Source organism: Mauremys mutica, chromosome 17 (genome assembly GCF_020497125.1).
Source record: "Mauremys mutica isolate MM-2020 ecotype Southern chromosome 17, ASM2049712v1, whole genome shotgun sequence".
Lineage (NCBI taxonomy): Eukaryota > Metazoa > Chordata > Testudines > Geoemydidae > Mauremys > Mauremys mutica.
Window position 1 is genome coordinate 17,226,784 of NC_059088.1, and position 137,073 is coordinate 17,363,856.

The 137,073-nt window shown below is 59.8% G+C and overlaps 5 protein-coding genes and 1 non-coding gene across 10 annotated transcripts; 3 read left to right on the forward strand and 3 right to left on the reverse strand.

Moving 5' to 3' along the window:
• Window positions 1-17,011: 17,011 nt before the first annotated feature.
• Window positions 17,012-45,037, reverse strand: KIRREL2 (kirre like nephrin family adhesion molecule 2). Of its 2 annotated transcripts, none has more exons than XM_044990672.1 (16): window positions 44,957-45,037; window positions 40,081-40,293; window positions 31,439-31,588; window positions 30,796-30,945; window positions 30,497-30,654; window positions 29,505-29,655; window positions 28,887-28,992; window positions 28,469-28,617; window positions 27,878-28,005; window positions 27,623-27,749; window positions 26,868-26,968; window positions 24,882-25,080; window positions 24,236-24,346; window positions 22,536-22,645; window positions 20,157-20,240; window positions 17,012-19,783 (listed from the first exon to the last, which is right to left on the reverse strand). In XM_044990672.1, exons 2-16 carry the CDS (start codon window positions 40,130-40,132, stop codon window positions 19,364-19,366), a joined length of 2,196 nt encoding a protein of 731 aa, XP_044846607.1. In that variant the 5' UTR covers window positions 40,133-40,293; window positions 44,957-45,037; the 3' UTR covers window positions 17,012-19,363. The 2 variants fall into 2 exon arrangements, with proteins under 2 accessions (XP_044846607.1, XP_044846606.1); XM_044990671.1 differs by having other exon boundaries at window positions 22,536-22,648.
• Window positions 45,038-53,654: 8,617 nt separating this feature from the next.
• NPHS1 (NPHS1 adhesion molecule, nephrin) lies at window positions 53,655-74,469 on the forward strand. 4 transcript variants are annotated; one of them, XM_044991696.1, is made up of 30 exons: window positions 53,655-53,753; window positions 56,375-56,499; window positions 57,200-57,394; window positions 57,680-57,802; window positions 57,902-58,033; window positions 58,924-59,005; window positions 59,624-59,727; window positions 61,756-61,877; window positions 62,365-62,536; window positions 64,238-64,395; window positions 64,739-64,880; window positions 65,309-65,433; window positions 65,809-65,977; window positions 66,264-66,393; window positions 66,531-66,703; window positions 67,283-67,423; window positions 67,594-67,734; window positions 67,807-67,928; window positions 68,695-68,866; window positions 69,314-69,470; window positions 70,966-71,117; window positions 71,269-71,380; window positions 71,850-72,022; window positions 72,243-72,293; window positions 72,481-72,597; window positions 72,718-72,742; window positions 72,915-73,020; window positions 73,712-73,820; window positions 73,966-74,135; window positions 74,294-74,469. In XM_044991696.1, the coding sequence occupies exons 2-30, from the start codon at window positions 56,430-56,432 to the stop codon at window positions 74,426-74,428; spliced, it is 3,780 nt and encodes a 1,259-aa protein (XP_044847631.1). In that variant the 5' UTR covers window positions 53,655-53,753; window positions 56,375-56,429; the 3' UTR covers window positions 74,429-74,469. The 4 variants fall into 4 exon arrangements, 3 of the variants coding, with proteins under 3 accessions (XP_044847631.1, XP_044847633.1, XP_044847632.1); XM_044991698.1 differs by having other exon boundaries at window positions 67,594-67,665; XM_044991697.1 differs by having other exon boundaries at window positions 62,388-62,490.
• On the reverse strand, window positions 73,964-83,157 carry NFKBID (NFKB inhibitor delta). Its single transcript, XM_044991699.1, has 12 exons — window positions 83,117-83,157; window positions 82,060-82,222; window positions 81,751-81,784; window positions 81,208-81,479; window positions 79,440-79,663; window positions 78,881-78,986; window positions 78,413-78,559; window positions 78,128-78,179; window positions 77,840-77,985; window positions 77,377-77,487; window positions 76,997-77,161; window positions 73,964-76,791 (listed from the first exon to the last, which is right to left on the reverse strand). The coding sequence occupies exons 2-12, from the start codon at window positions 82,213-82,215 to the stop codon at window positions 76,723-76,725; spliced, it is 1,482 nt and encodes a 493-aa protein (XP_044847634.1). The 5' UTR covers window positions 82,216-82,222; window positions 83,117-83,157; the 3' UTR covers window positions 73,964-76,722.
• Window positions 83,158-98,384: 15,227 nt separating this feature from the next.
• On the forward strand, window positions 98,385-103,768 carry LOC123351843 (HAUS augmin-like complex subunit 5). Its single transcript, XM_044991515.1, has 12 exons — window positions 98,385-98,484; window positions 99,039-99,101; window positions 99,363-99,395; window positions 99,665-99,689; window positions 100,336-100,468; window positions 100,994-101,153; window positions 101,456-101,522; window positions 102,010-102,089; window positions 102,176-102,236; window positions 102,573-102,700; window positions 102,957-103,035; window positions 103,461-103,768. Exons 1-12 carry the CDS (start codon window positions 98,387-98,389, stop codon window positions 103,659-103,661), a joined length of 1,128 nt encoding a protein of 375 aa, XP_044847450.1. The 5' UTR covers window positions 98,385-98,386; the 3' UTR covers window positions 103,662-103,768.
• An 82-nt stretch (window positions 103,769-103,850) lies between these two features.
• On the forward strand, window positions 103,851-107,055 carry LOC123351844. The gene is made up of 5 exons (XM_044991516.1): window positions 103,851-104,070; window positions 104,449-104,529; window positions 105,351-105,496; window positions 106,376-106,490; window positions 106,716-107,055. The coding sequence occupies exons 1-5, from the start codon at window positions 103,969-103,971 to the stop codon at window positions 106,902-106,904; spliced, it is 633 nt and encodes a 210-aa protein (XP_044847451.1). The 5' UTR covers window positions 103,851-103,968; the 3' UTR covers window positions 106,905-107,055.
• Window positions 107,056-116,032: 8,977 nt separating this feature from the next.
• Window positions 116,033-116,223, reverse strand: LOC123352262. Its single transcript, XR_006574127.1, has one exon. It is a non-coding gene; the product is annotated as a U2 spliceosomal RNA (small nuclear RNA).
• Between the last annotated feature and the right edge of the window lie 20,850 nt (window positions 116,224-137,073).

A 137,073-nucleotide genomic window follows, 5' to 3' on the forward strand; every position in this document is an offset into this window, starting at 1 on the left:
AGCTGGTTGAGCCCCCCCCCCGCTACAGCCATGGAGGTGTGTCAGTCCCCCCCAAGAGCGCCCGCCAGGGAGCAGGGAGAGACCCCCCCAACAGCCAGGGAGCAGGAACAGACACCCCCCCCCCAGACCCACAGCCAGGGAGCAGGGTTAGACCCCCCCACCCCAGACCCACAGCCAGGGAGCAGGGAGAGCCCCCCCGCAACAGCCAGGGAGCAGGAACAGACCCCACCCCCGCCAGACCCCCAGCCAGGGAGCAGGGACAGACCCCTCCCCCGCCAGACCCACAGCCAGGGAGCAGGGACAGACCCCACCCCTGCCAGACCCACAGCCAGGGAGCAGGGACAGACCCCACCCCTGCCAGACCCACAGCCAGGGAGCAGGGTTAGACCCCCCGCACCAGACCCACAGCCAGGGAGCAGGGAGAGCCCCCCCCCCAACAGCCAGGGAGCAGGAACAGACCCCACCCTGCCAGACCCCCAGCCAGGGAGCAGGGACAGACCCCACCACCGCCAGACCCCCAGCCAGGGAGCAGGGACAGACCCCACCCCTGCCAGACCCACAGCCAGGGAGCAGGGTTAGACCCCCCCCCCAGACCCACAGCCAGGGAGCAGGGAGAGCCCCCCACAACAGCCAGGGAGCAGGAACAGACCCCACCCCCGCCAGACCCACAGCCAGGGAGCAGGGAGAGACACACCCCCCTCCGCCCGCCAGACCCCCAGCCAGGGAGCAGGGCAGACAGAGGGGATAAGCCCCACTCCTGGGGATGTGGCAGCCCAGGTCCGGAGGGACAGGCCCACGCTGGCACAGGATGGACAGACACCCCTGCCCTCTCCTTCCCTTCCCAGGGTGGTGCAGCCCAACCCCCCTCCCCCAAGCCAGGGACACAGGGACCAAGCCGGACCTGGTCCGGGAAGGAGTGTGTGTGGGGAGACCATGCAGCCCCAAGGGAGGGAGAGACACCCAGATGGGGACAGCTCCCCCCCCCCAAGCAAGGGAGTCTGGACACAGGCCCCAGACACTGCAATGTGGGGCCTGCACAGAGCGGCCCACACACCCTGTAGCGCACACAGGTCAGTGTGGCTCTGCGCTCTTCCCAGGACACTGAGCAAGGCCTGGCAGATGATTGGCACCATTGCCTTATAGTCTCTAACCCAGCAGTCCTGAGTCCCACCCCACCCCACTACACCACCACTCCCCTCCCAGAGCCGGGATTCCCACTGTAACCCACGGGACTCCCCTCCCATCCCAGAGCTGGAGATAGACCCCAGGTGTCCTGACTCCAAGTCCCAGCAGAGGGGCACCGCCTAACAAGGCAACCTGGCCCTACCCCACCAACCCGTTAGAAGCCAGTATTCCTCACATGGCGGTTTGAGCTCATGCCAGAACCCAGCCTGGAAGCCAATGGACCAGTAGCCCTGGTCCGAGACAAAAGCCACCAGGGCTACATTCCCAGAGGGGATGATGGCCAGGGGGCTGGAGGCTGGCTGCTGCCCACGGTGCCCAGGGAAACAGGGGGGGGCTTAGATCAGCTACCGAGCAACACGCTGTGGGGACGGCTCACCTGGTGCTGAGATTCAGCCACCTCTGGGGAGGGTGGCTGGTTATACAGGGATTCCTTGCCTGGTGCTGAGATGCAGTCACCTCTGGGGCGGTGCAGATGGGTTAGAGCTGTGGAAGCTCGGGACAGGAAGCGAAGGAGACCCGAAGGGCGATTTTATGGAGGAAGCAGGACACCTGAGTTCACACCAGGGCACTTGGGGAGAAAGTCTTGAAATTCCAGGCATCCAGAGTTTGCTTTTATAGCTTATTAAAACACACACACACACATGGAGGCCCTAACGAGCTCCCACCGCGGTGCACCCCCCAAGGGGTGCCCCTCACTGAGCCCTCCCGCGGTGCCTCCCCCACACCCCAGCAGTATCCTCTGAGCCTCCCCTGCCCCCTCACTGGACAAGGAAGTGCCAGAGGCTGGGGCTCAGGGCATCGTACACCCCCACAAATGCAGCCCCACAGTCCTGGGTGGAGAACGTGACCTGGGGCCACCCACAGGTGGTGGAGGTAGTGCAAGGAGGGATGGGGGAATGGAGCCACCTGGCACAGAGATGCAGTCATTTCGGGGGTGGAGCAGCTGGGAACCAGCCACACATAACACCACATGGGGATGGCTGGTCCGGCGCTGAAATGCAGCCAGCTTTTTGCGGGGGGGGTTGCCCCAATCAGAAGCAGAAGGAGCCATTGGGGGGGTCACTGCACAGCTGTATCTAAGGGGCTTCCTTCTGCCTGGGGTCCTGCAGTTTCAGACCCCCCAGAAGTCTCTGTCCCTACTGTTCAGCCTCGTGGAAGGGTCCCCAGGACTCTGGGGTAGAATTACGCCTATGTCCCTGCGTTTCGGGAGCACTCAGGTTTCACAGTGCAGGGGTCAGCAGCTGAGGAGAGGAAAGGGGGCAAGTCCAGCTGGGGGAACCTCCAATCCCTGATGCATCCTCCCCCCATGCACAGGCTGGGAAAATCAGATCCCCAGCCCCAAAGAGCCCCCCATCCCAGAGAGGCCCCCCACCTCACAATCTCAGCACCCCCCTTTCTCAGTACCCCTCCCTTGCAGTCTAAGCACCCCTCTCCCCTCCCCCATGTCCCTCCTTTTTGGGAACCCCAACACTGTGCTGGCCCCCCATCAAACCCCATCCTGGTGCAGTGATTAACCCCTCACAGCACCCCCATGCCCTAGCTCCAGCTGGCAGAATCTGGGCAATTCCCCCCCCCCCCATGCCAGCCCACTCCCCTCCCGGGCATCTCACCCACCAGAGAGCTGGACACCTGCAATGAATGTGCAGGGTCTGCAGCAGGCTGGCATGGTCCTGAGCAACGTCCGGCAGGGCCCCCGTGGCTGGGGGCAGGAGGTTGGCAGCAGGTGCTGGCACCTTGAATTGCAGCGAGACGTAGCAGATGATGCTGCCATTGCTGCAGAGAGAGAAAGAGATGGGTCGATGAATCCCTGAAGTGGCCCACTTGGGGACAGGGTCCACTTCCTGTCCTAAATGTGTGGGAGGCTGTTCCCCAGCTGTCCCACTCCAGAGGTGGCTGCATCCCAGCTCCAGGTGAGCCATTGTTATCCTTATAAGAAGCACACAGGATCTTTTTCAGGGGAAAAGGCAATACGCTGCATTTACTGAAGATACAACAATTAGCACGCACGCGCGCACGCACGCACACACACACACACACCCTGCCAGTTGATGTTATAGTTACCAGTCCGGATCAATCTAGTGGCCAGCTAGGTTGATCACAGGTAGGAAGGAGCCAGGTTCTGCTCCAGGGAAGTCTTGACAGGATGAACCCAAAGTTTCATAGCAAGGCCCCCTGTTTATACAGTGGTTCTCCTTCACTGGGACCAATGAGTTTTGCACCATCATGCTGTAATCAACTGTTTGACTGTTTGTTTGACGAGAGCTTGTTTTCTTAAATTGTCCCTCTCATCCTTTATCTTGTTCTTTCATCAAGTCTCTCAGGGAGTTACCCCATGCTGGTTATGATCACAGCTATCTTGTCCCCATTGATAGGTGCCTGTCTCATCTTTAGAGTCGTAAATCTGACCTCTTTTGACATTTCAACAGGGCGTGTTGCAATCTTCTGGAGCCCTTGCGTCGGTCCTCGATTCGGTGATGGCCTTCACACTTATCGTCTAACACACACATTCCTCATTCACACACAAAACAGAATTGATTTACACAGAACATTTGAACAGGAACATCAAGTTGCAATGCAAAAGAAAAACAATCATGGCATTCTTTTACTTATTTTAAAATGCTAAGCCTACAACAAAGTGGTGACCCTAAAAGGTCTGTTACTGCCTTGAAATCAGCTCAGACACAGAATCTGGCTGATGCATCTCTACCAATGGCCCATTAGACCATTCCTTTCTGCTATTCCAAAAGAGTGGCTGGCAGGATATGGTTAAATCATACGCCAATACATTTAATACATGCTACATTATTATTCTTTATCCTTCATTCTAAATTATACAAAATACAAACATAAAATCCTACTACTACACCATCCCTGTGAAGTGTTGTGTGGCGCTGAGAATGTGGTAGGGTGTTGGTGATGTCAGGACTCCTGGGTTCTCTCTCTGGAGCTGGGAGGGGAGTGGGGTCTAGTGGTTAGGGAACGGGGGCTGGGAGCAAGGATTCCTGGGTTCTAGTCCTGGCTCTGGGAGGGTAGTGGGGTTCAGCACTTGTGGGTACTATTCAGCTCTAGAAGGAACAGAAGCCAGGAGTCCTGCCCCGCCCCCTTTAAGCCTTCTCTCTCGCCCTGCCCCCAGCTTTCTGTTGTTCAGACCCCACAGGCCTGCATCAACATCTTAACACCCTTGTCTTGGCTCCACAGGCCCGGTGCCCCCCTTAGGGTTTCGCACTGTGACCAGGGGAAGCCACTCGGCTTCTCCGCCCCCTGGGACCAAACCTTGACCCCTCCAGCCCTCTGCTCCCCGCTGGGTGCTCCCTCCAGGTTCACCTGTGGGACCCTGAGGGAGATGCAGGGGCGGCTCTAGGTTTTTGGCCGCCCCAAGCAGTCATGCCCGGGAGGCGCCCCCGAGCCGCGGGAGCAGCGGACCTCCCGCGGGCATGACTGCAGAGGGTCCACTGGTCGCGCGGCTCGGCTGGACCTCCCGCAGCTGCGGGCGGTTCGCTGGTCCCGCGGCTCCAGTGGAGCTGCCGCAGGCATGCCTGCGGGAGGTCCAGCCGAGCCGCGGGACCAGCGAACCGTCCGCAGTCATGCCTGCGGGAGGTCCACTGGAGCCGCCGGCCGAGCGTCCCCTCCGCAGTCATGCCTGCGGCAGGTCCGCTGCTCCCGGGGCTCCGGTGGACCTCCCGCAGGCATGACTGCGGCAGGTCCGCCGGCCCAGCCTGCCGCCCCCCGGGAAAGGGCCGCCCCAGGCGGGTGCTTGCCCCGCTGGGCTCTGGAGCCGGCCCTGGGGAGATGTGTACCTCCAGAGGGGGCCTTGCCCCTCCAGCATCTGCCGGGGCTCCCAGCCGATGGGGGAAGGGCAGGCGGGTTTTTTAGGTGGCCGGACCCAGCATGGCCAGGCCTTGGGCAACCCGGAGAGCAGGAAGCTGCAGCCGTCGGGTTCCCAACTCTCAGGATTTCGTCAGCAGTCTTGTGACAGTTATTGTTTTCCTTAAAGCCCCAGCAACAGGAGTCCCGGGCTGGTACAGGCTTGCCAAGAACAAGGGAGTTTCTAGTCTTCCCCACAGCACCTCAGACAGCAGGTGGCCAATATGCAGCTCATATCTCTACAGACTCATGAGTCTGGAACATGTGGGGCTGGACACTGCAGCCTGGAGAGCCCATGAAGGATGCATGTGACACAACCCCCAACGGAGGATGCGGCTCTGGATGGTCCCAGGGGTCTGATCCAGGAGGCAAAAAGGAGGGCGATAATGGGCTGGCTGGGTTGGATCCAGGAGGCAGGGAGGGGGTGGGACCATGGGTACCAGGTGTCACGGACTCACAGGTCATGCCCACTCCTGGCCCCGTACGGTCCCTTTGGGAAACCCCCTTCAATGTGAAAGCCCTTCTCAAGGATTCACTTTTGGGAGTTAAGCCCCTACGCCTCCAGGAACCGCATCTCTCTGAGCTTTAGCTTGCCTCTGGGCCACCAGGGCCTCCACTCCCAGAGGGAATAATGCCACCCTGATCTCTAGACCGGAGCGACTCTCAGCCAGCGTAAAACAGGAGGGTTTATTGAGCATCTGAACACAACACAGGAAACTCTCAGGGCCTCAGGCCTGGCCTCCCTCAGCACAGCACATCCCAGTCTCCCCTGCAGCCAGGTAGGCTCTGCCTGCTCTCTCGCTCCAGTCCAGAGACCCCGCGTTTTCCAGCTGGGCATCTGATATCCCCTCCCACAACAGCTCCTCCCCGTCCTTTGTCTTTCGTCACAGGTAAACAGGTTGTTGGGGCCCTCTTTCTTCAGTCCTTTGTTCCCTTCTGGCTGGAACTAGTTGGTCAGGTCACCGGGGTCCTCTCTCCTCAGTCCACTGTCCTCCCACTTGCCAGAACCAGCTGACTGCCAAGCTGGGGTGGGCCTCTTAGTCACCAGGTCACCAGTTGTTAGGGTTCCCCATCTCCAGGCCACTGTCTGGGGGGTCCCGGCTGCTGAGCGAGGTCACCCCTGGTCCTCTGCAACAACAAACTCTCTCCCACCACGTTGTTAAACATGCATTACAAAGGGAAACGGGTAGAGACCGAAGTCAATGAATGGCTATGCAAGTGGTGTCTGACAGAAGGCTTTGGATTCTTTGACCATGGGATGGTGTTCCAAGAAGAGGGATTGCTAGGCAGAGACGGGCTCCACTTAACGAAGAGAGGGAAGCACATCTTCACAAGCAGGCTGGCTAACCTACTGAGGAGGGCTTTAAACTAGGTTCACTGGGGGAAGGAGACCAAAGCCCTGAGGTAAGTGGGGAAATGGGGATATTGGGAGTAAGCACGAGCAGGAGAGCGCAAGAGGGGAGGACTCCTGCCTCATACTGAGAAAGCAAGATGATCAGTGAGTTATCTTAAGTGCCTATGCACAAATGCAAGAAGCCTGGGAAACAAGCAGAGAGAACTGGAAGTCCTGGCACAGTCAAGGAATTATGATGTGACTGGAATAACAGAGACTTGGTGGGATAACTCACATGACAGGAGTACTGTCATGGATGGATATAAACTGTTCAGGAAGGACAGGCAGGGCAGAAAAGGTGGGGGAGTTGCATTGTATGTAAGAGAGCAGTATGACTGCTCAGAGCTCTGGTATGAAACTGCAGAAAAACCTGAGAGTCTCTGGATTAAGTTTAGAAGTGTGAGCAACAAGAGTGATGTCGTGGTGGGAGTCTGCTATAGACCACCAGACCAGGGGGATGAGGTGGATGAGGCTTTCTTCCGGGAACTAACAGAAGTTACTAGATCACAGGCCCTGGTTCTCATGGGAGACTTCAATCACCCTGATATCTGCTGGGAGAGCAATACAGCAGTGCACAGACAATCCAGGAAGTTTTTGGAAAGTGTAGGGGACAATTTCCTGGTGCAAGTGCTGGAGGAACTGACTTAGGGGCAGAGCTCTTCTTGACCTGCTGCTCACAAACTGGGAAGAATTAGTAGGGAAAGCAAAAGTGGATGGGAACCTGGGAGGCAGTGACCATGAGATGGTCGAGTTCAGGATCCTGACACAAGGAAGAAAGGAGAGCAGCAGAATACGGACCCTGGACTTCAGGAAAGCAGACTTTGACTCCCTCAGGGAACTGATGGGCAGGATCCCCTGGGAGAATAACATGAGGGGGAAAGGAGTCCAGGAGAGCTGGTTGTATTTTAAAGACTCCTTATTGAGGTTGCAGGAACAAACCATCCTGATGAGTAGAAAGAATAGTAAATATGGCAGGCGACCAGCTTGGCTTAACAGAGAAATCCTTGCTGATGTTAAATGCAAAAAAGAAGCTTACAAGAAGTGGAAGATTGGACAAATGACCAGGGAGGAGTATAAAAATATTGCTCAGGCATGCAGACGTGAAATCAGGAAGGCCAAATCACACTTGGAGTTGGAGCTAACAAGAGATGTTAAGAGTAACAAGAAGGGTTTCTTCAGGTATGGTAGCAACAAGAAGGACAAGGAAAGTGTGGGCCCCTTGCTGAATGAGGGAGGCAACCTAGTGACAGAGGATGTAGAAAAAGCTAATGTACTCAATGCTTTTTTTGCCTCTGTCTTCACGAACAAGGTCAGCTCCCAGACTGCTGCACTGGGCAGCACGGTATGGGGAGGAGGTGACCAGCTCTCTGTGGAGAAAGAAGTGGTTCGGGACTATTTAGAAAAGCTGGACGAGCACAAGTCCATGGGGCTGGATGCGCTGCATCCGAGGGCGCTAAAGGAGTTGGCGGATGTGATTGCAGAGCCATTGGCCATTATCCTTGAAAACTCATGGTGATCGGGGGAGGTCCTGGATGACTGGAAGAAGGCTAATGTAGAGCCCATCTTTTAAAAAGGGAAGAAGGAGGATCCAGGGAACTACTGGCCAGTCAGCCTCACCTCAGCCTCACTTCATGGAAAAATCATGGAGCAGGTCCTCAAGGAATCAATTCTGAAGCACTTAGAGGAGAGGAAAGTGATCAGGAACAGTCAGCATGGATTCACCAAGGGCAAGTCATGCCTGACTAACCTAATTGCCTTCTATGAGGAGATAACTGGGTCTGTGGATGAGGGGAAAGCAGTGGACGTGTTATTCCTTGATTTTAGCAAAGCTTTTGATACGATCTCCCACAGTATTCTTGCCAGCAAGTTAAAGAAGTCTGGGCTGGATGAATGGACTATAAGGTGGATAGAAAGCTGGCTAGATAATCGGGCTCAACGGGTAGTGATCAATGGTTCCATGTCTAGTTTGCAGCCAGTATCAAGTGGAGTGCCCCAAGAGTCGGTCCTGGGGCCGGTTTTGTTCAATATCTTCATTAATGATCTGGAGGATGGCGTGGACTGCACCCTCAGCAAGTTTCCAGATGACACTAAACTGGGAGGAGTGGTAAATACGCTGGAGGGTAGGGATAGGATACAGAGGGACCTAGACAAATTAGAGAATTGGGCCAAAAGAAACCTAATGAGGTTCAACAAGGACAGGTGCAGAGTCCTGCACTTAGGATGGAAGAATCCCATGCACTGCTACAGACTAGGGACTGAGTGGCTAGGCAGCAGTTCTGCAGAAAAGGACCTAGGAGTTACAGTGGATGAGAAGCTGGATATGAGTCAACAGTGTGCCCTTGTTGCCAAGAAGGCTAACAGCATTTTAGGCTGTATAAGTAGGGGCATTGCCAACAGATCGAGGGATGTGATCATTCCCCTCTATTCGACATTGGTGAGGCCTCATCTGGAGTACTGTGTCCAGTTTTGGGCCCCACACTACAAGAAGGATGTGGAAAAATTGGAAAGAGTCCGGTGGAGGGCAACAAAAATGATTAGGGGGCTGGAGCACATGATTTATGAGGAGAGGCTGAGGGAACTGGTATTGTTTAGTCTGCAGAAGAGAAGAATGAGGGGGGATTTGATAGCTGCTTTCAACTACCTGAAAGGAGGTTCCAAAGAGGATGGATCTAGACTGTTTTCAGTGGTGACAGATGACAGAACAAGGAGTAAGGGTCTCAAGTTGCAGTGGAGGAGGCTTAGGATATTAGGAAAAACTTTTTCACTAGGAGGGTGGTGAAGCACTGGAATGGGTTCCCTAGGGAGGTGGTGGAATCTCCTTCCTTAGAGGTTTTTAAGGTCAGGCTTGACGAAGCCCTGGCTGGGATGATTAGTTGGGGATTGGTCCTGCTTTGAGCAGGGGGTTGGACTAGATACCTCCTGAGGTCCCTTCCAACCCTGATATTCTTTGATTCTATGATTCCTTTGTTTCAAACACAAGCTGCCCAGCACAGCGCTCTCCATAGGCATGTCCCTGCCTGCCTTGCTGAGTCACAAGGTGTATCTGCCTTCTCTCAATGGGTCAGCTGTATAGCTGATGGTCCTTAATGGGCCATCAAGCAGGCTAGGCAGTGCTGATGCCAAACTGTCTGGGGTGTTACCCAGAAGCAGAGCACAACTTTGAAATAAAGACATACATACATATGTACAACTCATAATACAAAGGCGATACAAACATATAAACAAGATTATAATATCTGGCAAATTATAACATTTTTGCAGGTATTTTACATGGCATATCTGGCTGATTATTTCGTGGACGTTACCCCAGGAGCCAACATTTGAAACAGGTATAGAGCCAATACTTATAACTTTAAATACAAAAATGATACCTGCAGACAGGCAGCGTAATCATACCCAGCAAATCAGAACCTTTTCATAGACGCCTCACTTGACCTCCTTCATACAAGATTTGGTGCAATTATAGAACCTTAGTTGCAACAATGATCTATACAGTTACAGATCATGTGAATAACGTCACACACCCGCCCCCCCCCCAGACCCAACCCATCCAATCTGATACCCGCCCCCCAGAGCTGACCTATCCAGCCCAGAACCTGCCCCCTTTCTGCCCCCTAGACCAGACCCATCTAGCCTGGTAACACCTGCCCCCCGAGCTGACCCATCCAGGTCAGTACCTGCCCCCGTCCCTGCCCCCTAGAGGAGACCCATCCAGCTGATACCAGCCCCTCCCTACCCCCCAGAGCCAACCCGTCCAGCCCAGTACCCACCCCCTCCCTGGCCACCAGATCTGGCCCATACAACCAGTAACCTGGCCCCTTCCCAGCCCCTGGACCCAACCCATCCAGCCTGGTATCCCTCGCTACACGCCAGAGCCAAACGATCCAGCCCAGTACCTGCCCCTTCCCTGTCCCCCAGAGCTGACCAATCCAGCCTGGTACCCACCCACTCTGGGCCCCCCAAAGCTGACCCATCCAGCTTGATACCTGCAGCTTCCCTGCGCCCCAGAGCCAATCCATCCAGCCCACTACACGCTCCTCCCCACCCCCAGGACCAAACCCATCCAGCTTGGTACCCGCCAGTCCCTGCCCCCCCCCCCGCGAGCTGACCCATCCAGCTGGGAACCAACCCACTTCCTGCCCCCTGGAGCTAACCCATCCAGCCCAGTACCGTCCCCCAGAGCCAACACATCTAGCATGGAACCCGCCCTCTCCCCACCTCCTACTCAACCCACCCAACTCCCAGAGCTGACCTATCCAGGCCACCCCCTGCCTGCCCCCCAGAGCCGACCCATCCAGCCCTGGCACCTGCTTCCTCCCTGCCCCCCAGGAGCCAATCCATCCAGCCCAGTACCTGCCCCCTCCCTGCCCCCCAGAGGCAACCAATCCAGCACGGCATTGTCACTGTCCTTCCCTCAGATCCAACCAAGCAAGCCCAGTAACTGCCCCCTCCCTACCCCCCAAGGGCTGATCCCTCCAGACCCGTCCCTGCCCCGTCCCTGCCCCCTAGAGACAACGAGCCCTGTACCTGTCCTCTCTCTGCACCCTGGAGCGGACCCATACAGTCCAGTACCTGCCCCCTCCCCACTCCTCAGAGCCGACACATCTAGCATGGAACCTGCCCCCTCCCCGGTCCCTGGAGCCAGCCCATCCAGCCTGGTACCCACACCCTCCCTGTCCCCCCAGAGTCAACCAATTTAGTCCAATACCCGCCCCCTCCCTGTTCCCCGCGTCTGACCCATAAAGCCTGGTACCCGCCCCCTCCCCGCCCCTCAGAGCCAACATATCTGGCATGGAACCCGCCCCCCCTCCCGGCCCCTGGACCCAGCCCATCTAGCCTGGTACCCGCCCCGTCCCTGCCCCCAGGAGCTGACCCATCCAGCCTGGTACCCGCCCCTCTCAGCTCCCCCAGAGCCGACCCATCCAGCCCACTACCTGCACCCTCCCTGTCCCTCAGATAGCACCCATCCAGCCCAGTACCCACCCCCTCCCTTCCCTCCCAGATTTGACCAATTTAGTCCAATACCCGCCCCCTCCCTTTCCCCCCTGACCCATCCAGCCTGGTACCCACACCCTCCCTGTCCCCCCAGAGTCAACCAATTTAGTCCAATACCCGCCCCTTCCCTGTTCCCCGCGTCTGACCCATAAAGTCTGGTACACGCCCCCTCCCCGCCCCCCAGAGCTGACCCAGCCAGGCCAGTACCCGCCCCCTCCCTGCCTCCCGGAGCCGACCCATCCAGCCCGATACCCACTGTCATAGAGGTTACACAGGCTTAGTGCTCTGGAATCGCTCTGAATCAATCCCACACTGCTAGGGGAAGCCTCCTTGGCTTCAACGCCTCCTGGGACCGACCTCGGAGCAGTCAGCACCCCTGTTCTCACCGTGAGCTCCTGAAGGACCCTGCTCCCCAAAGTCGCAGTCAGCCGTGACTCTCAGCCAGCGTTGTAAAACAGAAGGCTTATTAGTCGTACTGCGCTGGATGGGTCCGGGCCTGGGGGCAGGGAGGGTGTGGGTACCAGGCTGGATGGGTCGGCTCTGGGGGAGCTGAGGGGGCGGGTTCCATGCTAGGTGTGTCGGCTCTGAGGGGCAGGGATGGGACAGGTACCAGTCTGGAGGGATCAGCCCTGGAGGGGTAGGGAGGGGGCATTTACCAGGCTTGCTGGGTCGGATCTGGGGGGCAGGGACAGTGCCAGTGCTGTGCTGGATTGGTCACCTCTGGGGTGCAGGGATGGGAGTGGGTACCGGGCTGGATGGATCGGCTCCCGGGGTCAGGGAGGAGGCGGGTGCTGGGGCTGAATGGGTCAGATCCAGGGGGCAGGGAGTGGGCGTGTATCAGGGTGGAGGGGTAAGCTCTGGGGGGCTGGCATTGGGTGAGTACCAGGATGGATGGGTCAGGTCCAGGAGGTGGGGAGAGGGCGGGTTCCACGCTAGATGTGTCGGATCTGGGGGTGGGAAGTGGGTTGGTTCCAAGCTGGATGGGTCAGCTCGGGGGTGGGGGGGGGAGGGACTGGCAGGTACCAAGCTGGATGGGTTTGGTCCTGGCAGCGGGGAGTAAGCGTGTAGTGGGCTGGATGGATTGGCTCCGGGGCACAGAGTGGGCAGGTTCTGGGCTTCGGGGGGCCCAGAGTGGGTGGGTTCTGGGCTGGATAGGTCGGATCTCGGGGGCAGGGAAGGGGCAGGTGTGACGAAGTGGGACTGTTCGCACTGGGGGCTGGGTACAGATCCTAAGTATCTAGCAGCAAAAGGCCATGCAGCCAAATGCCTGAAGCTCTGTCTCCTAGCAACGGATGGCCCGGCCCCTCCCTGCAAAGGTGCATCTAAAGGTGTTGGAGACAAAGGGGTCAGGTGACCTCCTAGCCCGGGAGAGAAGCTGAGGAGAGAGGAGGGGCCGGAGGGGGCTGGGCAGACTGGAATTGGCTGGGGAACGGAGGGGAAGCAGAGCAAAAGGGCTCTGATCCCCGATGGGGGTTATGGGGTCCCAAGATGGACCTGACAAGGGGGGATCCTATTATCTGTGCCTGCAAGACCTGTGTTGGACTGTGTTCCTGTCGTCTAAATAAACCTTCTGCTTTACTGGCTGGCTGAGAGTCCTGGTGAATCGGCAGGGGGCCCGGGGGTGCAGGACCTGACTCCCCTACACTCCGTGACAGCAGGTATCAGGCTGGATGGGTCGGGTCCAGGGGGCAGGAAGGGGGCAGGTTACTGGTTGTATGGGCCAGATCCGGTGGGCAGGGAGGGGGTGGGTACTGGGTAGGGCCGGCTCCAGACCCCAGCGCGGCAAGCACGCGCGTGGGGCGGCAGGCTGGGCCGGTGGACCTGCCGCAGTCATGCCTGCGGGAGGTCCACCGGAGCCCCGGGACAACCGGACCTGCCGCAAGCATGACTGCGGAGGGGGCGCTCCTCCCGCGGCTCGGCTGGACCTCCCGCAGGCATGACTGCGGAAGCTCCACTGGGAGCCGCCGGACCAGCCAACCGTCCGCAGCTGCGGGAGGTCCAGCCGAGCCGCGCGACCAGCGGACCCTCTGCAGTCATGCCCGCGGGAGGTCCGCTGCTCCCGGGGCTCCGGGGCGTCTCCCGCGCCTGACTGCTTGGGGTGGCCAAATATGTAGAGCCGCCCCTGGTACTGGGCTGGATGGATCGGTTCTAGGGGGTAGGGAGAGGCTGGTACTGGCTTGCTGGGTCTCCTCTGGGGGGCAAGGAGGGGGCGGGTACCGACCAGGATGGGTCGCCTCCGGGGGCATGTGTTACTAGGCTGGATGGGTCAGGTCCAGGGGGTGAGAAGGGGGCAGGTACCGCGCTGGATAGGTCGGATCTGGGGGCAGCTATGAGGGGCAGGTACCGACCTGGCTGGCTTGGCTCTGGGGGCAGGTGTTACCAGGCTAGATGGGTCGGGTCAAGGGGGTGGGTTCTGGGCTGGATGGGTTGGATCCGCGGTGTGTGTGTGACGTTATTCACATAAAGTCAAGGAATAACAGATCCACGGCTTTCCCCTCATCCACAGAGCCAGTTATCTCCTCCTAGAAGGCAATTAGGTTAGTCAGACATGACTTGTCCTTGGTGAATCCATGCTGACTGTTCCGGATCACGTTTCTCTCCTCTAAGTTCTTCAAAATTGATTCCTTGAGGACCTGCTCCATGATTTTTCCAGGGACTGAGGTGAGGCTGACTGGCCTGTAGTTCCCTGGATCCTTCTTCAGGGCCGCCCAGAGGGGGGGGGGGCAAGTGGGGCAATTTTCCCCAGGCCCCGGGGCCTGCAGGAGCCCCCACGAGAGTTTTTTGAGGCCCCTTGAGCGGGGTCCTTCACTCGCTCCGGGGGCCCTGAAAAACTCTCGTGGGGCCTGGGCCCCTGAGCATCTTCTGCTCCTGGTCTTTGCCGGCGGGGGATCCTTCCACTCCGTGGCAGAAGGACCCCCCGCTGCCGAATTCCCGCCGAACTGGGACCCGCCGCTGAAGTGCAGCCGGGTCTTCGGCGGTAATTCGGCGGCGGGGGGCCCGCCGCTGAAGTGCCCCAAAGACCCGCAGCAGGAGCCCCCTGCTGCCGAATTACCGCCAAAGACCCGGCTGCACTTTGGCGGTGGGGGGCCCCCGCTTCGGCGGTAATTCGGAGGTGGGGAGCCCCCGCCGTGGGTCTTCGGGGCACTTTGGCAGCGGGTCCCGGAGCGGAAGGACCCCCCGCCGCCAAATTACCACCGAAGCGGGGGCCCCCCACCGCCGAAGACCCCAGGCCCCCGGAATCCTCTGGGCGGCACTGTCCTCCTTCCCTTTTTTAAAGATGGGCTCTACATTAGCCTTCTTCCAGTCATCCAGGACCTCCCCCGATCACCATGAGTTTTCAAGGATAATGGCCAATGGCTCTGCAATCACATCCGCCAACTCCTTTAGCGCCCTCGGATGCAGCGCATCTGGCCCCATGGACTTGTGCTCGTCCAGCTTTTCTAAATAGTCCCGAACCACTTCTTTCTCCACAGAGGGCTGGTCACCTCCTCCCCATGCTGTGCTGCCCAGTGCAGCAGTCTGGGAGCTGACCTTGGTCGTGAAGACAGAGGCAAAAAAAGCATTGAGTACATTAGCTTTTTCTACATCACTAGGTTGCCTCCCCCATTCAGTAAGGGACCCACACTTTCCCTGACCTTCTTCTTGTTGCTACCATACCTGAAGAAACCCTCCTTGTTACTCTTAACATCACTTGCTAACTGCAACTCCAAGTGTGATTTGGCCTTCCTGATTTCACTCCTGCATGCCTGAGCGATATTTTTATACTCCTCCCTGGTCATTTGTCCAAGCTTCCACTTCTTGTAAGTTTCTTTTTTGCATTTCGGATCAGCAAGGATTTCACTGCTCAGCCAAGCTGAACAGGAAGCACAGGCCGCATGGCAAGAGACTATAAAAGGCAGCTGCATCCCCTCCATTTTGTCTTTAATCCTGCTTCTTACCTCTGGAGGAACTTTGCTACAAACTGAAGCTCTGAACAAAGGACTGAATGACCCACCCAAGCTGTGGGTGCACTCCAGAGACTTGACTTAAGCCAGCAGTTTATTCCATCACTGCTACAAGCCTGAACCAAGAACTTTGCCATTACTGTGTGTAATCGATTCCTTTAACCAATTTTAACTCTCATCTATATTTCTTTCTTTTTATGAATAAACCTTTAGATTTTAGATTCTAAAGGATTGGCAATAGTGTGATTTGTGGGTAAAATCTGACTTGTATATTGACCTGGGTCTGGGGCTTGGTCCTTTGGGATCGGGAGAACCTCTTTTCTTTCACTGGGGTGTTGGTTTTCATAACCAGTCATCCCCATAACGAGTGGCGCTGGTGGTGATACTGGGAAACTGGAGTGTGTGAGGGAATTGCTTGTGTGACTTCTAGTCAGCCAGTGGGGCAAAACCAAAGTCCTCTCTGTGTGGCTGGTTTGCTGTGCCTTAGTGGTAAAGGAAATCCAGCCCTGCGCTAAGCAATTTGTCCGGAATTGATACTCTCAGTTGTGTCCCGCCAAAGGCTGCTTTTGTAACAAGGTGGTACCAGGCTAGATGGGTCAGCTCTGGGGGGCAGGGAGAAGGCGGGTACCAGGCTGGATGGGTTGGCTCGAGGGGCAGGGAGCTGGTGGGTACTGGACTGGTTTTGTCAGGTCTGGGGGCAGGGAGGGTGTGGGTACCGGGCTGGATGGGTTGGCTCCTGGGCGGGGTGTGTGACTAGGCTGGAAGGTTGGCTCCGTGGAGGGGGCGGGTGTTACCAGGCTGGATGGGTTGGGTCAAGGGGGCAGGATACTGGGCTGGATGGGTCAGCTCTTAGGGGTGGCTGTTACCAGGCTCAGTGGGTCAGGTCCAGGAGGCGGGAAGGGGGCGGGTACCATGCTGGATGAATAGGGTCTGGTGGGGCTGGTACTAGGCTGGATGGGTCAGCTGTGGGGGGTGGGGAAGGGGTGGATACCGGGCTAGATGGATCCATTCCAGGGGGAGGCGGGGATGGGTTCCCGGCTGGATGCATTGTCTCTCAGGGGGCACGTACAAAGCTGGATGGGTTGGGTTCAGGGGGCGGGAAGGGGGCAGGTTCCAGGCTGTATGGGTAAGCTCCAGGGAGTGGAGAGGGGGCAGGTACTGGGCTGTATGGGTCAGCTCCGTGGGGAAGGGAGGGGGTGGGTACGGGGGTGGATGGGTTGGATCTGGGGGTGGGTGTTACCAGGCTTGATGAGTTGGGTCCAGGGGGTGGGAAAGGGGCGGGTCTGGTGCTGGAGGGTCAGGGCTGGGCGGGGCTGGTACCAGCCTGGATGGGTCAGGACTAGGGGGTGTGAAGGGGGCGAGTTCCAGGCTGGATTGGTCAGCTGTGGGGGGCAAGGAGTGGGTGGGTAATGGGCTGGATAGGTCAGCTCCAGGGGTCAGGGAGGGAGCAAGTTCTGGACTGTATGGGTTGGCTCTGGGGGGACAGGGAGGAGGGTGGGTACCAGGCAGGATGGGTCGGCTCCAGGGGGCAAGGAGGAGGGTGGGTACCAGGCTGGATGGGTTGGCTCTGGGGGGACAGGGAGGAGGGTGGGTACCAGGCTGGATGGGTTGGTTCCAGGGGGCAGGGAGGAGGGTGGGTACCAGGCTGGATGGGTTGGTTCCAGGGGGCAAGGAGGTGGTGGGTACCAGGCTAGATGCGTCAGGTCCGGTGGGCATGAAGGGGACGGGTTCCGGGCTGGATGGGTCAGCTCTCAGGGGGGCTGGGAGGGGCAGATACCAGGCTGGATGGGTCGGGTCTGTGGGATGGGAAGGGGGCGGGTTCCAGGCTGGATGTATTGGCTCTGCGGGGTAGAGAGGGGGCGGGTACTGGACTAAGTGGGTCATCCTTGGGGAGGCAGGGAGGAGGCAGGTATCAGGCTGGATTGGTCAGTTCCGGGGGGCAGGGAGTATGCGGGTTCTGGACTAAATGGGTTGACTCTGGGGTAGCAGGGAGGGGGCAGGTACCGAGCTGGATGGGTCACTTCTGAGGGGCCAGGAGGGGTGGGTACAAGGCTGGATAGGTTGGCTCTGAGGGGCAGGTGTTACCAGGCTGGATGGGTCGGCTCTGGGGAGCAGGAATGGGGTGGGTATTGGTCTGCATGAGTCGGCTCTGGGGGGCAGGAAGTGACGGGTACCAGACTGAATGGGGCAGAGAGGGGAGCAGGCACTGGGCTGGATGGGTCAGCTCCAGGGGGCAGATTCCAGGTTGGATGGGTCAGGTCCAGGGGGTGGTTTCTGGGCTGGACATGTTGGCTCCTGGGGGCAGGTACCAGGCTGGATGGGTTGCCTCTGGGGATCAGGTGGTACCAGACTGGATGGGTCAGATTCGGGGGGCAGGGAGGGGGTGGGTACCGGGCTGGATGGGTCAGATTCGGGGGGCAGGGAGGGGGTGGGTACCGGGCTGGATGGGTCGGATTCGGGGGGCAGGGAGGGGGCAGGTGTCGCTTGGATCCAGGGGGCGGACCCAGGCAGTCTTTGCCAGGCTCCACCCCATCAGGCTGGTTCCCTAATAAAAGTCTCACTGACTCTTTCCATGTGTTTTATTAAATATAAATTATTTAAGTCTGCGCCATTGCGACAGGAGATTGACAGGTGTGGGGGGGTCACCCTGAGAACTCCCCTCCCCCCTGTGGGGGAACCCAGTGCCTGGGGATGGCCGGGAACCAGGGTGTTTTTAATGGTAGGAAAAACCCAGCCCCCAGCTGAATGGATTTGGCCCAGCTCAGTTACTGCCAGAGACTGTGGCCAGGGCCCGGCTAGAACATCAACATCTTGCCGCCGTGGTCTTGCAGTGGGGAATTAGAGCTGGTGTCCCTTGGAGGGGGGAGGTCCTGTGCCCTAGTCCCTCCCAAGCCAACCAGGCCACTGCCCTGGGGCATGCCTGAGGTTCCACGCTCTGAGAGGAGGAAACTGCCCTTAGCATCCCAATGGGCTGTTAGCTCCGAGCCCCACAGATCTGTGGGGCCCCTAACAGTCCCACCCCAGCAGGGGGTGGGGGTGGGGCAGAGGGCAGCAGACCCAGCCCCCCCATTGGTGGTGTGTGGGAGGGTGCTGCCATTGGGGGGATTCACGCATATGTCCACTGCCCTCCATGAGCCCCATGGTCAGGCTGCACAGGAAAGCTGAGAGCTGCCATTTTTACTGGGCCTGCAACGCCAGCAGGCGGGCTCTAGCATCAGCTGCCATCTTGGTTCTGCGGTCGCCATCTTGCGTCCAGGCCTGGCTGATCCAGTGCCAGCGGCAGTGGGGGAAGCCACTCGGAAATCCAACATCCACTGGCTCCTCCCTCCATTCGTCTCTGCAGGAAGCTGATCGGGCTGTTAGCCATTTTGAGCCCCTCTTGGTGGCCATTTTGTATCCACCTTGGCAGCCCTGGGCTAAGCCAACCGGCCGATTTCAGGAAGTGATGGGACCATCAGCCATTCTGAACCCACCTCAACGTCCCAGGACTAAGCCAGACTTCTTCCCCAGCCAATTGTATTCATCACCAGGCTCAACCGAAGAAGTAAGCTGGGCCAACGGCCATCTTGAACCCAACTCAATGGCCATTTTGAACCCATGTGATGGCCATTAGTGTCTCTAACCTTGTGACTTCTTCCCTATCCAGTGCAAATCCATCCCCAGGTCCAACGGAGGAAGTCAACAGGGCCGTTTTGAACCCCCTTTGTCAGCCATTTTGAACCCATCCCTTGATTTCTACTCCCAGCCAATAGCCACTCATCCCCGCCTCTAGGAGGAAAAAGTCAACTGGGGAGACAGCCATTCTGAACACCTTCCCCCAGCCGATGGCCACTCATCTCCACCTCCAGCAGCACAAGTCAGCTAGCCTGTTGGCCATTTTGAGACAGTTGGCTAAGCTGAAGCTACACCAACCCTCTCCCACAACAGGGACGACCCTGGGTGTCTGTCCCCCAGTGGCTTGATGTGTGTTGGGGAGGAAGAGTCACACATGTGTCTGCATGCGCTGCTGGGTGGGCCGCCCGTAGTCCGACTGTTGCGAGAGGGAGGTGTAGGAGAAGCGGGAGCCACCTGACACCTTGCTGGCCTGGTCTGAGTGTTCGTAGCCATTCTCTGCCTTCTCGTAGGCGCTGGGCTTGACGTAGCTGGTGAAAGCCCGGGTGTAGGGGGCCGTGAGGTAGCCCCCCCCATACACCCCATCCTGTGGGTAGTGGGGCTCGTAGGCTGTGCGGGAGCTGGGTGCCCCCAGTGTATAGCGGTGGCTGTAGGGCTGCCCTGAGGTGGGGAACATGGCAGCATGGGACCCGGCGTAGAGGGGGCGCGGGGCCGGGGCGTACTCTGAGAAACTGCCAGACAGGTGGGGCTCCTCATGAGCACGGACCTTGTAGTAACCGTTGGTGGGGTCCTGGGGGGGTAGAAAAGAGACATCAATGAGCCAGAGGGGGGAGGGGAGATTGGGGGCTGCCCCTCAGAGTGGGGGGAACTGCCCCAAGTGTGACTGACACAGCAATGCTGCCTGAGTCTGCAGAGAGCCTGTGCCCCTTGGTATTGGGAAGAGAGGAGCTGCTGTCTGCATCCCAATGAGGTGTGAATTTCCAGCTCCTGTAGCCTGGGGGGACCCCCAACCCCACGCCAGCAGGGCACTCTATGTGGGGCAGGACAGGGCCAGGGGAAGTGCAGGGGGGCCACTGTGCCTTTAAGAGAGGGGGAGGAGACACCATGGCATTGCCTCTTGGGGGAAAGGGGGTGGGGTCTGGGTCAGGGGCGGGGCTTCCCACCTTAATGTCCTGGCTGCCCTCTTCCTCCTCCAGGATCTCGCTGTGCTCCGTGTGCGATGTGGCTGGGGACTCGCTGCTCGTGGCCTGTGGGGGTGAGGGGAGGAGGGGGAGGGGCTGAGTCTCGAGGTAGGGGGGTCCGGCTTTGTCACTCACTCCCTGCAGCCAGATCCCGGGGCCCCCCCATGAACCTACTGAACCTGGATGCATAGCCCAGCGTGGCATTGTGGGGCGCCAGGCCATGGGGAGCAGGGTGAGGGGCTCAGTAGGGGGCGCTGTGCTGTGGGGAATGGGAGGTTTGTCAGGGGGCAGTGCCATGGGGCAGAGGCACAATAGGGGGGTGCAGTGCTGTGGGGACCGTTGGGCTCGGTAGGGGGCACAGAGGAGAGGAGGCTCAGTAGGGGGCGCTGTGATATGGAGACCGAGGGGCTCAGTAGGAGGCGCAGTGCCGTGGGGACCAAGGGGCTCACTAGGGGGCGCTATGCTGTGGGGGCTCAGTAGGAGGCGCAGTGCCGTGGAGACCAGGGGGCTCAGTAGGGGGCACAGTGCCGTGGGGGCTCAGTAGGGGGCACAGTGCCGTGGAGACCAGGGGGCTCAGTAGGAGGCGCAGTGCCGTGGAGACCAGGGGGCTCAGTAGGGGGCGCAGTGCCGTGGAGACCAGGGGGGCTCAGTAGGGGGCGCAGTGCTGCGGGGGCTCAGTAGGGAGGCACAGTGCCGTGGAGACCAGGGGGGCTCAGTAGGAGGCGCAGTGCTGCGGGGGCTCAGTAGGGAGGCACAGTGCCGTGGAGACCGGGGGGCTCAGTAGGAAGCACAGTGCCGTGGAGACCAGGGGGGCTCAGTAGGGGGCGCTATGCTGTGGGAGCTCAGTAGGGGGTGCAGTGCCATGGAGACCAGGGGGCTCAGTAGGGGGCACAGTGCCGTGGGGGCTCAGTAGGAGGCGCAGTGCCGTGGAGACCGAGGGGCTCAGTAGGAGGCGCAGTGCCGTGGAGACCAGGGGGCTCAGTAGGGGGCGCAGTGCCGTGGAGACCAGGGGGGCTCAGTAGGGGGCGCAGTGCTGCGGGGGCTCAGTAGGGAGGCACAGTGCCGTGGAGACCAGGGGGGCTCAGTAGGAGGCGCAGTGCTGCGGGGGCTCAGTAGGGAGGCACAGTGCCGTGGAGACCGGGGGGCTCAGTAGGAAGCACAGTGCCGTGGAGACTGGGGGGCTCAGTAGGAAGCACAGTGCCGTGGAGACCAGGGGGGCTCAGTAGGGGGCGCTATGCTGCGGGGGCTCAGTAGGGAGGCACAGTGCCGTGGAGACCAGGGGGGCTCAGTAGGGGGCGCTATGCTGCAGTGGCTCAGTAGGAGGCGCAGTGCCATGGAGACCGGGGGGCTCAGTAGGAGGCGCAGTGCCGTGGAGACCGAGGGGCTCAGTAGGAGGCGCAGTGCCGTGGAGACCGAGGGGCTCAGTAGGGGGCGCTATGCTGTGGGGGCTCAGTAGGGGGCGCTATGCTGTGGGGGCTCAGTAGGGGGCGCAGTGCCGTGGAGACCGAGGGGCTCAGTAGGGGGCGCTATGCTGTGGGGGCTCAGTAGGAGGCACAGTGCCGTGGAGACCGGGGGGCTCAGTAGGGGGCACAGTGCCGTGGAGACCGGGGGGCTCAGTAGGGGGCACAGTGCCGTGGAGACCAGGGGGCTCAGTAGGGGGCGCTATGCTGTAGGGGCTCAGTAGGGGGCGCAGTGCTGTGGAGACTGGGGGGCTCAGTAGGGGGCGCAGTGCCGTGGGGGCTCAGTAGGGGGCGCAGTGCCGTGGAGACCAAGGGGCTCAGTAGGGGGCACTATGCTGTGGGGGCTCAGTAGGAGGCGCAGTGCCGTGGAGACCGAGGGGCTCAGTAGGGGGCGCTATGCTGTGGGGGCTCAGTAGGGGGCGCTATGCTGTGGGGGCTCAGTAGGAGGCACAGTGCCGTGGAGACCAGGGGGCTCAGTAGGGGGCACAGTGCCGTGGAGACCAGGGGGCTCAGTAGGAGGCGCAGTGCCGTGGGGGCTCAGTAGGAGGCGCAGTGCCGTGGAGACCAGGGGGCTCAGTAGGGGGCGCAGTGCCGTGGGGGCTCAGTAGGAGGCGCAGTGCCGTGGAAACCAAGGGGCTCAGTAGGGGGCGCAGTGCCGTGGAAACCAAGGGGCTCAGTAGGGGGCACTATGCTGTGGGGGCTCAGTAGGAGGCGCAGTGCCGTGGAGACCGAGGGGCTCAGTAGGGGGCACAGTGCCGTGGAGACCGGGGGGCTCAGTAGGGGGCACAGTGCCGTGGAGACCGGGGGGCTCAGTAGGGGGCGCAGTGCTGTGGAGACCGGGGGGCTCAGTAGGGGGCACCATGCTGCGGGGGCTCAATACAGGACACCAGGCCACGCTCACCATGGGCTCCTTGACATCTTCCTCTGTATCGCTGGGCCGGCTGGGGCTGCTGTCGCTCGTGGTGATCTGCACCAGGACATCCGTCTTGGAGAGCTTGGTGCCTTGTTTGGCTGCTGGACACAGACAGACACAGGAGCGTGAACCTCTCCTGGGTCCTCAGCTCCCCTATGGGCCCCACCCACCACTGGTTCGGGGGGGCGGGGAAATCTGTGCACCCCATTGGTGTGGTTCCCCATCCCACCTCTGGGGTGGGACAGCCAGGTAACAGCTGTACATAACACTGCACGGGGATGACTCCCCTGGTGCTAAGATGCAGCCGCCTCTGCATGGGAACAGCTCGCCTGGCACTGAGATGAAGCAACTGCCACTGGAACTGGAGGCTGGGTAGCAGTAGAGAGCTGTTATCCTGCACCAGCCATTGGAGAGAGAGGTTACACTTATCCAACGAGCTGTCCAGATCCAGTCACACACGTGTGTTAAAAGAGATATGCAGCGGGGTTACCACATCAGTGCAGACGTGTCTGAGACATGTCATGGCTCCAGGTGCACATGGGAATGACTCGTATGTTCATGTGTTGAGGGCCTAGGCACATGTTAAAGGGGCTGCCCACATATGTGAGGGTATGTTTGTGTGACCTTTACATGGGACACGTTTCATGCCTGTACAGACATGTTCTCGGGAGCATCAAGCCTATCCATGTCACCACGAGACTTCTAACACCAACCCGCGTGGGTTCCTGTATCTAAACTGGCGTGTCCATGTGTGTCCTCATGTGTCCCTATGCACAGAAGCGTGGGTCTGTGTGGTACCATGTCGGGGCATGTGTGGATCCACGTATTAGCCCAAGCATGTTAACACCTGTTAGAAGTGTGTCTGCATGTGAAGGGGGAAAGGCCCATCTCAGCCTTCGAAAAAGGCTTTTAAATTTAACAAAAGCTCCAGCAGCTCCCTGCCCTTCCCCCAGCCCCAGCTCACCGCACTCCGCCTCTGCCTCCTCTCCTGAACGCTCCCCCAGCTTCTCCTCCTCCCGCAGGTGAGCTGGGGCAGGGGGCGCGAGGAGGGCTCCAGGCGCTGCACGGCTCCGGCCTGGCCCCCAACCCCGACCCTGACCCCAACCCTGTCCCCAGGCGGCGCGGCTCTGGCCTGGCCCCGGCTGAGCGGCCCAGGCCTAGCCCCGGCCTGGCCCCCACCTCCAAGCAGCGCGGTAAGGGAGCAGGGAGGGGGTGTTGGATAGAGGGCAGGGGAGTTGGGGGGGTGAATTAGTGTCGGGGCGGTCAGAGGGCAGGGAACAGGAGGATTGAATGGGGGCAAGGGTCCGGGGGGGCAGTCAGGAAGGAGCAGGGGTTGGATGGGGCGGTGGGGGGCAGTCAGGGGCAGGGGTTCCAGGGGCAGTCGGGTCAGGGAGAAGGGGTGGTTGGATGGGGCAGGGGTCCCGGGGGGCCATCAGGAATGAGAGGAGGGGTTGGATGGGGCGGCAGGGGGCAGTCAGGGGACAGGGAAGGGGGGTGGATGGGGCAGGGGTCCGGGGGGGGCGCTGTCAAGGAACGTGGGGGGTTGGATGGGGCAGGAGTCCCGGGGGCGTGGGGGGCATGACCCCCTCGTGGGGTGAGGAGGAGGGAATCGGTTGTTAATATTTTGGCAGCTCATCACTGACTCACGTCTGTAAGTGGGGCGGGGCAGAGCTAGCCAGTGACCTCACCTTTCCCATGGCACCAGCGCAGGCAGCAGACAGACACGCCAACGACCAAGACCAGCAGCAGGGTGACGGCAGCCGCGGCCGAGGCCCCGATTATCATGATGGGCAGGACCTCTGTGGGGGAAAGAGCAGATGAGAGCGGGTCCCTGCTGCTAAAGCACATGGACAGCTTGCCCAGTGCTGAGATGCAGCCACCTCTGGGGTGGGGCAGCTGGGGAACAGCCACACATAACACCATATGGAGACAGCTTGCCTGGCACTGAGACACAGCCACCTCTGGGGAGTGGGGACAGCAGGAGAAAAGTCGCACATAACACCTCACAGGGATGGCTCCCCCAGCACTGAAATGCAGCCACCTCTGGGGTGGGGCAGCTGGGGAACAGTCACACATAATGCCTCACGGGGATGGTTCATCTGGTGACAGCCACCTCAGGAGTGGGCCATCTGGGTAAGTTGTAGCCGGTTTGGTGTGGGAGGGTGAGGCAATTGGGTCAGGGGTTGGAACCCATGGGACCCATCCTGTCAGCATGGGGCTAAGAGGTGCCAGTCTGTGCAGCTGTTGCAGGGTTGGGTGTGGGTGGGGCCAGCTGGGCTGTGGGGAGGGCTAGTGTGGATGTGGGCAGGGCTATGGGCCAGGGGCAGGGCTTACCCTGCCGGCGCAGTGTGACGGCTGCTGAGCGGGCCCCGAAACGGTTCCATGCCGTGCAGTTGTAGGGCAGGGCGAAGTCCTCCAGGCGCGTGGGCTGGATGAGCAGGGCCGAGAGCACCCCCCGCTCCGTCAGCGCTGTGTCCACTGTGAAGCGCTCCTCTGAGCCGCTGTCCAGCACCCGCTCGCCCCATGCCCACACCTACCGCGAGACCGAGACACGGGCCCTGTCAGCGGGAGGGCAGGCTGGGGAGGGGTCAGTGGGGGGTGGGCAGGGGACAGCAGCACTCACGATGTGGTTGGGGGCAGGTTGGGGAGTTCAGGGGGTGAGTCAGGGGCCAGCCCTCATGATACAGTCGGGGCAGATTGGAGGGCCGGGGGGCATCTGCACTCACAATGTGTTCGGAGGCAGGTTGGGGAGCTGGGGGTGAGTTGCGGGGCAGGCAGGGGGCAGCACTCACAATGTGGTCAGGGCAGGTTGTGGGGCTGGGCTATCAGTGGGGGCAGCACTCACAATGTGGTCAGGGCAGGTTGTGGGGCTGGGGTATCGGTGGGGGCAGGGGGCAGCACTCACAATGTGGTCAGGGCAGGTTGTGGGGCTGGGGTATCGGTGGGGGCAGGGGGCAGCACTCACAATGTGGTCGGGGCAGGTTGTGGGGCTGGGGTATCAGTGGGGGCAGCACACACAATGTGGTCAGGGCAGGTTGTGGGGCTGGGGTATCGGTGGGGGCAGGGGGCAGCACTCACAATGTGGTCAGGGCAGGTTGTGGGGCTGGGGTATCAGTGGGGGGAGGGGGCAGCACTCACAATGTGGTCAGGGCAGGTTGTGGGGCTGGGGTATCGGTGGGGGCAGGGGGCAGCACTCACAATGTGGTCGGGGCAGGTTGTGGGGCTGGGGTATCAGTGGGGGCAGCACACACAATGTGGTCAGGGCAGGTTGTGGGGCTGGGGTATCAGTGGAGGCAGCACTCACAATGTGGTCAGGGCAGGTTGTGGGGCTGGGGTATCAGTGGGGGTAGGGGGCAGCACTCACAATGTGGTCGGGGCAGGTTGTGGGGCTGGGGTATCAGTGGGGGCAGCACTCACAATGTGGTCGGGGCAGGTTGTGGGGCTGGGGTATCAGTGGAGGCAGCACTCACAATGTGGTCGGGGCAGGTTGTGGGGCTGGGGTATCAGTGGGGGTAGGGGGCAGCACTCACAATGTGGTCGGGGCAGGTTGTGGGGCTGGGGTATCAGTGGGGGCAGCACTCACAATGTGGTCAGGGCAGATTGTGGGGCTGGGGTATCAGTGGAGGCAGCACTTACAGTGTGGTCGGGGCAGGTTGTGGGGCTGGGGTATCGGTGGGGGCAGCACTCACAATGTGGTCAGGACAGGTTGTGGGGCTGGGGTATCAGTGGGGGCAGCACTCACGATGTGGTCAGGGCAGGTTGTGGGGCTGGGGTATCGGTGGGGGCAGGGGGCAGCACTCACAATGTGGTCGGGGCAGGTTGTGGGGCTGGGGTATCAGTGGGGGTAGGGGGCAGCACTCACAATGTGGTCGGGGCAGGTTGTGGGGCTGGGCTATCAGTGGGGGCAGCACTCACAATGTGGTCAGGACAGGTTGTGGGGCTGGGGTATCAGTGGGGGCAGCACTCACGATGTGGTCAGGGCAGGTTGTGGGGCTGGGGTATCGGTGGGGGCAGGGGGCAGCACTCACAATGTGGTCGGGGCAGGTTGTGGGGCTGGGGTATCGGTGGGGGCAGGGGGCAGCACTCACAATGTGGTCGGGGCAGGTTGTGGGGCTGGGCTATCGGTGGGGGCAGGGGGCAGCACTCACAATGTGGTCAGGGCAGGTTGTGGGGCTGGAGTATCAGTGGGGGCAGGGGGCAGCACTCACGATGTGGTCAGGGCAGGTTGTGGGGCTGGGATATCAGTGGGGGCAGGGAAGCAGCACTCAATGCAGTGGGGGGCAGGTTGGTGGGCTGGGGGGGTCAGGGGGCAGCACTCACAATGCGATCAGGGGGGGGCGTGCTCCTCACTAGACACTCCAACCGTGCCTTGTCCCCCAGCGCCGTCTGCTGGCTGGACTCAGTGGTGATAATAGGGGGCCCTGCAATGGGGGAAGGCAGAATTAAGGGGGTGCGGCACCTACTCATACCCCCCCCAGCACAGAGACACCCCCGTCCTCAGACACCTTCAGGGCCGGTGCAACTTCCACCTTGCACCCTCCCCCGTCCCCGAGCCCCTGCCCTGAGGCGTCCCCCCCACAGCAGCTCCCCTCCTCTGCCCTGAGGCACCCCCCCCCCAGCTCACCCCTGCTCTGCCTCCTATCCAATCAGCTTAGGCGCCGCAAGCCTGGGAGGCAGGAGAAGTGCAGCAGCGAGGGCGTGCTCGGGGAGGGGGCAGGGCAGGGGTGAGCTGGGGCGGGAAGTTCCCCTGCGTGCCACCCCCCTCCCTTACTTGCTGCAGGCAGCCCTCCCTCCCCCCCCCGCCCCAGCTCCCTCCGCCTAAATGCCGGCGGCGACTGGGGCGGCTGAAGATCCGGCCGTCGCGGTCACTGCCGAAGAAAATGCCGCCCCCCAAATCCTAGCGCCGGTTGCCTAACTAGTTGCACCGGCCCTTGATGCCTTCCCCACACCCTACAGGAAGCAACCCCCATAGGGCTGGGCCACCTGAGGCTCCACCATGGAAGCCCCAACCCCAGGCAATGCCCAGCCCCCAGGCAATGCCCCACCCCCATGAAATGCCCCACCCCTGCCCTCACCGTTGACTGCCAGCGTCACCTCCTTGTCAGCCACACCGATGCGTGGCACGATGGCCTTGCACACGTAGGTGCCAGCATCCTCCTGCGTCACGGTCTTTAGGTGCAGGGTGTTGCCATTGCTCAGCACCTGCAGCCACATGGCAGGGGTTAGAGCAGGGGGGCCAGGATGCCTGGGTTCCAGCCCCAGCTGTGGGAGGGGAGTGGGGTCTAGCAGTTGGAGGCGGGAGCCAGGACTGCAGCAGGCAGGTCACTCACCACGCCGGATCCCTTCTTGGTCCAGGCCAGGGTGAGGGGCGGGTTCCCAGCCCAGGTGCAGGTGAAAGAGGCGTCGGCCCCGACATCCACGGTGAGGGGCTTGGGCTGGGAGACCAGGTGGGGCCCAACTGCAGGGGGAGGATCCAGTCAGTGCAGGGGTGGGGCTTGTGGTGGGGGGGCAGGGTCATCCTCCCAACACTGCCAGACCCACCCCCTATGGTTCCCTGCCAATACTGTACCCCTCCCCCGTGCATGCCCACCTTCAATTGTCCTCCCCCTGCTCAGTGCCCAGCCCCTGCAGCAACCACAGCCTGGCTCCCTAACTGTGCCCTCCCCGCAACCCGCTGCCCCCTACCCATCCCTCACCCTCCCAGCCTCACCCTCTTCCCCACTCCCCATACTGCCAGCACCCTGCCCCCCAGCACCCATCCCCTGAAAACCCCGCCAGTGCCCACCCCCACTCACAGCACCCATCCCCCACCTCCCCTGCAAGCCCCCCACGCCCACCCCCACTCACAGCACCCATCCCTCACCTCCCCTGCAACCCCCCCACGCCCACCCCCACTGACAGCACCCATCCCCCCCACTCACAGTGCACATCCACCAGGGTGCTGACATTGGTGCTGCCCACGGCGTTGGCCACCTCGCAGGACACAGGCTGGGTGAAGAAGGAGTGATCCACCCTGGCCTCGTAGCTGTCCCCATTGGCCTCGGCGATGACCACGCCGCCCTTCGCCCACCTGCCCCACAGCCGGCGAGGGGGCGGGGAGGAGACGCACAATTAGGGGGAGCCTCTGCTGCATCAGCTGGGGGCAGTACCGCCTGTTCCCACCAGGGGGCGTGGATTCCCCGCTGTGCCCGGCAGGTAAGGCAGCAAGAGCCGGTGAGAGGGGGCCTGCACGTCCCCACTGCAGCCACCAGAGGGCAGTGCATCCCCGCCCCCTCCCCTGGCTGGGCCCGCGGGGTCTCTCAGGGCACCCGGACGCCGGGGTCCCCCAGCGGCTCTTACCGGTAGCCGGTCACCTCGGGGTTGGCAGTGGCGGTGCAGAGGAAGCTGACCTTGCCCCCCTCTGGGACGGTCTGTGGCTGGACAGAGAGGATCACGGTGGGGGGGTCTGGAGGGGGGAAGGGGAAGACGGTCAGAGACATGCGACCAGCTCTGGGGTGGGGCTCACCTGCTCCCCGCCGAGCCCCCTGCCCCTCACAGCACAGTGCCCCCCACCGGGCGCACCCCCACCCACTGCAGCACAGCACCACCGGTCGGGCACCGAGCCCCCTGCCCTGCCCTCACAGCACAGTGCCCCCCACTGGGCGCACCCCCACCCACTGCAGCACAGCACCACCGGTCGGGCACCGAGCCCCCTGCCCCTCACAGCACAGTGCCCCCCACCGGGCGCACCCCCACCCACTGCAGCACAGCACCACCGGTCGGGCACCGAGCCCCCTGCCCTGCCCTCACAGCACAGTGCCCCCCACCTGCCCCTCCCCTGCTCCCCACAGCACAGTGCCCCTGTTGAGCCCCTTGCCCAGGCCCCCACAACACGGTGCGCCTGCCAGCTCCCCTCCCCCCACAGCATGGCGCCCCATGCCAAGACCCAGCCCTGCCCCCCCCCAGGTCAGGACTCACACAGCACGTCAAGGGTGATGGAGGTCTGCTTGCCAGCAGGTGCGGCCGGGTTGGCAACGCGGCAGGTGTAGGCGCTGCCCATGTCCTGGGTGCTGGGCGTGAGGAGCAGGGTGCTGATAGCCGTCGACCGCTTCCCATCCTCCATCAGGGCCTGGGGGGCAGGAGCAGAGGTCAGGCCTCAGCCTGGGGCCCATTAGGCCCATCCCCAAAGGATGTTTTGCGCCCTAGGCGAAACTTCCACCTTGCGCCCTCCACCTCCCCCGCGCCCCCGCCCTGAGGCGCCCCCCCCCAGTAGCTCCGCCCTGAGGCGCCCCCCTTTCGGCAGCTCCCCACCCCCCACCTTCCGCTCTGAGGCACCCCCCCGCCCCAGCTCACCCCTGCTCCGCCCACAAGCACGAGTACCCCGAGCACGCCGTGGCTGCTTCACTTCTCCCGCTTCCCAGACTTGCGGCACCTAGGCTGATTGGCGTCGCAAGCCTGGGAGGCGGCAGAAGTGAAGCAGCCACGGCGTGCTCGGGGAGGAGGCGGGGCAGGGGTGAGGCGGGGCGGGGAGTTCCCCTGCATGCCGCCCCCCCCTTACTTGCTGCTGGTAGCCCTCCCCGTGCTCCCCTGCCCCAGCTCCCTCCGTCTAAATGCCGGGGGCGGCCGAAGATCCAGCTGCCGCGGTCGCTGCCGAAGAAAATGGCGCCCCCCAAATGCCAGTGCCCTAGGCGACCGCCTAGGTCGCTTAAATGGTTGCACCGGCCCTGCCCAAAGGGGTCCCGGGGGCTGGGAGGGAGAATCTCCAACCCCCGCACTGTGCCGTCCTTTCATGCCATATCCCACCTCCCCTTTAATACCCTCTCCCCCCGCTCCTTTAATAGCCTGTGTCTCACCACACACCTGGTTTGCCCTTTAATTCCCAACACCCCACACGCTTCAGGCAGCCCTTTAATAACCTGCCCCACACACATACCCTGTGCCTCCCCTCTAATGCCCCCCTGGCATCTCACCTTGGCATAGAGGGCAGAGTCTTGCAGCTGCCCATTGCGGTACCAGCTGATCTCAGGGGCAGGCTTGGCACCAGACACCTGGCAGGTCAGGTTGTAGGGCACGCTGGCCTGGACCCGGACGATGGGGCCATTCTGGACCACGGGGTCATTGGGCGGTACTGGGGGGGCAGATGGGAGACAGGGGATCAGTGATGGGGTGGGAGTCCCCAGGGCGGTGCCCCAGCTGTGGGGAGAGGGGGCTCCAGTGCTGTGAGCTTCCCCAGGGTGGTTCCCCAGCTGGGGGGGGAGGGGACACTCACGGAGCACCGTGAGCTGGGCACGCTGGGAGCGCAGCGCCGCCTGCGTAGCCTGGCACTCGTACACGGCGTCGTCACCAAGCTCAGCAGACTCAATCCTCAGGTTGTGCTGCCCGGCCGCCGGATCCCCGACAATGGAGTACCGGGACCAGCCTGCGGGAGAGAGGGACAGACTGCAGGGACTGGCACAGCACCCCCCAGGGACCCCCATCTCCCCCCACTGCAGCACAGAGCCCCCAGGGATCCCCAGTCCCCCTCACAGCACAGCACCCCGCAGGGACACAGGGTACCCCCCCTGCAGCACAGCACCTCCCCAGGAACCCCTGGTCCCCCCTCACAGCACAGCTCCCCCGGGTACCCCCCATCCCCTCCCCCACAGCACAGCACCCTGTGGGGTCCCCTGGTTCCTGCCTTGCAGCACAGTGCTCCCCAGGGACCCCCAGTTCTCCCCCAACAGCATGGTGCCCTATGGAATCTCCTGGTCCCTCCCCCCCCACACTGAACAGTGCCCCCGGGGACCCCCAGTCTGGTCCCCTGCAGCACAGTGTCCTCTGGGGACCCCAGTCCGCTCCCCTGCAGCACAGCGCCCCCCAGGGACCCCCAGTACCCCTCGCAGCACAGCGCCCCCTGCTGACCGCATACATACCAGGCAGGTCTCGCTCTCCGCCCAGTGCCAGGCCATCCTTGGTCCACTGCACCATGCCCTGGTAGCCCACAACCACGCAGGCCAGCGTCACCGACTGCCCTGCCACGATCACCTGGTCCATGGGCTGCTGAAAGAAATACGCCCCCCAGCCTGGCGGGCGGGGGCAGGGGGAGGTGTTAACCAGACAGGGGCCCAGGGATTACAGGATGGGGGACTGGGAGCCAGGACTCCTGGGTTCAATCTCATCTTGGGGAGTGGAGTTCATGAGGGAAGGCTCCCAACAGGCGCACAAGGTGGGGGGAGATTGGATGGAGAAAGGGAGCAGCATGGGGAGCACAGGCCAGTGGGGATGAGGGATCCCAGCAACAGGGGAGGGGGGGTGTGGGGAGCCCAGGCCAGAGGGGATGAGGGATCCAGGCAGCAGGGGAAGGGGGCATGGGGAGCACATGAGGGGGAGATGGGGAATCTTGGCAGCAGGGGAGGGGTTGGTGTGGGGAGTGCAGGCTGGGGGGATGGGGGATCCAGGCAGCAGGGAAGGGGTGTGAGGGGAGGGCAGGATGGGGGGGATGGGGAATCTAGGCAGCGGGGAAGGGGGCATAGGGAGCACAGGATGGAGGGGGGGGGGATGGGAGATCCCGGCAGCAGGGGATAGGACCACCCAGAGGATTCAGGGGGCCTGGGATCTTCGGCGGCGGCGGGGGGGGACCGGCTTTGGCGGTGGGGGGTCCTTCCGCTCCAGGACCCGCCACCGAAGTGCCCTGAAGACCTGCGGCGGGGGCCACCCCACCGCCGAATTACCACCGAAGACCCGGCACTTCGGCAGCGGGTCCCGCTTCGGCGGTAATTTGGTGGCGGGGGGTCCTTCTGCCCTGGAGCGGAAGGACCCCCACCGCCGAAGACCCGGAGTGGAAGAAGCTCCAGGGGCCCGGGCCCCATGAGAGTTTTCCGGGGCCCTGGAGCAAGTGAAAGACCCTGCTCCAGGGGCCCCAAAAAACTCTCGTGGGTGCCCCTGCGGGGCCCGGGGCAAATTGCCCCACTTGCCCCCCCCCGGGCGGCCCTGGCAGGGGAGGGGGGCATGAAGAGCGCAGGATGGAGGGATGGGGGATCCAAGCAGCACGGGAAGGGGGAGCTGGAATGAGGCCCCCAGTAAATCCATTTGATATTGCAAGTGAATGAGGGCCTGGCGCAGCTGGAGGGGCCTTTCTGTGGGGCCTGAAAAGGGTGAGGCAGGGTGGGGGCAGGGAGACGGAAGGGGCAGGAAGAGAGGGGTGCATGGAAGGGCAGCTGCTGTAGTTGCCAGCGGGGCACAGAATGGAGCCTGGGACCTTTCCCCTCTAGGGGGCGCAGCTGTGATCTGGACCCAGGATGGCGGCCTGGCTTGCTGGGGTGGGTCTGGTCCACCTGCCCTGCTGCCCGCCCCGAGGAGTCCATAGGGGAGGGAGGGGGTTATGGGGTCTCTGCCAACCTCCCCACCCTGGGCACCTTAAGTAGGGTTGTAAGGGCATTGTGGTGCCAATCCCCACAGAGCTGGCCCAGCCTTTCTGTGGGGCTGGCAGGCTGGCTGGAGGGGACACAGGGGGGACGTAGGTGCCAGGGACCAAATGATGCTAGGGCTGGAGAACAGGAGTCAGAGACCCCCGCAATGTACTCAGGGCTATTTGCCCAGCATAAGGTGGGGGCAGATTGGATGGCAAAGTGCCTCCTTACTCCCCCCAGCTCCACCCCCCACAGACACACCCTCCCCCAGGGTCCCGCCAGCCCTTCCCCGGGGACCTCTGTCCCCTAGCCTAACCCCACAGATACCCACTCACCCAACAGCCCCCAACTGTCCACCCCATCCCACTATAGATACCAGGGCCATTCTTAGGATTTATGGGGCCCTACGCAGTATTATTTAACTGGTGCCCCATGCCTGACTTGGGGCACAGCCACCACCCCCACCTGCGGACCCCCCAGAAGAACCACCCCCCATTGCTGACACACACTGAGCTTCCTACACAGCAGACGCTGCGGCAGCCCCGGGGGGAAGGGACAAGGTAGCAAAGCAGAGTCACGGTTCCCCACCCTGGACCCTCTCCCTCGGGCACAATGCGCAGTACCAGCGCATTCGGCTCATTGAATACGGCCCCTGCCTAAGGAGACTGCAGCGCACGCTGGGTGTGCGGGAGCCGACCCGCCCTGACCTGCTGTCCCAGTGGTGCCGCAAATTCTCGGATACCCTGTGCAGCCGTGAATGCCTAAGGACAGCCCTGGTAGATACACCCTCCCCCCACCTAATTCTGCCCCCCGATTGCCCTGCAGACTCTCCCCACTACCCCATTCCCCCTTGGCCTTGCCTGAGACACCCCCACCCCCGCCAGCCTTCTATGCCCCAGCCCCCCTGGGGCAGGAACTGCTCCATTTACTGCGGGGAAGGAGCCCAGAGGCTGAAGGGTGAAAGTTCCTTTCTGCGCCACTGAGATTCCTCGGCTCTGATCTCCTGGCTAAACCCTTCTTAATTCCAATCCAATAACACCGCCCTTTGTCCCGATTGTTTCCAAGTTTACCCAATAAACCAGGATCTGAATAAGGGGATAATCCTCTGAGGAGGGTCAGGAGGGAGCGAGACAGAAGCACATATGCCAGGCTTTGTGCAGCACAGGGGATCCAGGAGTCCCAGCTCTAACCCATTACACCCCACTGCCTGGGCCAGACCCCAGGAGTCACAGACTATCAGGGTTGGAAGGGACCTCAGGAGGTATCTAGTCCAACCCCCTACTCAAAGCAGGACCAGTCCCCAGACAGCTTTTTGCCCCAGATCCCTAAATGGCCCCTCAAGAATTGAACTCATAACCTTGGGTTTAGCAGGCTAATGCTCAAACCACTGAGCTATCCCTCTGCCCATCCTGACTCCTAGCTCTCCAGAGCAAGGGATAGAACCCAGGAGTCCTGGCTCCCAGCTCCCCTGCTCTAACTCACTAGACCCCACTCCCTCCCAGAGCTGGGGATAGAACCCAGGCGTCCGGGCACGCAGCGGGTTTCCAGGGGCAGGCAGGGAAGAGCGATGGGTGGGAAGCAGGTCATAACCCCCTGCAGAATTGGGGAGGAGGATGTCCTGGTTAATTTCCAGCCCCCCTTGTTAATTTCACCCCTTGACTGGTTTTGGCTTCACTGATACTGAATCCTCCCCCCCCCCCCACACGCACAAATACACACATGCTAATTAGATTCTGGCTCTGAAATTACAGGAAAGTTAATGGGATTTCTGTGGGGTGGGGAGATGCATGAGGGATTCCCCCCCCCCATGCACAGTGTCAGGCGATGGACACCAGCCACGAAGCAGGGACAGATGGGCACTAAATTCTCACCCACTTGCAATGCCCAGCGGGTGGGGGGGGGGCTGGGCTGGGTGTACGCTGGTCATCAGGGGAGGGCAGAGGGGGCTATGTACGCACACACACAGATGTAACACACACACGGAGACGCACACACACAGCTGTGACAGACACACACACACACAGAGCTCTGATACCCATACACACACTGCTCACTGACACACACAGCTTTGGCTTGATACACGAACACACCTCTCTCCTCTATAGCCAGTGACACTGACTCTGACCCGCTCCGCATCACACGCTGACTGAGACACACTCGGTGACATTGCCAGATTTACACATACACAAGGGATCACGCACACCCTGACCCAGATTCACGCCTCCTGACACCCCCGCACACCCTGACACACACAAACAGGCTCACCCCCCTCCCCCCGCATGGACACAACCATGCACAGACTCACACTGGTGCTGGGGCATAGGGTCTCACACACAGACACACACAGTCCAGGGATGACCACCTGGACTCACCTCCAGGCTCCCTGAGAACATTCACACCCCATGACGCAGACTTGCAGCAACAGCTGCAGTGCACCGGGCTGACGCTCACATCCTGACACACCTGCTAACCAGCGCTCAGCTCACTGGGCTGGTCCCATGCCCCCACTCCTGGCCTGGGGGAAAAGATACATGGCACCCTGGGGAAGACCCCTACTACAGCACCCCACTCTTCTCCCAGAGCTGGGGAGAGAACCCAGGAGTCCTTGCTCCCAGCCCCCCCTGCTCTAACCACCAGACCCCACTCCCCTGCCAGAGGCAGGGATAGAACCCAGGAGTCCTCACTAGAACCCACTCTTGGCCCACAGCTGGAAATAGGGGGAATGATTCCCAGTGGTTAGAGCGAGGGGGGGCTGGGAGTCAGGATACCTGGGTTCTATCCTGGCTTGGGGATGGGAGCATGTCTAGTGGTTAGAGCCAGGGAGAGGGGGAGGATTGGGAGTCAGGATGCCTGGGTTCTCTTGCCATCCCTCCTTCCCCACTTGTCAGTTCTCCCACCCCCTGCACTCAGAGATACTCAGCTGCATTTCCATGCTCAACAGCAAATCCCCTTGGAAGCTGCACAGAGGCCTCAGATTCCTGCCTCCTAACAGGCGTGAAATCTGGGCCCATTGTGCGCCTGGCTCTGGGGAGGGGGCACTGGAAGCTGCGCAGTTCCAACAAATAGCTTTGTGCAGAAAGTGGGGCCCTGCTGATCCCAGCCTGGCTAGGCCCCCAATAACCCCCCCTGCACAGAAGGGGGGGGACAGAATGGGGGAAAGGGCCAGCAGAAAGCACTGAGTCTCCGAGGATGGAAATAGCCAGAGGCAGGGTGGGTTAGCGGTTAGAGCATGGGACAGCGAGTCAGGAAACATGGACTCCACCATGTGAGCTCTGGGGCGGGGTGGGGCTGGAAGCCAGGACTCCTGGGTTCTGTCCCTGGCTCTGCCCCTATACTGCTGCCCAGGTGATCTTGGACAAGTCCTGTTGCTGCTCCGTGCCTCAGTTTCCCCCATCTACATAAAGGGGATAATGAGAGTGACTGGCAGAGGGGGCAGCCTCAGGAAGCTGTCCCATTCCCCACCCACCTGAGCCACCCAGTGCCCCCCATTAGCCCTGGGGCCAGTCTCTTGTCTCTCATGGGGCAGGGAGGGGTGGATGAGGCGTGTGATTGCAGTGGAGGGCCAGGCAGACAGAGGCCAGGCCATGGGGGGCTGTGGGGTTAATGCAGGGCCCACACAAAGCCAGTGTTGTTATGCTGGGAGTGGCAGTGGGAGGGTGTGGGGCGGGGAGGAACATGGGGGGCCCCACCCTGGGGCAGACAGCTTGTGAGAGCGGGAGCCGCCAGGACCCACAATGGATGCCTTTGTTCTGGGGCTCATTCAGCGCCCATCCCCCCTCCTCCGTCCAGCCACCCCCATGCCTGCTGCCTCAGCAGCCCAGAGCAGGGCTGGCCACTCCCCCCGCCTCCTCAGCCTGGTCCTCCTGCCCCACAGCCTGCAACCCCTCTCCACTGGCCTGCCCTGCCCCCCCACCTCCACCAGCCTGGCATCTCCACCAGCCTTTCCCCCCACGGCCTGTGACACCCACCCCGCCCAGCACTTCTCCACCTACGCTGGCCTGGTCCCCCCCTGCCTCCACTGGCCTGGTGCCTCCACTAGCCTAGCCCCCCATGGCCTGTGACCCCCTAACCCCATGGCCAGCACCCCTCCACCTATGCTGGTCTGGCCCCCCTGCCTTCACTGGCCTGGCCCCCCATGGCCTGCACCTCCCCCATGTCCTCCAGCCTGACTCCCCCAGCCTCCCAGCCTGAACCCCCCACACCTCTGCCGACCTGGCCCCCACTGCCCAAAACACAGCCCAGCATTGCCCACCCAGCCCACTGGCTAAAGGGGGGGGGCAGCAGGAGAGAGAGAGAAAGTGGGGGGTGCAGAGGGCAGGATATGGGGATAGATAAATGGATGGGTGTCCATGTGTATGCACCTTCTCTCCCCTCCTCCCCACTGCCCCTCCCCCCTTTCACTGCAGGGAGGGGGGAGTCTTGCAGCTGCACAGGGCCACCCCACTGACATGAGAAACCCCCCTCATGCCCAGCCGGGCACCCCATGGCAGGGGTTGTGGGGCACATGCCCAGCAATGAGCACAACACCCCCTGGCAGGTTTGCCAGCACCACCTGGCACCAGCTTGGCCCCCAGAAATTAGGTCACTTCCAAACAGCCAACAGATGTTAATTTTATGTGTGTCTGCAAAGCCGGCCCCTCCCCCATGCCCAGAGGAAAGGCAACCCCCCACTGGAGCCAGGGATTAGAACCCAGGAGTCCTGGCTCCCAACCACCCCACTTCCCTCCCCTCCCTGAGCTGGGGACTAGAACCCAGGAGCCCTGCCTCTCAGCGCCCCCCCCCCAGCCCCAGATCTGGGGAGAGAACCCAGGAGCCCTGCCTCCCAGCCCCCCCACCCCAGATCTGGGAAGAGAACCCAGGAGCCCTGCCTCCCAGCCCCCCGCCCCCCTGAGCTGGGGACTACAACCCAGGAGCCCTGCCTCCCAGCCCCCCCCCCACAGATCTGGGGAGAGAACCCAGGAGCCCTGCCTCCCAGCCCCCCCCCAGATCTGGGGAGAGAACCCAGGAGCCCTGCCTCCCAGCCCCCCCACCCCAGATCTGGGAAGAGAACCCAGGAGCCCTGCCTCTCAGCCCCCCCCCCCCCCAGATCTGGGGAGAGAACCCAGGAGCCCTGCCCACCAGCCCCCCCCCCCCGATCTGGGGAGAGAACCCAGGAGCCCTGCCACCCAGCCCCCCCACCCCAGTTCTGGGAAGAGAACCCAGGAGCCCTGCCTCTCAGCTCCCCCCCCCAGATCTGGGGAGAGAACCCAGGAGCCCTGCCTCCCAGCCCCACTGCTGCAACCTACTAAACCCAACATCTCTCCCAGAGCAGGGGATGGAACCCAGGCGTCCTGATCCTTACAGAAAGTATCACCAGAGTGTGGGTTAGTTACTGAGCTCACATGGCCAGACCATCAGGGCCCCTGGTTTTGACATCCTGAGCAGCAGGGAAGGGGGGAGGGGCAGGTACCATGGTCCATGGGTCTGATCTGGGGTGGGGGGAGATATGGGGCTGGATGGGCCCATGGAGAGCTGCTACAGAACAGTTACAGTCCCCTCTCCTGACCCATCCCTCCAACCCATCCCCAACAGCCCTGGAAACCCCCCCACAAGTACCTGGGCCCCCATCCCTCCCCTGTCAGACTCTGATCTTCCTATCCCCATACCCCCCCCGATTTCCCACACAAGCCCCTGGGCCCCATCCCTCCCCTGTCAGACCCCGATCCCCCCCAGCCCCATAATGCCCCCAATTTCCCTCATAAGCCCCTGGGCTCCCATCCCTCCCCTGTCAGACCCTGATGCCCCCTCTGCCCCATAACCCCCCAATTTCCCCCACTAGCACCTGGGCTCCCATCCCTCCCCTGTCAGACCCCGATCCCCCCCAGCCCCATAACCCCCCCCCCGATTTCCCTCATAAGCCCCTGGGCTCCCATCCCTCCCCGTCAGACCCCAAACCCACTCCCCCAGTCCCCACCCAGCCCCCTGCCAGCTCCTCTGAGCCAACTGAATGCAAAACAATGCCCCAGAGCAAAGACACCCCCTGCTCCATCCAGCCCCCCTCCCCCTGACACTCTGCCCCGAACCGCTCAGAATTCATTAATGTTTCCGTAAAGGGAATTCATAGCTGGGGGGCCCAGCAGCCCAGCCAGGCGTGTAAGTGTGAGCTGGGCTAGGCTCCCCTGACACCTCCAGAACCCGCCCCCCCAACACACACACACACCCTGGGGGCGACTGGCACCCAGCCGTGCCTGGGCACCTCCGCACCTGCCCCAGGGCAGCTCTGCTCCTTTCCCTGTCAGCGCAGGAGGAGAGGATCTGACAGACACACTGAAAGGGTGGGGGGAGGGGGGAAATGGAGCTGAGATTTTGCTCTCCCCCATCCCCCTCTGTCTCCCTGCCGGAGCCTAGGATCCAATAGCCCACCATGCTCTGGGCCTCCAGAAGGGGAAACTGAGGCAGATTTAGCAATGGAACCCAGGAGTCCTGGCTCCCAGCCCTTCCCCTCCACCCACTAGCCCCCACTCCCTGCCCAGAGCTGGGACAGAACCCAGCAACCACCTCCTTGGGAAGTCTGTAGGGGATGATCCCGGAAATTGCAGACTCGCAGGACTCATCTGGTTCTTTCCCCGGAGTGCCCCATGGGGTGCAGCTCCCCACTGCCTGCTACCCTTCTCCCCCCATGGGGCTGTATCACAGCACCCCACTATGGGCACTCATTGGGGCCCCTTCCCAGTAAGATCCTGAAGGGGCGAGACAGGCACTGGGGAGCAGGATAATTATCTCCCCCCGGGCTTACTGCATTTACTCCCCCCCCCCACACACATATACCCCCCCACACACACAAAATACACAGCTTGGCACCATCATCCTGAATAGCAAAGGCCAGAGGAGCTCGCTCAAGGTCAGGATGCCAGTAGCAGAGCTGGGGAGAGAACCCAGGAGTCCTGGCTCCCAGACCCCACTCCTCTCCCCTCCCAGAGCCAGGGAAAGAACCCAGGAGTCCTGGCTCCCAGCCCACCACTGTAGCCAGTGGTGTCTGTGCAGAGTCCCGGGAAGGAAGGCTAAGAAGACCCCTCCAAAACCAGCCATTGCTCAGCCCACTTTGGGGTTAGTGGAGGATATGGCCCCGGGGGGACCCAACTGATCCACACCCCACAAGCCCAGGTCCCCATCCCCCCAGCTCCTACCTATGTGGGCGAGGCAGCTCAGGGCCAGGATGCAGGGGAGCAGGGCTGACATCTCCGTGCTGGGTTGGGAAGCCCTTCAGGGATCCAGCTCCCGTTCCGGTCCACTGCTGGCACTGGGATGGGGATCGGTAAATCCACACTGCAGCTCTGCTCTAGATTCCTCTACACCCACCGGGGGAGGGTGGTGGTCAGGACTCCTGGGTTCTATCCCAACTCAGGGAGGGAAGAGGAGGGAAGTCTAGTGGTTAGTGTGTGGGGGGCTGGGAGCCAGGAGTCCTGGGTTCTATCCCAAGCTCCGGGAGGGGACGGGGGTCTAGTGTTTGGGGGAGCTGGAAGCCAGGACTCCTGGGTTCTATCCCGAGCTCTGGGAGGGGATGGGGGTCTAGTAGTTGGAGGAGCTGGGAGTCAGGACTCCTGGGTTCTATCCCGAGCTCTGGGAGAGAACGGGGGACTAGTAGTTGGGGGAGCTGGGAGCCAGGACTCCTGGGTTCTCTCTCGATCCCGAGAACCCGCACCGCACTGCACAGCCAGGCTGATGATGCTCTGGAGTCCTTCAGCTCTGGGGATAGCGACTCATTGAGGCCAGCAGCCGGCAGGCCCCGCCCAGGGTGTGCACTGATTGGTGGAGAGGGTGCTCTCATTAATAAAAAAGATCACACACACAAAGCCTGGGTCATCTGCTGCTGAGTGGGGGGAGGGGGAGCCCCTCAGCCCAAACAGAGTGTCCCCCCCCAGCGGCATGAGAAGGGCATTAGGGGATATGGGATGTTGGGGGGGGGTAGGTAGGTAGGTAGGTGTGTTACACAACACAGTGCATACATGCATGAATCAAGCCAGCTCACAAGATAGTAAAGGGGAAAGTGGGCACACAACCCATGCACCTCCACAACCCCAGGAGGGCTGTGACCCGGTGTGTGTGCAATGAGGGTTGTGTTTGTGCAGTGGTGTTGCTGTGCATAGCAGGATGTGTGTGTGTCTGTATGTGGGTGCAGATGCAGAACGTGTGCACATTCTGGGTGTCATTTCTGTGTTGCAGTTGGTGTGTGCGCTGTTTTTGTGTGTAGTGTTGGGTGCTGTGTGAGCACAACCGGAGCTGGTTGCTCCCCTTGCCACCCCCGGGGCCACCAGCAAGGAGGCCTAAGAATAGGAACTGGGAATCCCAGGGGGCAGCCACTGCACAACAACCTGACGCAACCCCCGGCTTCCTGCCAGCTCCTCACCAGGCACAGCCTGCTGCCCCCTCAGCTTGGCTAGATCCTCAGCCCCCAGTCCCCAAATTCCTGGCCCAAACAGCTCCATCTTCCCCACCCCCAGCCTGGCCTGCTCCCCTTCCTTGGTTCCACCCTCTTTCTCTGGTTGCCCCTGTTCTTTCTTAGCCTTTCCCCGCTGCTTACCCTCATGCTCCCTCTCCCTGCCTGGGCAGGTTAGCACCAGCTGACAGAGCTCATGACCCTGCCCCCTGGGGAGTCTTGCACTCACATGAGTGGAAAAGCCATGGGGCTGGGAGTGCCACCTCTCCCCACATCTGTTCCCAATGATCTCTTGGGAGTTTGTGCAATAGGGCAAATGGGGGAACCTGAGACCTCATGGAGTTGACTAACTCCACACAGTGGGATAGAATCCAGACATCCTATGTCCCAGCCCCCCGCCTCTAAGCACTAGACCCCCCAGAACTCCTGACTGCCCCCTTTCACTTTAATCACTAGTCCCCACTCCCTTCCCAGGGCCGGGGATAGGACTCAGGAGTCCTGGCTCCCAGCTCTAATCACTAAATCTCACTCCCCTCCCAGAGCTGGGAAACAAACCCACTAGCCCCTATTCCCACCCCCAGAGCTGGGGATAGAACCCAGGAGCAGGGCCACCCAGAGGGGAGGGGGGCAAGTGGGGCAATTTGCCCCAGGCCCTGGGCCCTGCAGGGGCCCCCACGAGAGTTTTTCAGGGCCCCTGGAGCAGGGTCCTTCACTTGCTCCAGGTCTTCAGTGGCAATTCGGCAGCGGGGGGGTCCTTCTGGGACCCGCCGCCAAAGTGCCCCGAAGACCCACAGTGGGGGGGGGTCCTTCCGCCCCGGGACCCACCGCCAAAGTGCCAGGTCTTCAATGACAATTCGGTGGCGGGGGTCCTCCGCTGCCGAAGACGCCGGGCCCCCTGAATCCTCTGGGCGGCCCTGCCCAGTAGTCCTGGATCCCAGCCCCCCCCCCCCCCGACTCTCTGTGCTAGGCCATGCTGTGGGCACATGCCTGCCCTGCCAGTCCCCGGGTAATGAGGGTGAATGGGAAGCAGATTGTGTTGGGGAGTGTGTGGAGTGGGAAGATTTAAGGGGATTTCTGCTGGTTTGTGTTTTCTTTGCTAGACAGATTTAAGCCCCCCACCTCTGTTTCGGCGTGTTTGTGCAGTGCATATAGTTGTGTGTGTACCTGCATGTTCATGTGTGTTTCAGCATGTTTGTGCAGCTCTGCATGTACCATGCCCTAGTGTGTGAGTTGGTGTTGCTGTATCTCTGGGGTCAGTGAGCGGCAGGGCCGCCCGGAGGATTCCGGGGGCCCGGGGTCTTCGGCGGCGGGGGGCCCTTCCGTTCCTGGACCCGCCGCCGAAGTGCCCCGAAGTGCGCCGAATTACCGCCAAAGCGGGACCCGCCGCCGAAGCGCACCCCGGTCTTCGGCGGTAATTCAGCGGAGGGGGCCCCGCTGCGGGTCTTCGGGGCACTTCGGCGGCGGGTCCCGGAAGGGAAGGGCCCCCCCGCCGCCGAATTACCGCCGAAGACCGGGCTGCGCTTCGGCGGCGGGTCCCGCTCCATCTTCGGCGGTAATTCGCCAGTGGGGGGTCCTTCCAGAAGGACCCCCCACCAGCGAAGACTGGGAGCGGCAGAAGCTCCTGCGCCAGGCCGCACAAGAGTTTGCCGGGCCCCCCGGAGCGAGTGAGGGACCCCGCTCCAGGGCCCCCGAAAAACTCTGGTGGGGGCCCCCGTGGGCCTGGGGCAAATTGCCCCTCTTGCCCCCCCCGGGCGGCCCTGGTGAGCGGGACTGTGTCTGGCTCTGGGTGTGTCCAGAGGACTGTCGCAGAGTGCTGTGAGTGGGGGTGTAGCTTGGAGACACCCAGCGAGCCGCCGTTGGAATCTGTCCCAAGAGGATTTGGAAAGAATATTCTGAAGATTTGGGGATTAAACAGAAAAAAAAATTGGCATCTGTATGGAGTGGGGGAGGGGAAATCACTGGGACTGGGGGCAGGGCCCAGCCACACCAGAGCTCTGGGAGGCAGAACTCCAATATACAATTCCCACATCCTTGAGTCTAACCACTGCACCCCACTTCCCTGCCAGAGTTAGGGAGAGAACCCAGGCATCCCAGCTCCCAGCTCTCCCTCCCCCCACTCTCCGAGGTGGGGATGGAGCCCAGGAGTCCTGATGGCACAAACTCTTCCTAAGAGATCACCATGGGTCCCAATCCTTTGCCAGTGTCATCGGCTCACAGTACGGGGGGGTGGGCACTGCTCCCCCAACACCTGCCCCTCACCCCCCCACATCTGAATGGTGAGTGGCCCATCAATTGGTGTGGGCGTCAGGAAAAGCTGTCGGGCTTCCCAGGCTCAGCAGGGCCCGTCACCCGGGTAACGGGACCTTGTGGGAACGGGGCCTGCTGCAGCCCTATTGAGGGAGGGCGATGGAGGAGGGGGACAAAGTCCCTAAGGGAGGAGTGTGAAAAGGCCAAGGGACCCCCCCAAGTCCTGGCAACATGTGGCTGCACTCCCACCCAGTTCCACGTCCCCCAGCTGCCCGGCAGTCCCGCCAATCCCCAGCCCCTGCCCAGAGTGGGGGGCTGGGAGCCAGGACTCCTAGGTTCTCTCCCTGGCTCTGGGAGGGGAGGGTGGGTTGGAGCAGGGGGGCTGGGAGCCAGGACTCCTAGGTTCTCTCCCTAGCTCTGGGAGAGGAGTGGGGTCTGGTGGGTTAGAACAGGGGGGCTGGGAGCCAGGACTCCTGGGTTCTATCTATGCCTTGATGTGTTTTGACCCTTAGGCAATGGTTCTTCCCAGCACTTGGGAGGGTTCCTGTTTGTTGTGGGGCCCTGTAATGGGTCAGTGAGTTCTCACACCCCAGTTTGATTCATGAAAAGGGCCCAGCTGGTACTAAACTGAGCCCCTCAGCAGGAAGGTAAGGGCTGAATGGACTAAGGGGAGAAAGCTCCTTCCCCACCCCAGAAGGTTTCCCTCGCCTTTGACCCTCACTTGCCCAGCACCAGGGCCGCCCAGGGATTCAGGGGGCCTGGGGTGTTCGGTGGCGGGGGGTCCCCTAACGCCGAATCGCCGTCGAAGACCCGGCACTTCGGCGGCGGGTCCCGGGGCGGAAGGACTCCCTGCCGTGGGTCTTCGGGTCACTTATGCGGCAGGTCCCAGAGCGGAAGGACCCCCCGCTGCCGAATTGCTGCCGAAGACCCGGAGCAGAAGAAGCTCCGGGGGCTGGGGCCCCACAAGAGTTTTCCGGGGCCCCCAGAGCAAGTGAAGGACCCCGCTCCAGGGGCCCCAAAAAAGTCTCGTGGGGGCCCCTGCAGGGCCCGGGGCCTGGGGCAAATTGCCCCACTTGCCCCCCCCAGGTGGCCCTGCCCAGCACTGAGATGCCACCACCTCTGGAACAGGACAGCTGGGGGACAACCGCACAGCTAGGGCAGGAAGTGAAGGAGAATCCCGTACCTGAGCACAACCCCAGTGCACACGTGTGTGTGTGTGGGGTGGGGGTGAGGGCATCAGCCTGCAGATGTGGCCTGGAGATTGGAGTTAACAGGCCACAGCATCATGTCTCTTGGTAGCTTTTTTCCAAGCACGTGCCCGGGGGGACTGTGGGGTGAGATCATGGAAGAAAGCGGGGCAGAGCGCGGAGGGTAATTACCTCCGGTGGGAGGCTGGCTTCGTGCCAATCATGGAGCCAAGGCTGTGGCCCGGGCACCAGCTCCAGGGGGAGCACAACCTGTGGAAAATAAACAGCGCCTGGTGATGGGGCTAATTAAAGCACCTTCTGTGATCCGCCTGGGGACAGCGTGCCTGGCTGTGGGTTGGATGGGAGACCCTCGGGGCGGTGATGGGGGGTGGGGTTAGTAGTTGGAGTGCAGGGAACAAGGGGGGCATCCGTATGCAGTGGGGGATGGGGGACTGGTGTTACAGCTTGTGGTTGATAGGAGATTGATCCCTAGCTGGAACCTTGTCCCAGAGTGCACCCCTGTATACACTGCCTCCCACTGCACCACTATATATCCTTCTTCCCTCCTCTACCCTGCACTCTGCCCCCTATAGACAGCCACATTATATCCCCATGTACCCTGCCCCCACTGTCCCCCAATATACACAGCCTCATTATATCCCCAATGTACCCTCCCCCACTGTGCCCTGCCCCCACTGCACCCCAATATACAGAACCTTATTATATCCCCCATGTACCCTGTCCCTCAATATACACAGCCTCATTATATCTCCATATACCCTGCCCCAACTGTACCCAATATACACAGCCCCATTATATCTCCCACGTACCCTGCCCCCAGTGCCCCCCAATATATTATATTTCCATATACCTTGTCCCAAGTGTACCACAATTCAATATACACAGCCCCATTATTCATAGACTCTAGGACTGGCAGGGACCTCGAGAGGTCATCGAGTCCAGTCCCCTGCCCTCATGGCAGGACCAAATACTGTCTAGACCATCCCTGACAGACATTTATCTAACCTACTCTTAAATATCTCCAGAGATGGAGATTCCACAACCTCCCTAGGCAGTTTATTCCAGTGTTTAACCACCCTGACAGTTAGGAACTTTTTTCTAATGTCCAACCTAAACCTCCCTTGCTACAGTTTAAGCCCATTGCTTCTTGTTCGATCCTTAGAAGCTAAGATGAGCAAGTTTTCTCCCTCCTCCTTATGACACCCTTTTATATCCCCCATTTACCCTGCTCCCACTCCCCCCACATACACAGAGCCCCATATATCTCCATATAACCTGCTTCCACTGTGCTCCCCCCCCCACTGCACCCCCAAGACTCCCTGCTCCCCCAGCTCACTGGGTACCCTGTCCCCCATCGCCTCCCCCCGCTACCTTGGCCTGCCCTGCCTGTGGTGCCCTGTTGCCATTCAGGGGCTGACAGGCGGTGATGGACGGTGTGGCGGCCATCTGCTCCCCATGTGGGGACGGGCTGGTAGTCGTCTGCCCTCGCCAAGGGCCGCAGAGGCCTCCAGATGGGGCTAGGCCTCCGCGGCCATCGTGGGCCTTGTGTCCACAACGGGCACTGAGCCTGCCCTGACTGTGGGGAGTCCTACCCTTTGCCCCCCAGCAGGGCAACATGGATGCTGATGTGATCCCCACAGCCTCCTTCAACTCACAGGGGAAACTTGGTATCAGAGAACAGTTCCCAGAAGTCCTGGCTGTCAGCGCCCCCTTGCTCTAACCACCAGACCCCACTCCCCTCCCAAAGCCAAGGCAGAACTCAGGGCTCCTGGCTCCCAGCCCCTCATGCTCTAACCACTAGACACCACTCCCCTCCCACAGCCGGGTTGGCGGTGGGGGCAGAGGCAGAACCCAGGGATCCAGGCTCCGAGCTCCCATAGGCAGAGTGATGAGGGGCACATCCTGGGTGTTGGAGGGAGGAGGCCGGGGTGCTGGGCTTTGCAACAGGCTTCCCCTCCATTCTCCATGCCAGGCCCTGTCCCCTAACCCCCCATTCCTCCTTCAGGAGCTACCTCACGAGCTGCCCATTTCAGTTACAGGCCAATGTACCTGCCACAGACAGTGGGCCGAGTGGGTTATAGCAGGGAGGGCTGGGAATCAGGACTCCTGAGTTCTATCCCCAGCTCTGGGAGGGGAGTGGGGTCTAGTGATTAGAGCAGAGGAGCTGGAAGCCAGGACTCCAGGGGTCTGTTCTCAGCTGTAACCTTGTAGAACCCACTGCCTAAAGCTGTGCCTCAGTTTCCCCATCTGTGAATTTGACACAGTTGCCCAGAGCAGGATGGGGAATTTCAGCCTTGGGCAGAGGCTGGACAGCAGCTGTGAGCAGGACACAAACCTCTGCCATTACAAAGCATCTCTCCTGTTGGAGGGGGGAGGGGGAAGAGGGCAGGCTGAGACCAGCCCCAAACCCTAGGCCCTTAGGCTGGGCTGCTGGGACTTTAACTTCTCAGGAGCACTTCGCAGGGCTCCAGAGCCCCCAGGGCTGCCCCTGCCCACCTGGATATCTGTGTCTGGGAGGGGCGGGGGGAACTCCCCCTCACCCAACTAGCTAGCTATTATCTCCAGGCACATCTATCTATCTATCTATCTATCCCCAGACACCCTCTCTAGCTAGCTAGCTAGCTATCCTGGCAGTTGGTTTACTATATAACCAAGTGCCAGCCCCTCCTCCCACTTTTGTCCCTGTGAGGCGAGGCGGGCGGGGGGGCCCGCTCTCACCATGACGACCTCTGCCCCCCTCCGCGGGGTCGGGGACCCCGATTGTACTGCCACGTCGTGCTTCATTAAATCTTGATCTGAGTTCATTAAAAGTGTGGTTTGGACATTCCTGCATAGTCTATTAATCCTGGCCCCCCTCCCCCTCCACTCCCAGCCGCGGCACCATTATCCCCTGCAGGGGTCACAAAAGTACCATCTGTTTCTGCTGCGTTCATTCCCTGCTGACATGTTGGCAGTGTGGGAGGGAGGGGATGGGGGCTGCATAGCTGGGCCTGCTCGCCTTCCTCTGGGCATTGCCCTGTGGCCTCCTTCCCTCGCTGGGGTGAAAAGCCTGGGGACTGGCAAGCTAAGGACCTAGCTAACCCCAGACACCCCCTCGGCTCTGTCCGTCTATCCCCATACACCCCATCTATCTATCTATCTATCTATCTATCTATCTATCTATCTATCTATCTATCTATCTATCCCCATACACCCCATCATCTATCTATCTATCTATCCCCATACACCCCATCTATCTATCTATCTATCTATCTATCTATCCCCACACCCCCCCTCTATCTATCTATCTATCTATCTATCTATCTATCTATCTATCTATCTATCTATCTATCTATCCCCATACACCCCATCTATCTATCTATCTATCTATCTATCTATCTATCTATGCCCTGTCTATTTGGGGTGCAGGCCAGTCGGTCTCCATGGCCCATTCTAACAGGCTGCTTCTCTATAGAACATGGCAGCTGGTTAAAGGACGTGGCAAAATGTAGTTCACCCCAAATCTTCATAGACGATGGAGACAGGAATGGCTTTCACTCCTCTCCCTGCCCTGGGGCCGGAGAAAATAGAAGAAAGGGTCTGTGTCCCATTCACCATCCCCTGAGCCAGCCAGTGCCCCCACCCCAGGGCTGGATTACAGCCATTGCCCCCTGGAGGAGAAAGGCTCCATCTCCCATCCCCACCCACCTTGATGAGTAGGTCTTACAGTTGCGTGGGGCTGTGTGTGGTGGGGGACACAGAGACAGGCTCACCCCATGGGGGACCCCTTCATTCCCAGCACCAGCATCATTGTCCATGCTCAGTTCTCTGGGAAGTATTGAATTTGGATTTTTGAAAGCTCTCTAGTCCCTTCAGATGGATGAAAGATGGAGGCCAATACCCCAGCCAAGGTCATGGTGCCCCCCAGAGCAGGCCTAGAGCAGTGCTGGGGGGAAGTACCTCAGGGTTGGCTTCACCAAACCAGCAGGCCTCATTTCGGTGACAGGACCAGGGTTAAGTTACAGGACAGAGAGTGGGGGTGTGTGTGAAGAGGGGCAAGATGGGGTGGCAGGACCCCATTTTCCTCATGGGGGGATCTTTCAAAATTTTGGGATGGTCTGAAATTTGGATTCCACCGACCACCCAGAGATCCCAGCATGGGAGTCTAGAGGTGGATGGCGGATTCCTTATGGCCCCTGCCCCACAACACCCCTCACCCTGGTGTCTTGGCACATGTCCAATTTTATGCCCGCTGTCCAAGCGGCTGGTGTGTTTGGGGTGGGGGGAAGGGCAGGTGGCCCCTTGCTAATCCTGTAATCTCGTTAAGAAAAGATGATTAATTGCCAACAATCCTTACAATTAATTAGAAAATGGGACAGGGAGAGGAGAGGCTAGTGAGGGGTGAGGTCACCAGACTGGCATTGTTTGTGGGGGTGGGGGCAGGTATTCGGAGGGACTGTGATGAGAGGTGGCATCAGCTGGAAACAAGGCGGGAGGGGGCAAGGGGGACGATCCTGCCCATTGATCCGTATTTCCTAGCTGTGGATTTTCGCACAGTCGGTTGGTTTAAAGCACACGGCCTTAAACCCCTCGTTCTGCTGGCGGATTAAGCCCTCAGCCCGTTTGTACAGGGCATATGTTGTGCCATTATGTTCACTTGCGCGCACACACACATACACACACACACAAAACCTGTTGGCATTTTGCCGCCACCTGATGGCCAAGCGGTGCAATGCTGGGTGACTCCCACCCGCTGAGCCTGTCTCACAGCAAATTCTTTACAGGATTAAATAATTAATGGCTGGAGGGAGGCTGTGGCAAGGGACTGTGAAAGCTGGGCATCCCCCAGCGGTCCAGGCAGACGAATTCTTCACCCCTTCGGAACACCCTGGGAAAATGCTGGGCAGGCAAGGAAATGAATTTCCTGCCCACAGCCCCAGTAACTAGAGCTCTGTGGAAAAGAAGGAGAATCTCTGTGATGTGAAGCCAGAGCATCTGGCATGGCACTAGGCATGCAACCGGGCCAGTCACAAGAATCTCTTCTCCGAACAGCTCCCAGAGAGGGAAAAGTTTAAGGGCTCTGCAATGCGCAGGCCAGGAAAGGCGGGGATAGCAGAGCCTTGGTCCTGACCTTCCATCACAGGCCTTGCAGAGAGCAAGGTGGCCTGCATTGTCCTCCACGTGCTCTGCTGTCATATGATTGGTTCTGAGCCAATCACATGCTTCAGGGTGGCAGGGGAGCATCTGTAGCGGTCAGGAAGAGTTCCCCCCCTGCCCCCCACAATGCAAAACTGGCCAGATGGCTTCTGGGTTTTTTTTCCCTGCCTTCCTCTGCAGCATCAGGGATCAGCCACAGCTGGGGACAGGACACTGGGCAGAGTTACCACCTACTAGCAGGGCCGCCCAGAGGATTCCGGGGGCCTGGGTCTTCGGCAGCTGGGGGCCCTTCCATTCCGGGACCCGCCGCTGAAGCGCCCCGAAGACCCGCGGCGGGGGCCTCCCCACCACCAAATTACCGCCGAAGCGGGACCCGCCGCCGAAGCGCAGCCGGGTGTTCGGCGGTAATTCGGCGGCGGGGGGCCCCCGCCGCGGGTCTTCGGGGCACTTTGGCGGCGGGTCCCGGAACGGAAGGGCCCCCCGCCGCCGAATTACCACCGAAGACTGAGCTGAACTTTGGCGGTGGGTCCCGCTTTGGCGGTAATTCGCTGGCGGTGGGTCCTTCCGCCCCGGAGCGGAAGGACCCCCCGCCGGCGAAGACCGGGAGCGGAAGAAGCTCCTGGGCCCGGCCCCGCAAGAGTTTTCCGGGCCCCCCGGAGCGAGTGAAGGACCCCGCTCCAGGGCCCCCGAAAAACTCTCGTGGGTGCACCTGCGGGGCCCAGGGCCCGGGGCAAATTGCCCCTCTTGCCCCCCCCCCCCCGGGCGGCCCTGCCTACTAGGGAGCTCTTTCTGGCTGCCTGGCTGGTGGGTCTTGCGCATGTGCTCAGGGCAGGCTGACCGTCAGAGTCGGGGTGGGACAGGGCCGGCAGTGGTCAGTAGGGGGGACACCAGGGCCTGGAGCCATCCATGGTATGGCGATGCTATGGACATCGACAGCTGTAATGCCAGACTGGCGCCGGGATCCCATTGCCTGGGGAATGGGCCCTGCTCTGTGTGGGAGGGGAGGCAGTGCTGGGAGATGTCCCAGCTGGTGCCAGCTGGCGGAAGGGATGGGGGGAGGGCAGGGAGCGTCACCCAGAGGTGGAATCTCATCCCTTCCCCTCACTATGTGGGCAGCTGGGAGGCAAAACTACTCAAAACAAAATACAAAACTACTCAAGATACTACTCAAGATTGTTAAGTCCCAGGCAGACTGCGAAGAGCTACAAAAGGATCTCACAAAACTGGGTGACTGGGTAACAGAATAGCAGATGACATTTATTGTTGATAAATGCAAAGTAAAGCACATTGGAAAACATAATCCTAACTATACATATGATGGGGTCTAAATTAGCTGTTACCACTCAAGAGAGAGATCTTGGAGTCATTGTGGATGGTTCTCTGAAATCATCCGCTCAATGTGCAGCGACAGTCAAAAAAGCGAACAGAATGTTGGGAATCATCAAGAAAGGGATAGATAATAAGACAGAAAATATCATATTGCCTCTATATAAATCCAGGGTACGCCCATATCTTGAATACTGAGTGCAGATGTGGTCGTCCCATCTCAAAAAAGGTATATTGGAATTGGAAAAGGTTCAGAAAAGGGCAACGAAAATGATGAGGGGTATAGAACAGCTTCCGAATGGGGAGAGATTAATAAGACTAGGACTTTTCAGCTTGGAAAAGAGGCGACTAAGGGGGGATATGATAGAGGTCTATAAAATCATAGGTGGTGCGGAGAAAGTAAATAAAGAAGTGTTATTTACTCCTTCTCATAATACAAGAATAAGGGGCCAGCAAATGAAATTAATAGGCAGCAGGTTTAAAACAAACACAAGAAAGTATTTTTTCACACAACGCACTGTCAACCTGTGGAACTCCTTGCCAGAGGGTGTTGTGAAGGCCAATGCTATAACAGGGTTCAAAAGGGAAAGATAGGTCCATCAATGGCTATTAGCCAGAATGGGCAGGAATGGTGTCTCCAGCCTCTGTTTGCCAGAAGCTGGGATTGGGTGACAAGACATTCCCTCTGGGGTACCTGCCATTGGCCACTGGGCTTGATGGACCTTTGGTCTGACCCAGTCTGGCCATTCTAATGTTCTTGGCACACACCGGCTGGCGTAGCTCCACGGGGATTCTCCTGCCCAGACCTGGGGACACTGTGTGGGCCTGGCTACCGGGTGAGTGGTGGGATATGGGGTGGGACAGGCCCACAGGTCTGATGGGGGGGAGTGATATCGGAAGGGAAGGGCCCATGGGTCTGATGGGGGAGGATATGGGGCGGGATGGGCCCATGGGTCTGATCCAGGGTGGGAAGGTTACAGGGTGGGATGAGCCCATAGGTCTGAATGGGGGCGGGGGATATGGAGCGGGATGGGCCCATAGGTCTGATAAGAGAGGAGATACACGGCAGGATGGGCCTATTGGTCTGATGGGAGAGGAGGATACGGGGCTGTAGGGGCCATGGGTCTGATCGGGGTGGGAGGGAGAACACGGGGTGGGATGGGCCCATAGGACTGGTCAGGGGTGGGGTAGGGAAGCAGGTTACATGGCAGGGCATCGGGGCACCTCAGTCCCTCCTGTTCTCTGCCTTGGCACTCAGCAGTTGAGTCTACTGAGGCCCGAAATGCTCCAACCTAAAGTTACGGGGTTCATTATCCAGGGTTCTGTGGTGGCCCCTGGCCTGGGCTCTCCTGGCGTGCTGGTCGGGCATTGAACTCCATGACACTGTGAATGGCGGCTACTCGGGGGGCGGGGAGCAGGGCCGGCTTTAGGCCTATTCCACCAATTCCCCCGAATCGGGCCCCGCGCCTAAGAGGGCACCGCACCCAGTGAGAATCCCTTCCCTGGCTAGAGGCGCCTTTTTAATTTTTACTTACCTGGCGGCGCTCCGGGTCTTCAGCGGCACTTTGGCGGCGGGTCCTTCAGTGCCGCCGAAGATCTGGAGCGAGTGAAGGACTCGCCGCCAAAGTGCCGCCGAAGACTTGGAGCACCGCCCAGTGAGTACAAGCCCCGCGTGATTTTTTTACATTTTTTTTTTAAGTTATCCCTGCTGGGGCCCCGCCGAAACTGTTCGAATTGGGCCCCGCACTTCCTAAAGCCGGCCCTGGCGGGGAGGCACGGAGGGCGGGGGATTCAGAGGGGAAGGCGCCTGCACATACAGCCACCAAGCCCTGGCTTTCTGTCCTGATCCCCAAATCCCAGGACAACTCCCCTCCCCCCTCTCCCCGCCCACCCCCCCAGAGCCTGCAGCTCCTGTCTATGTCAGGGCCGGCAGTGGACAGTAGCAGGGACACCCAGGGCCTGGACGCCGACGGCTGTAACGCCAGCCTGGGCGCTGGGATCCCATCACCTGGGGAACGGGCCCTGCTCTGTGTGTGTGTGTACGCAGGCGGGTGGGTGCGTATGCCCCTGCTGGATGGAACTAGCCCTGCTCTGTGTATCATACCCCTTGTACTGCTCCTGGCTGCGGGGGATTCTCCTGCAGCTGATCCCTGAGCGGTGGGGTGGGTGGAGGCAAGTGCTGAGCTCTTGCCTGAGGAGCTCTGAGCCCAGCCAGCCCCTCCCTTGCCTCTGCCTCATCCTGTAATTAACTGAGCCGCCCCCAGGGACTCCAGCCGCATCCCTGGGCCAGGTTCACAGGCCAGTGGAGGCAGCCCTGGGAGATGTCCCAGCTGGTGCCAGCTGGCGGGAGGGATGGGGGGAGGGCAGGGGGCGTCACCCAGGACTGGAATCTCATCCCTTCCCCTCACTCTGCAGGCAGCCAGAGGCTGGGCACACACGGGCTGGCGTAGCCCCACGGGGATTCTCTTGCCCAGAGCTGGGGACACTGTGTGGACCTGGGCATCGGGTGAGTGGGGGGATATGGGGTAGGACAGGCCCATAGGTCTGATGTGGGGGTGGTGATATGGGATGTGAAGGGCCCATGGGTCTGATGTGCGGGATATGGGGCTGGATGGGCCCATGGGTCTGATCGTGTGTGTGTGTGCAGGATATGGGGTGGGACAGGCCCATGGGTCTGTTCTGGGGGGGGGGGGGAATAAGGGGCAGGATGAACCTATTGGTCTGATGGGTGGGGAGGATACGGGGCTGGATGGGCCATAGTTCTGCTCAGGGGTGGGAGGGGGAACACAGGGTGGGATGAGCCCATGGCATTGATCGGGGTGGGGGAGAGGAAGCAGGCTACGTCCCCAGCATCTCCCTCTGGCAGCAGGACTGGCCTCCAGGCAGAGGAGATGGGGCACGGCCATGGGGATGAAGGGCAGCGCCCCCTAGCACCATGCTGGGGAGATGGGGCAGAGACGGGGGGATGAAGGGCAGTGCCCCCTAGCGCCAGGTGGGGAGATGGGGCGCGGCCAGGGGGATGAAGGGCAGCGCCCCCTAGCGCCAGGCAGGGGAGATGGGGTGCGGCCAGGGGGATGAAGGGCAGCGCCCCCTAGCGCCAGAGTGGGGAGATGGGGCACGGCCAGGGGCATGAAGGGCAGCGCCCCCTAGCGCCAGGCAGGGGAGATGGGGCACGGCCAGGGGGATGAAGGGCAGCGCCCCCTAGCGCCAGGCAGGGGAGATGGGGCACGGCCAGGGGGTGGGGAGATGAGGCATGGCCGGAGTGGGGGTGAGAGGCAGCTCTCCTAGTGCGCGGCGGGGATACAGGGCATCGCCAGGGGGAAGAACGGCACCAGGCTGGGGAGATAAGGTACGTCCAGGGGGATAAAGGACAACTCCTCCTAGTGCCAGGCAGGGACATGGGGCATGGCTAGAGGGATGAAGGGCAGCTCCCACTAGAGCCAGGCGGGGAAGATTGGGCGTGGTTGGGGGATAAAGGGCAGTGCCCCGTAGTGCCAGGCAGGGGAGATGATGTACTGCGAGGGGGAAGAAGGACAGAGCCCCCTATCGCCAGGGCAGAGAATATGGGGCACAGGCAGGGGGATGAAGGGCAGCGCCCCCTAGTGCCATGCTGGGGAAATGGGACATGGCTGGGGAGATGAAGGGCAGCGCCCCCTAGCGCCAGGTGGGGAGATGGGGCAGAAGTGGGGGAGAATGAAGGGCAGCGCCCCCTAATGCCATGCTGGGGAGATGGGGCAGAGACGGGGGGATGAAGGGCAGTGCCCCCTAGCGCCACGTGGGGAGATGGGGCACGGCCAGGGGGATGAAGGGCAGTGCCCCCTAGCGCCAGAGTGGGGAGATGGGGCACGGCCAGGGGGATGGTCAGTGCCCCCTAGCGCCAGGTGGGGAGATGGGGCACGGCCAGGGGGATGGTCAGTGCCCCCTAGCACCAGGTGGGGAGATGGGGCGCGGCCAGGGGGATGAAGGGCAGCACCCATTAGCGCCAGGCAGGGGGGATGGAGCAGAGCTGGGGGGATGAAGGGCAGCGCCTCCTAGCACCAGGCAGGGGAGATGGGGCGCGGCCAGGGGGATGCAGGGCAGCGCCCCCTAGCGCCAGAGTGGGGAGATGGGGCACAGCCAGGGGGATGATCAGTGCCCCCTAGCTCCAGGTGGGGAGATGGGGCAGAGCTGGGGGGGATGAAGGGCAGTGCCCCCCCAGGCCAGACGGCAGAGATGGGTCATTGCGGGGGGAAGTAGGACAGCGTCCATTAGTGCAAGGCTGGAGAGAAGGGGCACAGTGATGGGGATGAACATCAGCGCCCCCTAGCACCAGGCGGGAAGATGGGTACGGCGAGTGGGATGAAGGGCAGCACCCCCCAGTGCCAGGCTGGTGAGATGGGGCACAGCCTCGGGGATGAAGAGCAGTGCCCCATAGCGCCAAGCTGGGGGGAAGGAGGAGAGCTGGGGGATGAAGAGCAGTGCCCCATAGCTCCAGGCTGGTGAGATGGGGCACGGCCTGGGGGATGAAGAGCAGTGCCTCATAGCGCCAAGCTGGTGGGAAGGAGGAGAGCTGGGGGATGAAGAGCAGTGCCCCATAGCGCCAAGCTGGGGAGATGGGGCACAGCCAGGGGGATGAAGGGCAGTGCCCCGTAGCTCCAGGCTGGTGAGATGGGGCACGGCCTGGGGGATGAAGGGCAGCGCCCCCTAGCGCCAGGCAGGGGAGATGGGGCACAGCCAGGGGGAGGAAGCGTAGTACCTCTTAGCACTAGGCTGGGGAGATGGGGCACGGCCAGGGGGATGGTCAGTGCCCCCTAGCGCCAGGTGGGGAGATGGGGCAGAGCTGGGGGGGGATGAAGGGCAGCGCCCCCTAGTGCCAGGCAGGGGAGATGGGGCACGGCCAGGGGGATGAAGAGCAGCGCCCCCTAATGCCATGCTGGGGAGATGGGGCAGAGACGGGGGGATGAAGGGCAGTGCCCCCTAGCGCCAGGTGGGGAGATGGGGCGCGGCCAGGGGGAGGAAGGGCAGTGCCCCCTAGCGCCAGGTGGGGAGATGGGGCACGGCCAGGGGGATGAAGGGCAGTGCCCCCTAGCGCCAGGCAGGGGAGATGGGACACAGTTGTATTTCAGTATATCTCCAACTGTATTTCAGATTCACAACCATCCACTGTGGTCCCAGTTTATCCTCCCAACCTGTCCCAGCAGCAATGGTGGGGATGGTGTCCAAGGGACCAGGCATCACATTCCTCTGTCTTCTCTTTGGTGCCTTCACAAGAGGTGAGAGAACTTCCGCCGATGTTCTCTGCAGACGATCATCTCCAAGTAGTGCCAGGAGCCAGACATGGACCGACTCTCCCCTGCCACCCAGCCACCTGTTCCCCATTGCTCACAGTTCTCCCAAACAAAATCCTGCCACGCTGAAGTTTTCCATGATGGGTCTCGCTCCAGAGGGCACAATTTTTGCGAAGTTTCATTCAAATCTGTCTGAGCTTTTCTGAGTTACAACCAGAGGATCTCAAGCCCCAAAAGTCATCAGTGTTGGGGGGGTTTTGCCCACCTGTACCAATTTCCTTCAAACTTGGCTTGTTTTGGAGCTCTCACTGGTATCTAAACAACAAGCCAAGCAGGATGAGAAATGGATATGGATATTTCCATCTGTATTTCCACCAATGATCCCATCAGAAATTTTGCATGTAAATCAATTGAGAAACTCTGGGCCAATTTCTTTCAATCTTGGCTCACTTTGGAGTTCACAGAAAGATCTAAAGAACAGGCCAAGTTGGATGAAAATGGAACAAAGGATTTAAAGTCACATGGTGCTTCAGCATATTGTATCTTTCTGAGCTTGGGCGAGACGGTGGGCCAGAGTGGGGGATTCTGGTGTGTAATTTCCTGGAATAATTAATTAATACTCAATTTTGACATGAAATCTTTAAAAATTAGAGGTTAATTAAGTCCCTCCTCTTTCCTCTCCCAGGGGCCAGCGCCCAGCAGGCTTTCAGAGTGGAGCCAGATAACATCACAGTCCTGGAAGGGGCTGTGGCTCTCTTGCAGTGCGTGGTGGACAATCCCTCAGGCGTGATCCAGTGGGTGAAGGATGGGTTGCTGCTAGGACCAGACACAAACATCCCTGGATTCCCCCGCTACAGTATGACGGGAGACCCCAGCAAAGGCGAGTGGGTTGGTTTGGCCTCCAGACAGCCAGCTGGGGCTAAGTGTGTCTATCCCTCCCACCCCCAGTTCAGCCATTGTGGCTGCGAACCAGCTCTTCGGACACCTGTGTATGTGAGAGCCCTGATTGGCCCAGTTCTAGGACTCCTGGGTTCTATCCCCAGCTCTGGGAGGGGAGTGAGGTCTAGTCGCTAGAGCGGGGCTGGGAGACAGGAGCAGAGCCAGCACAGAACCCAGGCGTCCGGGCCGTATAGATTCACCATTCCCTCTGTGTCCTGCCCAGCAGGGGAGCACCACCTGCGGATCGTGGGCAGCCAGCTGGCAGATGACGGGGACTACGAGTGCCAGGCGGGGCGCTCCGAGGAGAGCCCAGGCATTGTGTCGCACACGGCGCTGCTCAGTGTGCTGGGTGAGCTGCCAGGCTGGGGGCGGGAGGGTAGCCTTGGCTCTGGGGAGCTGGGGGATGGGTGACTCTTCAGGGCCATTCCTCCTTTCCCCTCCCCCGCAGTGCCCCCCAAGACACCCGTCTTCAAGGAGTATGAGGCCAACAGCACCGTGACCTGGGTGGCCGGCATGGAGTACAAGGTGACCTGCAGCGCCGGGGACGCCAAGCCAGCTGCGGAGATCTCCTTCAGCAAGGGTGTGTCCCCCATAGGTCTGATTGTGGGGGCTGGGCTGGAGGGACCCATGGGTCTGATCCGGGGAGGGGGGGATGGGCTGGAGGGGCCCATGTATCTGATCCGGGGGGGGGATGGGCTGGAGGGGCCGATGGGTCTGATCGGGGGGGGAATGGGCTGGAGGGGTCGATGGGTCTCATTGAGAGGGGAAGACTGGGTTGGAAGGGCCCCATGGGTCTGATCCGGAGGGGGATGGGCTGGAGGGGCCCATGGGTCTGATCTGGGGGGGGGCGCTGGGCTGGAGGGGCCCATGGGTCTGATCCGGGTGTGGGGGGGCTGGGCTATTATATGAGGCCAGCACTCACCATATTGGACCATAATGTGAGAGGGTCTTTCTTTTTCCATATACACCCCTCTATCTAATCCAGCCCCTCTCCCTGGTATCTGGGCACCTGTCCCCCAGAGCGCACGGCTGTGGGGTGTCTCTCAATCACCCCATCCCATCCCCCTGGTATCTGGGATCTCTTCCCCGGGACATACGGCCGTGGGGTGTCTCTCAATCACCCCATCCCATCCCCCTGGTATCTGGGATCTCTTCCCCGGGACACACGGCCGTGGGGTGTCTCTCAATCACCCCATCCCATCCCCCTGGTATCTGGGATCTCTTCCCCGGGACACACGGCCGTGGGGTGTCTCTCAATCACCCCATCCCATCCCCCTGGTATCTGGGATCTCTTCCCCGGGACACACAGCCGTGGGATGTCTCTCAATCACCCCATCCCATCCCCCTGGTATCTGGCATCTCTTCCCCGGGACACACGGCCGTGGGGGTGCCCTCAGCAATGCTGTGATATATTGGCTGGGGTGGGAGTGCTGGGAACCCCCCTCCTCTCACAACCCCTCCCGCCCCCAGGTGGCAGCCCCCTCCCTGACGTGTCGCACCAGGTGCACTCTGGGTCCAGCGAGAAGCTCTCCAGCACCGTCGCCGTGCTCAGGTGAGAGGGTCCAGGGATGCCCTCCCCAGGTCCCTTTCCCTGTTGGAGCAGGGAGGCCCTGACTTAGCCAGGGGGTCGCCAGCCAGATGCCCCCTTTCACACACCAGCGCGGTGCCCCCTTCCCTCCCCAGCCTCCACTAACAGACCTGAGCCCTCTACAGCTCTGCCAGTGCCCCTCACTCCTGAACTGCAGCCCCTGCAGCCCAGCCCTGGGCTTCTCCCTCTCCCCAGCTCTGCTGGTGCCCCTCACTCCCAACCTGCAGCCCCTTGTAGGTGCTAGTTCGGGGGGGGGGAATGGGCTGGGGGGACGGGCAAACTTTTTGGCCCGAGGGCCACATCGGGGTTGCAAAACTGTATGGAGGGCTGGGTAGGGAAGGCTGTGCCTCCCCAAACGGCCTGGCACCCACCCCTATCTGCCCCCTCCCACTTTCCACCCCCTGACTGCCCCCCTCAGAACCCCTGACCCATCCAACCCCCCTGCTCCTTGTCCCCTGACTAGCCAGAGTGCTGGTGGCGGGGCAAGCTGAGGCTGCGGGGGAGGGGAGACAGCAGGGGACGGGGCCGTAGTTTACCCACCTCTGCACTAGTTGGTATAGCCCGTTCCCCTTCTGTCCCCAGGGTCACCCCACAGAGCTTGGACAACGGGAAGCGTCTGGTCTGTGCAGCCACAAATGAGGCTGTCTCGGCCTCTGTGGTGGCTGGCTTCACCATGAACATCTTGTGTGAGTAACGCCCACCATGCCCTGGGCGTCCCTCCAATCTCTGTGGGGACTCACTCACAGCTGGGGACACCAGTGAAAGGGTTAAAGAGAGCCCCACAGCCATATTCTCCTGCATGTACATCAGCTCCACCTATCAGCTGACACTCAGTGGCTCCCCACTTGAAATATAAGCCTCACCCTCTTCTCTCTTGGGTGTCTCCCCTTCCATAGCCTGCACCCAGCTGTAGTGTTTGCCTCTGGCTCTTCCTATTTGCAGGCTTTCTGTTTACCACAATTAACTCATCAAGGAGACTCTATAAATTGACTCCTCAGTCATTAACCCTTAGGAAAATGAGTCAAAGATCAAGAGGTGACATTTATATGTCAACCCTCAATGGCTCACCCTGAAAACAATGTGGTCCTGGAGACTCCTGTTGGCTCATGTATATAAGTTGACATCTCAAAGTTTAACCCTTCGGACAATGAGGCTACAAAGACTTGTGTATATAAGTTGGCCCTGCAGCGCTTAACTGTTAGAACAATGGGGATTGGAAGACAGGGAACCATCACTGAAAGAGGAGGGGAAGATGAGTTTTGGAGATATACCTATCTCCTAGAACTGGAAGGGACCTCGAAAGGTCATCGAGTCCAGCCCCCTGCCTTCACTAGCAGGACCAAGTACTGATTTTTGCCCCAGGTCCCTAAGTGGCCCTCTCAAGGATTGAACTCACAACCCTGGGTTTAGCAGGCAAATGCTCAAACGAGTTGGGTCTAGTATTTCAGTTGACCCCCCCCAACCATTTGTCTGTGGTGCCCTGAGGAGGTGACTCATTGGTAATGATTTTCTGAAGAGCTGAGGTTGGCTCATGGAGGTACTTTGAGCCCTCACAACAAGACGGGGAATCCCTTCACTCTGTAAGCTGGCCCGTTCTGTGATCAGCTCTCAGGAGAATGAGGGGTCGGCTGCAGTGTATATAAACTGGACCCTCACCTCTTAACCCCTAGAACCCTGAGGAATTGGGGGCCTGTGTCTCAGTCAACCCATCCTCAGTTACTCCTTAAAGCAATGGAGAGTCAAAGCTGAGGATGTGACCGTCACCCCACCACCATTAACTTCACTCCCTATATAAGTCGACCCCCTTAACCATCAACCCCTAGAAAACTGAGGTTCTGAAGGGGAAGAGCTGACATATATAAGTCGACCCTTCAATAAGTAATGCTGAGAGCACCAAGGAGCTGTATTTTGAGTATATAAGTCAACCCCTGAACTGTTAACCCTATGAGTGTTAGAGATGAAATGGGTATATAATGCCAAACCCTAACCATTAACCCGTACCGCACCAAGGAGCCAGAGATGCTAGGAGGGTCTGTCTGTAGCTGGCTCGGGGAACATGGGATACATTGGTGTGGGATTGGAGGGGCTGGGGAATTCTCCCTGCTCCAAGCCTACTCTGGGGAAACCCAGAGACATAGGGCTCTGCCCCCCAGTTGGCGAAGGGGGTGGGGGAGATTATTTGATGGGGGGGGTGATTCCACATCCGCTGTCTCCAGCATGAGAGTCATTAGGCAGCTCGTTAATCAGCCTAATTATGCACCTAGCACCCCGGGCAGTTCCCCTCCTCAAGCACCCTGATGAGCGAGCAGCTGCAGGGGGCCCCAGGCCATGGAGGGGGCCCTGCAGTGAGGAGAGGACCGTGCATGTTTCACGCATCCTTCCCATCCCCTTGTCTGTCTGTCCAGGTCCATCCCCTTCTCTGTCTCCCCCCACCACCTCCCTTCTGTTCCAATGCCCCGAGTCAGCTCCCTGCCCATACTGCTCCCCCTCACAGCTACAAGATCTGTCTGCCCCCCGGAGCAGGGTGGGGGGCAGCATGTTTCAGCTCCAATTGACTGGAGCCATCTATGCCTGCCTCCCCAGTCTCCCAGCTGGCCCCACTGACTCCTCACCCTGGTGGCAGGACATGGCACTGTTGTGCCACAAGGGGGTGCCCCTGAGCACAGGCTGCGCCAGGGTTCCCCCACCACCCGTCCTTGTCTCTTCGCCCCCAGTCCCACCTCAGCCACCCACCATTGAAGGATACAAACGCCCCGAAATCAAAGCTGGAGAGACCCTGAAACTCACCTGCATCTCGCTGAGCGGGAACCCACTGGCCACGCTGCAATGGCTAAAGGTAACAAGGAGAATGGACAGCAGGGGTTGTGGGTCGGGAGTGAGGGGCATTGGCAGAACTTGAGGGCGCCCAGGGCTGGGCTAGCAGGGCCTGCAGGTCGGGAGTGAGGAACACTGGTAGAGCTGTGGGGGGGAAAGCCCAGGGCTGGACTAGGAGAGGCTGTGAGTTGTGAGTGAGGGGCACCAGCAGAGCTAGTGGGGGCAGGGCTTGGCTACCAGGGGGCTGCGGGTCAGGAGTGAGGGACACTGGCAGAGCTGTCGGGGGGAGCCCAGGGCTGAGCTAGCAGGGGCTGCAGATTGGGAGTGAGGGGCACCGGCAGAGCTGGGGGTGGGGAGCCCAGGGCTGGGCTAGCAGGGGCTGCGGGTCAGGAGTGAAGGGCTCAGGTAGCGCTGTGGGGGGGAACCCAGGGCTGCGCTAGCAGAGGCTGCAGGCCAGGAGTGAGGGGCACCGGCAGAGCCGTGGGGGACGCTAGCCCATGTCCCCACAGAACGGGAACGTGGTTTCCACCAGCTGGGAGACAGAGGATGCCAGCGGCGCCTCCCGCAGCCTCCTGACCCTCAGCATCAAACCCGAGGACAATGGGGCTCAGCTGCACTGCGAAGCCATGAACCAGGTGTCGCCCCTGCCCCTGCTGGCCAGTGTCACCCTGCGTGTGGTCTGTGAGTGCCCCTTCCATCCCCCCACCACCCTGCGCCCCCCAGCGCCCCCTGCTGGCCAGTGTCATTCTGTGTGTGGTCTGTGAGTGCCCCACCCCCCCGCACCCTGCACCCCCCAGCGTCTCTGGACTGCCTCCCGGCTTGAACCCACCAGGCAGCGCCCTGCTCCCCCCAGTGCCTCTGGACTGCCTCCCGGCTTGAACCCACCAGGCAGCGCCCTGCTCCCCCCAGCGCCCCCTGCTGGCCAGTGTCATTCTGTGTGTGGTCTGTGAGTGCCCCACCCCCCCGCACCCTGCACCCCCCAGCGCCTCTGGACTGCCTCCCGGCTTGAACCCACCAGGCAGCGCCCTGCTCCCCCCAGCGCCCCCTGCTGGCCAGTGTCATTCTGTGTGTGGTCTGTGAGTGCCCCACCCCCCCGCACCCTGCACCCCCCAGTGCCCCCTGCTGGCCAGTGTCATTCTGCGTGTGGTCTGTGAGTGCCCCCCCCCAGCTCCCTGCGCCCCACAGCGCCTCTGGACTGTCTCCCGGCTTTAACCCACCAGCGCCCTGTTCCCCCCAGTGCCCCCGGCTGGCCAGTGTCACCCTGCGTGCGGTCTGTGAGTGCCGCTTCCATCCCCCCAGCACCCTGAGCCCCCCAGCGCCCCCTGCTGGCCAGTGTCATTCTGCGTGTGGTCTGTGAATGGCCCCCCCAGCACCCTGTGCCCCCCAGCACTCCCTGCTGGCCAGTGTCATTCTGCGTGTGGTCTGTGAATGGCCCCCCCCCAGCACCCTGAGCCACCCAGCGCCCCCTGCTGGCCAGTGTCATTCTGCGTGTGGTCTGTGAATGGCCCCCCCAGCATCCTGTGCCCCCCAGCACTCCCTGCCGGCCAGTGTCATTCTGCGTGTGGACTGTGAATACTCCCCCCAGCACCCTGCGCCCCACAGCGCCTCTGGACTGTCTCCCGGCTTTAATCCACCACGCCCTGCTCCCCCCAGTGACCCCTGCTGGCCAGTGTCATTCTGTGTGTGGTCTGTGAATGCCTCTCACCCCCCCGCCCCCAGCACCCTGCGCCCCCCAGCGCCTCTGGAGTGCCTCCCGGCTTTAACCCACCAGGCAGCGCCCTGCGCCCCCCAGTGCCCCCTGCTGGCCAGTGTCACCCTGCGTGTGGTCTGTGAGTGCCTCCCCGCCCCAGCACCCTGCGCCCCCCCAGCACACCCTTCTGGCCAGTGTCATTCTGTGTGCGGTCTGTGAGTGCCCCCCCCACATCCCCCAGCCCCCTGCGCCCCCCAGTGCCCCCTGCTGGCCAGTGTCATTCTGCGTGTGGTCTGTGAATGCCTCTCACCCCCCCCCCCAGCACCCTGTGCCCCCCAGCGCCTCTGGACTGCCTCCCGGCTTTAAAACCAGGCAGCGCCCTGCTCCCCCCAGTGCCCCCTGCTGGCCAGTGTCATTCTGCGTGTGGTCTGTGAGTGCCCCCCCACCCCCCCCCAGCACCCTGCTCCCCCCAGCACCCCCTGCTGGCCAGTGTCATTCTGCGTGTGGTCTGTGAGTGTCCCACCCCACCCCCCCAGCGCCCCCTGCTGGCCAGCGTCACCCTGTGTGTGGTCTGTGAGTGCCCCCCACAGCACCCCCTGGTGGATTAGGCTGGGTCAGGCTGGAGTAGCCGGGAGTAGGGCTCCCCTGGCAGTGGCTGGGTCTGCAGTTCTGAGGTCTCTCCCCCTCCCCAGTTCTCCCCACAGAGGTTTCCATCCTGGGCTCCAGCAGCACCCCGGAGAACAAGCAGATCTCGCTGTCCTGCTCCACCACCCCCAGCAACCCCCCGGTGCAGCTGCGCTGGTGGCTGGGGTGGCGGGAGCTCACCACCACCGAGGTCACCGTCACCGAGGTCAGTCCCCAGCCACAGCCGCCCGGAGCTGCCCCACCTGCTGCCCCCACGGCCACCACAGGGGGAGACATTGAGCCAGGGGAAACTGGGAGGGGCTGGGAGCCAGGACTCCTGGGTTCTCTCCCTGTGAATTTCAATGAGCTCCTCCCATTATGGGTACTTCAGTTTCCCTCTCTGCATAACAATAGTGATGGTCACTGTCCCTGCCCCCATGCCAGCCAGTCCCCCTGGGACAGATCAGGGCCGGCACCCCCTGGAGGGAACAGGCCCTGGGCCCCATTTCCTGCCCCCAAGCCCGCCAGGCCCCAGGAGCAGGGGCTGGGTGCCGGGTTCTCTCCCGCAGGCAGCGCACGGCGGGACAGTGACCGTCTCCAACCTGACACACATGGCCCGGCGCGAAGAGAACGGGCTGCCCCTCACCTGCGAGGCCTTCAACGAGGTCGTGCTCTTCACCCGCAGCACCAGCCTGCCCCTCAGTGTGCAGTGTGAGCCCCCACCCAGGGCAGGGGGGTGCCAATGGGTGGTGGGGCGGGGCGGGGTGGGAGGAGGGCTGGAGGAAGGGGAGGGGGCAGGGAGGGATGAGGGGGCAGTGGGAGAGGGGGGATAGTGGGGTGAGGCTGGCGTGAGAGCAGAGGGCGCTGGGGGCAGAGGAAGTGGAGGACCGGAGGTGTGGAAACGCCCCCTGTGGAGACTTAAGATCCCCTCAAGTCCCCACCTATGTGGAAGCCCCACCCACCAGGAGCCCCGTCCCATCCCACCCCAGCCTGGGGCGCATGGCCAGACCTACAGGTGGAAAGGGGGGGCTGCACCCCCTGTGATGCTGTTGGGGACGGGGGGGGGAGCTGACACAGGTTGTCATGGCGACACAGGAGTTGATTGACATTAACCCTCTTTTTGTTCCCCATCCCCCTAGACCCACCCCAGAAGGTTTGGATTGAGGCCCCGCCCCCTGACAGCCGATTCCGGGCTGGCACTAAGGTCAGGCTGACCTGCTTTGCCAGTGGGGGGAACCCGGCCCCCCGCCTCGTCTGGATCAAGGTCATGGGGGGGCACCAGGCTATGGGGGGACTTAGCAGGGGGTGCTGTGCTGTGAGGAGCGGGGCGGCGGGCTCGGCAGGGGAGGCTGTGCTGTGGGGAGCTCAGCAGGGGGTGCTGTGCTGTGAGGAGCGGGGCGGTGGGCTTGGCAGGGGAGGCTGTGCTGTGGGGAGTGGAGCGGGGAGCTCAGCTGTAGCACCATGGTGCTGGCAATGAGGTGGGGGGCTCAGTGGGGGGCAGTCTCCCTTTGGAATGAGACTCACCCTAGCCCAGAGCCCTACCCATGGGGCGTTATATGCGGCTGTTTCCCAGCTGCCCCGCCCCAGAGGTGGCTGCATCTCTGCGTCACTCACTGGGCTCTGGGCTCTCTCCCAACAGGACACCAAGTCCCTCAAGGAGGGGACCCAGGTGGCCTCCGGCAAGATCGTCTCCAAAGAGCTGATCCTGACCACCAGCCCCAGCGACAACCTGGCCATCTACCGCTGCAACGCCTCCAACGGCGGCAAGAGCCCGGCGCTCACAGCCCAGACCCGCCTCCATGTCCAGTGTGCGTCCTTGGCCCTTGGGGTGCGGGGGGAGGGGCGGTGTGTACACAAGGCAGAGTCAAGTAAACCCACCCCTTAAGGGCACAGCAGCCCCATTGGGTGGTGACAGCAACGCACCAGTCTAGGGTGACCAGACAGCAAGTGTGAAAATTCGGGACGGGGTAGGGGGTGATAGGAGCCTATATAAGAAAAAGACCCAAAAATCGGGACTGTCCCTATAAAATCAGGACATCTGGTCACCCTACACCAGTCTCAGTTCTGCCCCTTTGCTCCCCCCCCCACACACAGTCCCCCCCATAGATGTGAAGATCACGACTACGGCCAAGGAGGTGCGACGTGGCCAGACACTGACCCTGACCTGTGTCACCGGCAGCAGCAACCCCTTCGCCACCCTGGCCTGGTTCAAGGATGCAGAGAAGTAAGAGAGGGTGCCCCTCACTCCTGACCTGCAGCCCCCTACTGTCCCAGCCCTGGGCTCCCCCTACCTGGCTCTGCCGGTGCCCTTCACTCCCAACCCACAGCCCCCTGCTGTCCCATCTTGTGCTGCTCTTTCAGGCTGAAGGGTGTGGATCTGGGCCAGAAGCCGGCAGAGTTTGGGGGTCTCTCCACCTCGGGGAAGGTGACCCTGGTAGTGTCATCCTCTGACAATGGGCTGCGGGTGACATGCCAGGCCTACAGCTCCATCCTGGCTGAGGCTGTCAACACCTTCTACAAGCTCAACATCCTGTGTGAGAGCTTTCCCTGCCTGGGGATAGGGAGCACCGTGCTTGTGGGAAGCAGGGCAGGGGCTCAGCAGGGGGCGCTGTGCTGCAGGGAGGGGGCGGGGGTTCAGCAGGGGGCGCTGTGCTGCAGGGAGGGGGTGGGGGCTCAGCAGGGGGTGCTGTGCTGCAGGGAGGGGGTGGGGGCTCAGCAGGGGTGCCGTGTGGCAGGGAGCGGGGTGGAGACTCTCTGTGCTGCAGGGAGTAGGGGGCTCAGCAGGGGGCGCTGTGTTGCAGGGATCAGGGCAGGGGCTTAGCTAGGGGCGCTGTGTGCAGGGAGCAGGTGGGGGCTCAGCAGGGACGCCGTGCTGTGGGCAGTCATGTGGGGACTTGACAGGGGGTATTGTGCTGCAGGGAGCAGGTGGAGGGCTCAGCAGTGGGGAGCTGTGATGCAGGGAGGGGCCGGAGGCTAAGCAGGGGGCTCCAGGCTGCAGGGAGCGGCAGGGGTCAGCAGGGGGCACTGTGCTGCAGGGAGCAGGGCAGGGGGCCCAGCAGGGGGCACTGGGCAGGGCGGGGTCTCAGTTGCTGCTGCCCCCTGTGTGGCCCCAGATCCCCCCGAGTTCTCGTCAAAGCAGCCGGCCGTGGCCCAGGGTGTGGAACACGGAGCCGTGGAGCTGCCCCTGCACGTCTCCGCCAGCCCCCCCGAATTGAGCTGCAGCTGGAGCTTCCGTGGGGAGGTGCTGAAACCAGGTGTGTGGTGGGGGGGTGCTCAGATGAGGTGTGTGTGTGGGGTGCTGAGACCAGGTGTGTGGTGGGCAGGGCGCTGAGACCAGGTGTGGGGGAGGCTCTGGGGGGGCACTGTCCCTGCCCTAGCTGGGCATAGCGTCCCTGCATCACTCTTCTCTCTGTCTCTCTCACAGAGGGGTCCCCACGGCACCACCTGCGAGCAGGGGGCAGCCTGGCCATCTGGAACCTGAGCCGGGCCGACATGGGTCAGTACCGAGCACGGTGCCAGAACCCCGAGGGGCGGAACGAGACCCACATCCACCTGGACGTGCACTGTGAGTTCCACCCCCCGCTGCCCCCTGACCTCAGTGCCCCCCTCTAACCTCTGCCCTCTCTCTGCCCTCCAGATGCCCCCTCCATCCGCAGCCTGGGGGACCCCGTCTATGTGAACCTGGGTGCCACGGCTGAGCTTGTATGCATAGCCGATGCCAACCCCACCCCCGCGGGCATGTTCCAGTGGACGTGGCTGGTAAGGGGGCTGCTCTGGCGGCGTCTCTCAAAGGGGCATAAGCCACCTGTGACCTTTGCCACCTGGCTGCCCCGTCTGACGTTTGCCATCTCCTGACCTCTGACCCTTGACATCTCTTATGTGACCTTTGTCCCCTCTGACCTTTTAATTTAGCTTATGATCTCTGACCTTTGACCCTCTGTACACAGGTCTGCCCTTTGCCCTCTGATTTGTGACCTTTGCACTTTCCCATCCCTGACCTGTGCCCTCTGACCCCTCTCTCCAAACTTTAAGGTTTGCTGTCACCCATCTAGCCATTGACCTCCCCAAGGTGGCTTTTGACCCATGCAGTTATGTGGGTGACCTTTGCCCCAGTGGCAACCTTTGTCTCCACTCTGACCTTTGCCCTCTCCTATTTGACCTCTGCACAGAACTCTGTGTCTTATGTGATCCTTGTCCCTCACTGGCCTTTTTTATTTCTTTTGTCACCTTTGACCCTCATTTACCCAGATCTACCCTTTGCCCCCATGACCTTTGCACCTTCCCCTCCCTGACCTGTGACCTTCGACCTTCTGCTGAGCTTTCATTTTTCTCTAACCTTTAACATTTGCTGTTGCCCATCCAACTGCTGACCTCCCCAATGTGGCCTTTGAACCATGCAAATATCAGGGAGATCTTTGCCCACTCTGACCTTTGTCATCTCTGTGGTAACCTTTGACCCCTCTGACCTTTGCCCTGCCTGGTTTGTCTTCCCTGCCTTTGCCTGCTGACCCTGGCTTTCCCGCAGGGGGCAGAGGAGCGCAGCCTGGAGGAGCTGGAGCTGGAGCCGGAGGCCTCGGGGGCTGTGGGGCGGCTGCGGATCCAGGGGGCCCGGCAGGCACAGGCCGGGCTCTATGAGTGCCGCGTGGACAACGGGCTGCCCCCCCCAGCCCGGGGCAGCGCCCGCCTCATCGTGCGCTGTGGGTGCCCCATGCAGACCCCCCCCACCCCAGGGACCCCCCCCAGAAACCCTCACTCCCAGGGCCTCTGACTCACTGGTCCTCCACCTCAGAGATCTCCCCACCCTCTGCCCCTCCCTCACCTTGAGGATCCACCCCATGCACTGCTTCTCCATCCCGAGGACCCCCCCAGCCCCTCTTGTGCCCCCTCATCTTGTAACCCCCTCTCCAGGGACCCCCCCTGAGAACAAACCAGAACCCAGCACCCCTTGATGTGACCTTTGCCCATCCCCTCTGATCTCTTCCCTCCCTCCTCCAAACCTCCTTCCTTGGGGAACCCCTTGAGGCCTGGGGGACCCCCCCCCAGAACATCCCCCTCCCCAGGGACTTCCCTGCCCCTCCAAGGCCCTCCCAACTCTTCCCCCACCCTGATTCCCAGACTGCCATTCACTCTCTCTCTCCCTGCAGTCAAGCCAGAGATTGAAAAGGGCATGGGGCTGGGGAAGGTGGCCATGCCCGGGGACGGGAGCTCACCTGCCACCCTGCAGTGCCGTGCCCAGGGGGTCCCCAGCGTGAAATTCAGCTGGGAAAAGAATGGAGCAGCCCTGCACCCTGACAACCCCAGGTAGGAGGGGGCCCAGCATGTGTGAGGAGGGGAGGGGACATGAAACCCCACAGATCCGTGCAACCCCGCCAATATGGGCAGAGACTCCCCAGGGCCTTGGTCAAGCTGGCCGGGGTTGATTAGTCCCCGGCACACAGGCATTGGGAAGCCCTGAGCTTGGCATAGAGAAATAAAGTCAGAGACCCAGGCCAACCCTGCACTGCTCCCGCCCGGCTCTGTCGTTTTCCAGCTCCATCTCACTGGCAGCGCCAGGGCACAGCTGGGCATTGCTCCAAAAGCTGGCCCTTATCCCAGGCATCTGGCGAACAGTCATCCACCTCCTGCAGACCCCAGGACCCACGTAGGGTGACCAGACAGCATGAAAAATCGGAGCAGCACGGGGGATAGTTGCATATATAAGACAAAGCCCCTAGTACTGGGACATCTGGTCACCCAAGACCCATGTCCTCTGCCAGCCGGAGCTCGCCAGGGACCCTGTCAATTGGCTCCATTACAAAAACTCCCCCACTGCAGAGCACCGCTTTCCTGAGTGGCTGGAATTTAGGGCCACCTGCCAGTGGCAGGAGAAGGCTGAAAGGATCCAACTTTCATCCCTAAATGCTGATCACTGTTGATTTCACTGCCCACGCCCCAGCCAATGCAATATGCCCGGGAATTTATGAACGATGCTGGCTGAGACCTTGGGAGAGGCTGCTTTTCAGCAAGTTGTTTAACATATTTTGGCAGGTGACCTTGGCGATTTGTGTTTTCACAGTTAATCAAGCTTTCACTTTTGGAATCTTACTGGCTACTGGCATCAAATCATGATTCTCCCCCGCCCCCCCCCATCATTTCCCACAACCGTGAAAACGTCAGCTGATAAAAATAGGAAAAAATGCTTTAAAATAAACATTGCGATTGTCTGGCGAAAGTATCAAAACTAAAATCTGCCAGAGAAAAAGATTCTTTGTTAAGAATTGCTGGTCCCAGATTTCACCAGTAGGGTCACTTGACGATAACCAGCTTCTGGGGCCCCAGGTCGGTTCCAGCCAGTCCTTTAACCCCCCCAGCCAGCTCTGGGACACCCCCCACCCATGCCTCTGATGCTGCTCCAAGAGCAGGTGTGTTAGCCCTTTTGCACCCCTGGGAGAGTGACATGAAGCAGAAAGGTAAACTGAGGCAGGCACCAGCTTCATAAATATGTCAGAAAATTCCTGCTTTGTCACAGTAATGACTGGCAGAGGCAGACCCTCATTCTAATGTGCCCCTCGTTGCCTGGTCACAGGGCACACCAGTGAGACCCCAACCCTGGTGAGTGCCTCCCCACAACCCCTCCTCCTTAGACTACCAGTGGGGTCTCTGACCTACCCCCCCCCTTGAGTTTGCTGCTTCCATCCTGCTTCTGATGCGGTTCCTGGTTCTCATCCAGTCTCCGTCCTGATCAAATCCTTGTTCTAGTCCAGTCCCTGTTCTGATTCAGCGCCTGGGTCTGGGCTGACCTCAGTTCCACCCTCAGGTACACAGAGCGCACGTGGCACGAGGGCGCCTGGCACAGCAGCACCCTGACCATCGCCAATGTCAGCGCCATGCACGACTACGCCACCTTCACCTGCCGCGCCAGCAACGCACTGGGCACGGACAAACTGGACATCCAGCTCCTCAGCACCAGTACGGCCCGGGGGGGGCTGCGTGTCAGGCGTGAGGGGTACCGGCTTGGGGGGTGGGAGGAGTCCAGGGCTGGGCTAGCAGAGGCTGAGGTCAGGAATCAGGGGCACTGGCAGAGCAGGGTGATCTCTCTCTCTTTCTCCCGCCTCTGCAGGCCCCCCTGACCCTCCCACGGGGTTGAAGGTCGTGAGCATCACCCACAATTCAGCCACCCTGGAGTGGATCCCTGGATTTGATGGGGGGCTGCCCCAGAGATTCCGCATCAGGTGGGGAGCAGTGGTGTGGGGTGGAGGAGGCAAGGATGGGGTTGGAGGGGACTCTGGATGGGCAGTAGGAGGATGAAGAGGGGGTTGTGGGGTGGGAACAGTGGGGCTCAGAGCTGGGGGGCTGGCATGGGTGGGGGGAGGAGGAGGAGGGTGGGGACAGTGGGGCTCAGAGCTGGGAAGCTGGTGTGAGTCGGGGAGGAGGAGGAAGCTAGGGGGCTCAGGGCTGAAGAGGAGGGGCTGGGGAGGCTCATAGCTGGGGGCTGGCATGGGTGGGGGGAGGAGGAAGGGGCCGGGGGGTAGGGATAGTGGGGCTCATAGCTGGGGGCTGGCATGGGTGGGGGAGGAGGAAGAGGAGGGGCTGGGAGGCTCAGAGGTAGGGGGACTGGCATGGGTGGAGGCCATTGAGTGGGGATGGATGAGGCGTCCTCCCCCCCGGGGTCTGGGGTCCCTCACCCCCTGTGTCCCCCAGGTACCGCTGGCCAGGCGCCCCCGGTGCCCTGTACATGGACGTGTTCCCCGCCCAGACCTCCACATTCACCCTGACGGGGCTGAGCCCGGCCATCCCCTACAGTATTGGTGTCAGCGCCCACAACACCCTGGGGGAGAGCACCCAGGGCCCCAGCATCACCATCACCACTGCAGGTAAGGGGTGCCTTGCTGGGGGAGGTAGGGGGTGCCAGGCTAGGGGAACGGGAGTCCCAGAAGGGGGCACCGTGTGGTGGCAGGGGGTGTAGTAGGGGCCCTGTGCTGGAATGGGCAGGGGGCTGTGCTGGGATGGAGGCAGTCGTGCTGTGCAGAGGTGGGGGCTCAGCTGAGGGGGTGTCTGTGGGTTTCGACCCTGACGGAGCTGATGTCGTTTCAGAGCTGCCGTTAGAGGAGCCGCCAGTTGTGGAGCCTGAAGCGCCGCAAACAGGTGGGTACTGGAAGGGGTGGAGAGCCCAGATCCTGGGTTCTGTCCCAGCTCTGGGAGGGGACTGGGGTCTGGTGGTCAGAGTGGGGGACAGGCTGGCTCAGGGGGTGGCAAATGGGACCCCAGGTGTTTCCCCTCTGGCGGATGCTGGCTCCTGGCCGCTCAGTGACACTCTCCTTTGCTTTCCCAGAAGCCCCGTCGTGGCCCCCGGCCCTCACTGGGGGACTGAGCGCACTGGGGGCCCTGCTGCTGCTCTCTAACGCTGCTCTCCTCACCTGCCTGCTCAGACAGCGCCAGACCCGGGCAGGTAATTCCCCACCCCCCTGAACCAGGGCACTGCCCTGGGGAAGCTCACAGCACCAAACAGCCTCCCCGCAATGAGGCCCAACCTGGGCTGATCCTTGCTGTTTTCTGGTTCTGACTGCAGGTGTCCGGGAGGAAGCCAAGGAGAGGTGAGTGTCAGGGGCAGGGCACATGGGAGGCAGGCAGTTCTGTGCATCCTGTCACACTATGACACCCTAACACAGACACACGGCCCTCCCAGCTCCAACCACTAGACCCCCCTCCCCTTGCAGAGCTGGGGAGAGAACCTAGGCATCCTTGCTCCCACCCTTTGCCTTTCAGGAGGAAGCCTAGTGCTGGGAATGACTACAGCTCGGGGGAAGCAGTGAATCCAGCAGCATGGCAGACACTCCTGGACAGTTACTCAGAGAGGAGTGGGTCCTCTGGGGTGAGAGGATGAGGGAGTGGGGCGGGTGGGGAGATCAGCAGGAGCGTCATGCTGCTGGGAGTGGGGCGTGCTGCGGGGGCAGGTCAAGGGACTCAGCGGGGCTGGGGGCTCAGTATGGGGTGTTGTGCTGGAGGGACCTCAGCAGGGGGCGCTGTGCTGTGGGGAGCAGGGTGGGAGGGCTCAGCAGGGGGCACAGCGGGAGGGCTCAGCAGGGGGTGCTGTGCTGCAGGGAGCAGGGCAGAGGCTCAACAAGGTGCTGTGCTGTGGGGAGCAGGGTGGGGGTCTCAGCAGGGGGCACTGTGCTGCAGGGAGCAGGGCAGGGGGCTCAGCGGGGGCACTGTGCTGCAGGGAGCAGGGCAGGGGGCTCAGCAGGGGCACTGTGCTACAGGGAGCAGGGCAGGGGGCGCTGTGCTGCAGGGAGCAGGGTGGGGAGCTCAGCAGGGGGCGCTGTGCTGCGGGGAGCAGGGCGCTGTGCTGCGGGGGGGCTCAGTTGACAGGTGAGGGTTGGGTCTGGCCTGGTGGGGAGGGAAAGATACCAGGGTTGGGGGTTACGGGGCATGTGCACTAGCAGAAAAGGAGCAGGGTCAGGCAGTCATAGCAGGGGATGTGGGAGCCAGAACTCCTGGGTTCTCTTTTTGGGGGCTAGTGTACCCCTGGCAGGTGACAGGGTCTCTCTGTGGCTCCCCTGTAGGGCAGTTCCATGGGCACCTGGCCAGGGTACGTGCCCAGCCGTGAGTATCGACCCCGGCTGCCCCCACACCCCGAGAGAGCCGAGGGGGAGACAGACGCCAGCACCACAGGTGGGTGTGAGGTGTCAGAGCTGGTGCCCCTCTGCCCCATTCCCTGCCCCCCAAGTCAGGGAGTCCCCACCCTGGGGCTGAATCAGAGCCAGCACCTCCTAGAGGGGAAAGGCTCCGTAGTCCTTTACTGTGATCCACCCCACAGGTCCCTTTGCCATTCCGGATTCTGGGTTCCCTGCACGCTGGCTCGGCCCCTCAGGCCCCCATGAATACGAGGACATGATGGAGCCTGGGGTCTATGAGGAACTGGGGGCACTACACCTGCAAGCTGTTGCCCCACTCTCCCCAGGGGCACTACCCTGCCAGGATGATGTGGTGAGTGGCCGGCCGCCCAGCTTCAACAGGACTTCTGGGTTCTGACCCTGGTTCAAGGAGGGGAGTGGTGTGTAGTGGTCAGAGCAAGGAGTCAGGACTCCTGGGTTCTCTGCCTGGCTCAGCAAGGGGTTGGTGTGACAGGCTCTCTCTCTTCCCAGGGCACCTATCCATGGAGGGGCTGGTCCCTGGCTGGCTCTGAGGAACCCCTGAGGATCTACGACCAGGTGGCAGATACCCCACCCCCTGGGGCAGATGAGGGGCTGCCCTTTGAGCTAAGGGGGGAGCTGGTGTGAGGGGGCCTAGGCGTCAGTCTGACCATAGAATAAACCTCCTGAACCCCACGGTGCCTGGACCTGGCCACTGTTGTATGGGGGACAATGGGGAACAGGGTGAGGGGCTCAGCGGGGGGAATTATCCATCTGTCCTCTCAGCCCCACTCAGTGACTGCAAGCCAGGTAGCAGGATGTCAATAGCCATTTATTATTTGGGGGTGTCTAGGAGGCCCCTTTGGGGGCCAGGAGCCCCTGGTGCCAACACCCTACTCTGCTCCCCCCCCAACACCTATTACAAAGCAACAGGCACCTGCCCCGGTGCACCCTCAGGCTGGTTTGTGGGAGATGTAACCCCCCAGACCGAAGTTTGCTCCCTACCCCCAGGAGTGGGGCCAGAATCTCTGCCCCTGTGTGGTTGCTGCTGGCTAGCTGGGGGCTACTAGGGGCACTGGGAACAGGAGTCACCATGAGGAGGGAAGCTGCTGGGTTAAGAGGAGCAGCTCTACTGTTTATCCCCAGACAGGTGAAAAGGGGTCTCGGATAGGGGGCACCCTCCCCCGACAGGCAGGGCTGGCCTCTCTGCCCCAGCCTGGCTGCAGGGGGCAGTGTGGGGGCACCCTCCCCCGGCAGGCAGGGCTGGCCTCTCTGACCCAGCCTGGCACAGTAGCCCCAGTAGTATGCTGGCTAGAGCCAGAACAGCCCTGGCTGTCACTGGGGAGTGGGGGGGGGAGAAGGAAGGAAGGTGTTTAGCTGGGGGGGGGGTGGATTGATTCCCCTCGGGTCTGGGCAAGCAGTTGTCTTAGTTCCATCATGGCAGCTGGCAGGCGCTCTAGTCATAGGCCTGGCCCACACAGTGCCAAGGGCTGTTTAAACACAGAACAAAAATACAGTCCTGCCCCCGAAGGAGCTTACAGTCTGCCCCTCCCCCCTTGTATAGTCAGAGCTCAGCGGACATGCACTGAGACACAGCCACCTCTGGGGTGGGGCAGCCAGGGAACAGCTACATATAACAGTTTCCCCAGTGCTGGGATGCAGCCACCGCTGGGGCAGGGCTACTAGGCCCAGCTATAAGTTGAACCAGGGTATCTGGCCTACAGGTTTCCAGTAACACAGATGCTGTGCGGGAAGTTTGAAAAGGCGAGAAGCACTAAACCTTATTTCTGAATGAAACGTCTCATGTTCCAACAAGGGAACAAACTTGGGACCCCCCTCTGTATGTGTGTGTAGGGGGGGTAACAATAGCAGCGCTGGACCCCGGCCTGCTGCCTCCCAAGGACAATGGCCCTTGGTAGTAGAGGGACTATGAAACAGGCAGCAGTTCTGCTTACTGCCCAAAGAGGGCACTGCTGTGCCATTGCCCTTATCACAGTCAGTCACTCAAGGCTGTTTGGGGACACAGCGCTGTGTTATGTGGAGGGTGTGGGTCAAACGCCAGTCGGACACACGGGTCCACCCCACACTCTGCCTCACTCTTCCTCCCCTCTACGTGAACCACTGTGGTTCATAAAAGTTCATTTCACAGAAATGATAAGACTGAAGGGGGGGTAGCTCCTCCCCCCCTTGGTGGGGCCGGACACCTGGGTTCAATTCCCAGCCAAGACATGATTTCATAGAAATTAACACAGGACCCTCTGCTCCCCCCCCGCCCCAGCAATATGGGGGCAGGGGGGGGAAGACAAGATGAGGTGTGGGGCTGCCCCCAGGCAGACAGAGATTTGGGCTGAGTCAATGCTCAGCAGAGGAAAGGTTAATGGGGCAAACCAACCTCCCTCCCCATGGGGGTAGGTGGGTGGGAAGGAGACTGCTGCAGCCAGGATGCCTGGGTTCTATCCCCAACTCTGGCTGGGGAGTGAGGTCTAGGGGGTTTAGAGATGAGGTTGCCCTTGGCCTTCCCCTCAGCTGCCACCCGCTGCATTGGCATGAGCACATGCAGCCTCACCGGGGGAGGGGGTTTGGGCAAGGTCTCACCAGCTCAGTCCAGTAGGGGGCAGTCACACACCCAGCCCCAAGAGGGGGAAGGCAGAGAGCTCGGCCCCCCAAGCGGTGCAGCCCCACATGGCAGGCAGCAGCAGACCCAGGCATCTGAGTGGCCATGCTACCTGCTACTGTGGGACCCAGGGGGGTCCAAGCAACAAGGGAGCAGGGGACTTGGAAAACCCAGGTGTCCGGGCGGCCCCCATACAATAAGTTAGTTAAATACAGAAAATATTACAGACAACTTTCCCAAGAAATGCCAAATCCACTCCCCCCACCCCACTTCACTGAGCGGCACCAGATGAGTCCCCCACTGCCCCCTTCCTTCGGCAGCCATGGATCTAGGGGGGCTGGGCGGGACGGCGGGCAGTGCCAGGGAGCGGGCGCCGGCTCTTCAACAAGAGGCGTAGCTGGGGGGAAGAAGGGGAGAGGTTGAGTTAGGGGGACCCTGGAGAACCCCCAACCACACACTGTGGCCCCCCTGCAGGCTGGGGTGCACCTGCTTCTGTTGAGGCCAGGCCCCAGTGGGTCACAGAGGCTGGGGAGGCCTCACTCCAGCTCTCTGGCGGAGGGGTGGGGGTGTCAGAGGGATGGTGGATCTCCTGGGGGTCTCACCTGGTCTCCCCCGGGCCCGGGGGGCAGCAGATGGGCCGGCTGCTCATTCTCCAGGTTGCGGGCACTGGGGTCAGCTCCCCGGCTCAGTAGCAGCCGCACGAGGCTCTCCTGGCAGGGGGGGCTCGGCAGGGCTGCGGCCATGTGCAGAGCTGTGTTCCCGTGGGCCTGGGGGGGAGGGACAGAGGATCATACACAGCCCCTGCCCCCCCTCAGGAAGGCACCCCCTCCCCCGCAGGCCTGGCTGAGCCCACCCCACCCCCTGCAGCCCAGATTCCCCCACCCAAACAGCCCCCATCGCATCCCATCCCATCCCCCTGCAGAATGGCCTCTCCCCCATCCAATCCCCCCCACACACAAGCAAGGAGACACCACCCCCTCACCTTCATGTTGATGAATTGCCGGGGCCCGGGCAGCTGCAGGAAGAACTGAACCAGCGGCAGGTTCCCATCCTGCACAGCCAGGTGCAGAACTGTCTTGCTGCTCTTTATGTCCTGGGAGGGCAGGGATGGGAGGGTGGTGAGGACCAGATCCTGCCCCCCCAAATCCCCGGGCAGCCTGTCCCTCCCACCCCCAAGAGGGAAGGCCAGGACAGCAGGGGCTATGTGGGGGGTGGAGGAATTCCCAGCACCTCCCCCATGATATCACCAAGGTCAACTGCAATGCGGTGGGAGGGGACAGGGGGCAAGAATGGAAGGGGCACACATCTCAGGTAGCTAGGGGGCAGATCTGCCCTCCTAGCCAATTCCCCACCCATCCTCCCCCACCTACACCAAGCATGGGTCAAGGCTAATAGGCCCTGGGGGGCGGGCACAGAACTCCCCCTCCCCCACTCCAGTCACTTACCTGGCTGGTGTAATCTGCCCCCATGTGCAGCAGGGTCTGAATGCAGGCCAACATCTCCTGCAGCCGCTCTGGGGTCAGGGTCCCGACGCCCAGTGCCCGCGAGGCCTTGTTGTGGGAGATCACCGCGCAGTGCAGAGGGGTCTGCCCTGGGGTTGACAAGAGAAGGGGTAAGAGCAGCCCCCCCCCAGCATGCTCTCCCCCCTTTCCACAGCACCCCCTGCTGGGAGAGGCCAGCAGACCCCCACCCCCAGCATGCTCCCTCACTCCCCACAGCTGGATGTGTCCTACCTTCAAAGTTCCTGGCCTCCACGTTGACAAGGACCCCAGATGCCACCACAGCCTGGGGGGGGGGGGGGGGAAGAGAAACCAGGTTAAATTAAATCGGGGGGGGGGAGGGAGTAAATTGACACCGGTTTCAGACATTGTATTTGGGTAGAAGGAGTGGGGTCTAGTGGTTAGAGGGGGGAAGTGACTGGGAGCCAGGACTTCTGGGTTCGATCCCCAGCTCTGGGAAGTGAGGGCAGGTTGCCTCTGATCCCAGACACCTGGGCTTCTTCTCAGCTACACACTCACCATGAGGACATTGGGGAACCCGTAGGTGGCTGCCAGGTGCAGCAGAGTCTGGCCCTTGTGGTCAGCGGCATTGGCATCGGCTCCCAGCGCCAGCAGGTCCCGCACCAGCTCGGCCTGGTTGGCCGTGGCAGCCACCAGCAGCGGGGTCTGGAGAGGCGGGGAAACCCCAGCGTTAGAGAGCAGCAAAGGGGCCCAGGGCATGACCCTTAGCCCCCAGTAATGCCTTTATCCTGACCACCCAGTGACCCTTGACCCCTACCTTGGAGTGATCCTTGACCCCTAGCTGTGACCCTTGGCTCCTATCAGTGCCCTCATTACCCAGTGACCCTTGACCTCTACCCTTGGCCCCATTGGCACTGTTGCCCAACTCATCTGCATGACCCTTACCATCCACCCACAGCACTGCGACCTTTGACCCCCAGCAGCTCCATTCTCCTGCCCATCCACTCCCAGAACTCCCCAGCTCACCTTGCCCTTGTGCTCCTTGATCTCCAGCCGCCCGCACTCCTTGAAGGCCTCAGCAGCCGCCTGGGCAAAGTGACGCAGCCCCCGGGCAGCCAGCAGGTGTAGGATCCTGCCGTGGGGGGTTGGGGGGAAGATGTCAGTGACCCCCTGCACCCCCAAAACCCCTGCAGAGCCCCCATCCAGTGCCACTCACCCCTGCAGCTCCCCCAACCTGCCTCCTGCACCCCTAGTGCCACCTGCTCTCTGCCCCTCCCTAAACCCCAGGAGATCCTCCATCCCCTCTGTGCCACCCTCCCCCTCTGCTTGCACTGCCCATTCCCCCCAGCCCCAAGCTTCCACTAACATTACTACACACACCCCCACGCCTCCAGACAGACCATCCCATCCCATCCCCTCACCACTATGTGCCCCCCCGCCCAGTCCCATTTCCCCCCTGCCAGTTCTATCCATTACCCTCCCTGGGACACAGCAGCTCAGTCCCACACCCCACCCCTGATGGCCCCTTTCCTCCACTCCCAGGAGTGGGGGGCAGGGTGAGTTTTGGGATCCCCCAGACACTCACGTGTCCCCATCTTCATCCTGATGCAGCAGCCGCGCCGGGTCCATGCTCTGGATCTCGACTCGGGCCCTAGCCAGCTCCCCAGGATCCAGCACCCCGACCGGGTCTCCAAAGCTACCCAGCTCTAGGGGATCAGCATAGGGGGTGCTCCGGGCAGGCTGCATCCAAGGGGCAGCAGATGCCTGCGGAGTTGGGAACAGGCCCAGTGAGGGGGCTGACACAGGGACCTGATGAGGGAAGAGAGCAGGGGGGGTTATAGCCCTCACTCCCAACCCACTGCCACTGCTAGCCCAGCCCCACAGCTCTGCTGGTGCCCCTCCCTCCCAGCCCCCTGCCGCTGCTAGCCCAGCCCCACAGCTCTGCCGGTGCCCCTCCCACCGCCCTCTGCTAGCTCAGCCCCACAGCTCTGCCGATGGCCCTCCCTCCCAGCCCCCTGCCGCTGCTAGCCCAGCCCCACAGCTCTGCCGGTGGCCCTCCCTCCCAGCCCCCTGCCGCTGCTAGCCCAGCCCCACAGCTCTGCCGGTGCCCCTCCCACCGCCCTCTGCTAGCTCAGCCCCACAGCTCTGCCGGTGGCCCTCCCTCCCAGCCCCCTGCCGCTGCTAGCCCAGCCCCACAGCTCTGCCGGTGGCCCTCCCTCCCAGCCCCCTGCCGCTGCTAGACCAGCCCCACAGCTCTGCCGGTGCCCCTCACTCCCGACCCACTGCCGCTGCTAGCCCAGCCCCACAGCTCTGCTGGTGCCCCTCCCTCCCACCCCCCTGCCGCTGCTAGCCCAACCCCACAGCTCTGCGGGTGCCCCTCCCTCCCAACCCACCGCCCTCTGCTAGCTCAGCCCCACAGCTCTGCCGGTGGCCCTCCCTCCCAGCCCCCTGCCGCTGCTAGCCCAGCCCCACAGCTCTGCCGGTGGCCCTCCCTCCCAACCCACCGCCCTCTGCTAGCTCAGACCCACAGCTCTGCCCAGTGCCCCTCCCTCCCAACCCACCGCCCTCTGCTAGCCCAGCCCCACAGCTCTGCCGGTGCCCCTCCCTCACAGCCCCCTGCCGCTGCTAGCCCAGCCCCACAGCTCTGCCGGTGCCCCTCCCTCCCGACCCACCGCCCTCTGCTAGCTCAACCCCACAGCTCTGCTGGTGGCCCTCCCTCCCAGCCCCCTGCCACTGCTAGCCCAGCCCCACAGCTCTGCCGGTGCCCCTCCCTCCCAGCCCCCTGCCGTTGCTAGCCCAGCCCCACAGCTCTGCTGGTGCCCCTCCCTCCCAGCCCCCTGCCGCTGCTAGCCCAGCCCCACAGCTCTGCCGGTGCCCCTCCCTCCCGACCCACCGCCCTCTGCTAGCCCAGCCCCACAGCTCTGCCGGTGCCCCTCCCTCCCGACCCACCACCCTCTGCTAGCTCAGCCCCACAGCTCTGCCGATGGCCCTCCATCCCAACCCACTGCCGCTGCTAGCCCAGCCCCACAGCTCTGCCGGTGCCCCTCCCTCCCAGCCCCCTGCCGCTGCTAGCCCAGCCCCATAGCTCTGCCCAGTGCCCCTCCCTCCCAACCCACCGCCCTCTGCTAGCCGAGCCCCACAGCTCTGCCAGTTCCCCTCACTCCCAACCCACTGCCGCTGCTAGCCCAGCCCCACATTCTGCCGGTGCCCCTCCCTCCCGACCCACCGCCCTCTGCTAGCTCAGCCCCACAGCTCTGCCCGTGGCCCTCCATCCCAACCCACTGCCGCTGCTAGCCCAGCCCCACAGCTCTGCCGGTGCCCCTCACTCCTGACCCACAGCTCCCCCATCTCACCTCCAAGTCCCCCGTGGCTGCCATCATGGTGCTGTAGGGATCCCCTGCTCCAAACACCCCGGTTCCCACAGGGGGGTAGGAGTCTGTTGAATCGTACGTGTGTCCTGAGGGCTGGTAGCTGCTGGCCACTGCTGAGCAGTGATAGTGGCAGTCGGGGAAGGCCGCGTGGCATGAGGGATCGACTTGCCAGGGTGGGTAGGGAGCCAGGGGGGGGCCAGGGGCAGATTCCCCTCCAGATCCCCTTCCCAACCCCATGGGCTCCGGGCACTCATCTGGATGGGAGAGAGACATGGATGGTGGGTGCAAAGCATGGGGGGTGGCTGAGCAGGGGGGTCCCAGAGCTGGGAGGGGATGTGTCCTGGGGGGGGGGGGACTAGGAGACTGCATGGGGATCCCAGAGGGAGGGGATGGCACTCCTGAGGGATCAGAGGGTCTGGGGCACTGGAGTTGTCATACCACAAGCAAGGAGTGGGGATCCCAGGGGAATTGAAGGGTATCTAGGGTTGGGGGAAAACTACAATGTGGAGTCCATGTTTGACTCACCTGTCTGGGAAGGGTCAATGGCATCTGTTGGTATCTAGAGAGAGAAAAAACAGAAATTGCTGAGGAGCCACAGGGCAGCTCACCTGGTGCTAAGATGCAGCCACCTCTGGGGTAGAGCAGCCAGGTAACAACTGCACATAACACTGTGAGAGTGGCCAGGAAGTAAAGGAGCATGCGCCTTGGGAGGCAGAATGGAACTGACATGAAGGGATTTGGGCCACACACCAGGAGTCACGCCTGAGGCTAGAGAGGTCTCAGCTGTGGTCAAGACACCTAGGGAAATTGGGGGGGCAGGGCAGAGGGGCTCACCTGAGAGCTGGCCGCATAGCCCAGCGCCGTCTGCTGCCGTCTCTTCTGCTCCAGAAGCTTCTTCACTGTCTGGGGTGGGAGCGTGCTTCTGTCTCCTCTGCCGCCTGGCGAGGGGAAGGGAGACCAAGCACTCAGCCCAGGACTCCTGGGTTCCATCCCCCAGCTGTGACAGGGGAGTGGGGTCTAGCGGTTAGAGTTGGGGTGGGAGCCAGGACTCCTGGGTTCTCTCTCTGGCTCTGGGAAGGGAGGGGGAGTCTAGTGCGTTAGAGGCGGGGAGCCAGGACACCTAGGGTCTCCCCCCAACTTTGGGGTCTAGTGATAGGTAGGACACTAATGGGATGTCTCAGGGCTCTCCGACCGCCCCGCCCCACACCCATGGAGCAATCGTTTCCACCCAGGCCGGTGCCTACACAGCGGATTTTTCCTTTCCAAGCCGCCCCAGGAGGAAAACGTGTCATGGACCGTCTGAGACACGGAGAGACAGAGGCCGCTGCTGCTGGCTGCCGCCGCCCGCCCCGTGCCCCCGGCAGGGCTGCCCCTGCCACCCGGCAGCGTGTTCCTTCCATGCTGGAAAGCAACAGCTCACTCAGCCCCCACGCCGCCCGCCCGCCCGCCGGGGAAGTGACGTGGGCCCCGCGACAGGTGGGGGTGGGGAGCCAGGACGCCCAGGCTCTCTCCCCAGCTCTCACCCTATACCTGGAGCTGGGGAAGAACCCGGGCGTTCTGGCTCCCAGCCCCCTCCAGCTATTAGACCCCACTCCCCTCAGAACCCAGGCGTCCTGGCTCCCAGGCCCTCCCTCCTCCAGCCCCTGGATCATGTCTCTCCCAGAGCTGGGGCTGACGCACCCAGGATTGGGGGGAAGGGAGAAGAGTCAGTCTCTGAGGTGGTTTAGCCCAGAGTGGGGGAGAATCCGAGTCCCCGTTCTTGAGGGGGGGGACAGGAGGCAGCCCCCTCACAAGAGCCTAGTGCCCCCAGCCCCGTGACACTCCCCCCCCCATCTGCTACCCAAGAGCAGCTCCCGACCCACTCTTGTGTCGGAGGTGGTCCCCATCTGACCAGTCAGAGCTCCCTGTGCTCCTCTTCTGGGGGGGTCTCACCCCCCGCCTGCCCTTCCGCTCTGTAGCTGCCCTGACCATGTGCCCCCTTTCCCTGCCCTCTCCCCACTTCTCATCCAATCCTTGGACAGTCCTGTCCTCCCCCACCTCAGCCCAGCCTCCCAGAATGCCCCCCCAGCACCGTCCTAGCTCGCCTCCCCCCCGTGGATTTCATTTCCGCTTCCCTCGCCCCCACATTCAAACCGAGACTGAATTTGAGACATTCGCACCCCGATGACACCGACCCACTGGGCAATGAGACAGTGTGTCCTGGAAACGGGTGTGGGAGGGTAACGCGGGGGGAGTCAGGACTCCTGGGTCCTATCCCCGACTCTGGACCAGGACTGGGAGGGGGAGTGGTTAGAGCGGGGCTGAGAGTCAAGGTTCCTGGGACAGGTTTCCTCTACCAAAACCAGGGTTAGCGCAGGGACGGTCCGTCCTCCTCTGCTCCGGGAGACCCTCAGCAGGGTCTGGGAAGGGCTGAGGGTTCCCCAGACCCTCCACTCCTCCTCGGGCTCGAGGCCTGTCATTGGCTGCCCGCTGGAGAGGCTGTTTCCTCCTTATCGTCAGGGCTCCGCGCTAGCAGGGGTTTCCCGGTGACGCAGGGCTACTGCTCGGGGATTCCGCTCCACGCACCAGTGCCCTGGGACCGTCAGGCCCGCAGGGGGAGGGGATAGCCCAGACACACACCCCCCTCCGTGCCCCAGAGGAGATCCCTTTATCCCTCCACCCACTAGCCCCCACTCCCCTCCCAGAGGTGGGGACAGAACCCAGGCGGTCCAGGCAGCCCTTAACCACCTAACCCCCCAACCCCCCAGTTGTGTATATCACTGCACTCCGGGCACCAGCTGCCAGTAACAACTGGTCCATAGCCAGTTCTTATTACAGCACCAGTATATAGAGACCACACAGCCCTGGGAACTCCTCCCATCCCACGTATTATAGCCCTGTTTCAGCGCTGAGACCAGTCTAATATAGGTTTCCCGTCCCCCACTCCATGCAGACTAGTCTATACGGCTGTAACTCAGGTGTCAGATATCCTGGTCTGTATAGGGACTATTCCAATATAGAAGGCCCCTACACCTGTCTATGATAGCTATGTCTCAGGCCCAGCAATACGGTCCAATATAGAGCCCTTCCTGCACAATACATTCCAGTCTATGATAGCAATGTCCCAAGCACAGCGATATTGGTCCATACACAGCCCCTCTACACAATACAACCCAGTTAATGATAGCTACAGCCCAGACACAGTGATACCGGTCCAATACAGCATCCCCCGCACAATACAGCCCACTCTAGGATAGCTGCATTTCAGGCACAGAGATACTAGGCCAATACAGCCAGGTCTATAATAGCTGTATACCTCATGGGACAGCTAAGCAAATCTGTATACGGACTGGTCCCATATAGACACCCTCCTTAAAGGCACAGCACCCTGCTTTTATTCAGCCCCTTATAAAGGGAGCAAAGAAGCAACAATGTGTCTCCCTAAAGCAGCCACACCCCTCTTTTAAAGGGCCAGTGCACCCCACTCACCTTTCTGAGAGCGCATACCCCCCAGCCGCCGTTCCCCGCGAGCTCACTGCCCCAATAAGCCCAGCTGCCGTGTGTCCCGGCTTATAGGGGGCAAGCACTGCTCCGCCCCTTGAAGTGGAAACACCTGCTTTCTGAGGCTAGCTAGTGACATTTTCCCCACCCCCTCAGCAGGGCGGGGCTAAAACGAAATAGCTTTCTGATTGTCCCCGATCACTGAGAGCCCGGACTCCTGGGTTCTGGGGCGCGGGGGGGGGGGGCGCTAGTGGTTTAGCGCAGGGGGGCTGGGAGCCAGGACTCCTGGGTTCTCTCCCCAGCTCTGGGAGGGGAGTAGGGTCTAGCGCTTAGAGCACAGTGGATGGGTATCAGGACTCCTAGGTTCTCTTCCTGACTCTGTGGGGCTCCAGTGGTTACAGCAGGAGGGGGCTAGGGCTTCTGGGTTCTATGCCCTGTCCTGGGAGGGGAGTGGGGTCTAGTGGTTAGAAGGGGGAGGGGCTGGGAGCCAGGACTCCTGGGTTCTCCCCCCCAGCTCTGGGAGGAGGGGTTCCCCAGGCATGACATCAGAGTTCCCAATGACCACGTTTGCAGAAGTGACACCGGACGGGCGCACTGCTCTGGGGGCTCAATATGTCACAGCGGGGGCGGGAGATTCCCCCAGCCCTGGGGTGTTCCCCAAGCCACGGTCCAGCGCCCAGGCGCTGCTGCTTGGCGGCCTCTCGGGGGTGGGGGGGCGCTTTAAATACACGACACCCACTTGTAACCACAGGTTCCCTATGAGGCTACCGGCCTGGACAGCCAATCAGAGACCGCCTCCAGGTGCGACGCAGCTCGTTCCCATGGCAACTAGTGAGTAGTAAGAGAAGAGCAATTTAAAGGGGAGGGGGCTGGGAATGACCCTGGGGACCTCTCCCCTCTAGGGGGCGCTGGCTCCCATCCAGCCCCAGGGAACGGGCCTTTCTCCTCTAGGGGGTGCCAGCTCTTCCCTGTATCGTGAGTTGTCTTGGCTTCTGAGGAGGGGAGTCTTTCATTCCTGTCCCCACATCCTTCCTTTGCCCGATTGCTGGCGCCACTACCTGCTCTAACCACTAGATCCCACTCCCCTCCAAGAGCTGGGGTGAGAACCCAGGAGTAAGGATAGAGCCTCCTTATGTGACCATGTCCCTCTCCACTGTCTGTTCTAATTAACAGGCTATTTCTATGGGGCACTTATCTATCCATCCCCATACACCCTATCTAGCTATCGAGCCCTCCCAAGGTCCCAGGTTTGCAGAGCAGCACCACCCTGTGGTGGCAGGTGGAAATGCTCCTCGCAGCGGCAATGAAGCTGTTGCCCGTCGGGTGAGGGCGGGCGCGCGGGGGAATCAGTGGGGCAGAGTCGTGGATGGGGCAGGGTCCCCAGGTACTGAGTCATCAATAGTGACTCACCACATCACTGGTGAATCTGCGACAGACAAATCATTGGGGTATTTCCCCCACTCCACGCCCCTCTCCCGGCCCCAGGCAGAGGCTTTGTGTCTGTCTGTCCACTGCCTCCAGCTCCGGGAGGGAAGGGGGAGCTAGTGGGCGAGAGCCATGCGGGGGGGAGCCAGGACTGCCGGGTTCTATCCCCAGCCCTAGCAGCAGGGGGGTCTGGTGGGCCAGAACAGCGGGAGGGGCTGGGAGCAGATCGCCTGGGTTCTATTAACAGCTGTGCTACTAGAGACAGACTGCAGTGCTGCGAGCTCACAGACCCAAAGCGGCTCCACCCTGCCCCGCCGGGCTTTTATAGCAGCGATAATTTTAGTCCCCGACACACAAGGGGAAGTGAAGAGTCATTAGTTGTAGGAGCATAAACACGGCACCTGTGTGACTCAGAGCAGGTCACCCGCCTAGGGAAGACGCCCACTCGATAGATGGCTAGATAGTGGGGGATGTGTGGGGAGAGATAGTGGGCAGTGGGTGCGGATGGATAGATGGGGGGGGGGTTGATGGGGATGGATAATGGGTGTGGATGGGGATGGAGAGATATGCGATGGGGGTGGATGGGGATGTAGACGTAGGCAGTGGATGGGGATGGATAATGGGTGTGGATGCGGATGGAGAGCTAGGTGATGGGAGTGGATGGGGATGGATAATGGGGTGTGGATGGGGATGGATAATGGGAGTGGATGTGGATGGAGAGATAGATGGTGAGGGTGGATTGGGATCAGGGGCGGCTCTACGTTTTTGGCCGCCCCAAGCAGTCATGCGCGGGAGGCGCCCCGGAGCCGCGGGAGCAGCGGACCTCCCGCGGGCATGACTGCGGAGGGTCCGCTGGTCGCGCGGCTCGGCTGGACCTCCCGCAGCTGCGGGCGGTTCGCTGGTCCGGCGGCTCCGGTTGAGCTGCCGCAGTCATGCCTGCGGGAGGTCCAGCCGAGCCGCGGGACCAGCGAACCGTCCCGTGCCTGCGGGAGGTCCAGCCGAGCTGCGGGACCAGCGAACCGTCCGCAGTCATGCCTGCGGGAGGTCCAGCCGAGCCGCGGGACGAGCGCCCCCTCCGCAGTCATGCCTGCGGCAGGTCCGGTCCTCCCGGGGCTCCGGTGGACCTCCCGCAGGCATGACTGCGGCAGGTCCGCCGGCCCAGCCTGCCGCCCCCCCCCCCCGGCGGCAGGGAACGCCCCCTACATTTTGCCGCCCTAGGCACCAGCTTGTTTTGCTGGTGCCTAGAGCCGCCCCTGATTGGGATGGATAGATAGGCACTGGGGGAGGGTGGGGAGGGATAGATAGGCAGTGGATGGGGATGGATAATGGGGGGTGGGTGGGGAGGGATAGATAGGCAGTGGGGGTGAATGGGGACGGATAATGGGGGGTGGATGGGGATGGATAGATATGTGTAGGGTGACCAGATGTCCTGATAAAATCAGGACTGTCTCGATATTTAACCCTTTGTTCCACATCCCGATCAGCGTACGATATTCCGGTAAGGAGGCAAGCGGGAGAAAAGTGCCAACTCTGTGGGCCTTTTATATTCCCTGCTATATGGAAGGATACCCCTTTGTTCTTACTGTGGAAAATCAAAGCAGCAAGATGGAGTTTGGAGTCACACGTCCATGCATGACTCAGTTTGCAGGCAGCAGCCATTGCTCACAAGCTACCTTGAACGTTCCCCAGGAAGACTTCTCAGTTGTGGATTGGAGTCTCCCAAGGTCCATTGTAAGTTAAGTGTTTGGAGTCTCCCAAGGGCCATTGTCAGTTAAGTGTTTCTTGATTGGGCACTTAATCTGCAAATTCCTTTCTCAAGAAGCTGACCAAATGCTTCACTAATGCTACTTAGGATCAAACACATTGAGCTACAAGTACATAGCCAATATTCATAATTTCAACTACAACAATGATACAGCATAAGCATAATCAGCAAATTATTACCTTTTTGTAGACATCTCACTTGATCTCCTTTGTACAAGATTTGGGGCCACTATAGGACCTTGGTTGCAACAATGATCTATACGATTACAGTTCAAGTCAATAACGTCACACCCCTCTAGCAGGCACTGGCTCTAATCCTAGGGCAGGGCTCTGGCTGGCACAGTGGGTGGGGAATGGGACATGGGGTCTTTCCCCTCTAGCCAGCTCCAGCTCCCATCTGGCCCCAGGGTGAGGGACTGGCTGGCTCAGGGGGGCAGGGAATGGGGCACAGGGCCTTCCTCTCAATGGGGCACTGCTTCTGACCCATCTCCAATGGCCTTTTTTCAGCCCCCCGCCTGAAGGTCCTGGTGGACGCAGACAGCCCGGGCCTGATCAGGGAGGGTGACTTGTTGACACTGAGATGCGTGGGAACAGCGGGTCGCTGGACCAGTTCTACTTCTGGGTTCACATCACAACTACAAGGACCTGCCCGGGAGCTCCTCTGTCCAGATAGAGCAGGGGGCAACCTTGTCTCACGGGGGCAATTACACCTGCATAGAGTGGGTCTCTGGCACTGGGCGCAGCTACCTGGCCATATCCCCCACGACCTATGTGGCCATCCTTGGTGAATAGCAAGTACCAGTGCAGGGCCACAGCTCTGGGGGCGGGGGCCAAGGAGCACAGATGGGAGGGGCCCCTCTGTCACTGACATTCCAATTGGGGGCAGGGCCACAGCCCTGGGGGTGGGGTCAAGGAGCACAGATGGGAGGGGGCCTTCTCTCACCTACATTCCAGTTGGGGGTGGGGCCACAGCCATGGAGGCAGAGCAGGAGAGCACAGATTGGGGGTCCCTTCTGTCACTGACGTTCCAGTTGGGGGCAGGGCCACAGCCATGGGGGTGGAACCAGGTTCACAAGTGGGAGGGGGCTATAGCATTGGGGACAGAGCCATGGAGCCCCTCTGCCCTATGCCATGCTGCGCCTAAGCCCCCAGCTGCCATCCTGCAGGGGCACTGTTAGCTAATATCTCATTCCGCTTCCTCCGCAAGCCCCTCCCCACCCCCCCCACCCCCCGTGGTGCATGTGGTGGCCACCTCAGGCCCTTATTGCAGCATGGGAGAACACCTGTCCCTGATGTGCCGGCTGGACACCAGTGTCTATGGCAGAGGATGGTGAGCAGCTGGGGTGGGCACAGCCAGAGCTGGCTTTCCTGCATGTCCGGGTGGCTGATGGGGAAGAGTATCAGTGTGAGGTGCACAGCACCCCAGGGAAATTCACCTCCCTGCCACTCACCATCACTGTTGTGTGTAAGTACTGGGTGCATTTGACTCCACGTTATGCATTACATAGCCAGGAAATGGCTTAGAGCCCCCCATGCACCATGGTTGAACCCCCACCCTGCCACCCCAGCATCATCCTTCTCCAAGACCAACCTCAATTAAAGAAGCTCCCAGCTCATGCTCCAGCTGGGTCCACTTTGTTGACCAGGCTCCAGTATCCCTGTCCAGCACACAGAGCCACCAAGTGGCCAAATGACATTGCAAGTCAACCTGACATCAGGCCAAAAAACACCTGTTCAAATAATGTAGATTTGGCTGAAATTTAATATTTTTTAATCATTGTGAAAAAATGTCTGGTTTGCTCCCCTCAAAATTAGCTCTTTGCCAGACTTTTCATTAACATTTTCATCTCAGCTTTGACCTACAGTGTTTTTTAAGGGGCAACTCATGGGTGGCGGGTGAACAAGCCATTGGGGGAGGTTAGCCCCTTGCCCCTACTTCTCTGCCCGAGGCCCCGCCCCCCCTTCCCCACCAGAGTCCAAAGCCCTGGTGTGTGGGTGTGTCCCTGCCTGCCCCCTGCAGCCACTGCCCCCCCCCCCGTGCGCTCCCAGTCCTGGAGCACCCCCAACCCCAGGTGGCGTGGCATGGCCCCAGCCTCAGCACCCCCAGACCTGGCCCAGGCCTCGCAAGCAGCAATCCCAGCCTGCCTGCCCCAGCCTCTCAGCAACAGAAGAGTGGGAAGGGAACTGGAAGCAGGAGGAGAGTGCCTGGGGGTTGAGCGTGGGTGGGGTCATGCCTGGCTAGGGAGACACAGCCTTTCCCATCCTATGATACCTGCTGCCCATGGGGCAATTGTTGAAAATTATAATCAGTTAAAATTAAAGTTAAATAATCTTTTAAACAGAAAATGGTGTGGGGTGGTAAACAAAATGGTTTAGGTTTTTCGGAAACAGATAATTATGATGGCTGAACAGAACCATATTCGATCAAAATGCAGATAAAACAATGGATGAAAATTTGGAGGAAACGTTTGCTCAAAGTCAGATTCAAAAGGGTAGATTCAAAAGTTTCAAATGCCAAATTCCCAAAACTTTTTTTGGGAAAAAGGGCTCCATTTTGTACCCAGCGAAACAGAAACACACACATTTTTGTGATCATTCACGTTTTTTCTTCCATTGGCCCATGCAGCTGCCAGCACAAGGGGGCTCTAGTTTCACTTGGGGCAGGGTCTGTCTCTCGCTCTGAGTCTGTGATCTCAGCAGGGACAGGGACTGTCTCTGTGTCTGGGCAGTGCCCAGCACAATGGGGCCCTGATCTCAGCGGAGGCTTCTAGATGCTATTGTAATATGAGGAGATTGTAGGTTTTATGAACCTGGAAGAAACTCCAATGTCCAATAAACTCTCGGGAGGAAAATTCTCCTGGTTAAAAACCCAGCTTCCTTCCTGCTCAGAGCCAGCTCCAGACCCCAGCACGCCAAGTGCGCGCTTGGGGCGGTGTCCCATGGGAGGGCGGCAGGCGGCTCTGGTGGACCACCCGCAGGCATGCCTGCGGAGGGTCCGCTGGTCCCGCGGCTCCAGCACGTCTGCGGGAGGTCCACCGGAGCCGCTGGGACCGGCGACTGCCAGAGTGTCCCCCGCGGCGTGCCGCTCTGCCTGGGGCAGCTCAAATCCTACAGCCGCCCCTGTTCCTGCCCCCTCCACTGAGACTTGCCTTCACTATCCCTAGGACTATGATGCCCCCTCCATCAGCTCCTATCTTCCCATTTACCCTGTGCCTGCCCCACTGCACCCTGCATGACACTGGAGCTAATGACCCTATTCTCTATCCCCCCCCCCGACCGCAGTGACTGGTAGCAGCTGAGCCCTGGCCCCATGGCAGGCTTCAGAGCAGGGGTCCTGCTGCTCTTCTGCCTGAGCAACCTCAGGGTTTATTGTCTGGCCAGGAGAATCCTCCAGCGGAAAGAACTGGGGGGAGGGAGAGTCTGCAAGGTAAGGGACCCCCCTGGGTGGGAACTGGGGGAGGGGCAGGAAAAGGGGGGCTCTGGCTGCAGCATGGAAAACCTAGAGTGTGAAGAAAATCAACCCACTGCTCTGTGTGTGTGTGTGTGTGTGTGTCCCTGCCGCCCCCTGCTGGAGGGGCTGAGCCCTGCACTGTGTGGGTGTGTCCCTGCCGCCCCTGCTGGAGGGGCTGAGCCCTGCACTGTGTGTGTGTCTCTGCCGCCCCCTGCTGGAGGGGCTGAGCCCTGCACTGTGTGGGTGTGTCCCTGCCGCCCCCTGCTGGAGGGGCTGAGCCCTGCACTGTGTGGGTGTGTCCCTGCCGCCCCCTGCTGGAGGGGCTGAGCCCTGCACTGTGTGTGTGTCTCTGCCGCCCCCTGCTGGAGGGGCTGAGCCCTGCACTGTGAGTGTGTGTGTCACTCCACCCCCTGCTCGAAGGGCTGAGCCCTGCACTCTGTGTGTGTCCCTGCCACCCCCTGCTGGAGGGGCTGAGCCCTGCAGTGTGTGTGTGAGGGTTGGCAGAAGCAGCCTGCTTTGGGTGGGGGAGGGGGTTACCAGAAGGAGGAAACGATCAGTTTGTGGGAAAATGTTTAAAGAAGTAAAATAAACAGTGAAAGGGGATAATTGTGTCTCCTTCCCCAGGGGGCAGCAGAGAGGACTCCAGCTCCCCATAGAGAGACTCACACTATGAGGTCTGTGAGAGGGGGTCTGTTAGCCCTTGGGTCCCTGCTGCCCCCACATACTGCCTGGAGTTGAGTATGCAGCTGCAGCCTGTGCCCTCCCCACTAGCAGGGTGAAGCTCTGCCCCCAGCTGGACGGAATCAGCACTCCCTGAGTATGCGTCATAGACCCCATCCAGATAATGGCTCAGAGGAGATTTTCCTTCACATCCAATAGCCAGATCCTGCTCTGGCACAGGAGGCTGGGAGATCTTTCCCCAAATACAGTTGGGGATGCTCGTCGTTAGTGCATTAGGTAACTGCAATTCACAGCTCTGCAGGGCGGTAAAGATGAGCATGAAACCCAGGAGTCCGGGCTCCCAGACCTGCCCCCCCTGCTCTAACCACTAGACCCCACTCTCCTCCCAGAGCTGGGGATAGAATACAAGAGTCTGGATCCCAGCCCCCCCCCCTTAACCATTAGACCTCACTCTCCTCCCAGAGCCAGGGAGAGAACCCAGGTGTCCTGGATCCCACTCCCATTACTGCAGGTACAGGCAGTCATCACACACAGGTCTCCTGCTGGGGGAGTGTCCCCTCTTTCACACAATCTGTCTCTCTTCCTGTGTCTTCGGCAGGAAATCCCATGTGCCAGGGAGATTCCCTGCCCCTCAGACGACGGCAACTATTGTAACAGCCCCAAGGACTATTGTAACTGAGCACGGCTGAGATCCCTGCTGTCCACAGTCCCTTCCGCGCTGCTGCAACCTGGAGCTCGATAAGAGTCCACCGCTCACGCCCCAAGCAGCATTCACCCTCCTCCATGAGCTGGGGAAACCCACAAGAAGCCAGGCGTCCTGACTCCCTTCTTCCACCTCGCAGCAGAGCCAAGCCCAGGGCAGGCCAGGCCCCACTTGTGCCATGGGAACTGGGCGTTTCTGGGCAGTTTAATTGTAGCTTTGATTTTCCAGGCTGTGTTGGCTTTTGGGAGCAGGGGCGGCTCTAGCAATTTGGCCGCCCCAAGCAGTCAGGCGTGCGGGAGGTGCACCGGAGCCGGGGGACCAGCGGTCCTCCCGCAGCTGCGGAGGGTTCGCTGGTCCGGCGGCTCCGGTGGAGCATCCGCAGGCATGTCTGCGGGAGGTCCACCCGAGCCGCGGGACCAGCGCACCCTCCGCAGTCATGCCTGCAGGAGGTCCGCTGTCCCGCGGCTCCGGTGGACCTCCTGCAGGCATGACTGCGGAAGGTCCGCTGGACCCGCCTGCTGCCCTCTGGGGAAAATGCCGCCCCACGCGCGCGCTTGGCGCGCTGGGGTCTGGAGCCGGCCCTGTTTGGGAGGCAGGTCAGCCTAGCAGATAGAGAACAGAACTGGGAGGGAGGCGATCTGGGGGTCTGCCTGCCCATGGGCAACTCACAGCCCTGCTCCGTGCCTCAGTTTCCCTGTCTGTGCAAGAGGGGTAATGGTCCTGCCCTCCTGTATAGAGGGGTAATGATCCTGTCCTCCTGTGTGTAGCACTTGGAGATCTCTGGCCAGAAAGCTCTAGACACGGGCTGGGTGTTGTTACCAACCCCACTGCTGTTTTCTTTCAGTTCCAGCCCCTTTCTCAGCTTTAACACAGTTTTCGACAGGGAATTGCCTTCGTTTAGTTTCTTCTTATTGGATAATAAAGTGGTTTTACAAAACCATCAGCTTGGGTGACTGCTGCTGGACAAGGGAGGGTTTGCCGAGGGCAGGGGGCTCCGAGGCTTGAAAACAAAAGGAAAAAATGACGCAGCAAGCAGCCTTTCAAAGGTTTTTTTTAGCAGATTGCGCAACCAGGAGCCAATCACACTCTTCTGCCAGGATCCATTTTTGACCGGACGTTCCAGCTGAAAACCGGACGCCTGGCAACCCTACCTATAAGCTGGTCTACTAATGCCTCAACTTATGATCAAAGACGTCAGTTTGTTGCCATGGTTCTCTTGTGGTAAGACGTCTGCCGATGGTCCCATCCAAACATATCCCGAAGCTGGTGTTAGCTCACATTCCTGGTGTCGTTGTGGACAAAGCTCCCCCTTAAACACTCTGTTCTCAGGTCTCTAAAACTTAGGGGTCACTGTTGGGCCATTTATCTGTGCCAAAGTTCATAGGCCCCAAGCCTTATGCTAACTGCTGCAGCCAGCAATTTACAAGAGATAGGCCTGTGGGTTGCTTGCATTACCATCCCATAAAATAAATGCTAAAGCTAGCTCTATGGGCTACACAATGCTGCCATAGGGCCCCATGTGACCAGGAGCAAGCCACTGCAGCGCTCCATGCCTCAGTTTCCCCATCTGTACAATGAGGATAAAAATCTTACTTTTCTTTTTTTAGACTGCAAATGCTTTGGGGCAGTCTCCCGCTGTGTCTGAGCAGCACCTGGAACAACGGTACCCTGATCCCAGCTGGGGCAGGGACTGTCTCCCGCTGTGTCTGAGCAGCACCTGGAACAACGGTACCCTGATCCCAGCTGGGGCAGGGACTGTCTCCCACTGTGTCTGAGCAGCACCTGGAACAACGGTACCCTGATCCCAGCTGGGGCAGGGACTGTCTCCCGCTGTGTCTGAGCAGCACCTGGAACAGCGGTACCCTGATCCCAGCTGGGGCAGGGACTGTCTCCCGCTGTGTCTGAGCAGCACCTGGAACAGCGGTACCCTGATCCCAGCTGGGGCAGGGACTGTCTCTCGCTGTGTCTGAGCAGCACCTGGAACAACGGTACCCTGATCCCAGCTGGGGCAGGGACTGTCTCTCATTGCGTCTGGGCAGTGCCTGGTACAGTGGGGCCCTGATCCCAGCTGGGCCATTAGATGTGACTGTGACACATGTGGTAAATTGTAATAATGACCTCACAGTGTTTAGCTTTATTCAGCATCGCAGCTTCTTGCCTCGCTGGGAAGGACTCAGGAGCTCCTAGCCCAGCCACTTACAGTATGTTCATTGATCTGCCCATCTTAACGCCAGAAGGGATCATTGTGCCCACGCAGTCTGCCCAGCCTGGAGACCTCCCCCCGGGGATCCCGGACTCCAACCCAGATCTGATGGTCAAGCTACAGCAGTGCTTTTACGGATGTCTGATCTCCATAGAAAGACTCAGAGGGCTGGAGACTCTGCCCTGTCCCTGGGGCAGTGATTCCCAGGGTTAGTTCCCTCCCTGGGGAAAATCTGCCCCTTATTCCCAGTCTTGATTTGTCTGGCTTCATCCCCCAGCCATCAGCTCTCGCTCTTTCCCTGTCTGTTGGGTTGATAAGTCCTCTGCTCCCTGAAAGCTCCTCCCCAGGGAGGTACTCACAGACTGGGATCTAATCTGCTTGTCTCCATCTCTGGGAGAAACTCACTAGATCAAGCTCCTTCAGTCCTTGGCTCTCAGGCAGGTTTTCCAGCCTTCTGATAGTTCCTATTGCTCTTCTCTGACCCCTCCCTGATTTCCTGAAGTCCTGCTGCACAAAGACTAGTGGCAAAAGCGGGCCTCCTGGGTTCTTTATCCAGCTCTGGGAGGGGAGCGGGTGTGACGCTCTGTACCTCGGGGGAACATCCAACACCCCCATGTTCATCCTTGTAAAATGATTGTGTGGTATCCAGTGCAAAGTTTGTCATGTCGGGTGTCTTTGGAAGGCTCATGATGCACTGAGCATTGTTATTACAGTAATGTTATAGTAAAGTTATAGGTGGTATCCTCATGACTTAAAATAAGCCCAGGAAAAAACTCTCCAAGAGCAGAGGGGCAGTTCACACCTCATCAGGGCAGGTATGGGACAAACCCAGCCCAGCCTCACAGGAACAAAGGACACTGGCCTAGGCAGCAACAAAAGGAGCTGATGGGCTCTCGAGTGAGTCACCCCCTGACTTTGGCCAGTTTAGGACTGCGATGAGGTAATGCTCACCTGACTCTGAAGGGGGGGGGGCAAAGCCAAGAGGGAAGAAAACATGAGAAAAGGGAGAGACGTTTGCCAGGCTCTTCCTCTCTTCCACCTCCATCTACAGACACCACACCAAGCGACTGAAGTGCGGATCAAAGGGGAGAGCCTGGGTGAAGGGCAACCAGCCAGCCTGTGGGGAGAAGCATCTACGTTTGTAAGGGCACTGAAAGTGTTAAGATCAGCTTAGAATGCAGTTTGCTTTCATTTCATTTGACCAAATCTGACTTATTATGTTTTGACTTATAATCACTTAAAATCTATCCTTATAGTTAATACATCTGGTTTTTTTCTCTACCTGAAGCAGTGCATTTGGTTTGAAGCATGTCAGAAACTCCCCTTGGGATAACAAGCCTGGTACATATCTGTTTCTTTGTTAAATTGACGAAATCATATAAGTTTGCTGTGTCCAGCGGGCATAACTGGACACTGCAAGATGGAGGTTCCTAGGGTTGTGTCTGGGACTGGAGATATTGGCATTCGGTTGCACAAGCCAAGGAGCAGCTGACATGCCAGAGGCTGTACGTGAACAGCCCAGGAGTGGGGTTCTCACAGCACAGCTGGGTAAGGCTGGCTCCCAGAGTCAAGGATTGAAGTGACTTAGCAGATCACCAGTCCAGATAACACCAGAGGGGAACGTCACAGCGTGGTCTGCAGGTTAGAGCAGGGAACTGGAAACCAGGACTTCTGGGTTCTCTCCCTCGCTCTGGGAGGGGAGTTGGGTCTTGTGGTTAGAGCAGGGGGACTGGCAGTGAGGACTTTTTTGTTCTATCTCTGGCTTTGGAATGAGTGAGGGTCCAGTGGGTTAGAGCAGGGGGACTGGGAGTCAGGACTCCTGGGTTCTATGCCTGGCTTGGAGAAGGGTGTGGGGTCTAATGGTTAGATCAAGGGAGAGGGGAGGGGCTTTTCCCTGATAGGCGGCTGGATGGAATGAGCTGTAAGCATCTCAGACCTGTTCCTAGCAAACGTGTCTGAAGCACAAAATTGACACCATGGCTGGCTGAACAGGCCATGGGGACTGAGCTCTCCTCTGCCCCCTAGAGGGGAGGTGGGCATTAGCAGGGAGGCCATGAGCATGGGGTACTGCAGTAGTTCTCAAACATTTGCATTGGTGACCCCTTTTACACAGCAAGCCTTTGAGTGCAACCCCCCTGTCATGAATAGTTAGTAAAGGGTTAAAAATAGTACCTGGTAGGCACCTGACCTGAGGACCAATCAGGGAAGAGAATTTGAAATTCCTGGGAGGGAATTTTTTCCCTCTGTGTGTGTGTATTGTCTTTAGCCGTCTGGAGTTACAAGAGTCTAGACGATTTAATCAAGTCTCTACAAATTCCACCTTTCTGAACTAAATTCTTCTAGTCAAGATAGTGAGTATTAGAAAGATACTTGGTGTCCTCACCTAATAATCCTATGCTTGCAATTCTGTGTGTTTGTTATTGATTATTCTTAATTCTGCTTGTACTGGTTGTACTGAGAAGGAGAGGGGATTCTCTCCAGAACTTAGCAAGGTTATACCCTATGACTGTCCAGCTTGGACTCATAGAGATTCTGTATTTTTTTGTTTTTCTTTTAATAAATTCTTTCTATAAAGATTTGATTAAATCCCTTCCACTGTGGATATAGGGGGAGGGGCTAAGACATTCTCTCTCGGTGATTCACAGAGTTGAATCAGTGTATATCTCTCCAGAGTGGCTAGGAGAGAGGGAGGGGGGAAGTGGGCTGCTTCCCTGTGTGTGTGAGATTCAAGGAGTTTGAATCAAGGTATCTCTCTCTCCGGAGCAGGCTGGAGAGAGGGAAGAGAGGGGAGGGGGAAGGTTCCTCCTCTGTGAGTTGATCTGTGTTCCCAGGGAGTGTCTTTGAAGGGAGACAGGGGGGAAACAGGGGTGTCCCGGCCCACGTAATTGACCGAGGTGGTGGCAGCAAAGGGGACCTACCCTAGGATTTTGGGGTGGGGGAAGACATGCGGGTCCTCACTTTGAAACCCCCCAGTTTCAAGTGAGGGTAGACTCTGACACCCCCTTAGCCATTAAAGTCACTTTTTTATGTTTAATACTATTATAAAGGCTGGAGGTGAAGCGGGGCTGGGGGTGGAGGCTGACAACTTGTGACCCCCCCATGTAATAACCTCACAACCCCAGTTTGACAACCCCTGGGGTACAGAATGGCTCAGCAAAGACCCCAGGGGAAATTCAGTCTCCAGGGCACATGAGCTGCACCTTAGCTCTGCCTCCAAGTGGCATTGTTACAAATTGCATAGGGGGCCACGGGCCTACGGTGTGATCCACGTGAACGGGGGGAAATGCAAATTGCAGCTCCCAGCAGGCCCCGCCCCCCGGACTACAGCTCCCGGTGAGCCCCGCCCCCACAGAACTACGGGCCCCGCCCCCCGGACTACAGCTCCCGGCAGGCCCTGCAGCTCCCGTGGGGCTTTGCGGCAGCGGCTGGCGCGCCCGGCTGTTCGGGTCCCGGCATGGAGCGGGGCGGCTCCGCGCTGGAGCTGAAGCTCTGGGCGGCCCAGAAGATGGGGCTGCCCCCCGCGAAGGTGCCCCCCGACGGGGCCTTCCGCCGGTGAGAGCCTCGGACCCCCAGCGCGGGATCCCCCCGGCTCCCGCCCCGCCGTGTCCTGTTCCCCGGGTGCCCGTTTCCCTCCTTGTGCTCCCCGGGCTCCCTGCCCCGGGCTCCCTGCCCCGGCCACCCTGCTCCGCCCCTGCCCCTCGGGGTCCCCGCTCCGGGGGGCGGCCTCCCTCTCCTCGCTTCCTGCGCCCCGGTCCTCCTCCCTCCTGGGACCCCTCCGCCCCCGCGCCTATCATACCCCCACTTGGGACCCCTCTTCCGCGTGGGTTCCCTGCCAGCCCCCCCGTCCCATGGCCCCCACCTGTCCCCAGTCATTATGTCCCCGCTGGGGGGCCAGAGCCGCCGCCCCCCCCCACTTCGCTCTCCCCCGGAGATGTTCCCCCCTGAGCCCTGTGAGGTTACCTGGATGAGCCAGGCCGGGGGGGGGGAGGAAAAGGGGCAGGGTTGGCGGGGGGGATATACAACCCGGAACCGAGGGCTTCCCATGCTCCTTGTAGAGGTTTCCAGTCACGTCCCCGCAGGCTGACGCTGTCGCTCTGTATCCCCAGGATGTGCTCAGGCCAGTGTGCGGAGATCTGGAGATACGTCACCCGGCACGTGCACCACCAGAGGTGAGAGGAATGGGGCGTGGGGCCTTTCCCCCTCCACGGGCCGCTGGCTCCCAACCGGCCCCAGAGCGGGGGCCTAGCTGGCTCAGGGAGCCAGGGAATGGGACATGGGGCCTTCTGCTTTTCAGGTCTCCTCCTAGAGCCAGGGGCAGAACCCAGGAGTCCTGGCTCCTGGTTCCCCCTGCTCTAACCACTGGACCCCATACCCCACCCAGAGCCATTGCTGTTTCTGCAGTAGATTCACCCCTCTCTCTTTCCTCACAGGAATGTGAAGAAGATCCGAGGGAACTTGCTGTGGTATCCTTTCCTCGTCCCCCTCCGCCCTGGGGACTTGTTACTATGGGCAACTTTCTCACCAAGGGGTTCATCCAGCCCAGTGTCCCACCCCATCCCTGCCCCCTAGATCAAGCCCCTGGGGGAGAAGGTTTAATTTCCTTGTTGACCCTTGGCTGGCATCCCCCCAGCCTGGTGGCTCCGACCTCTCCCTGAGGTCTGTCTGTCCGTCCATCCGTCCAGGCCTCTGTCGTTCTTCGTGTTCAGCCTCCTTTACTCAGGCCTTGCCTCAGGTACCAGCATCTGGAGGAGGCAGAGGTGAGGGGGCCGATGGAGACTGCTGGTTGAATGGGGCATGGGGCAGGTGTGGGTGAGGGATGTCAGTGGGATGGGATAGGTGTTGTGGGTGGCATGCTGTGCCGTGTGGTGGGTAGGGGATGGTAATCTGGATTTGGAGGGGCGGGGAAGGGGATCGGAGTGCTGTGGGGTGGGATAGAGTGGGTCAGGGTAGAGGATGGGGTTGTGGGGCAAGGTGAGGATCAGGTGGTGCTGCGGGGTGGGATAGGGTGGAAAGTGAGTTGGGGTGGGATTGGGATGCAGAGAGGTACTATGGGGTGGGGGACAGTGGGGTGCTTTGTTGCTGAGCTGTGGATCTGGGAAATGGGGGTGGGATCAGTGGGGTGGGGGATTGGGGTGCTGTGGGGTGAGGAGCCCTGCCATGGATGAGTAGGGTGACCAGACAGCAAGTGTGAAAAATCGGGACGGAGGTGGGGGGTAATAGGAGCCTATAGAAGAAAAAGACCCAAAAATCGGGACTGTCCCTATAAAATCGGGACATCTGGTCACCCTATGGATGAGCAAGATGCCTGGGTCTCTAGCAGTGGGTGGATGCAGGGGGCACACTCAGGGGCAGGGCTGTCCAGGAGAAGCCCCACCCCCAATCGGTGTCTTCCCCTCCCTAAAGGGAAGGCCCAGTGGGTCAGAACCGGAGCAGGAGCGGCGCCAGCAGCTGGCCCAGGGCGTGGCCCGCCTGCGTGGAGAGCTGCAGCAGTTAGACCTGCAGATGGAGACGGCCCAGCGCGAGGTCATGGCTGATGGTAAGGGGGGAGCCCCAAGGATCTGGGGGGGCAGCATAATCTGTGCCCCTAGCGCTCTACCCCAGCCCATCACTCTGGGGGTGGAGGGCACAAAATCCACCTCAGTCCTCCCATCTGTTCTCCCCCAACACACAGTGGGATTGTCCCCCTGCAGCCCAGATCGATTTTCCCCCCACTTCTTCGTGGGGGGCAGGATTGTTCCCCTGCCCTGCCCTCCTTGGGGGCAGCATCTCCCCACATGGTCTCTTCCCCAGCCGCAAGGCTCCCGTGGCCCATGGGGCTGCTGATTTCCCCCCCCCCCCCATGCTCCCTCCCGAGACAATCGCCTGTGGGATTCACACCCATCACCTCAGGATTCCTGGGTTCTGTCTCCTACTCTGGGAGCGGGGCAGGGGATGGGGAGAGGCTGGGAGCCAGGACTCCTGGGTTCTATCCCCAGCTCTGGGAGGGGAGTGGGGCCTAGCGGTTAGCATCTGGGGCTTGGGGTGGGGTTTCCCTGACACTCTTTCTCCTCCCACCCTGCAGAGGTCTCCCTGGAGGCGGCCCAGGAGCAGATCCGTGATGCCCAGCGCCGCTCCCTGCTGCTCAAGGCCTATGCGGCCTGTGCAGCCAAGGAGCGCCAGCAGCTGCAGGACAGCATAACACAGCTGAGGGGGCGGCTGGAGCAGCTGCAGGACATCAGCAGGTGGGGGGGGGTCCGTCCTTAGTGTGGGGTCCCCACTGTCCTGGTCGCATCCCCCAGAATCCTTTTCTCTCGAAGCACTACCCAGTGGACATCTCTGCTGGGTAGTAACTCCCAGAATGCTTTGCTCCTTGGGAGGGGGTCCCATGGCGAGTGGCATTAGGGATAGGGGACTGCCCATCCTGGGTAGCATCTCTCAGGATCCTTTGCTCCATGGCAGGGTCCCACTGGGGTGGGGGGATGTCCTGAACTGTGCTTCCCCCCCTCCCCCACCCCATTTTCACGGCCTCCTCTGGTCTCTGCAGAAAGGCCAAGGTGGAGCTGACGGTAGGAGGGAAGGTGCCTGACCTCGGCGTGGAGCCTGAAGTATTGGTGAGTTGGGGAGGGGACAGTGAGTAGATCCTAGGCAGGGGGAGAGGAATTTGGGAATCCTGCTCCCCTGTGCTAGTTGGGGATGGTGATCTGGGGATCCCAGTCCTTGGATCTTTTGGGGGGATCTGGAGATCCTAAGGCAGGATCTAGTGACAAGGGGTACCCGGTGATCTGAGCCCTGTGAATGCCAGCATGGGGCTCTGGTGATCTCACCATGGGATCTGGTGATGGGGTTTGATTGGGGAGGAGGAGGGAATCGGACTGAGCCTGGTGCCGGGACCCGGGGGGAGTCTGCGCCATTGGCAATCAGGTCCTGGGATCCTGAGGGATCTCACTGAGCCTGGTGCCTGGATCCCAATAAGGAGGGAGGATCCGGTAGATCCTGGTGATTCCACCAGTAATTCCTGGAGATCTGCAGCTTTCTTGAGGGCTGTCATCTCCTCCCCACCCCGGTAACCTGTCAACGTGTCTGTTCGTCTCTCCGCAGCGGGATGTGCGGACGGCCTGCCAGCTGCGCTTCCACTTCCTGAAGTCGCTCTTCGAGCACAGCACGTCTGGGACCCTCCCGTAAGACCCTGCGAGCTCCCCTGCGCTCCCCTCTCCCCCACCCCGACCCCCACTCTGTTTCTAACCCCGCCCCATGTGTCTCTCAGCAGCGGGACAAGCGAGGAGCTGCTGGACGCATCCTACCAGCACTGGCTGAGCACGGTGGAGGTAACGGGGGGAGGAAGGGGCAATGGGGTAGGGACCCTGGGGACGACTCGCATGGTGCAGAGATGCAGCCACCTCTGAGCTGGGAACAGCTGCACATAACACTGTACTGTGACAGCTCACCTGGTGCTAAGGTTCAGCCACCTCTGGGAGGGGCAGCCTGGCGCCCCTTAGTGCTGGGCATTGGGGCAGCCCTGACTGCTAGGGGGGAACCCCCACCGCCCTGCTCCCTACAGCACAGCGCCCCCTAGCACCGCACTGGGGTATTGGAGCCAGCCCTGATGGAGGGTACCGTGTCCCTGCCCCGCTGTGGCTCATCCCACCTCTCTGCCCACGCAGGACATCGTGGGTTCCCACCCTCCCAACCACGTCCTGGCAGCCCTGGAGCACCTAGCCCTGGAGAACACCCTGCAGATGCAAGAGCTCACCAGCCGCATTGACATTCCCCGTGACGTGGAGGCCCTCAAGTGGGTACCGCTAAGGGAGTGGCAGTGTGGGTGCACGGTGCTGTACGGAGCCATTGCCCCTCCCAGTGGTAGTGGCCTGTACTGGGGGGGGGGGCAAAGTCAGAGCTTGGGAGAGGGGGTGCTGTGGGGCTTTGGCCCCCTGGTGGTGGCAGCTTGTACTGCAGGGGGCAGAGTCAGGGCTCTGGGGGGCTGTCACCCCAGTGGTGCTGCAGTGACCCATGGCACCAGTGCTGGGGCTTGTACCTCTGCCCTGCAGGTTCCGCTACAAGAGCTCCCGCCTGGAAGACCTGGCGGGGCCGCCAGCAGCCCTGGCCTCAGTCCGGGGCCTCATACAGGTGAGTGGGGGCATGCGGAGGGACAGGCAGGGCCACATCTGTGGTCTGGGCAGTCGCAGCAGCTAGGATATAGCCGGGGGGGGCACATCTGGGTGTTCCGGGGGCTGGGATATAGCAGGGGAGGGAGGGGGCCCCGTCTGGGGGCTGGGGGTTCCGGGGCTGGGATATAGCAGGGGAGGGAGGGGGCCCTGTCTGGGGGCTGGGGGTTCCGGGGCTGGGATATAGCAGGGGAGGGAGGGGGCCCCGTCTGGGGGCTGGGGGTTCCGGGGCTGGGATATAGCAGGGGAGGGAGGGGGCCCTGTCTGGGGGCTGGGTGTTCCGGGGACTGTAGCGGGACTTCAGGGCCATATCTGCATCTGGGATATAGGGGGGGGGGGGGAGTGTCCCCTGGCCCCTCCTTACCTGCTCCCTCCCCCTGGCTGCAGGAAGGCTGGAGCAGGTGTGAGGAGCTGTGGGTGCAGCAGCTCCCCCTACAGGCCTGGGAGCGGCACAGCACGGCTGGCCTCCCTCGTGCAGGAGATGCACCGGCTGCTGCCGGACGGCTCGGAGCGCGCCATCCTCGCCAGGTAGCTGCCCCAGGCCTGGGAGACTCCCCGCTCCCGGCCTCACCCCTGCACAGTTGGTGACCACCCACCCCTGGGAGAACGTCCCCTGCTGGGGAGACTTCCTTGTCCCGTGGGGTCCCCCTGCGCTGTTGGGGCCCTGTGGTGAGCACCCCCTGCTGGGGAGACATCCCCACCACCCAGGGTCCCTCCTGCACAGTCAGTGACCACCCACCCCTGGGAGAACGTCCCCTGCTGGGAAGATTCCCTGCCTGTGTGGTTGCCCCCCCACCCCCCGACATACAGAGCACGCCCCCTGCTGAGCCAGCCTGTCCTGCTCGGCCCGTGCTGGAGCTGGAGCTGCGGGCTGTACGGCTGGCGGGGCTGTGGGATGGGCTGCCGGGAGCTGGAACGGGAGGCGAGTGCCCGCCATGTCAAGCTGCAGGCCTTGCAGAGCAAGCGGCAGCGCATCCTGGACTTCCGGCACCTGGTGGTGAGTGCGGGTGTGTGTGTGTGGGGGGGGGGGGTCAGAGCAGGGTAACCTCTGGACATGGGACCTGCCTGGGGGCTGCGGGGACAACAGGGCACACAGGAGGATGAGAGGGCCCGTGGCTGGGGGGTTCCTGGAGGGGGATCCACAGGGTACCTGGCTGGCCTGGGGGGAAGGAAGTAGAGGGGGTGCATGTTGGGGGAAATATAGGGGTGTGGGGATGGTGGGGCAAGGGAGGGTGGGGGTGCCTTCTGGGGGGAAAGGGAGGGATTGCAGGGCTGAATATAGGGGTGCCTTGCTGGCCCGGGGGGAACAGGGACACTGTCTCGAAGCAGCCCCAGGACTGACACATTTCCCCCCCCCCCCCTCCAATCCACCCAGCGTGAAAAGCAGCAGCACGTCCGGGCACTGATCAAAGGCACCTCCTACATCAAATCCCAGCTCCGCAAGGACCAGGCCGAGGTGAGACACCCCCTCCCCCTTCCCCACCATGGGGTGGCAGAGGATGGGGGAGTCCAGGGCCGGAATACAAGGAGGCTGTGGGGCGAGACTGAGGGGCACTGGCGGGGCTGGGGGAGTGAGGCCCAGGGCACTGATGGGGCTGGGGCAGGACTGAGCAGGGCCGGCTCCAGACCCCAGCGCGGCAAGCACGCGCGTGGGGCGGCCCTTTCCCGGGGGGGCGGCAGGCTGGGCCGGCGGACCTGCCGCAGTCATGCCTGCGGGAGGTCCACCGGAGCCCCGGGACGACCGGACCTGCCGCAGGCATGACTGCGGAGGGGGCCCTCGTCCCGCGGCTCCAGTGGACCTCCCGCAGGCATGACTGTGGACGGTTCGCTGGTCCCGCGGCTCGGCTGGACCTCCCGCAGGCATGACTGCTCAAGCGGAGCCGCCGGACCTGCAAACCGTCCGCAGCTGCGGGAGGTCCAGCCGAGCCGCGCGACCAGCGGACCCTCTGCAGTCATGCCCGCGGGAGGTCCGCTGCTCCGGCGCGCCTCCCGCGCATGACTGCTTGGGGCGGCCAAAAAGGTAGAGCCGCCCCTGGGACTGAGGTGCACTGGTGGGGCAGGGGAGTGAGGCCCAGGGCTGGGGCAGGACTATGAGGCACTGGTGGGGCTGGAGGAGTGGGGCCCAGAGTTTGGATGGCAGGGAGCTGCTGGTTGGGACTGAGTGGGGACGGCAGGGGGCTGTGGGGTGGGATCGAAGGGTACTGGCAGGGCTGGGGGAGTGGGGCCCAGGTCTGGGACTGAGGGGCACCAGCATGGTCTCCCCTCACTGTCTCTCAGGTCCAGGCCTTCGTGCAGAGGAAGCTGCTGGGCCCGGAGCAGGACGTGACGCTGGAGTCGCAGTGGCTGCACGGGGGGGTGGAGTGCGAGTTCCGGCAGCTGGGGGCCATCGCCCTCCCCTGCCTCCTGCGCCGCAGCCTCCTGGGGTGAGTCCCCCCCCCGCTCTGTCTGATCTGCCCCGTCCCCCCCTGCGGGCCCTCTCCCCCACAGCCAGCAGGGCCCTGGGGCTGACTGTCCTCTCTGGGGTGCCCCAGGGGCTGGATCCCCTTATGGGGGGAGCCCCTGGCCTTAGGGGGGAGTACCTTGGATGGAGGGCTGTGCCCCCGCCCCCCCCCACTACTGGACTTGGGGTATGCAGGATTCCTGGGATCTTCTCCCCCGTCCCCTGGCCTGTGCCGCACTGAAACGGGGCTCAGACCCGCCCTGAGATCTGCAGGTTGGAGGGGGTAGGTGCCCGCCCAGCAGTACTGATACTCTGCTCCTCTGCCCCATGCTGGGGGCGCTGGTCCTCTGCGAGGAGCATCAGTACTTGGGCAGTGGTATTAATGCTGCAGTTGTGGCATCGAGATGAGCAGGAGCGTTGGTGCTGGGGAATACCAGTGAAAACCCAGTGTTCTCTGGGAGGAGAGCTAATACCCTGAGAATGGGGCAGGGGCTTTAATACTCTGGTGGGAGCATGAATACTCCCTCAAGGGTGGTAATGCTCTGAGAGCATTGGTACGCAACATCTGTGGTGGGAGGATTAATACTTTCTGGGCTGATAATGCTCTAGGAGCATCGGTAGCCTATTGCAGTGAGAGGAGCATTGATACTCTCTGGGTATTAATACTCTGGGAACACTGGTACCTGCTGTCCCGGGGGTACCAATGCTGTACTACCCTGGCAGGCGGCTTTGACGAGAGGGTCCCACCAGCCCTTACTGGGGAGCGGGGTGGGGGGTGTCTGGTGAGATAGGGGGTGCCTGAGGGTGGGGAGTTCAGGGGCTGATCCTTGGTGTCCCCGACCCGGTCGTCCCCCACCTCCAGGTCCCAGCAGGTCCCGGCCCACGAGCTCTCCATCCATAGGCTGGACCGGACGGCGCTCGCCCAGCACCGGGCCTTCCTCACTGTGTGCCAGGCGTCCGGCTTCCCTCTCTACAAGGTGAGACGCACACTTGGTGGAGCAATGGGGCAGGGAGCAGGGATGTCTCCCCACAGGGCGGGAGTGAGACCCTCTCTTCTGAGGGAAGATGCGGGGTCCTGGAGGAGGGGGTGGGGCAGGCGCACCCCCCTAATTTATTCTGCATTAAACCTCCCTAGAGCCTCTGTTGGGGGGGGGGAAGGCCCTGTCTCCTCTCACCCTTGTCTCTGTCTGGCTCTGCCCCAGGCCCCGGAGCACCTCCTGCCCCACATGGCTGAGCTGAAGAAGGAGCTGCTGGCCCTGCGTGCCCAGCTGGGCTACAAGAACCGGGTGCTGGCCAGCCTGCAGCAGCGCCAGGGTTCCCCGGGGACTGACGCACAAGGTGAGATCCCCTCCATGGCTCCAGACGGACAGGGGGACGCCTCCCCAGCCTGAGGACCCTTCCCAGGGTCTGCAAGGGGCACCCTCCCTTGTAGCCATTTCCATGGAGACAGCAATATCAACAGCCTTCTGTAATGTAAGCTGAGCCTCTGTCAGTAGGCGCTTCCGTATAGCTTCACTGTAGAGGCCGCACACTAACCTGTCACGCCGGGCATCATTTAACATCTCCTTAAATTCACAGTGTTCTGCTAGCTTTTTTAAAATTGCTACAAATTGTACAACTGTTTCATCTTCCTTTTGGTCTCTTTTGTGGAACCTATATCTTTCAGCAATTACCAGTGGTTTGGGGGAAAAATGGGACCCCAGGATTTCCATAATGTCACTGTAAGATTTAGTCGCTGGCTTAACAGGGTGTAGTAAGCTGCGTAGCAGGAAGTAGGTTTTAGCCCCTACAACACTTAAGAATATTGGCACCTTCTTCGCTTCTGTAATGTCATTTGCAATAACAAAAAGCTCAAAACGCTCAGTATACACATGACACTGCTCTATATTCTCATCAAAAGGTTCCAGTGGCCTGGTCAGAGTAGCCATGATTTTTAGTTTCACTTTCACAGTCAGTGCAAAGAAGCAGCTTTTTTGTTTGTTTGTTCTTTACCTTGACTTCTGCTTCCTTCTGTTACTGGAGCAGCACCGGACTCCCACCCTCGTCGCCACTTGTTATATCCTTGGGGGCAGCCGGTTTAGGAAGAAATCGCTTGAGGCCAGACAGCTAACAAAACTACCATTTTATTTACAGACACAGAGCTCACCCAACCAGCTGAAACCGGCTGGGCTATCCCCTAATAATCTAACTCAGTTGCCATAGGAACAAAAACCATGACAACCAAATACACAACAGAAAGATGTCACATGTCAGTGGGTGGGGTTATGCAGATCAACAGTGTCTGGCTGCAACAGAGACCAGCCAGCTGAACCGAAGCAACCAGGTGGGCGGAGAGAATTCTCTGCGTGAGCAGAATCCGGCATGGAGAGTCCGTGCTTTGAGGGACTGCACTTAAGTCACTTCAGGGCAGTGATTGCCACTTAGCTACGAAGTTATCAAAGCAGCTCCTGGTGAAAAGCAATGGGAACAAGAGGGGAGGCGTACTGCAGTGTTGCAAAACAAAGATATTTCTTTTTGGTCTGAAGGCTAAGATCTCTTGATGCTTAAAAAACTTCTGCATCCTAATCGGGATCTATGCTGGTTGTGTGATATGTAAATACCTTGTAACTGATACTTGTAATCCCTCATAACCCAAGCCTGACCGCAGCTGTGCAGTACCTCCCTTGTGTAAATATTAAAGTTAATAATTTTTTTAAGTATTAAATGGATTTTTGGAACAGGGAGATGGAATAGGAGCTTGCTCCATCCACTCCATGCATTAAAAAAAAAAAGGAAAAAAATGTGTGCTGAGTCAGTCTTTTATTTGTAACATTGAGCTGTGTTTTCTATCATAGAAGATTAGGGTTGGAAGGGACCTCAGGAGGTATCTAGTCCAACCTGCTGCTCAAAGCAGGACTAGTCCCCAGACAGATTTTTACCCCAGTTCCTTAAATGGCCCCCTCAGGGATTGAACTTGCAAGCGTGGGTTTAGCAGGCCAATGCTCAATGCTATCCCTCCCCTAGTTTGTCTTGGCTTTTTCTGGTGGGGCTTTACCCAGATGGTGGCTGCTCTTCTTATTTCTACTCTAGCATTGTTTCATAAAACATTTAAGAGGCTGTTGCTACCTCAGCACAGGAATAAACCCCTGGGCTCAGGCGCTCGGGACAGGGCCATGTTTACTGGCCCCTTGGGCAGGGCACAAAGGAGGGCGGGATGGTCCAGGCAGAACCACAGGCCCAGCCGGCCTGGAGCAGCCAGACAGAGGTGGTGCCTCCTAGCAGGGAGGGGACCATTCCCCACACACCTGAGCCAGCCAGTCCCTGCCCTGGGGCCCAATCAGAGGGGAAAGGTCCCCTGCCCCATTCCCTGCCCACCTGAGCCAGCCAGTCCCTGCCCTGGGGGAGATCAGAGCTGGCACATCCCAGAGGGGAAAGGCCCCATGTCCCAGTCCCTGCCATGGGCCTGAATGTGAATTTAGTCAGTTTATTCAGAACAATGTGAATTACAGAACACCACAAAACCCATCTGGGATCCCCCACACCTGACACCCGCCCCCCCCCACCTCTGCTCCCACCACCAGCATCTGGTCACCCCCCTTAACACTGACCCTCCCCACTTTGCACAAGAGGAGACAGCTGGACTGGGCTAAGCCCCCCATATCTCCACCCCATATAGGCGTGTCCGACCTGGACTCCTTCCCTAACAGGGGTATGGCTACCTACAACTGCACCCCTTTGGGGGCGGGGCTCCCCAGACCCTCCCAGGCAGGAGGAGGCCATCAGGCCCAGCTGTGTTGCTGCTGCTGCTGCTGGAGGGTCTTGAGGGCCAGAGTCCAGCGCTCCAGCCCAGACGGGGCTCCGCAGGCAGGACAAACTGCCCCGGCTGCTCCCACCTGCAGATAGGGAGGGGGAGAGATGGCTCCTTCCGCGTTTTCCCCCCCCCCCAGCACAGACACCCCCACATCCACCCTTACCAGCCTCGCACAACCTCCCCCGACTAAACATCCTCCCTCATGGCACATGCCCCCCAGGCACATGCCCCCCAGCCCTCCCTAGGTACGCCCATTCTCCAGAGGCACCAGGCCACCCCCTTCCTTCCGACCCCAGCCACTAGCACCCCACGATAAGTCCCTCCTGTGCCCCCAGGGAGGGGTGAGATGGCTCCTTCCGGCCCCGCTCCCCACAGCTCTCCCCTGCACAGACACCCCCATGTCCCCCCTCCCCACCGGCATCCTTCCTCGTGGCACATGCCCCCCAGCCCTCCCAAGGTGTGCCCATTCTCCAGGGGCACCAGGCCACCCCCTTCCTTCAGATGCCAGCCCCCCCGACTCCAAAGGCTTCAATGTCCTTGTCCCTCTTCCATGGAGAAACTGAGGGATGGAACAGGGAGAGGTGAGTGGCCTAAATGCAGGAATCCTGGCTCCCAGACTCCCTTCCTTTTGGAAATCAAGTTGGGGGGAAGCTTTGCTGGGGGAGGACCCAGCTTGGAAGTGGGGGTAGACAGCACCTATCGCTGGGGGCTGGGGACCCCTCTCAGGTTGGTCCCTCTGGCTCCCTCAGCCTGGGCCGTGGGAGCATCCCAGAGCCGGCCGCCTCCTGGGTGATTTGCGGGAGAAAGGAGGATGCCAGTGCTCTACCCAGTGGTCCCCAACCTTTCAGTGTGGGCGTACCTAGGGAGGGCTGGGGGGCATGTGCCACGAGGAAGGATGTCGGCGGGGGGGAGGGGGGTCGTGGGGGTGTCTGTGCAGGGGAGAGCTGTGGGGAGCGGGGCCAGAAGGAGCCATCTCACCCCTCCCTGTCTGCAGGTGGGAGCAGCCGGGGCAGTTTGTCCTGCCTGCGGAGCACCGCCTGGGCCTCACCTTGCAGCAGTGGCTGGAGCGCTGGACCCTGGCCCTCAAGACCCTCCAGTAGCAGCAGCACCAGCACAGCTGGGCCTGATGGCCCCCTCCTGCCTGGGAGGGGCTGGGGAGCCCCGCCCCCGAAGGGGTGCAGTTGTAGGTAGCCATACCCCTGTTAGGGAAGGAGTGCGGGTCGGACACGCCTATATGAGGTGGAGATTTGGGGGGCTTAGTCCAGTCCAGCTGTCTCCTCTTGTGCAAAGTGCGGAGGGTCATTGTTAAGGGGGGTGACCAGATGCTGGTGGTGGGAGCAGAGGTGGGGGAGCAGGTGTCTGGTGTGTGTGGGGGGGTGTCTCAGATGGGTTTTGTGACGTTCTGTAATTCACAATGTTCTGAATAAACTGACTAAATTCACATTCAGGCTCATGGCAGGGACTGGGACACGGGGTGCGCCAGCTCCGATCTCCCCCAGGGCAGGAACTGGTTAGCTGGGGTGGGCAGGGAATGGGGCACGGGACCTTTCCCCTCTGATTGGGCCCCAGGGCAGGGACTGGCTGGCTCAGGTGCGTGGGGAATGGTCCCCTGCTAGAAGGCACCAGCTCTGTCTGGCTGCTCCAGGCTGGCTGGGCCTGTGGTTCTGCCTGGACCATCCCGCCCTCCCTCATGCCCAAGGGACCAGTAAACACGGCCCTGTCCCAAGCGCCTGAGCCCAGGGGTTTATTCCTGTGCTGAGGTAGCAACAGCCCTGCCTGCATCTTGCTGGCCTGTCCTACCCGGTGCAGCCCCCCTTGGGGCAGGCAGGGATCCCACCCCTGAGCTCGCCGCCCTGGCTGGGGTATCTCCTGCTTGGCAGAACCACCTCAGCTGCCCCCCAAAGGCTTCAATGTCCTTGTCCCTCTTCCATGGAGAAACTGAGGGATGGAACAGGGAGAGGTGAGTGGCCTAAATGCAGGAGTCCTGGCTCCCAGACTCACCCCCTCTCCCTTCCTTTTGGAAATCAAGTTGGGGGAAAGCTTTGCAGGGGGAGGACCCAGCTTGGAAGTGGGGGTAGACAGCACCTATCGCTGGGGGCTGGGGACCCCTCTCAGGTTGGTCCCTCTGGCTCCCTCAGCCTGGGCCGTGGGAGCATCCCAGAGCCGGCCGCCTCCTGGGTGATTTGCGGGAGAAAGGAGGATGCCAGTGCTCTACCCAGTGGTCCCCAACCTTTCAATGTGGGCGGGGACCAGCTGCCAAAATGCCTCCGAGAAGCAGCGGCAGCGAGAAGCGTCGCCACCGAAATGCCTCCGAGAAGCAGCGGCAGCGAGAAGCGTCGCCACCGAAATGCCTCCGAGAAGCATGGTCATCGAGAAGCTTCTTGCCGCTGATGCTTCTCGGCAGCTCTGCTCCTCGGCGGGGGGGGGCGCTCCCTTGTCAGTAGGCAGGCGCTATGGCACCTGCGGGCACCGCATTGGAGACCACTGGTTCTACCCTTCCCCTGGAAACGGACAGGGGGCCTGGAGTACCGTCCCCTGATTGGGGGTTGGAGGGATATGGGCTCCTGCTGGCTGACAGCATTTGCAGGCAGGGGTGGGGTCTAGGGGATAGAGGAAGGGAAGCTGGGCATCAGGACTCCTGGGTTCCATTCCCAGCTCTGGGGTTAGAGTGGGGTCTAGTACGTTAGCACAGCTGGGGCTGGGAGCCAGGACTCCTGGGTTCTTCCCATCCCCCCCTTAACCATCTTGCACAGCAGGAGGGGGCTGGGCAGGAAGTGGTGATGGGGTGAAAACTACCAAGAAATGCAAATCCTGGAAGGAGCCTGTGCCAGGAACCGGGTGGTGCAGAAATCACGGCCCCCTCCCCACCTCTTATCCCCCCCTTGGCTGGCTTCGGATCGTGCCCCCTCGGCCCCCAATCTGCCCCCTCTGAGCCCTGGGGGGCAGGGAATAGCCACAGCGCAGGGTGGCCCGGCCCCACCCCAATCCGTCCCCTACAGGCCCTGGGGGGGCAGAGAATAGACAGGGTCCTGGGCACCCCATCCAATTGAAGTGTTAAGTGTCGCAGTGACCCAAGGTGTGTGTATAGGAGGGGGACGGGGCGTGTATACAGATTAGTGTATGTGTTGGTGTATGTCTCGGGTTCTGCAGGGGCTGTGTCTGTGGGCGGGTGTTTGTGTAGCTGTGGGGGGGTTGTGTGTGTGGCTGTACAGGTGTGTGTGTTTGTGAGGCTGGATTTGTGCGGATATTTGTGTATGTTTGCAATCGTGTGTGTCTGTGTGTGTGCATGCTCTGCTGCCCTCTGCCGGCAGCAGCGACAACCGCTTCTCCATGCGTCACAGCTCCCATACCGTCAACCCCGGTGGCGATTCCACCCTCCTACAAGGGCTGGCTGGCCTGACCTTTCTCCCAACTGCGGAGTGGGGTGGGGCTTCAGCTCACCCCCTGTGGCGCAGGAGTGCGCAGGTGCGGGGCGCTGGGCTCCGATGCACCTGGAGGGGCAGCTCGGGTGGGGTCGGGCAGGGCCTGTGGTTTCCATTCTGCGTTGCCTGGGGCTGGGCCGTTGCACAATCCCCAGCCACGCCGCACTGTGTGCCCCGAGAGGGAGTGGGGGGCCAAGCAGATGCTCCAGCACCAGGAGGGAGAGGCCATGTGGTTGGGGGGAGGGAAGGCCTTGGGGTGCACTGGGGGCGTGCAGAGCAGGGGTGACACCCCAAAAACCTGCAGCCAAGGGATGGACAGATGGAGAGGGTGGGGTAGGTGGATAGAGGAGGCAGCCAGCCTAAAATCTAAAAGGGGAGGAGGGTCTAGTGGTTGGGGGGGGCGTGGTCAGAATTGCTGGGTTCTATCCCTAGCTCTGGGAGGAGAGTGGGGTCTAGTCTTTAGAGGGGGAGGAGGGGCAAGCCAGGACTCCTGGGTTCTCTCTCTGGCTTTGACTCTCTCTTGTGCAATCCCGCGGCAGTTACCCAACCCGCCAGCGTGTGGGAGCAAGGGGGGGGGGGGGTTGCGACACGGCCCAGAGTCCCGTGCCGCCCCTTTGTTACTCAAGCAGGGGCAGGGTGGGGGATGGCCTGGGAGCCCCGCTAAGAAAGGTGCTTCCGGTGGGTTTGTGTGGGGGTCACGCTGCCCCCTGCTGAATAGACCCGTCTAGATCAGACCCATGGGCCCCTCTAGCCCAGTTTCAGCCTGGGTCAGCCCCTGGGAGCCCATCCCCCTCGGTCGCCACAGCTATGTCTATTGGTCTCCTGGAAAGGTCCATTCCCATTGGTAGCTGTCCAGTGGCAGTGAGTTCCACGGGCCTCGGCACATGGTGTGCGGGGCAGGAGGTCCTTGTGTTGGGAGCAGTGGGAGTGAACTGTGTGGGGTCGTGTCTCTGAGCATGATTGTGAATAGTCCGGTGCGGGTGTGGGTGATTGTGTGTGTGTGGCTGGGGATGTGATTGTCCCTCTGTTTGGGGGGTGGGCGGGCTCATGTGTGCCCCAGGTGTGTCGTGTGTGAGTGTCTGGGATTGTGCGAGTCCCTTTGTGCATCAGCATGTGTGACTGTCTGGCTGTGTGGAGTTGTGGAGGTGTGTGTGGTAGCTGTGGTTTTTGTGTGTGTGTGTGAGAGAGAGACCTGCTGCAGATACAAAGTCCTGCAAACGCATTTTCTATTGGTTAGCTCAGCAAAAACACACACACACACACACACACACACACACACACACACACACACACACACACACACACACACACACACACACACACACACAGAGCAGGGCTCAGCCCCACCAGCAGGGGCCGGCAGGGACACACACATCTCCCTAGGGCCAGCTTGGATGATTTCCCATCACGACCCACCATGGTGCTGGTGCCCCCACACGGGGGTGGGCAGTGACGGGGAGGCAGATGGATTCAGAAGGCAGCGCTTTGGGAAAATCAGTCAAGGCCCTTAGCTGAGCTGGGACACAGACAGTTACCCCTGCCCCACCCTGGGAGGGGAGTGGGATCTAGTGGTCAGAGCGGGGTGGGGGCTGGGTGCCAGGACCCCTGGGTTCTATCCCTGGGTCTGGGAGCAGAGGGGGGTCTAGAGGTTAGAGCAGGGGGACTGGGAGCCAGGACTCCTGGGTTCCATAGTGGCAGCTGTTTTTCCCTCCCTAGAGATCCCAGGCCTGCCCCCTAGAGGAATCAGTGGGGTTGGGGGGTGAGAGGGAGGTTGCTCTGTCACTTCAGAGTCATGATTCGATCCCCTCCCTCCCCCCCTCAGGCTCTGCCATCACGGAAACTTCCCCCTGACACCCCCATGTCAGAAAGTAGAAGCCCCTCCAGCTCCCCACATGCGGAGGAAGCTAGTGGGTTTCTTGGGGGACTCTGGCAGAGGTGACAGCACCCACCAGACCCCCCCCCAACCGCACAATCCTCTGCTACGAGGGGCCCAGGGGCACCCAGCCGGGGCCAGGAGGTGAGATGGGGCTGCAGTGGCAGGAATGGGGCAGAACTGGGGGCTGGTGCCGGGTCGGGGGCTGGCTACACGGGAAAAAACCAGGCTGCTCTGTTAAATATTTCCCAAGGTTACCGCTGAATACAGGTTATGAGCATGACTTGAGGGAAATAGTTTGTTTCCAAACAGCCTCCATACACCAAACGATGGTGCTAATGTTCTCCCCCTGCACCCCTCCCCCATCACCCCAGTATCCGAGCCCCTTCCTAATCCGCAGGGTGGGTCTCCTCCCAGGCTAGAGCGAGGGCGGGAGGCTCCGCCGCCAGCCCCATTTCCCGGAGCGGAGAACGGAGGCCCAGAGCGACCGAGTGATGTGCCCGAGGGCCCCCGGGGAGTCGGGGGCGGGCGAGGGGGCTGGGACGGGATTCTTTCTCTTAAGGTGGGTGAGTTCAAGATACAGTCAGCAAGCAGTGCCAAAAGGCCGAGAAGCACACTCACTTGATCTTAGCCAAAAGGCCGAGAAGCACACTTGAGATCTTAGCCAAAAGGCCGAGAAGCACACTTGTGATCTTACCCAAAAGACCAAGAAGCAGAGAGCTTTACATAACATATACAGTCTGCAACGTCCCCAATGCGGGGTATACGGTGGGTGAGTTCAAGGTACAGCCAGCAAACAGTGAGGTACATTTAAAGTTTATTAGCGAATATTTGAAAATAAACGATACAAAGTGTTTGAAGCGTCAGTTATTGTGTCATTGGGGGTAACATACAGGTTGTAGGGGGATATTAGCGTTTTGGTATTGGACAGCATATACCAGGGATAGAATGACCCTCGCATGGCAAAGTTAAGGTCTGTCCCACTCGATTTTACCCAAAAGACCAAGAAGCACAGAGCTTTACATAACATATACAGTCTGCAACGTCCCCAATGCAGGATATACGGTGGGTGAGTTCAAGGTACAGCCAACAGCCAACAAACACATCGCTCATGCTACATAGCCAAAAGGCCAAGAAGCACACTTGTGATTTTAGCCAAAAGGCCAAGAAGCACAGAGCTTTACAGAGCACAAAGAATGATGTGTTTTTTTTTTCTTTTTTTAAATCAGTATGTTCTCCCTGGTGGATGCCCGGAAGTACTGCAACACCAGGCTGATGCATGGAGCAGATGGAGCAAGCTCCTATTCCAACTCCCTGTTCCAAAAATCCATTTAATATACAGACCCCAAATAACCAGTAGACCAAGAAGCAAAGCTCTATTTACAAGGCACAAAGAGTTTTGAACTATTTTTTGAACCACCGTGTTCTCCCTGGGGGAGGTGCACCGTGCCCAGAAGTACTGCAATACCAAGCTGATGCGTGGAGCGGATGGAGCAAGCTCGTATTCCAACTCCCTGTTCCAAAAATCCATTTAATATAAAGTTCTCAAATCGAGAACATATCAGATATTAAACTGATAAGAACAGACACTACACTTGATCTTAGCCAAAAGGCCGAGAAGCGATGCTTTTGCTTGAAACTCCGCGGTACCCTCCTGCTCCCACTGCTTTTTTTCTCACCAGGAACCGCTTGAGCCCTTCCTAGCTAAGTGGCAATCGCTGCCGCGAAGTGACTCCGATACACTCACTCAGATCCCGAACTCTCCGCAGCGAATTCTGCTCGCAGGGAATTCTCTGCGCCCGCCCGGTTGCTTCCGTTCAGCTACGTGGTCTCCGTGGCTGCCGCCAGGCACCGCTGATCTGCATAACCCCGCCCACTGACGTGTGACGCCTTCCGTCGCTGTCAACTACGCTCCCTGCAACAGACGCTGGGTGCCGCTCTCGGAACCAGCCCGTCGGGGCGCGTCCCTCCGCCGCTGGTCCAGCCGCCTGCCCTGCGCTCCCCCAGCTCCTGCCCTCAGCGCAGGGAGCCGGGCAGCGAGAGCCGGGCTGGAGCGAGGGGAGCTGTCTGGGGGCGGGGGGCCTGCAGGGGCGGCGGAATTTCCAGACCCTAAAAGTGGGGGGGGGGCGCCCCCCTCCCTCCGAGCCCCCTCCCTTACGCCTCACCTGCCCCTGCAGACCCCGCCCTCGCTCCGCCCACTCCCCCAATCCCCGCCCCTTCTCCTGAGTTCCCCCCTCCCTTGCGCTTCACTTTCTCCCCGATCCCCCGCCCTCACTGGCCCCTTCCCCCAAATCCCTGCCCCGCATTGCCCCTCCCCCTCTAGGGCCCTCCCCTTCCCCCAAGGCCCCGCCCCTGTCCCGCCCCTTCCCCAAGGCCCCGCCCCAGCACCCGCCCTTTCCCCAAGGCCCCGCCCCCTGCCCCGGCCTTTTATCAATCCCCGACCTTACTCGCCCCTCCCTCCCCCCAATCCCTGCCCTGCACCGCCCCTCCCCTCAAGGCACCGCCCCTTCCTCCAAGGCCCCGCCCCCGCACCAGCCCTCTCCCCAAGACTCCACCCTCGCGCCGCCTCTTTCCCGGAGTCCCCGCCCCCGCGCTGCCCCTGCCCTCTGATCCCCACCCACCTCCGCACCGCCCCTTTCCCTGAGGCCCCGCCCCTTTCCCTGAGGCCCCGCCCCGGCACCAGCCAGTGACCCGGGGGCAGGCCAGACCCGCGAGGCAGGAGGGCAGAAACCTCCTTAAGAGAAAGAATCCCGTCCCAGCCCCCTCGCCCGCCCCCGACTCCCCGGGGGCTCTCGGGCACATCACTCGGTCGCTCTGGGCCTCCGTTCTCCGCTCCGGGAAATGGGGCTGGCGGCGGAGCCTCCCGCCCTCGCTCTAGCCTGGGAGGAGACCCACCCTGCGGATTAGGAAGGGGCTCGGATACTGGGGTGATGGGGGAGGGGTTCAGGGGGAGAACATTAGCACCATCGTTTGGTGTATGGAGGCTGTTTGGAAACAAACTATTTCCCTCAAGTCATGCCCATAACCTGTATTCAGCGGTAACCTTGGGAAATATTTAACAGAGCAGCCTGGTTTTTTCCCGTGTAGCCAGCCCCCGACCCGGCACCAGCCCCCAGTTCTGCCCCATTCCTGCCACTGCAGCCCCATCTCACCTCCTGGCCCCGGCTGGGCGCCCCTGGGCCCCTCGTAGCAGAGGATTGTGCGGTGGGGGGGGTCTGGTGGGTGCTGTCACCTCTGCCAGAGTCCCCCAAGAAACCCACTAGCTTCCTCCGCATGTGGGGAGCTGGAGGGGCTTCTACTTTCTGACATGGGGGGTGTCGGGGAAGTTTCCGTGATGGCAGAGCCTGAGGGGGGGAGGGAGGGGATCGAATCATGACTCTGAAGTGACAGAGCAACCTCCCTCTCACCCCCCAACCCCACTGATTCCTCTAGGGGGCAGGCCTGGGATCTCTAGGGAGGGAAAAACAGCTGCCACTATGGAACCCAGGAGTCCTGGCTCCCAGTCCCCCTGCTCTAACCTCTAGACCCCCCTCTGCTCCCAGAGCCAGGGATAGAACCCAGGGGTCCTGGCACCCAGCCCCCACCCCGCTCTGACCACTAGATCCCACTCCCCTCCCAGGGTGGGGCAGGGGTAACTGTCTGTGTCCCAGCTCAGCTAAGGGCCTTGACTGATTTTCCCAAAGCGCTGCCTTCTGAATCCATCTGCCTCCCCGTCACTGCCCACCCCCGTGTGGGGGCACCAGCACCATGGTGGGTCGTGATGGGAAATCATCCAAGCTGGCCCTAGGGAGATGTGTGTGTCCCTGCCGGCCCCTGCTGGTGGGGCTGAGCCCTGCTCTGTGTGTGTGTGTGTGTGTGTGTGTGCGTGTGTGTGTGTGTGTGTGTGTGTGTGTGTGTGTGTGTTTTTTGCTGAGCTAACCAATAGAAAATGCGTTTGCAGGACTTTGTATCTGCAGCAGGTCTCTCTCTCACACACACACACAAAAACCACAGCTACCACACACACCTCCACAACTCCACACAGCCAGACAGTCAGACATGCTGATGCACAAAGGGACTCGCACAATCCCAGACACTCACACACGACACACCTGGGGCACACACGAGCCCGCCCACCCCCCAAACAGAGGGACAATCACATCCCCAGCCACACACACACAATCACCCACACCCGCACCGGACTATTCACAATCATGCTCAGAGACACGACCCCACACAGTTCACTCCCACTGCTCCCAACACAAGGACCTCCTGCCCCGCACAGCATGTGCCGAGGCCTGTGGAACTCACTGCCACTGGACAGCTACCAATGGGAATGGACCTTTCCAGGAGACCAATAGACATAGCTGTGGCGACCGAGGGGGATGGGCTCCCAGGGGCTGACCCAGGCTGAAACTGGGCTAGAGGGGCCCATGGGTCTGATCTAGACGGGTCTATTCAGCAGGGGGCAGCGTGACCCCCACACAAACCCACCGGAAGCACCTTTCTTAGCGGGGCTCCCAGGCCATCCCCCACCCTGCCCCTGCTTGAGTAACAAAGGGGCGGCACGGGACTCTGGGCCGTGTCGCAACCCGCCCCCCCCCCTCGCTCCCACACTCTGGCGGGTTGGGTAACTGCCGCGGGATTGCACAAGAGAGAGTCAAAGCCAGAGAGAGAACCCAGGAGTCCTGGCTTGCCCCTCCTCCCCTTCTAAAGACTAGACCCCACTCTCCTCCCAGGGCTGGGGATAGAACCCAGCAATTCTGACCACGCCCCCCCCAACCACTAGACCCTCCTCCCCTTTTAGATTTTAGGCTGGCTGCCTCCTCTATCCACCTACCCCACCCTCTCCATCTGTCCATCCCTTGGCTGCAGGTTTTTGGGGTGTCACCCCTGCTCTGCACGCCCCCAGTGCACCCCAAGGCCTTCCCTCCCCCCAACCACATGGCCTCTCCCTCCTGGTGCTGGAGCATCTGCTTGGCCCCCGACTCCCTCTCGGGGCACACAGTGCGGCGTGGCTGGGGATTGTGCAACGGCCCAGCCCCAGGCAACGCAGAATGGAAACCACAGGCCCTGCCCGACCCCACCCGAGCTGCCCCTCCAGGTGCATCGGAGCCCAGCGCCCCGCACCTGCGCACTCCTGCGCCACTGGGGGTGAGCTGAAGCCCCACCCCACTCCGCAGTTGGGAGAAAGGTCAGGCCAGCCAGCCCTTGTAGGAGGGTGGAATCGCCACCGGGGTTGACGGTATGGGAGCTGTGACGCATGGAGAAGCGGTTGTCGCTGCTGCCGGCAGAGGGCAGCAGAGCATGCACACACACAGACACACACGATTGCAAACATACACAAATATCCGCACAAATCCAGCCTCACAAACACACACACCTGTACAGCCACACAGTGGGCCTCTACAGTGAAGCTATACGGAAGCGCCTACTGACAGAGGCTCAGCTTACATTACAGAAGGCTGTTGATATTGCTGTCTCCATGGAAATGGCTACAAGGGAGGCGCAATACATCGGTGCATCCCCTAGGGTGCAAAAAGTGTCACAAGAACCGATCCACAAAACTGTGCAGAGTCAAGAATGTTACCGCTGTGGTAAGCCGGGTCACCAGGCATCAGAATGCTGGTGTAAGGACCTGGTGTGTCGACACTGTGGCAAAAAGGGACACATTGAGTGTGCCTGTAAACAAAAGAAAAAGAGGCCTGTGGTCTGGCTGACAAAAAGAGGAACCCTGCATACCCTAGAGCAGACCCAGGATGATCAAAGTGACACCTCATCGCAAGAGGAAGTGCCACTGCATGTTTTGTCTTTGGCAATGGGCTCACATGAATACTGGGTAACCCCGTTGTTGGATGGCAAACCTATACGCATGGAATTGGACACCGGTGCAGCCGTCTCGCTGGTCTCCGAGACTGTGTATAAAGAAAAGCTACAGCATCTTCCGCTTAAGGCAACAAAAACTGTTCTGAAGACGTATACGGGAGAAGCTGTGCCCATGTTGGGCACTATTGATGTTAAGGTGGAGCTCAATGGACAGGCTGCTAAATTGCCATTATTTGTGGTGCGAGGTAATTACCCAGCCTTAATGGGTAGAATCTTGGGAAGATTCAACTGAACTGGGCAGAAGTGCACCGGATGACTAAAGAAGAAACCAGTCTAACCCCTATACTAAGGAAACATGCTGCTGTTTTTGGAGATGATTTGGGAAGTATGAAGGGAATCACTGTGACATTGAACATTAAACCTGACAGTCCACCAAAATATCTGAAAGCCTGAACTGTGCCATATGCCATCAGGCCAAAAGTCGAAGCGGACCTGGAGCGCCTGGTCACCAATGGAGTCCTAATACCAGTTACCCATAGCTCATGGGCCACTCCTACCGTTCCAATAGTGAAGAAAGATGGCTCTCTCCGGATTTGCGGTGATTTTAAAGTCACTGTCAACCCAGTGTTGTGTGCAGAGCAATACCCGCTTCCCCGCATCGATGACCTCTTCGCAGGCCTGGCTGGGGGACAAAAGTTCAGTAAGATTGATCTGAGTCAAGCATATTTACAGATGCACGTCGATGAAAAGTCCCAAGAGCTGTTGACTATTGTGACTCATAAGGGGCTTTATCGATACTGCCGCCTACCCTTCGGAATAACATCTGCTCCCGCCCTGTTCCAGAGGGCTATGGACCAGATCTTGTGTGGCTTGTCAGGAGTTCAGTGCTATCTGGATGATATCCTGGTCACTGGAAGAAATGAAGAGGATCACTTAAAGAATTTAGAGGCTACCCTACAAAGACTGGAAGAGTATGGCCTACGAGTTCGCAAAGACAAGTGTGAATTCTTCAAGCCCTCTGTTGAATATTTGGGACACATCATTCTGCAGGTCTTCATAAGGCCCCTGCAAAAGTTAAAGCTATTGTGGAGGCTCCCCCACCTCGAAATGTAAGCCAGCTGCGCTCGTTTCTAGGACTACTGAACTATTATGGAAAGTTCATCTCACAGTTAGCCACACTGCTAAAACCATTTCATGAGCTCCTTGGGCAGAACAAGGCCTGGAAGTGGACTGAAGCCTGTGATGTTGCATTTAACAAAGCTAAGGATGCATTGCTAAATTCTGAAGTTCTAACGCACTTTGATCCATCCTTACCCCTACAATTGGCCTGCGATGCCTCCCCTTATGGAGTGGGAGCAGTCGTGTCACACATTTTGCCTTCGGGAGAAGAGAGACCTATTGCTTTTGCTTCACGCACTCTAAGCAAAGCAGAAACTAACTATGCCCAAATTGAATGTGAGGCATTAGGAATTGTTTTTGGAATTCGGAAGTTTCATCAGTACCTGTTTGGGCGAAAGTTTACTCTTCTCACAGACCATTGACCTCTGACGTCAATTTTTGGACCCTACACAGGCATTCCCCCATTAGCTGCTAGTCGTATGCAATGTTGGGCATTGTTACTTTCAGCACACACATATGAAATCAAATATCGGAAATCCACTCTGCACGGCAATGCAGATGGCCTCTCAAGGTTGCCTTTGCCAGTCAAACATCAAGATAGTGCCCAAAAGGAAATCTTCTACTTTGAACAGGTAGAGAATACACCCATCACTGCTACTCAGATAAAGAAGGCAACTCGCGTTGACCCAGTATTGTCCCAAGTTATGGACCTGGTGATGCATGGAAAATCTCGACAAACCTCTCCAGTCTCACCCGACCTTGTTACCTACATGTCCAGGAGGACGGAGTTATCGGTCCAATCTGGTTGTTTGTTGTTGGGGAGACGTGTCATTATTCCACCCTGAGATCACAGATGTTAGAACAGCTACATTCCGGTCACTGTGGGATAGTGCGCATGAAGGAAATTGCACGAAGCTATTTTTGGTGGCCTGGATTGGACAGTGCTATTGAAGAGAAGGCAAAAGCTTGTATGTCATGTCAGGGTGTGAGGAATGCACCCCAGTGGGCACCCCTACACCCATGGGACTGGCCTGAAAACCCGTGGCAACGTATTCACGTTGACTTCGCTGGCCTCCTTGAAGGAAGCATGTTCTTGGTGGCAGTAGATGCCCATTCTAAATGGCCAGAAGTCTCTATAATGCAGTCCACTACTACAGAGAGTACTATCCAAAAACTACGAGGACTCTTTAGTCGTTTTGGTCTGCCAGAACAACTTGTGAGCGACAACGGACCGCAGTTTGTCTCTCAGGAGTTTCAAAATTTTATGAAGGCAAATGGGATACACCACATCATGTCAGCACCATATCATCCATCCACCAATGGATTAGCTGAAAGATTTGTGCAGCCAATGAAAAACGCTTTGAAATCAGCAAGGGGACAACACTCCATTCAAAAGCGTCTGGATATCTTCTTACTTTCCTACCGAAACACACCTCATGCTACGACCCAGGCATCTCCGGCCTTTCTAATGATGGGACGACAGCTGCGCACTTGCTTTGATCTGCTGAAACCTTCTGAACCCCGACAAATTGTGCAACATCAGCAGCAAAATCAAGTTATCAGACGGGCACCCAGAGCAAAAGAGCGAACCTTTAGCCAGGGACAGCCAGTTTTGGCTCGGAATTATACTTCCAGAGCTAAATGGGTCCCTGCCACAATCATCACTCAAATAGGACCTGTTTCCTACACAGTCCGGACTGCAGAGAATCTTACCTGGCGGCGACATGTAGATCAGCTGTTGCCAGGTCATGCCAGTCCTCAGGACACATCTGCAGTTGAGTGGTCTGACTTCACCACTTCTGGTGAGACACCGATTCACAAATCACCTGTTTCTGACTGTTCTCCTCCATTACTGCCAGCGGCTGAGATACCCCTTTGCCCAGCACGAGCTGATACCACCTCCTCACCTGTTCGTGCTGCGGACCCAGAGCCCATGGTACTTTCGGGTGCAACAACACCAGAAGTTCGCTGTAATCCACCTAGAGACAGAAGGCCTCCTCATCGGCTGGATCTTTAGCTAGGGCGAACCCACGGTTATGGGGCAAAATAATCCCCAGCGTTTAGCCGGGAATGGAGGCAGTCTACCCTCCTTCTCTAGTCTAGTGTGTGTTTTATTTAGGGGATGTTCTTATTGGGGGGGAGGAATATGTTGTGTATTTGGTTGTCATGGTTTTTGTTCCTATGGCAACTGAGTTAGATTATTAGGGGATAGCCCAGCCGGTTTCGGCTGGTTGGGTGAGCTCTGTGTCTGTAAATAAAATGGTAGTTTTGATAGCTGTCTGCTGTCTGGCCTCAAGTGATTTCTTCCTAAACCGGCTGCCCCCAAGGATATAACACTTTCTTCCGTGTCAACTACTCTCCCTGCAACAGAGGCAGTGTGCCACACTCTGCCAGAGCACCACTGCCCCTCTCTGCCCTGGCCCCACTCTGAGAACCAGCCCATCGGGGCGCGTCCCTCCGCCACTGATCCAGGCAACGCACCGTCCCTGCCCTGAGCTCCCCACAGCTCTTGCACTCAGCGCAGGGAGCCAGGCAGTGCGAGCCGGACTGTGTATCAAGGGGCGGGGGGCGTGTAGGAGCGATGGAATTTCCAGTCCCTAAAAGTGGGAGGGCCACCAGCGCTGGAATGTGGCTGCCCCCCTTCCTCTGAGCCCCCTCCCTTACACTTCACCTGCAGGCCCCACTCTTGCTCTGCCCATTCCCCTTAATCCCAGTCCCTGCATCACCCCTTCCCTGATGCGCTGCCCTCCCACCACCTTTCCCTCCTAGTCCATCCTCATGCCTTCCCCCTGAATCCCTGCTCCACGTGGCCCCTCCCCTCTAGGCCACACCCACTCCAAGGCCCCACCCTCACACTGCCCCTTCTCCCGAGTTCCCCCCTTGCACTTCACTTTCTCCCCGATCCCCTTCCTCATGCCGCCTCTTCCCCCAAATCCCGTCCCCACACCAGCCCTTCCCCCAAGACTCCACCCTCACCCAGCCCTTTTCCCAATCCCCTAACCTCCCTCACCCCTTCCCCTGCTCCTGCATTGCCCCTCCACTGCCCCCAAGGCCCTGCCCTCGCACCAGCCCTTCTCCCCGAGGCCCCGACCTCACGCTTCCCCGTCTACCTGAGCTCCCACCCTTGCACCACCCCTTCTCCCAGTCCTGTCCTCACATCACCCCTTCACCCTGAGCTTCCACCCATGCGCTGCCCATCATTGCATCGCTCCTTCCCTCAAGGCCCCGCCCCTGCCCCCACCCTCGCACCGCCTCTTCCCCTGAGTTCCCCTATGACATGCTGCCCATTCCCCTGATTTCCCGCCCCCGCACTGCCCCTTCCCTCTAATCCCCACATGCACCACCCCTTTCCCTGATGCCTCGCCCATTCCTTTGATGTACCACCCTTGCCCCACCCCTGCAACACCCAGTGACCCAGGGGCAGGCCAGACTGGGGAGGCAGGAGGTCAGAAACCTCCTTAAGAAAAAGAATCTGGTCCCAGCCCCCTGTCCCGCCCCAGACTTCCCTGGGTGCCCTTGGGCACATCACTCAGTCTTTCTGGGCCATTCTCCTGGCTGGGAAATGGGGCTGGTGGCGCTTCCTGCCCTCGCACTAGCCTGGGAGGAGAACTACCCTGTGGATTAGGAAGATGCTCAGATACTGGGGTGATAGGGAACGGGTGTGTGTGGGGGGGGCATATTAGCACCATTGTTTGGTATATGGAGTCTGTTTGGAAACAAACTATTTCCCTCAAGTCATGCCCATAACCATTCCTGCCACTGCAGCCCCATCTCACCTCCTGACCCAGGCTGGGCACCCCTGGGCCCCTCGTAGCAGGGGGCTGTGCAGGGGGGGTCTCCTTGCAACCATAAGGGGGTGTCTGGTGGGTGCTGTCACTTCTGCCAGAGACCCCCAAGAAACCAACTGGCTTCCTCTGCATGTGGGAAGGGGGTCCTATTTTCTGACTTGGGCTGGCAGGGAGAAGTTTTCATGATGTCAAAGCTGGGGAGTGTGTGTGTAGAATCATGACTCTGAAGTGGCAGGGCACCCTCCTCCCTCTCCCCCCAACCCTGCTCAAATTCCACTAGGGGCCTAGGCTGGGATCTCTAGGGAGGGAGACACAGGAAAAACAGCTGCCATTATGGAACCCAGGAGTCCTGGCTCCCAGTCCTCCTGCTCTAACCTCTAGACCCACCTCCACTCCCAGAGCCAGGGATAGAACCCAGCAGTCCTGGTGCCCAGCCCCCACCCTAATGGCTTCAGGAAGAGTTTTCCATGAATAATTTGTCACAATCCTGCCTCAGTAATGACTCCCTCTTTAGAATTTTCTCGTATCAATCTTCTCGAAATACTCAATACAGTATACTACCTTTGTTAAAATGGACCTTCTCCCTAAGAACTGTTATCGACAGCGATCAGTAATGAGCGTTCTTTATTATTATTTTCACAAACCACTTGCTTCCAAATGAGCATGAGAGACCCCTAATAACTTCCAGATGAAGACTCCGTGAGAAATTCATCACAAGCGCTGTTATAAAGGACTTCCTCATTTTTCAAATGTTCCCTTACCAATTTACCAATAATGCTTAGGACAGAAGCCAAATGGCTTTAAAATGAAGATTCTCTAGAAATATGTCACGCGCAGTGATCAGTAATGAGTTTGCTTTGGGTATTAGTTTCCAGACTCAATCTCTTCCAAAGGATTAGGACATTATTACAGTCACTTTAAAAAGACAATTGTATGAGAAGTTTGTCACAAGTGCTGTTCAGGAATGACTGCCTCTTGGTTTCTCATTTTCCCAATCCGATTTAGCCATACGGCTCAGGACAGAATGCTAACTGCTTTAAAACTAAGATTCAAAGAGAAATTTTTCCCCACTGAGGATCAGCACTGAGTTATGCTTAACGAAGCGATCGATTGAACGTGATAAGGACGGAATTCTAATGGCTTGAAGCTGAGGATTCAAGGAGAAATTTATCACCAGCAAAGCTAAATTACTAGTTTTGCTGTTTGTAATTTTCAGAACTGCTTTCTATCAAAAGACGAACACATAATCCTAATGTTATATAGCAAAGATTCCATTATACATTCCTCACAAGCACTTGAGTATTTGTCTGTACTTTTCCTGAATCGGCCTCCTCCAAATGATCAGGGTATAATAATAATGGCTTTCAGATGAAGCTTCCAGACAGAATTAGTCAGCGGCATTAATGACTTTTACTTTGTTTTTAACCGGTCAACCCCAAATGTTCAAGTCCTAACTGCTTTAAAATTAAGATTCAAAGAGAAATTTTCCACCAGCAGAGATCAGCATTGAGTTATGGTTTGTTTGCAATTTTCACAAACCACCCACTTCAAAGTAATGAGGACAGAATACCAATTAATTAAAAAGGCAGATTTGAAGACAAATTTGTCAACCGCAATGATCAGTAATGCTTTTTGCATTCTTTGTCATTTTCTTAACCGATCTCTTCCAAATGTAGAAGATTGTATCCTAATGGCATCAGGAAGAGTTTTCCATGATTAATTTGTCACAATCCTGCATCAGTAATGACTCCCACTTTATAATTTTCTCATATCGATCTCGAAATACTCAGGACCTTCTCCCAAAAAAGTGTTACCTGCAGTGATCAGTAATGAGCGTTCTTATTATTTTCACAAACCCCACTCTTCCAGATGATCAGGAGAGATCCCTAATGACTTCAAGATGAAGACTCCGTGAGAAATTCATCACAAGTTGCTCCTGCAGCATAGCTACACCCAGTCCTTTTCCGATGTATCCATGCCTTTCTGGGCTGATGCGATTTCAGGATGGGGGCATCTGTTATCATTTGTTTTTCTGTTCTGTGATGGTCTCTGTATCTCTGTTGGCTCTCTCTGGGTGCTGTGACTGCTGGCTCAGATCGGATCACCTGTTCCTGTTGTGTGGTCCTTGTATGACCTGGGTGCCACAGCACCCCTCACAGTTTTGATAGTCCACTCCAAGTGTCTCCCTACTGGCTGGACACTCACAGCAGTGCCTGCCTCCAGGGCTGCTAGATCCTTGTCTGACCTGTTGTACTCTAGTGCCTGCTTTCTCTGATGGCCATCTTTCTCCAGTATCCCCATCCTCCTGGCACCAACATTGATCTCTCCTCATTGATAGCAGAGTTTTGGTCCTTTGTTCCATCAGTGCCTGGACTGGACTGAACTGTTTGGCACCCCATGATGTGGTACTCCTGTATGCCAAAAATGCTAACTAGGGGTCTGAACCAGAAGAAACAGCCTTATGTAACAGCTCAGCTGTTTTCACAGCTGATTCCACCTTACCATCACTCTGTGGGTGTGTGGTAGGTAAACTCCCATTTACATGCCAATTTCTTGAATTCTGCTGAAGCAAATTGGGCCAGCTGTCAATGAATACAGTATCCAGAGAGCCAGATCTCACAAAGTAGTCCCTCAGTTTGCCAGTCAGTTACATTTTTGGGGGCTAGTCCGGGATCCCTGGGTCAGTACCCCTCGCAAGCACCTGCTGAGTGTGACACTGTATTGGGAAACAATTGTGTTTATATTTTGAGGGAATTACTGTTTGTATAATGGCTAATATGTCAGGTTTGTTGGGCCCCAGTCCTGCAGCCTCTAGCTCAGGGGCGGCAGCCTCAGCCAATGATTGGGCAAAAGCACTGGGGCATATATTGGAAAAGATTGTGTTGGCCTATGCTACGTCAAACTCTTGTCGTAAGTTAAGGTTATTTGCTGGGGAAGAGGAGTTTGAACCCTGGTTGGAGCATACCACTGAAATGCTGCGGGAGTGGGCTGTACCCGATGTAGAAAAGCGAAGATGTCTAATAGAGAGCCTTAGTGGCCCAGCATTAGATGCACTTCGCACCCTGAAGCTCATTGACCCTGAGGTTAGTGTGAAGGACTGCCTAGAGGCCCTTGATAATACCTTTGGGAGTGTAGAGAGCCCTGAAGACAGTTACTGTAAATTCCTTGATTCTCGACAGGAAAGGGGTGAGAAAATTTCAGCCTATATACAGAGGCTGGAGAGACTACTTCAGAGAGCTGTTATGAGGGGAGCAGTGACTGCTGAGCAGATGGATCAGACCAGACTGGCTCAAGTTGTAAGAGGGACTCGGTATCAGAACCCGATCCTACTTCATCTCCGACTAAGAGAACGGCAGGATCACCCCCCAAGTTACTCCCAGCTGATAAAGGAGGTCAGGGAAGAGGAAGAAAGGCAGGCTGCCAGCGAGTGTTGGGAAGCCCAAACATTGGAACCAGCCAGCACAACGCCACTGCAAATGGCCAGTGTACTGATGGTGAGCACCACAGAGGAACTTGCCCAACAAATGCAGGTCCTGACGGAATGGATAGCTGAGCTGCAAAGCACCATTGACCGAGCTAAGATTTCCAGGAATAAGGAGCCTCAGACTGTGACAATGGAGAAGTCAGTATCTAGAGCCACTGTTCCATCCCGGCGAAGGGGGAAAGGACAATTCTTTTGTTATTGGTGTGGTCAGGATGGGCACAGTGCTGCTAACTGCCATAAGGAAGAGAACCCCTCCTTAGTGTATGAAAAGCTGAGGATCAGTTGGGAGAGATCCAGTAGCTGTCAGAAGGTCTGGGGATGGGGACCACCCAGGCCTGCAGGATTTGAAGATTCCCCCAGAAGAGACCGTCCAGCTGGGATCCCTGCAGGACTGATAGGGCCTCGAGCAGAGGTCATGGTGAGGATTGAAGGGGCGGAGTGTAAAGCCGTGCTTGACACTGGATCTCAAGTGACTATTATATTTCAGTCATTCTACCAACAGATGCTTAGGCACCTGCCTGTACAGCCACTGACTGGCATTGGTCTGTGTGGCCTCAGCATGGACGAATACCCCTACCAAGGGTATGTCATAGTGCACCTGGAATTCCCAGAGGAGGTTGCTGGGGTAAGGGAAGAGGTAGACACAGCTGCCTTAATATGCCCTGACCCTAAAGGGACCTCTGATGTGTCTGTGCTGATAGGGACCAACTCCAGTCTCTTCAAGGTGCTCGCGGATTACTGCAGACGACGGGCTGGGGACCAGTACCTGAGTACCCTGTTGATCCATACGCTTTGTGCTGAAGCCTATAGGAAGATTGAGAGTGCTAAAAAGGAGACATCTGAGCTACCGACTGGGGCACTGAAGTACATGGGCACAACCCCCTTAGTAGTGCCTGCAAGGACAGAGCAAGAGGTGCTTGTCATGAGTACCAGGCTGAAAGGCAGTAAAGGGGCATTAGCAATGATAGAGCAGCCAGTTGAAGGAGAGCTCCCGGAAGGAGTGCTGGTCCCCAGTGGAGTCATAACCCTACCTGCTGAAGCCCAGGAAAAGGTGACTATACTGATTGCTAATGAAACAAGTCGAGATGTTGTTGTGAAGCAAGGACAAAAGATAGCAGACCTCTTCGAGCCTGAATCAATTGTAAAAACCCAGTGCGAGACTCAAGTTCCGACAATAGACCCAGCAAAGTTTGACTTTGGAGATTCACCATTGTCGGAGGAGTGGAAAGATTGCCTGAGGAGGAAACTTTGTGAAAGACCCAAGGTGTTCTCACTGCATGAGTGGGATGTGGGATGTGCAAAAGGAGTAGAGCACAACATCAGACTACATGACTCCCGACCTTTCAGAGAGAGATCTAGGAGGCTTGCTCTCTCCGAGATGGAAGATGTGCAACAACATCTTCAAGAGCTGACTGCAAATGGCATCATTACAGAGTCCCGCAGCTCATACGCCTCACCCATTGTGGTGGTCCGTAAAAAGAATGGGAAAATCCGGATGTGTATTGACTACCGCACTCTAAACCGCCGTACTGTGGTTGATCAGTACACAATGCCTCGAGTCCAAGATGCCTTAGACTGTTTGCTGGGAAGCCAGTGGTTCTCTGTGTTGGATCTTCGGAGTGGATACTACCAGATCCCTCTGGGTGAAGAAGATAAGAAGAATACAGCCTTCATCTGCCCATTAGGGTTTTATCAGTTCGAACGCATGCCCCAAGGGATTTCTGGAGCACCTGCCACATTTCAACGTCTTATGGAGAAAGTTGTGAGAGACATGAATTTACTGCAAGTGTTAGTTTATTTGGATGACCTGATTGTGTTTGGAAGAACTTTGGAAGAGCATGAAGAAAGACTTCTTAAAGTGCTTGATAGGTTGGAGGAGTATGGTTTGAAGCTTTCCATTGACAAATGCCAGTTCTGCAGGACCTCGGTGAAGTATATGGGCCACATCGTGTCCCAAGAGGGTGTGAGTACTGATCCTGATAAAATAGAAGCACTCACTACATGGCCACATCCAAGCAACTACAGAGAACTCAAGACTTTCCTTGGGTTTAGTGGCTACTACCGCAGATTTGTGAAAAACTATGCTACAATTGTAAAACCCCTCAATGATCTTACCAGGGGATATCAGTCCAGGAAGAACAAATCTAAGACCAGGAATAAAAGGCCTTCCGTGCAGAGACACTATGGCCCCTTCGAACCCTTTGGGCCACGGTGGAATGAGAGATGTGAAAGGGCTTTTCGAGAAATCATTACTTGCCTAACTCATGCCCCTGTCCTAGTCTTTGCTGACCCAAGCAAGCCATTTATCCTGCATACTAATGCCAGTTTGGAGGGTCTGGGAGCAGTACTGTACCAGGAGGTGGAAGGCAAGCGTAAACCTGTAGCCTTTGCCAGCCGAGGACTGTCTGATAGTGAAACACGCTATCCCACCCACAAGCTGGAGTTCTTGGCCTTGAAATGGGCCATCACTGAGAAATTTCGAGACTACTTGTATGGTGCTCAGTTCCAGGTGTGGACAGACAACAACCCACTGACTTATGTGTTAACAAGTGCTAAACTGGATGCTACAGGGCAAAGATGGGTGGCCGCTTTGGCTAGCTATGACTTCAGTATTCAATACCGATCAGGGAGAAGCAATGTAGATGCAGATGCATTGTCCAGGCGTCCACAAGCACCAGGAGTTGCTGTGATACCCACAGATGGAGTGAGAGCTATTTGCAGTGTGAGTCGCCGAGAGCCGGAGGCCCATGAGAGCCTTCATGGATGCGTTGCTGAAGCTTTGGGCCTGCCCCCTGAATGTGTGCCTTCTGCTTCAGTGAACTATATTGCTTTGGACCAATCTCCTTTGCCCGTGCTCAATGCGGCTGACTGGCAGGAAGCCCAGCTGCAAGATATTGACATTCGTGATACACTACTTGCCAAAAGGAAGGGGTGAGGCCCAGCTGCGGTTGTCCCACCTACCCCAGAGGGCAAACTACTATTGAGAGAATGGACCAAGCTAAAACTGATTCAGGGAGTGCTACACCGCGTGACCACAGACCCTCTACAAAAGCAACGGAACCAACTAGTGCTGCCGAAAGAGTACAGAGCCCTGGCCATGAGGGCCCTGCATGATGACTTTGGACATTTAGGGATGGAGAGGACCCTGGAACTTATCTGAAGTAGGTTCTATTGGCCCCGGATGGCTGAAGATGTTCGCAGGAAATGTGAGACCTGCGCTCGATGTGTTCAAAGGAAAACTCTGACCACGAGGGCTGCATATCTGAAGAACATCACCAGCAACAAACCTCTGGAGCTGGTTTGCATTGATTTCTTGTCTTTAGAAGTGGACAAGAGGAATATTGGGAACATTCTAGTAGTGACCGACCATTATACGCAATATGCGCAGGCATATCCCACACGTGATCAGAGGGCCACCACTGTCGCTCGAGTACTGTGGGAAAAATATTTCTCAGTTTATGGATTCCCAGCCCGGATACACTTGGATCAGGGACGAGACTTTGAGAGTCACCTTCTGAAGGAGGTGCTGAGGATGGCAGGAATTAAAAAGTCGAGGACAACACCTTATCACCCTCAGGGTGACCCTCAGCCAGAGAGGTTCAACCGAACCCTGTTAGATATGTTAGGGACTTTGCGGTCAGAGCAGAAGGCAACCTGGAGCCAACATGTTGTATTTCTGGTGCACGCCTACAACGCCACCAAGAACGATGCTACGGGAGTCACCCCATATCTCTTGATGTTTGGGCAAGAACCAAGATTACCCATAGACCTGTGCTTTGGTGTATCAGAGGATGGCGATAGCTATGAAACCCATCAGCAATATGTATCCCGACTACGAGAAAAGCTGCGGGATGCTTATCACTTAGCTACATCTGCAGCTCAGAAGAACGCAGACCGCAACAAACATCGATATGATGCTAGGGTACGTCTGCAAGAGCTCCAGCCAGGGGACAGAGTCCTGCTGCGAAATTTGGGTATCGCTGGCAAACACAAGATAGCTGACAGATGGAAGGCAATACCTTACTTGGTGATGGAAAAGCTAGGAGACCTGCCGGTCTACAAGATCGAACCTGAAGAGGGTCCAGGGCAGACAAAGACCGTGCATAGAAACCTTTTGCTCCCGGTGGGGGAATTGGTGGGCAGCCCTTATGAGATGGGCCACAACAGGGCAATTGGGCAGAACGAAGGTGCTGTACCAAAGCCACCTTCCAACGTGGACAGCCGGGATCCTGCAGCTAATCTACCCCTACTCAGCACATCTGAGAGTGAGTCTGAGGAGGAAGACACAACCATGGTGTATCCTAGGATGAAGACGAGATTGCAGTCTCAATCAGCTGAATCAAAAGAGAGTACCTCCTCTTCCACCCTAAACCCTGTGGCAGAAGTATTTAGGCCCATTCCTGACACTCCTGAGCCACTGGTGGAACCCCCGTGTAATGACTTACACAGATTATTGGACAGTGGCGACATACAGATGGAAGATGTCCCAAGCACCTTTGATCCTCCACTGTTAGAACTAGAAATGCAGGGGCCTGTGCCAGTATCCGAGGGGAACTCACAGGAAACCTCTCCATCCGTCACTCAAGAGGATGTCTCCCCTACCACAGCAACAGAGATTCTCAATAGGCGAGACAGGGTAATAAGACCAGTGAAACGGTTAACTTACGATGCACCTGGGGTGATTAGTGAGGAGCCAATACATTTAGCACACAGGTTTGTGAAAGCTAAAGTGGGCTATCTGAGGCTGTAGCGGGCCGGTGTGGCTCCCCTCCTCCCCGGAGAGGGTTGAGCCCCGGACACAGGAAGGGGCGGGGCTACAGCGTGGTGAGCCCGCTCCTCAGAGGGTCAAACGGCGACCCGGAAGGATAAAAGCCAGGCCTTCCAGCCCAGTCAGAGCCCAGCCACCGGGGAGAGCAGACCTGTCTGAGGGAGCTCCTGACGGAGGAACCGCTGGAGCCCCGGGTAGCTGCCTGGACTGGCCGGAGAGCACCCTACCCCGCTACTGGGAAGACCTGCCGGAGCTTCCCCGCGCCACCTACGACGAGGAGCCAGTAGGAGCTTCCCTGCTACCGTGCTGTTACCCCGAGGAACCCCCGGAGCAGGATTGGCCGGACTTCCCCGGGGAACTACCCGATCTACCCCCCAGCCCGGGTTGTGAGGAGCCCATGCAGTGGGACTTCCCCGGACCAGACGCCGTGGACCAGGTAGGACAAGAGGGGGATATTGGAAGTGGCCCGGGGGCAGCCGACCTCAGTCAGGCTACTGATCAGACAATGCCCATGTCAGTGTGTTGCGGTCAGGATCCCCACTGACCGTCAGCGGTGACGACCGCTGCCTAGGGCCCCGGGCCAGGACACAGTGGAGTGGGTGGGCCTGTGTCCCCCCTGCCACCCCACTCACGGGTGGCAGTTATCCCCCTCACCCTATTGCTCAGCCTGCTACCAGAGGCCTGAGCCCCTATACTGTTTACGGCTCAGCCTGCCACTGTTGATACTGTTTGCAGTTCAGCCTTGCAGAAAAAGGCCTGAGCCCCAACTGACTCTGTCTTGGTCACCTAGCCTTAAAGGGACAGGACAGAACCCTCGTGAGACCAGCGGGCCGGTGTGGCTCCCCTCCTCCCCTCAGAGGGTTGAGCCCCGGACCCGCCTGTTACAAGTGGCACCTGACCAGGGACTCGATCCCTTGCCCCTGTGAGAAGGGGCCGGTAAGAGGGTAGCGATTCGCCCCTCTTGACCTAGGAAAATGGATATGGACCGGCTGTTCCAGCTGCTGGTGGAAAGCCAGGAGCGGCACCAGGCAGCCCAGCTCCAGCAGCAGCAGCATGTCGCCCAGCTGGAACAGCAGCAGCTGCGAGACGCAGCCCAGCTCCAGCAGCAGCAGCAGGCAGCTCAGCTGGAGCAGCAACAGCAGTTAGTCCAGCAGCTGGGGAACCAGCTACAGCAACTCCTGGGGCCCGTACCCCGCCCCGCCGACTGGCCGGCGGGGGAGGGTGCTGGGGGGGGGCCACGGTCGGCAGCCCCCCTGCGCCTGACCAAGATGGGCCCAGATGATGACCCCGAGGCCTTCTTGGTCACTTTTGAACGGGTGGCCCTCATCGCAGGGTGGGCGAGAGACCAATGGGCCACTCTGTTGGCCCCCTATTTGACCGGGGCGGCCCAAGCAGCCTACTGGGGGCTGGCGACCGAAGAGGCCAGGGAATATGACCAAGTAAAAGCGGCAGTCCTGGACGCTTTGGACATCAGCCCCAAGACGTTTAGACAGAGGTTCCGGCGGTACACCTACCCTGCGGGTGCCCGTCCCCGGATGGTGGCCCAGACCTTGAAAGAAGCCTGCCGCCGGTGGCTGCAGCCAGAGGTCAGGACGGCGGAGGAGGTCACTGAGCAGGTGGTTTTAGAACAATTTGTTCATACCCTACCGGCCAAGGGGAGGTCCTGGGTACTCCGCCACCGGCCGACGACCTTAGCTGACGCCGTCGCGCTGATGGAGGGCTTCCTGGCCGCTGAAGCCTCTATAGGGCCCACCTTCCGGCCACCTATCGCAGGGCCTGAACGGGCCCGTGAGGAGAGGAAGACGTCGGACCGGCCCAGCTCACGGGGCTCGGGCCATGGGCTGGACTCTCGACCGGGATCCCAGACTCCGTGCTTAGAGGCGGCTTCCCAGCTGATCACCCCGGCCTTCGACCAGGGAGCTCCAAAGGGCCGTCGAAGCCCTCCCCGAAGTACCTGGACCGGCCTTCATCGGAGTGGGCGACCCGAGCTCGGTCCCTGCTTTAGGTGCGGGAAGGCGGGACATATACAACGCGACTGTCCCGAAATGGACTGCAGTTTCGGGCAGGTCTATGCCGGGGACGGCCGGGCCCAACTGCCAGAGGCATCCAAGCTCATAATCCCAGTGATGGTGGAGGACCAAGCCACACGGGCCCTGATTGACTCTGGGTGCGGCCAGACCCTGGTTCGCCAGACTTTGGGACCCCCAGCCGACCCCCGTCTGCAACCGATCCAATTGCAGTGCATCCATGGGGACGTCCGACCCTACCCAAGCGCTTGGGCCTGGCTAACGGTGGACGGCATCACCCGGCAGGTAGTAGTCGGCTTGGCGCCCTGCCTGGCGTATCCCGTGATTCTGGGACGGGATTGGCCCACCTTCGAGAGGATCCTCAGGTCGACGCCAGGTTTGGCAGCTGAACCCCGGACACCCCCGCCAGAGGCGGAGCAGGCTGGTGAGGAGGACGGAGGAGGAGCCCAAGAAGCCAGTGCGCCACCGGGAAAACCCCTCGCCGAGCCCCGCTTCGACACGGACTTTTGCCGCGACCAGCGCGCGGACCCAACGTTTAGCCGGGCCTACGAGCAACTCGCGGCCATTGACGGGTCCGTGGTGGATCCTCAAAGGGCCACTCAGTGGCCCCATTTTGAACTTCGCCGGGACCGGCTATACCGGATCGACCGAGATCCTCGTACTCGGGAACCCCACACGCAGTTGCTGGTACCCCGTTGCCATCGAAGGGCCGTGATGCAGTTGGCTCATGACGTGCCCGCTGCGGGGCATCTGGGGCAGGAAAAGACCCTTGCCCGAATCCTGGCGTGGTTCTTTTGGCCCGGTATCCATCAAGAGGTGAAGCAATACTGTACCTCCTGTCCCGAGTGTCAGCTGGCCGCACCGCCTCGGGTACCCAAGGCCCCCTTAGTCCCTATGCCAGTGGTCGAGACCCCCTTTGAGCGGGTCGCCATGGACCTGATAGGTCCGCTTCCCCGAAGCGCGGCCGGCTTCCAGTATGTCCTTGTCCTCGTGGACTACGCCTCCCGCTTCCCCGAGGCCGTCCCCCTGCGGAGCATCACTGCCCGGACCATTGCGGGGGAACTGATGAAGATTTTTGCCCGAGTAGGGTTGCCTAGGGAGATCCTAACGGATCAGGGCACTAATTTCACGTCCCGGCTGCTTCAACAGGTCTGCAAACTCCTGGGGGTGAAACAGCTTCACACGTCTGTATACCACCCGCAGACCGACGGGTTGGTAGAGCGGTTTAACCGCACCCTTAAGGACATGCTAAAAAAATTCCCCCCCAGGGAACTGCGGCACTGGGACCAGTTCCTACCGCCCCTGCTGCTGGCCATCCGGGAGGTTCCGCAAGCCTCGACCAAGTTCTCCCCCTTTGAACTGTTGTACGGGCGCGGACTTCTGGATTTGATGCGGGAAACCTGGGAGGAGTCGGCCTCCCCAACCCAGGGCCTCCTCCAGTACGTCCTCCAATTACGGGAGTACTTAACTCAGGCCGGGACATT

Excerpts from the sequence above, each read along its gene's own strand:
- KIRREL2 (XM_044990671.1), bottom strand. The coding sequence starts at position 40,132 with ATGTCAGCCCTGCTCCCCTGCATCCTGGCCCTGAGCTGCCTCGCCCAC. Across the intron at positions 31,589-40,080 it reads GAGCTGCCTCGCCCACATAG|GCTGGGGGGCGTATTTCTTT; the intron begins GTAGGAGCTGGG and ends CCCGCCCGCCAG. Across the intron at positions 26,969-27,622 it reads GGTGACGCTGGCAGTCAACG|GGCCCCCTATTATCACCACT; the intron begins GTGAGGGCAGGG and ends CCCCCATTGCAG.
- NPHS1 (XM_044991696.1), top strand. The coding sequence starts at position 56,430 with ATGGTGGGGATGGTGTCCAAGGGACCAGGCATCACATTCCTCTGTCTT. Across the intron at positions 64,881-65,308 it reads CCTGCCCCTCAGTGTGCAGT|ACCCACCCCAGAAGGTTTGG; the intron begins GTGAGCCCCCAC and ends CCATCCCCCTAG. Across the intron at positions 72,743-72,914 it reads CGGGAGGAAGCCAAGGAGAG|GAGGAAGCCTAGTGCTGGGA; the intron begins GTGAGTGTCAGG and ends TTTGCCTTTCAG.
- LOC123351844 (XM_044991516.1), top strand. The coding sequence starts at position 103,969 with ATGGGCTGCCGGGAGCTGGAACGGGAGGCGAGTGCCCGCCATGTCAAG. Across the intron at positions 105,497-106,375 it reads CTGCGCCGCAGCCTCCTGGG|GTCCCAGCAGGTCCCGGCCC; the intron begins GTGAGTCCCCCC and ends CCCCACCTCCAG. Across the intron at positions 106,491-106,715 it reads CCGGCTTCCCTCTCTACAAG|GCCCCGGAGCACCTCCTGCC; the intron begins GTGAGACGCACA and ends GCTCTGCCCCAG.
- NFKBID (XM_044991699.1), bottom strand. The coding sequence starts at position 82,215 with ATGGAACCCAGGAGTCCTGGGCTGAGTGCTTGGTCTCCCTTCCCCTCG. Across the intron at positions 81,785-82,059 it reads GCTATGCGGCCAGCTCTCAG|ATACCAACAGATGCCATTGA; the intron begins GTGAGCCCCTCT and ends TTCTCTCTCTAG. Across the intron at positions 77,488-77,839 it reads GGGCAGATTACACCAGCCAG|GACATAAAGAGCAGCAAGAC; the intron begins GTAAGTGACTGG and ends CTGCCCTCCCAG.
- LOC123351843 (XM_044991515.1), top strand. The coding sequence starts at position 98,387 with ATGGAGCGGGGCGGCTCCGCGCTGGAGCTGAAGCTCTGGGCGGCCCAG. Across the intron at positions 102,701-102,956 it reads CGTGACGTGGAGGCCCTCAA|GTTCCGCTACAAGAGCTCCC; the intron begins GTGGGTACCGCT and ends TCTGCCCTGCAG. Across the intron at positions 103,036-103,460 it reads CAGTCCGGGGCCTCATACAG|GAAGGCTGGAGCAGGTGTGA; the intron begins GTGAGTGGGGGC and ends CCCTGGCTGCAG.